The sequence below is a fragment of the Opisthocomus hoazin genome, chromosome 3, assembly GCF_030867145.1.
Source record: "Opisthocomus hoazin isolate bOpiHoa1 chromosome 3, bOpiHoa1.hap1, whole genome shotgun sequence".
Taxonomy (NCBI): Eukaryota; Metazoa; Chordata; class Aves; order Opisthocomiformes; family Opisthocomidae; genus Opisthocomus; species Opisthocomus hoazin.
The window spans coordinates 30,408,193-30,532,020 of record NC_134416.1 but is presented as its reverse complement, the minus strand read 5'-3'; the positions used below and the strand labels follow the sequence as shown (position 1 = coordinate 30,532,020).

The window sequence follows — 123,828 nt, the reverse complement described above, 5'->3', positions numbered from 1 at the left end:
CAACTGTGAGCCCCACCTGCTGGAAGGAGGGCAAAGAGAGTTTAAACTGGAAAAAAAACCTGCTTGGAGCTGGTTAAGAGCATTCTGCCTACATGCAGACAGCAGAAAAAAGAAAGGAACATGCTTTAGTTTAAAACTGTAATAAATCTTTCCTCTTTAGAGAGGAAGTATGAGTCACAGAATCACAGAATGGTAGGGTTTGGAAGGGAGCTCTGTGGGTCATCTAGTCCACCCCCGTGCCGAAACTGGGTCACCTACAGCAGGCTGCACAGGACCGTGTCCAGGTGGGTCTTGAATATCTCCAGAGAAGGAGACTTCACAGCCTCCCTGGGCAGCCTGTTCCAGTGCTCCGTCACCCTCAGAGGGAAGAAGTTCTTCCTCATGTCCAGACGGAACTTCCTGTGCTTCAGTTTGTGCCCATTGCCCCTTGTCCTGTCGCTGGGCACCACTGAAAAGGGTCTGGCCCCATCCTCTTAACACCCACCCTTGAGATATTTATAGGCATTTATTAGGTCCCCTCGCAGCCTTCTCTTCTTCAGGCTGAACAAGCCCAGCTCCCTCAGCCTTTCCCCATAGGAGAGATGCTCCAGTCCCCTCATCATCCTCATAGCCCTCTGCTGGACTCTCTCCAGTAGCTCCTCATCTTTCTTGAACTGGTGAGCCCAGAAGAAGCATCATTTAGAAATAGAAGAAAGACAAATTTGATGGTAATAACCATGATTTCCAGGACAAGCTGCTGAGCAAGACACATGACCCATTTAGATGTGCTTCTACAGTAGCACAAAATAGAAAATTCAGAACCTGGTTGCAATGACACAGTATGTGCTCGGGTCAAAATATGCTCTTTATGGTGATATTACCTTATTTCTGATTAGCCATTGCTCTTGCGCATACCACGTCATCACATAGGGAAATCTGCAAATTAAATTCACATTTCTCTTGCTGTCTTAGGAGTTAGATCCCATCTGGCTCCGAGTGTGTGTGGTCATAGAAGCAGAATTTAAAATTTCTAGTGGAGATACATTTATCTCCACAAGAGGGAGAACTCCTTTGCTTGATGCTCTTGAGAAAGAGAGCGGGTTGTTTTGAGACCTTCTGCTCAGAGCAGCAGAACCAGAGCAACGTGTATATTCCCACCCATAGCAAGAGTCCTGAGAAGGACAGGCTTAGCTCCAGAGAAGAGCATCAGCTACGTGTTCTGAGTAATGCTGAACAACAGCCTGCTGCAAATTCAGATGAAGATGGGGTTTAAGTTCAAACGTTCGTCTTTCGTTATAGGATTGCCTTCATGTCTGTAGCAGAAGACAGATTTTCTCATCCTGGCTGTTTCCTATATGTAATACCGTATATGAATACCTAATTCAGAAGGATGCTGAACATCCTTTTCAGAGCTTGCACATTAAGCATAAATAATAAACAAGCTAATAACAGCAAACAGATAATAAATCAGCTATTTTATGTTAAAAAATGAGCTCTTTTATGGAAATGAAAAAAATTATTCTGTTTTAATGTCTTAGCAGTTCTCCGCCCCCATACTTCCCTTTTTGCTGCTTCATCTTTTTCTCAAATAAAACTTGTGAAATCTCCAAGTTGCTCTGCTATTTGGTAGCAAAGAACTATTTATAAAGACACCCTTTGGAAAATACAGCACTTAGGTCAAATCAATTGCCTGTTGACCTTCTGCCAATACGATGTCAGTATATGGGCATCTATGACCTTTGTTCTGTACATATTTTTGTTATTTTTCCATATCACTCAGTTGAATTCACTTCTGCTTTAACTGCCTTCTAGAGTAATCCCCTAGCTCTGCCCACTTAGGGGAATACCAAGCCATCCTTGCCTTTCATCTCAGCTTATGATATCCATCTGCTGCCAGTAATTTTCTCAATACATTAAAGTCCTCTTAATTAGCTCCTGCCAGTAATAGCTGCTAGTGAATAACATGCACAGAAGCAGGCAAGTTCTCTATAAGCAGTTGTCATCGAAAGATAGCAAGTGGAGACAGGTATGCAGGTTTCATATTCCTCTCTTGGTTTGGTTTATTTTTCTCTGAGGCAGAGCACCTATCTGAGTTGTAGTGCTTGCTACAAATCCAGACAGTAAAGAGACATATAGTGGCCTACTGACCTCCCTCCCTATATCTCTGCTCTTCATTCTCCAAAATGTGTTAGTTTGTAGCAGACTTGACAGCGTTCCCACTTTCCATTCATGCCCTCATTTGTCAGCTGTGCTGAGTTTCTGAGCCCTGTTAGGTTGCTCGCTAGGCTTGGCTAATGGCATGGTGGCACTTGGGTCATTTACAATCGTACCACCTTATACTGTTGCACTGCACGAGCTTTACCTCTTGCTCCTTCTGTGGGACACACACTTAGGCAAGACTGCTTGGACCCGCTGCATCTGAGGATGAAGTTGCTGATGCTGAAGCAATTCCAGTTGACCCAAGACATACCTCCTCACCTTCTGCATGACCTTGGCTGCCGTGAGCACATCGGCCCTGGCTTCAGATATTATGTTGGCTCTTATTTAGCCGCAGATGCCAGTCAGCAGGATTTATTCCTAACATTCACTGTAACTAATAGATCAAATCCCAGATATACTGAATATTGAATTGAGACCTACAGGTCACTAAGGTGTTTCTGCTTTTCTGGGACAGTGCAGATTACCAGTGTGTTTTGGTACAAGAGAAGTGATCTAACTTTCTAAGAGCTTTGAGGCCTTTCGGAGAGTAAGGTTTATTCAGTAGTCTATATAACCTGATTCTTGTTCCAGGTAAGAACTTGGCTGTACCACAAACTTTCAGCGACCATTGGACCACTGTCAGGGTCCGACCAGCCTTAGATGTTGCTGTAAACCTTTTCGCCACAGTTACACCTACATTGCCTTTCTTGCCCAAGTCCTTTCACGGGCTTTGTCAGCTGTGCCTGTAAGGTCTGTGTTCAAGTTAAGTCTGAGTTTTCATCCAGCTCAAGCACATTCAAGCCACCATAGGTGGTTTTGATGGCTGGGGATCTGAGATGTAACCTGCGTGATGACAAGCAAGTTATATACCTCTTTCTAAGCCTCAGCTCTTTAAAATTGGGGTATCAGGAGTTCTTCACAGCAAGATTGTTCAAGGACACCCCTTAAAGATGGAATGGTGTTTAAATACTTCATTAATAAGACTTTAACATGTAATTTCTTTTAGAGCTGCACAGCCTGGAACACATCAGCCAGACTTTTCTAAACCTTCATGTAATATTAAGGATATAGCTTTGCATTAATTTTTCTGGTTGCTGTCAACTGCATTACGGAAAGTCTATGAATTCCTCTTTACTTCAAAAGGTTTTTAGAATAGCAATGGTCCTGTTTCACACTGCTGAGTGTTTCTAAAAGGAACATGAGGTTTGGGATACCTGGAAAGGCTGCTGTAATTCGGTACGCACGCTTTCGGTACTCACACTGCCTCTTCTGTCAGGATGCAGAAGGATGTGAAAAGATATTTCTCAGTACAGAGACTAGCATAGCACTGAGAAAAACTGGTCCCAAATCCAAAGCCTTTCCTGTTTTGAAGACATTCTGGCAGCAATTGCCCAGGCGATGCAGGGCAAGATGCGGGGAGAAGGTTGCTCCTCCAAAGTACGATGCTGCTCTGCCACGGCAGTGCTGGAACTGCAAAGGGGAACTCAGGGCCAGGCGTGGAGACAACGCAGGGCTTGGGGGAGATGCGGAGGGTAGCCTGCTCCCCTGCTGAATGTTCTGCCTGCTCCACCACCCGCAGAGCTTGGGGCACATCCCTGGCCGCTTGCCCTGCTCTCACTAGGTGTTAGAAAAGTTTTACAGTCCTCGTCCATTTCTCAGAAAGGGAAAGTGATGGTGAGGTGGCTAAACATCATCAACTTACACTAGCTGCAGTTGTTGTAGTCCTACAATTTCTGAGATCTCTCTGAAAACGCCAGAATTGCCATCTGGTACCTGCCATGTTGTAGGTTTTATGTCCTGTTGACATCTGTGGCATTTCTAAATGAATCTGCCAATGTTTTATTTAAATTCCAGCGCAGGACAGAGGATGGGGATTACAGCAGTTCAGCTTCTCGTGTGATTGGGAAGATGTCTCCTGAATACAGTGCAGGCAATCCATTTCAGAGCAGGGTGCAAACAATTTCATTTCGCAAGATCAGGCCTGAGTCACGGTCATGCCTCCAACACCCTGGGCTCAAGCAGCGCTGGCTTTCAGCTGCCCTACGGCTCTATCACACTGCTTTAGCAGAATGAAAAGGCTGTAACACAGATGTTGTCACCAGGAATGGGAATGGTTTCTCTGCATGAAGTAGGGCCAGGATATATGTTTCTTGCCCCTAGGTGCACTAAAGGGCACTGTCAGAGAAAGGCAGTGCTCTGGGTACTGGAGCAGTCCTGTGGGGCCACATCTGAGGATAAATGACAAGGGCTTGAGCACAACTGAAGATGATAGCTGGGCAGAGCAGGCAGCAGCCATGCTGAGGCTATGCAGGTCGGCAGACGTAGCCTTCTGCACAAGTGGGACAGATACTCAGCATCCTACAACCAGAACAAGAATATCCAGAGTCTACATCTAGTGGGACATAAATAATTTTAATTAAATAACCCCTGCACTGATAGACCGGAGGCTGACAGTCCTTACGTGGTGTGAGCTACGTGCTTGTGCTGTTCAGCTCTGAGAGTCAGCAGGGCTGGGCAGTGCCAGTGAGGGACAAGGGAGGACAGCAGTACTTTGCTACCGATGTTGTCTTAACTTATTGACGAAAGGTCAGAAATCAGGATCTCAAATTAATAAACCTAAAGAAACCCCATGAGATCTAAAACAGGAGTGTTGAATTCTTTTTCTGTCAGGCCTTTTAGTTTCTCTGTTTATACTTTAGTTGCATTTCAAACTTTCCTCTGCAATAATGAGGCATGGAAAGGGTATTTGCTCAGGTACGTTTGTTCTTTTATTAGTTGCGGTTTTGTTTTTAAAGGAGAGGGTGCTACAGAATCCAAAGATTCAAGTTAGAGTTTAACGAAAAACATAGAACAGTTTAAAATGAGAAATACAATTAACAGATTTTAACAATCACCATTATTGTGAAGGTCAGAAAGGAGGGCAATCGGAGTGCAGCTGTGGTCACCCTGAAGCTTCAGGTCTGGCTGATGGGCCACGTCTGGCCGTACCTTCTCAGCACTGCCCTTCATCTCCTCACTGAAATCCCTTCCAAACATTGTCACAGGAGTGCAGAGAGAGCCAACAGCAAATAAGCTGATGCGGAACCAGGGAAGAAATCAGCAATGGGTGTGCAAGGACATCAACCTTTCTGCAACAGCTATGCTAGCAGAAGACAAACAAAGATTTAACAAAGACATATACCTGTTTTTTTCCTTTTTCCTTTCATATACCAACAGTTCACTTCTTTTCAATTTGTTTCCCATGATTTTTCTTCCTGCTCTTCCTTTTTTCCCATTTCACTTCCATAATTAGATTCACTTGAGAGTGATTTTATACAACAATATTAAGGACAGCAATTTCTTTTCATTGTCTCCTTTTTCCCTTCCTCCTCCTCAAAATTTGCTTTAATGACTTGTCCTAATTAAATTTGAAAAAAATCTTTAATATGTTCCTAGATTTTCTGTGGTGTGATCACTTAACCTGCAAATTATAATTACAGGTTTGGCGCCCATGCAGACTGATCATTGTAATTGGTACCTGCTACCTCCCTCTTAGTTTTCATTATAGTGTTACACTCAGGGAAGCTAAGACAGTTCTATTTTAGGAATAAACAAGATACACTGTTCTAAAAGAGCCACGTTTGTCTTCTGAATGCATGTTGCTTTCATATAATGTCTTTAACTTTCAAAAAGAGAATCTGTTGAGTGATATCTGGGTAAATGTGGTTAGAATTAGACCACACTTTGAAATAAAACCAATACTTCTGAGCATATTAGGAATGGACCAAAAATCCAACCAATGTTCGTGGGGCCAAAATGGGTTATTCTAGGTGAAAATTTGGCCAAAGGGATTTTCGAGAGCCAGCTCTGCCTCGCCGTTGTGTTAGTAAATTTAGTACACTTCCCTAAAAAGAGGAGTGATGGATGGTACAGGTCTCTTTGCAGTAACTTGACTTCCTTGCAGCTTTCCATATAATGAAGAGAGCTGTTTGAGACCTGAGCTAATGATTTGGCAGGAATGCCCTGCAATACCGATAAAATTCAAAACCACTTGATCCGAGCTTGATCTAGGAAGGAAAGGATGAGCAGGAAAGTAAAAGAAGGCTCTGGAACAGTCAAAATAGGCTCCAAAAGTTTGTGGGTAGTGCTTAGGAAGGTGCTTAAATCCTGGATATGTATGCAAGCTTCTTGCCCATTAAAAACTGCTACTTGTTTTCCAGAAAAATCATGCTTCTGCAAAAAGTTTCAGACATGACAAATAAATCCAGTAATCTTTAGAGAATTTGGCTAAAGTTTTAATTGGTGAGCATTTAAGATTTTTTTTCATTCACTCTGAACTCACATAAAAGGGCAGAAGAAAAGTCACTGAATTAGGAAATTATTTGAAGCTGTGATATTTTTAATTACCAGCACACCACTGAGGCTGCATAAAAATAGAACCATAATCTCACCTGCTATAAATGGCAGAAGTTAATACAAATCGACACTGCTCTACTGCCACTTAATAGTCTGTATAACCAAGACATGAGGAAACAATTTACAACATTTTTCTTATTTTTTTCTTTGATTGCTTGTACTGTCTCTTGTGCACTTAACATTTCATTCCCAACAGCACCTAGAAATCGTCTTAAAGGTTTGAAAAGGTTATTGACTTACTGTCTGTACCTATAGTACTCTATTGAGCTAAGTCAATAGTCAGTGGACATTTTGCTCTGACTTAATTCCAAACTTTTTTCTGTATCAGACCTAGCCTGACAATTTGGCTCTGTATTCTCATTCCTGAGAATATGTCTGTATTTTATATTTGTGTCTGTGTTCACTCTCACAAAGTGCAGGCTTCCCAGTGGAACGGAGAGTTGCAAAGGCCTCCTGCAGCCCTCACCAACACGCCGTTTCTAGCAGTAGGACTCTCTACTTCATCCTGTGCAGGCTCGATTCATACTGGGGCTAGTCCTGCATACTGCTGTTGAGAAAGGCAGTTAATCCTAATGCTGAAATAGTTCTTGGTACCAGCACCTGCCCTGCACTATGGCCATTTTATGTAGTGTTTGCCCAGGCTAGTATAGCTTTCTCGGTGCAGCCATAACAGGCACTTTCTGCAACTCATCCAGCAGAGTCCAGCAAAGCAGCACCATTTTCTCCCTTCCACATTTCCTCTTCCCTCTAGTTATTTTCCTCCCTTCCTAGGGAGCTTGCAAGGAAACCTCTTTACCTGTTTTTCCTTCCACTCCCTTCCTGGTTTGCTAATTCCTCCTCGCTGCTGCCCTGATTATTGCCAGCTATCACACTATACTGTTTCCTACCATATTTCAGCCTTCCCTTTCACCCAGTCTTGTTTGTCAGCTCTGTGGGATATGGAAGTCTCCTGTTCAGTGCTTGCACAACATATGGCACTTGTGATTGATCGCTGGTGATTGTTGCAAGGCTATTGTTTATAATGCACACAGTCATCCTAAGCTATTTGCAAGTTCAAAAGTTCCCTATTTTATTGCATATTCACAAACTTTCAGCTAGAAAGCATCCCAGACTGTTGTTGTCACCATCGCTTGAAATAACAAACGACCCCAATGGAGCAAACTCTTTTTACTGGTGATTATGCTGCTTTAGAAGGATAGAGAGACACTGTTGCATCACAGAATAGGTCTAGATCGTACAGATAAATTTAAAGCTGTAATAGCATAGCCACTGCCACGCCTTGTACAATGGGTAATGTGCTAAAAGAAAAAAAATCAGAGTGGGGCGTGAGGTCTGCTGGTAAGTTTATTTCAGTTGTTGTCATCTAAGGGGCAGCCAGGTCCCGGGAACAGAAAACTTTCAGCGGTGCTGGGGAGGGGGATTTTCCACAACCAAGGGCACCGAGTGGGAAGTTCCCTTTGTAACACAGGGAGGGCAGCTGCTGGGACCAGATGAAAGGCAAGCGATGGCAGCCTGGAGAGGGCAGGGTGGGGAAAGCCCAGCTGCCAGGGGATAAGGAGACACTGGACTGGCAGGTCCCCAGGAGTGAGCCACACGGCCGCACCAGCCCTTGGAGGAAATGGTGGCTGCCCTAGTCCGGCTGAGAGCATTCAGAACAGATCTACTCCCTAAGAAGACCCATGTTATTTGAAATGAATTGAAATACTAATTAATGGAGCCAGACTTGTGCCAATAAACGGTAAGAAATGGCTCGGAAAGGCCTGATATGCACAAGCCTACAGTACAGTTTCCTTCAGAAAGAAGTAGGCTGCTAGGTCATGGAGCTTGGTTTACTGATTGTATTGACATTGGCTTACTCAACTAATTAAAATCCTCATTAGTGATTTTAACCAAAAATCTGCTTTTTTCAGGTCAGGCTTCTGTCTGTGTTCGTTTGTATGATCCTGGAGTTAAAGCACAGGGACTTAGCAGCAGAAAATAACTCTTCCCAGCTATCTCACCCTCTCTTCTGATGCGTCCTTGACAAGAGACCTGATCTGTTTGACTTTCTTTGCTGGGTTGTAATGTGAAGGCAAGAATTTCCCACTTGTCAGACACACAGAAGTTAATTTCTTAGTATTTGAAAAATAAGGTGTCAAAGAAATTAGTTTTATTTATTCAAACATTGACAGTAGTCTGAGCAGTTTGTGAGCATAGACAGGGTGACTGGGTAAATACCCAGAAGACTTTTTGTGGCAATAGCTTTTAAGCTGTATACACACAAGTGATAAAAGCCTTCTAAAAAACTGTGACTGGGGCACCTAGCAATAACACAGTTCTGTGCAGGCAATGCAGACTTTCTCAATTAAAAAAGGAGAGTGGAGGACTTGCACATGGAGGTGTACAGGACTGTATATGAATACTGTTAGAAGTCAAGCACTGAGTCACTAGCTTCCCCTAAAGCACACTGATTAAATAAGTTTTTCTTGGCTTTCTATGTCTTTAAACGTCCAAACACACTTATGTTCTTCAGGTAATCGTTTCACAGTATTGTGTTTCTGCAGTGCCCTTCGGGATTTATGCTTTTAAAGAGATTTTTCTGAGCTGTGCATACTAAATACAACAGCTAAGATTCATGCTGATTGAAATAGATGAATCCCCATTAAATAAACTGAATGTGCCTACTTAAAACAAAAATGGTACATCATAGTTTACACCATCTATCTCCTCCCCATTCTTTCATGAACAAAGTTTAAACCGGATCTAAGGATGTTCGATAAATTTGTTTCTGTAGTGAAAACCTTACCCTGTTATCTTGCCACCAAGGATGTTTTGCAGTTTATTTGACTCACATTTGAATAAGTGTAGTCCACAGCTGGAAACACAAAAAAAAAAAATAGTGAATAAATCTTCCCTTCTTTTTTAATTACTGTATGGCTATAATGCATGACCTCTCTTTAAACACTGCTGACTAATACCTCATTTGCTAATTAAACATTATTATAAATTCTCCCTTTTAATACAGGGAAAGTACTAGTGTAAATTGCAATTTTAGAGTAAATAGCTTTTTAGCTGTTGCTTTACCGGAGAAGAATTGTATAGTACTCTCAGCTAACAACAAAACTACAGGTTTTCTATTATTTTCTAAACATGGAAAAAAAGCTCTTTTACAGATTATAAATCCGAATACCTTATAACCCTATATGGGTCATCCAGAGTTAAACATTTTTTTTTACTTCTCTCAGGTAGTGTACAATCACCCAGACAAACTCTGAATCATGATTTCAGAGCCCAAAGAGAAATATCAGTCCGGGTGGGGGTGGGGAGGAAGCCCTAAGTGAGTAGAATATGTACTTTGTCACTAAGCTAAATGATATATTAGAAAAATTATATGCAAAAGAACAAGATTAAGTGGTTCTTCAGTCAAATACTTGTATTTCTTTATGTAATATTTCAACAGTCCTAAGGGACAAAATTAAATTTTAAAAGCTGTATGGTAGCATTAAAAATGCCTATATTCTGCTTTCTTTTCCCTACAAAGTATTTTCTATCTGTACACTCTAGATAAAAAACACCAGTACAGCTGCATCAATCAACCCAGGGCTGTCAAAGAGGCTGAGCTCCTGGCTGATGTAACCGTACCGGCCATTTCATTATAGCAGTGCAAGACAAAGCCTCACCAGCGCAGCGGGCCTCTGGGGCCAGCAACTACTGCACGCCACGGCTTGCAGGGGAAGGCATTCCTCCACCCTCAGCCAAACCCTCGGCAGAAACAGCCCCACGTTGCCCTGGGTAGGGCCATGTCACAGCTTTTGGGCACGGTGGTGACTGAGGGCTGGTGCAGTTTGGGATGGACAAACCACATAGGGCAGTTGCATGTCCCGGGCAGCGAAATCGTTCTGACCGCATCCTCCTGAGCGTGCTGGGCAGGTGTGTTGAGGAGTGTGTCCTGCATGGGATGTAACTACGTAATACGGGAAATTCCACATCATCTGGGATACCTATCAAAGATGGGATCTGGCCAATGTCTGCGCAGTTCCCCACAGCATGAGCCCAGGTCCTGAGCTCAATGTCCTGCCTGAGGGGAAGGAGAAGACCCTCAAGGGTGTCACCCTGGAAAAGCCTATGCAGCTATAAGCTTGGACACCGTTTGTTTCCAGAGACTTTGTCTTCCAAAGAGCACTAAGAATTGATCTCATGTTATATGCTGTATTAAAGACACATCATTTGCTTTACAAATGGCTTTCTGCAACGTATGTCTCCACTTGGAAAGAATGGAAAGAGTCTAGTAGAGCCAGATGGAAAATTATAAAATACTGTGGGAAGTTTGCCATGAAAGAAGACATAATTTAAAAAAAAAAAACCACATTTCTGCTCAGTATTTCAAAATCAGACTATAAAGTACAAGTCACGAGAGCTTTTTTCTTAAACAAGTATTCCCTAAATGCTGAGAACACCAGCACACTACAATACCATTGTTAAATACCTCAGACTTTTCCATGTTTCTCATGTTGCTGTAGGATAGAAAAAAAGGAAAGACATTTTGGATACGTGTTGTCCCAGCTGGAGATATGAAAGTTCCACAGTATGAATTGCTTTGGATGTGACTGAGTTCAGTAGAATTACACAACTTCAAGGTCAGGAAGCACTAGAGATTAAGAACTGCTGCAGCTCCCCATGCTACATTTTTATTATTATTATTTTATTTCCCCTTGGAGAATTTATACCTTTATCTTCCAAAAAATCCTTGGTCTATCCAGACTTCATCCCTCCTTACCACTCTCAAGTTTTTAAACAACCAACCCTCAGAAAAAGTGCTGCCCAAATTTAGCCCCAAACTGAAAGTTCCTGGGATCAGTAACCAGAGGCTGCCAAGATCCTTCTTTCAAATGTGACACAGTGAGACCAGTTCCACTGCCATTTGCAAAATAACTACTAGCTCTTTTGTCTTGTGTTCCACTAAGGAATATGACAGTTTTGTGGGAGTTCTCCTACAAAGCTCCATCATCCCCCAACCTGAAGAACTACAGATGCTCATAGCACCACTTCAGTAAAACTTCCAAGGTTTAATACTAAACAATATTGTTAATATTAATCAGTTTAATACTGATGTTACAAGCATCACAAAGGCAAGCTACACACCTGTACTCCGTACTCGATGAAACTCTAAAGATGTCTTTCTTGTGGAGAACTTGGTCATGTAGGGATAGAATATACTTCTGGAGATTCAGGGAACAAAGATTTGAGGACAATTTTTGGCTGAAAGCGAAGATATCATGGGACAGCTTTATGAGAAATCGAACTGGATTGTAAATCATTACTCAAATAGAGGAGGCATTTCTTAGAGAAGGCCAAAGTACCATATACAGTTGTCTGGTGATGTAGACACAGATTGGATTCCCTACAGTGAACAGGACAGTGTGGGCTGTTAAGCGATATAGGCATTGTATTTCAGCATTGCCAGTAGCCACCAGGAATGACCATCAGTAGCAGAAGTGAAAAAGGCCAAGACGTGGACGCAGTTGACAAAAGTTAACAATGATCATATACTGATCATCATGTTGGGCTCCTAACTAAACAAAAGGATTTAGGGAGTAGGTTAAATGCAACACTATCAGCAAATCCTCCCCCACAGAGTGATTCAATCGGTTGCATAAATGTCATTTAACTACAGTGCAATCAACATATTCAACGCATAGTGACACAGACTGTACAAAAGCTAATGTTAGCATCATTTATGCTCTTTTCTTGCCGTTAGGATCTGTTTTTTAAAAGGAAAGGGCATATTCTTTTTGTTTGTACGTATTAATAATATATTTTATCAGACTGACTGCCATGAGTAGAAAAGCAAGACAAACTGTTGGGTATGTACAATGTTGAAATAGTGTGGTGGTAGCAGAATATCATCAAGCTCTTACACATCCTTCTCACTTGTAATTTCATGTACTGGAACCCACACTCACACAATCATTGAAAGATTTATTAAAAGACAATTCTATTTTGAAATAGTGCTCTCCAGAACCACCCTAATTACGCAGGCCCCAACCTCACTAAACCCGTTATGAGAAGAAAGCTGCCTGTGGCCAAAACAAACTAAATATATTTAGGCTGTTCCCAAGTACAACGTGTAACCAACATCTCTCACCTACCAGCACAATAAATACCCCTTAAAACTGAACGATCAACTCCTATTGCTGTAATTCTGGGGACATAACACATTTCATCAAGTGCTCTTAGGGTAGCTATGCAGGTGAAACCAGGCGACTGCTATGCACCAGAACGAACGAGCATATGCCAGCTGTAAAGGACAGAAGCACCCAGTTCTCAGGAAGGGAACATTTCTTGGAAAATAATCACTGCATTTTCAAATGTCTTAGTTTGAATGTCTAGCCTCAAGGAATCCTACATTTTCCGAAGCAAAACTTGGTGTTTCCACAAATCTGCTAGATACCAAAACCCATGAACTCACAGACAGTGCTTTTGTGAGATTAAAATCTCCCACCACCACCCTAATGGCTCTCTTTCTCAGACCCCTCCATCTGTTCTTTACTCCAACACCCTCTTGCCTTCAAAAACATCAGATAATTTCTCTCTGAGATGGTCTGAGACACAACGAATGTAATAAGATGATACTCTCAACTTGTGCTTAGCTTTGAAGTCTGATGCTTCTATTTCAGACCTGAAGAAGAACTCATATGCCCAAAAACTTGTCTAATTTTACCACTGATACAAGCTGATCTAATAAAAGATATTGCTGCCACGAAAAAAATCTGTCTTGATTATGTCTTTAGGCTGTCATAACAACAGCACCACCACCATTATTCTTCATGTGACACAGTGATATTTTATTTTATGTCTTTCCGTATGTGATGCATAAAGCTAAAATAAACTAGGCGCTGTTTTTTTAGACTGATGGCTCAGAGAGAGAAGCAGAGGGCACTCCAAACAGTACTTCAACCAGCAGAGCTGTAATCCAGACAAAAAAGCATGTGGGGGCAGTAAAGGGGCAAGGGTGTGGGAACTTCTGGTTTCAAAAGAAGTACACAAACACCTGAATTAAAAAATTAAATTCAGAACCAGAGTAAGGTGAGAACAGAGAGATGTGTTCAACCAATGACACTAAATGTCAAATAAATTCATTAATTGAATTGGAATTATCTGGGGGAAACTCATTACAACATTGAATTAAACTGAATACCATGCTTAACCAAACATAGAGGATGTAAGGTACTTTTTCTTCCAGGTTTCTTTTCATTTTTTTTAAAGGCTGACATCTGTCAGGAGTGTCTTTTTGAGGAGAAACGGAAGAGAAAACTCAGCTGTAACAAGAGGGGGAGATCATTTGCCAAACAAATACAGAGGAGAATACAAGCACAGAGTGCAAAAGGACATAAGCAAAATAAGGCTGCCAAGAGAGGCAGCCTGTCAGGAGTGTTTGAATACGTATACAGCAGGGGAAGGGAAAAAGGAGGAAATGAGAGACAAGCAAATATGTTGACTAGATGTCCATAAAAACAAAAAAACTGTTGACTCTTAGAAACATGATGTAATTGAGAAGGACCTGGTGAAGGAGATGGACGGTAATGACACATGGCCTGATCAGCTAGAGAGGAAGATGATTTCTGTGGCAGCATTGTAACCTCCTTCCAAGACCATGCAGCAAAGAGAAATAGAAATAAGCTTTACTAATTATGCATCAGAAACAGAATTTAAGAAAGCTTATTTTTAACCACTGTTTTCACATAATTTACTTAATAAAATGTTAAATTTTAAGCTGAAGCTCCAGCATATAGCTGGTTCTAGACCTGATAACTATTTCATATATCCAGGTTAGTTTAGTTTATTAAATGCCTGATCTACTAAAGGCAAAGCAAAAAGGCAAAGCAAACACTATCTCATCAAACTTCTTTCACTGTCTACTGCATTGCTTTTAAGGAGTAACAGAGACCTGTTCCCCAAGGATCTATTTCCTTGAATAAGATGCCTATTTAAAGAGATGCGTGGGGTGATCTTCGCACATGTTTTCATCGAACTTGGACCCATCAGATTTTTATTCATACATTCATTCTTCAACCTTCTTTAAAGGACAGTCATAACAACCAGACATCTGAACTCCACCATAACCGCATATCTGTACCGAGTATCACCTTCTACCCAGGTGCAGCTTGTACTCAACAGGGAGGACAGAAGCAATTTCACAGCATTGTCAGTGTTATAAAAAGAGGATTAGTCGAAAGGATCAAGAATGCCTGTTTCAGTACTCCACTCCATAAAGGCACAGAGCTCAAAACAAAAGGTTTGAGATGTGCATTACCTGTTGTATTTGAAAGAGTATTTTGCACTCTTCCTCAGGGTATTTGAGACATCAGTCCTGAGCTCCCCAACACTGTCTGAGCAGCATGGAGTGGGCATGTCCTGTCAAAGGCACCGAACTGATCAGTGAGAACACAATATGATCACAACATTTTCTGCATTAGTTTTCCTCCGTAAAATAATTCCCTTCAACTGCCCTGTAGGGGTTTCTTTTCTGTTTCAGGTACAGTAACCCTTGTCTTTGATCTTGTTCCTTCTCACATATTGCTTTGAACTGCTAGAAGCTCATTTTCATTTCTCATTTATATTTCAAAATTTTTATGCACTCTACCATACCCATGCTTGATAACTCTGTAGCACCCCATTTACTTTTCAAAGTATACACTTCTCTGGTGAAATTACCCCCACATAAAAAACTTACAGAATACCTCAGCCTGTCACATGTCTAATTCCTCTTCTTATACCTCTCCAATTTTCACACCACCTACAATCATCTGCAATGCCTATATCACTCTAAAACCATATACTGAGAGTCCCTCAAAACCTCAACTTTGTGGATTTGAATTTTTTTAAGTATTGTTGTTAATATAGAACTATGAACTTTAACCACAGTCTTGCCTTATGAAGACTCAGCAGCCTCTATGACTACTGAGCCTGAGTTTTATTCCTCCGGGGCATGGATAATCATCAAAAGAGGGCCTGCTGAAACCTTCCTGCATGCACAGTCATTCTTTTTGTGCTTCTTAGTAAGTCACACATCCCCACAGAGTACTTGGGTAACTGCACCCATGGGCTGATATAAACCGCTCAGCTTTTTCTCAAGAGGGTCAACAATTGCTAAAGATACTAGCGCGTTACAGAAAAATGTCTAATTTCCTAAAATAACGCTTCTATTTCTTGCTTTGTGGCCTATTTCTCTGCTTATATATCTTATGTGAACTTCAGGTTTAGGTAATTAGAAAATTGCTTCAATAAGACTGTTGTTGAATGGTATATTACATGATTATATGTATCCATAGGTCATTTACACATCACTCTCAAAACTACACGATGCCACAGCAAAGCACATAAAAAACCATAGTCTACATGCACTGTTCTCAGACATGTCTAAACAAATAGAGGGCTCAGAGCAAAAGAAAAGTCCTTTAGGTGCCTCTGAAAATTCCATCCTAATCTCTTCCCTTTTTAATATTGAATGACTTTCATGGTGTACGTTTCTGAGACTTCCAAAGAAACTCAAGAAATCTCGTATCTTCAAATATTTTGTGCTTCCCCAAACTCTAGAAAGTTCAATCACCAAAAAAAAAAATCTATATTGCCATGGAAATGCATCAAAAAATCTTTGCTAAAGGAAGACTCCTGCTTTAAACTTCTATGGATTTAGTTTCCATTTAGGTGTCCCTAGGTAGCCCTTACTGGTGTCCCCAGGTAACCTGTGCTGGACAAGACTACCACAGGCTTCAGAAGAACCTTGGCTGGCCTACGGAATCCAGCATCAAATCAGACGGGTAGAAGTCATGATTTTATTGCACCACCTTTAAGAATAAAGAACAGCCAGAGCCATTTTCTGGAGGTTTGAAAAAAATATATTTAGCCAATTCATTGGCCAGTCTGTGGGGAGCAGATACGGCTTCTGGAAAAATCAAAACGTTTTTTTTTTTTTTAAGAATTCCAGTTGGATTTTCTGCTTATGTTTTCCATTCTCTGTTTGTGTAATCATATTAACGAATTACTCGGGTGGCATCTTTCCTTCTCAAGAGCGAAGTGTCAGCTGAGTTCATTTGTAATCTGAAATATATCCACTTAGCAACTAAGCTTAAAAATTGCTGTATTAAAATTCCAGAATCTTGCATTCAAAATGACTTCTGGAATTCAGGAATCATATCAGCTTATTATACTAATGGAAAGTCTGGTTGCAAATTTACGATGTCAATTTAAAACAAAACTTTTTTGGTAAATTTTTTATTCAAATTCAGACAATTTTTAACAAAGAATTCACTATAGGTGCTCTTAAAAAAAGCTCTCAAAATATCAGTATTTTCACTTTTTTGTATTTCAAATTTATGTTCTTAATGCTGAACATTCACAAGTTGAACAGTCTTGTAATTTAATATTTAAATAGATAAAATTAAAATCTTAATAGTTCTGCCAATGTAATTTTTTTTATTGTGTAACATTTATTTTTATGATCACTTATCTGTTTAAACTGTGACATACAATCTAATTGATTCAGGCGAGACAACATGACATGATTTAGCTCTCCTTCATTAGCTAAAAACTGTTTACACACAAGCTCCTTCTTGACTGACACGCATTAAAGCAGTTAATGTGCAAAAGAATTTCTCTTTGGTCAATGAAATGCATATCTGTAATAAGACAACTGTGCTTCTCTCTCTTAGGTAACCTAACCACAATAATGAATTCACTCTGGGTTTTACCAAAAAATCAGAAGCAGGTTTTTGCTTTTTTGTAAGTAGTGTCTGTTCAAATGGTCATGCCATAACGTGGCACCTGATGAAAGGAACATTAAACCAGTTCTGAGATTTGCAGTGGAAACCTACAGCAATACAGTGAAAAAATGCCCTGCAGTGGAATATGGCCCCGACCTCAAAATTCATAATTTTCTGTTCTAAAATGAATTATTAGTAATACTTGCAGAAAAGACCTCTAAGTGACACCTGTTGCTACCTTAATTTTGATGAATCTGTTTGTATGAACAGGAGTCTTACACAAATAAGACTTGTAGACTAAAATCTGAAAACATTTGTACCAACAGCAGATTTAGGTATTGACATTAACTCAGCTGCCATCTCATTCCTCTTTCTGACCATGAGCAGACTGTGCAGTGACGCATCCACCTATTAGATTATATTTCTTGTTTAAAATATAACTTATGATTAGGCTCTGCTGACGGGTACACACAGTTCATTGTTACCTTGTTCCTACCTAGCTGCATGTAACTGTTTCATTAAAGGAAGAGTTGTGCTTCTGTTAATAATGTCTTCTGGAAAGCAGCGCTTAGGCACAGTATTTCACTTCTACAGCTGTCCTGCTTTCAGACCAGAGCAGAATTAGAATCTGGCCACCATGGACGAGAGCAGAGCAAACACACATGAGTTTCCACCTGCCTATCTGGATATACTGTTTTATTTTGCTACGGTGACAGCAGATGCCTTATGTCATATGCATGCTTTCTGTTTTCCAGGTATTTGACAAAGCATTTAAACTGAGAATCAGTAAAGTAATGTTGTAGTGACCTCAATAAGGACATGTTTTGCAAGCATAGTAAAAAGTAAGACTCAGAGGCTGATAAGGCTGAGAAGACCGAGAGTCCTTAAAAAAATGCAGTTGCTTAGGCCAGCAAATCTGATATGGACACAGTTTTTATAACATCCCTCCGTTTTACACAAATAAATTAAGTTTTGGCAATATCATTTACATGATCTGTCTAGCCATGGTCACTTTATCACCTTAAGCACATACTTTGTATCATGTACACTTGTCATCTGACTGAATTAAACAGCTTAAGTTGTATCCTAGTGGTAGTCAGTTTTGTTACAAAGCTATAATTTACCCCTAAGCTGCACTGGCATGTTATATTTTTCCCATTTCTCTCTGTTCTAATTTGATAGCTCTTCTCAGCAGATGGCGTTTCCAGAAAACAACCAGATTCCAACTGTTTCTATCAAAAGAAGGTCTGGATTCAAAGAAAAAAAGTGTTTGCTAAACACCAGTTACTACCAACTGCAGATCTCATAATTTAAGCTGAACTCAGCTGACTTGTACGAAACAACAAATCGATTTACGGGCAAAAAAGACTCCTTACAACTCCCTGCTCCCCAGCTGCCCGGTTAGTAACTGGAGTAGGGTCAATGGTTTGGTTTGTTTCTCCACAGGAGGGAGAGGGAAGGAAAAGGAGAAAGAATGACAGCAGGTTTTTAGCATAAGCCTCCAAAAAGAAAACAGAGATTTAACACATAGAGGAGTAGTAGTTGGAGCAAAGTATGCTACTATTTATTTGTAAATTACTACAGACAATATGTAATGTGAACTGAGGTTTAATAACAATGACTACACGATGAAAACAAAGGTATGCTGACCGAAACCAGGGAGTTGAAGGACTTACTTGTGTAATAAACAGTACACAAAACACAGACAAGGATGTGTGGTCTGTAGTAGGACCTCCATTGCAGGTAAGATGCTTCATTATGTCCCGAGAAACTTGGAAATGAAAAAAAATTATCTACTAATTTTGCAATGAGTGCATTTTTTTGCTAAAGAAACTAACTGAGCCTTTAATCAGGAAGTATAGGAAGTATTAAAATCCAAAACTGAGAACACTCCTTTTGTCGTCAGTTTGAACAGTGTGCATTACTTTACTTTTTTTCTGTCTGGGCTAAACACCACTTTACTTACGAGGTGAATGAGTGGTACTTGTGGACCAGTCAATTGAAAAGCCCTGTGATCATGAGACTATGAGATTTTTCGAGTTATCTGAGTCACATTAATAACAGCTCAGCTAATTAGCAATTTTTAAAGGATCAACACACTAACAAATTAAAAGAAGTATCTGTATACAAAGAGAGATTGTTCGGTTTGGTGCCAGTCTCAATAGTAATAAATAAAAGCATCTATTGTGTGAAAGCGGGGAAATGTCTCATCGGTAGCGATAGGGATTCGTTTTGGAATGACACAGTCGCAGTTTCTATTTTCTCAGTGTTCTGTGGGCTATGTTTTGGTTTCTGCTTATTGAGAGTGAAATTTAAGGTCAGAGGCTAAATGGTGTCAAAATGCCTTCCAATCATTGGATGTGACAAGGCAGCTGAGCTGTTCAGGATGTGTCCCAAACATTACAAATAGGTGGCATTTAAGGGAATACTGTTGGTGGACTTAACATTTGTCTGCAGCTCATTTTTCAAAAATAAAGTGGCCAACAAGGTCACCTCTGAAAATATTGCCATATCCCTCTAAAAGTGGAAATGCTTTTATTCTAACACAAAGAGGGTGCCATTGAAAAAGTGATTCTAGAGGTATTGGCTGGACGCCTCATCGCCCCAAGCACTGTGATGTCTTTCATGGATGCTTTGAAACATTTCAGTTTGCCTTGGATTAGGACACTGGCAGCACAGAGCATGTGATCCCAGCCTCAGCAAAGCATTCTTTCTCTTCGGGATACAGCTATGGAGCGGTTTTTCCTAGGAGATTAGATGAATCTAGCCTGGGCATCTGCAATACTTTTTTCTCTCACACAATGGAAAGCTTTTAATCAGAAATGCAACACAAGCTAGTAACAGGAGCCCTCTTGGTTTTCTCAAAGCAAAAATAAAATTATTTGTTTTAAATAAAAAGCTCCAAAGACTCTAAACTAGTTCCCTAAACATGCAACAGAGAATTCGTACAACTTGGAGAAAAAAGAGCCACATTCCAGAAACAGATTGTTAGCACACATTCAAAAATTATTCTAAAGGCAGCCATGCAAGCTACTTGCTGGCATAACGTTATCCTCGTATCAAAACCGAAGCTTGTTAAAACAACTTCAGAATTGCTAGTCTGAGAATATCAGGAGTACTACGAGCACAGTGCTCTGACTTCCAGGGGGCTGGTATCAGGCACTGTGGAAATAATAGACAGCCAAAGCCGCAGGGCCTCAGCCTGTAAGCGATGCCAAGAAATGACGAAGTCAGTAGATTTTGTAAGTGAATGCCAGAACAAGATGCACAGACTATAGCTCAGCAGTTTCTGAGAGGAAGATTATGGAAATACGTTGCTTTTCCTGTATTAAAAGCTATGGTGATCTCTCATTCACAAAGCTCTGTCATTATCTGCCAACACCTGTGATAAGACCATTCTGTCGTCGTTTCATATTGAGCGCCATAACCCATTGCTGCCATCAGTAATGCCACAGTAGAAAAGGCAAAATTTTGGCTGGTGGATCTCCAAGGATTGATCTTCAACTTTCCATGAAGAGTCTAAGCACAAATGAAGAGAGTCCTGTAGGTTTTTTGATTGTAGTTGAAACGATGTGCACAGTTATATTCTGCTAAGATAAAAAGAGAATTTCCCAATGTGATGAAGTTTTTTCTGAGTTGAAGTATTTCTAAACTGTATATTAGATAAATCATGATGAATAAAAGCAAATACAGGAAAGGCATTAGCACGAAAGAGAGGGAAAAATTCTTGTACGAAAAGTAAGAGTTTAATAGAAGTGACCTGAACACAGAAGTTCATATGCTTGTGGTCTAAGGGAAGAAGGGTCGGAGAAAGGGACTGGAAAGATAAAAAAAGTTTTAAAGCAGAGAGGAGGAGAAAGGTATATCTGAGACCTAAAATTAAAACACTGTATTATATGTACATGGCTGCCCAGGGAGGTGGTGGAGTTTCCTTCTCTGGAGATATTCAAGACCCGCCTGGACAAGGTCCCCTGCGGCCTGCTGTAGGTGACCCTGCTTTGGCAGGGGGGTTGGACTAGATGACCCACAGAGGTCCCTTCCAACCCCTAACATTCTGTGATTCTGTGATTCTGTGATTCTATAAGTATCTCCAAGTATTTAAACCAAAGTCATGAACAGCTGAGGCTGAGTGGAAACTATTTTTTCATAAAGAACATAGCTTAAGAGTGAAAATAAATTTGTCCCTATCAGATTAAGAAACTTTTGGAAAATAAAAATACAAGTACCATGCAATGATATATAAAACATAAAATCAAGCAACTAAATACAACAAAAAAAATCCGCTGTCATACTAAGAATTATGAAGATGAATAATTTTAAGTCTAACTAGTGATTCAAACTCAGAAAAAAAAAATCACGAAGATGAAATTCAAACAGATAAAGCACTACTTTTCTCCTTCTTCTCTCTCTGATTTATTTTACACCAGCTCTTAAATGTAGAATTTACAAGCACGAGCAGGTCAAGGACCCAAAATGACTACACTTGCGCATAAACAACCTCTACACTATTTACATTACCATTTGCTAGAAATCCATTCCTCATTTACCAATGTCTTTGCTTTCCAGAAGAGCTGCATAAGGCAACACTCGATAGGCAAGACGATGCTCTCCATTAAACCAGCTGGTACAGCTGGGGCAAGCAAACCCAGCTGGCTCCAGCTCCATTGGTGCAGGCTGCACCTAACAGGGCTTGCAGGGAGCAGCAGCTGGAAATCACTCCCGATTCCAGTTCCAGGTGGGTTGTGTGAGTTGCAGAGTGTCTCGTACCTTCCTTACTCTGCTGGGTCAGTGCAAAACAAGCAAGCCTAAATTCTGTCTAAGAGTTCCTGGAGTTTCAGAAAATGTGAAACAATCTCTTCAGTTTCATCTGAATGCGTGAAAGCAAAACTGAAATGTATATAACATGTAGTTTTCCAAAGATGAGTTATCAATATTGATTACAACAATGTGTATTCTGCCATTCCGCAGTGTGGATGCCTCAGAGGCACGTATTCATATCCTGCATTCCCAAGTAGTTCTGTTTTATATGGACTGAAATGCTAAATGCTTGCAATTGTTTGCTGTAATATGCAAAGGCCAGTTGGCCGGCATGTGGAACAGTTAAGCCTTTATTGTTACTAGACTTAACATTTTCAGCAAGGTTGAATAAAGCTATTATCAGTGAGACTTTCATCTGTTGTTTCAGTAATACAACATGGGGCTTTTTAAGCAAATGCAGAGACCTGTGCGTATTACTGAGGCTGAGCCCAAAACAAAGTTGTGCCAGAAACGCTAAGCCACTTAAGAACGTGCGAAATGAAGAGCCTTGTCTGCTTCTGTGACAATTGTTCACACTAACTTGTCTCAATGGATTTTCATGCAATCCCACTGAGGAGCTAGATGACTTTTTATTTATTTCCATCATGCATTCACCCAAAAACATTCTTTAAAGATGCATATCAGTACATCTGGTCACCAGCAAACTATATTTGACTACTGAGATAAATACAGTCTAGGGGATATAACAGAATCTGCTTTTATTTGGTGCTGAATGCTGCTTATTCATTTAAAATGTAATTATAAATATGTCTTTGTGTTGTAGTATTCCCCATGGTTACAATTCAGAGTAAGGTATAACTGTACCAGATGCTGTAGAAACAAAGAAAACATGACTTCTCCCTCAAAGTCTGTAGCATTTGAGTGACAAAAAGGACAGAGTGAAGATCATCCTGTAAGCACTACAAAAATATAGAATATTTGTCATAACCATTTTTAAAGCATTATTATTAAATATCCATTAGATTTTATTTCCCTACTTTTTCCTTCAAACTAATTGATATTGTTTTCCTTCAGACATGCCTGTTAAGATGAAGCAAGTCTTACTGCCAGGCGCAGGTAATGCTTCATGGTTCGTTCTGATGTTTTTGATTTTCTTACCCAATTTCACCATCACTGTGTTACGCAGATTTAATGCAAAAATCAGCTAGCCCGCTTGGGGTGGGGTTTCTTATCTCTCTTCCACTTCTTCCAAAGTTGTTTGCACTTCCACTGTTGAAGACTCCCTAAAGCCATAAAAGCTGCACCACTGAAATCACAGGTCTCAGTCCCAAAACATGAGTAGGAGGTGGCCAAATGGTTAACTTTGCTCTATAGCCTGCAGGAAAAAAAAAAAAAAAAAAAAGATTTCCAGTGATGAAACTGCTAATTTTGACAGACTGGAATGCTTTTCAAGGAATGACTGTCCTTATATAATACTGACCTTAAAGTTTCTAACGAACAGCTTTTTCCAGGCTTTCTTTTTTGAATTTATCACAGCTATTGCAGTTAGTCTGTGTCATGGTCCGTCTTCTGTTTCAAAATATGTGAGCATAACAAATATTGCCTACTATTCTACTTTTCCTTTGTCTTGTAAATTCTCTAATTTAGCTGCATTTGCCACTCCTCACCTTTGATATTAAATGCCCTCTGGTAAAAGAACATATGCTAACAACATTGGGTCAGGTAATTTGCTTGGTTTTAACAGGCTATATAATTTGAAATGTTTTGAAATATGAAGGCTGCAATGCAAATAACAAAAAAAAAAATAAAAAACATATCTATACCAAAACACATCAGATGTAATCATGACTTAAAAAAATATGTAGGACTCCTCTTCTAGAAACTGTGTTGGAAAATTTTACTATAGAAATCTAAGGAGGGAACCTGACAATATTTGGATCCAAATTTTGCTTTAAAGCTCCTAAGAAGAAAAACTGCATGAAAGAAATTGTGGCCCTTAGCATTTCACACTGAGAGGTCTACATTCACTCTGAAAATGTGTCCTTGAAGTTGTAATATATTCCGCAATTTCCCTAATGTGAGGTAAAGAGGAACAACTGCATTGGAATCCGCTGAATACAGCACATATTAGGCAAACTGCTGTTGTATTTACAGCAATGAGAGAGGAATAATCATGCATTCAGACAAATAATCCTTTAGTCCATGTACAAGGAAATCAAACAGAGAGACAGAGACTTAAAAAAAGGAAAAAAAGATAAACTGCACCTCAGTGGACTGTGGAATAAACAATTTATTCTCAAATACGAAAACATATAGTCAGTACTTACTTATTTATGTGCCTTTAGCTACACGTTTCCTCAAATTAGGCCTTAAAAATGCCCATCTAATGCACTACATACTTTCATTAGAAAAACAAACAAGCTATGAGTACAGTTATTACTGGCAAATGATTCAAAAAATTTTGCCAAGTCACCTCCCAAGTGAAATCCCATTCTATCCTCAAACACATGTAAAACCAAGTGCAAGCTGCAGACCATTCCTGTGGTCTGAAAAACAAGACAGGACACAAAACAAAAGACGAAGTTACAAAAGAGTGAAGAAAGTTATGATTAGACAGGTTTATGAGAGGCTTGATCATGTATTTGCTACAGAACAGAAAATCCTGTTGTTGTTTCTAAAGCTTTCTGCAATACTTGTTAATTAGCTGGTTTTCTTTTTGGACTGGATTTTGTCATTTTTTTAGGACACCATGCACACACACATGCACATGGACAATGTGAACTCCCTTTTAATTCCCTCTCCCATAACCTGCAGCCTCCGCTTTCCACCCACTTATCCCATTATGGACTGGTCACACCTCTTCTTTCACTATTTAAGTTCCGAGATCCTTGCAGTCTTATGCCTTTTACAGGCACAAAGCAGTTAACAGATGTGACAATTAGAACAGTGTGACTTAAAATAATAAGGCACGTTCACATACAACTGCAAAGTGCAGTTGAAGTGTTGTTGCTACAGAGGTGCAGCTATAACCAAAGTGTCAGTGGGTACCGTGTTCTTAAAATTTAGAAATACAACATTTAAAGGGATAAAACCTTCTGTATGGCTCTTCTTTTGGTTTCCTTTGGTGCTTAATGGAAGGAAAGGCAGAGGGTTTGAAATAAGTATATGATGGGTGTTGGGTACTGTGAAAAGTGACTTCCCTTAATTTTCAGCAATTGCGTCTCCCATTCTGTGACAAAGCTGCAAGTCACTGGCAATAGAGCAAAAAAAAACCCTACATTTGTCACTTCTAATTATTATTGGCCAGCTTTAGGAAATAAAAGTGACAGAATAAAAGCAGAGACTAACATTTTGATCATCTTGCAACAGAATCAAAAAAGCACTGATGGTCTCAGCTATGCTAAAAGTGAAATGGACTGCGATGTAAGTGGTTACAAGGATGAGTGAAATGCCAAATCGGCAGTAACTGTGCTTTTCACCATAATACTTTGATCATCTAGTCTTTTCTTTTTTCATTGTCACTTACTGAATTTGGTTTACAGCACAAGTTGAAATGCCTAATCATAAACAAGGCTCCAGGACAGCAGTACCCACCCAAACATACAAGCACGTATCACTCTCCTAAGAATGTAATCAGAAATAAAATGCTACAAATAGCTGTGGCAGATAATAGGAAAAACAGGAGAGAAAAGCCAGCTGTGATTCTAAGACCCTACAAGTAATTACATTGCCCAGTTCAATGACTGAAAGCTTTTCTTTTCCTTTTAATTAAATACCTTTAAGAGCTATTCCTGAATGCTCCATCTTCCACTACTTGACACCCCTGTTCTGATGTTTCTCTCCCACTCTCTCCTTCACTTCCCACTTGGGCAGCACAACAAAAGTGTGATTCAATGAAATGTGTGAAGCAGCAAAAGCAACGGGGTGCTTGTGACAGCTGGATTTTGAATAGATTAAAAGAGGGAGGAATGCAGAAGCCACAGCAAAAAAAAAAGTAGGTTGGAGTACAATACGCTGCAACCTATTGTAACTGAAGAATATCAGCTGTTTCAGCCCCTGGGGTTTTGTCCTTGTTTTGAAAACTATCGTTATCATTCTTTATATTATTATTCAAATCAGTTGTGCCCTTATATATGCCAGCCTTGACCAGTTTGATGCACACACAATCCTCTCCTCGCCCTTTTCAAACATCCGTGCAAGTGCACAAAGCTTCCCCATGGATTTGTCACTGTCCCTAAGGGGCACAACCTGACTTTCACAAGAGGTAGGTTCGGCATTGACTGAGAATAATCTCTGTTTCATAGCGGAAAAATTGAGAAACATGAAGTTCATGATAAATGCCATTGCCAGTTTTGACATCTTTTGAAATGTATTATTCAAGCCTCAGTCCTCTACGCAGTGTGCGCTGCTGGCTCCAAGGCAGCAGCACGAAGCATGCACTGGATACTGTCAGGAACAAGCAGTAGGTTCTTATATTTATGCAAAAATTGTGCTTGCATCGTGGCATTATATCTAAAAGAAATTAAAGCCACACAACAAAGCTAGCCCCAAGTACTTAAGAAATTATGAATCAGACCTACAAAATATATGGAGTTGAAATTAATTCATATCTAAGGAGTTACCTCTGACAAAAGTTTTGCGCCATCAGAAGTATGATTGAGTCATATCTTCCAGGTTTTGGAGGACAGAGGTTTAGATGCAGCCTATACAATAATTTGTCTCCAGGAGACAACAAAGTAGCACAGAGAAAGATCTGGCAGTACTGTCAAGGGGAAAGTTCTACTCTTTTAAAAAATACCTGTTTATAAATGAAAACTCATGCCCTAAACTCTTCATATAGGAAAAACTCAGAGGTAGTAGGAAGCCTTCCCTAATCAAAAATTGCAAAATTGCTTCCTCAAAAATGAATGTGCATCTGCAGAGTTATATATAATACAAAGTGGCAGTATTAGTTGTTAACATTAATATTATCAGTAAGCTTAGATGGGATTATTTACAGCATAAGACCCTTCAAATAAACGAGAGAAGAACTACTAGTTGTATGTGGAGAATATCTGTACAGGAATTTTGCCACAGGTTGGAAGTACACTTTCACTTTGCTCAGGTTGAGTACGGAGCTCCACCCACAGAATCACAGAATCACGGAATATTCGGGGTTGGAAGGGACCTCTGTGGGTCATCTAGTCCAACCCCCGTGCCGAAGCAGGGTCACCTATTGCAGGCTGCACAGGACCTCATCCAGGCGGGTCTTGAATATCTCCAGAGAAGGAGACTCCACAACCTCCCCGGGCAACCTGTGCCTCCAGAGATGGGCACAAAGACACTTCCCCAGCAGGGCGCTTTGGTCGGTTCAGAGGGGGCAATTCACGATACCGAGGGTCAAGTCTACTAAATATTTTGGTTTTTTCCTGGACTATCTAGCTTTTACAGAACAGCCATTCAGTATCATGTTGCTCTTGGAACAAAGTAAAACATACTGTGCAAAAACACAGAGATGAAGAGTTATCCACTAAATGAGGAGCAAATGTACAGTCTCTGTAATACCTTGAAGAAAACTACTGCAAATTTATCAGTGGGATGATACCGCAAGAGGCCTGCTTCACCACACTTCTGTGGCCTAGAAGCACAGCGGCATGGTTCACAGTTCTAGCATAGTTCTAAACACGTTGTAATGATTGTTTGACAGCAAACTGATTAAAAGCAAGCCACTGGTCCTAGCTTCAAATAACGAGAATCCACAACCGCTTTCACTCTGCTCTGTTGTTTTCGAATCCGCCCCGGCACTGCGGCATTTTGTATTTCAGATCAAATACAGAATGTTTTTGAATAGTTCATGTCTCTGTGCAGAATGTTTTGTCATTGTTATTTTTCCTTCACATAATCCAAAATAACCTAGAATTGGAAGGGAAGATGTTCATCTGTGTACATAAGCACGAGCATGCCTCTGATTTTTTTTCTTGCAAACAGTAAGCTTCTTGCACTTATTACCAAAGGCTATTAAAGTTACAGCTACATCCAGGAATGATTCAGAGCTGTCTGACTGCCTACCAGAAATAATGTGCTTATATTAGTAGAATAATCCATATATTGAATATTTTCTATTAATTCTTTTTTAGCCAACTAGGCCTAGTTTTATGTTAGAACTATTAAAAAGATAAATTAACTACATCTAGGCAGAATAACTCACATAAAAATACAGAGGACAAACCAATGTCATATTTATAAGAACAAAAGCAGATTTGCTGGAACCGTTAATTTATTATATTTTAGCTTTAGAACATACAGTTAGTTCTGGTCAAATAAATAAAATATTGATGCAACATTGCAAAACAAACTGACAATGTCTTATCACAGAGCAATTTAAAATAGTTTTCACGTATTTTCCAAGTATATTTTTCATAAATACTTGCTATTTTTATACAGGTAAATAGAGCTAAAAGCTCCTGAAAAAGGTCGCATCAGAGAACTGTAGAACTGCAACACCAAAAACAATTTCCAGACTAATTGTATTTCAAAAAATGTCAGATGCAGATTTTATCTACTGTCTATTTATTATTATAATTAGAGAGGAGGTAAAAATTTTGCTCAGAAAGAGAAAATCCTCTAAATAAAACCTCATGTTCATTAAAGGCTGTAGCTAGTTAAACACATGAACCAGTAAAGACACAGCAGAACACAATCTTTACTCCCCCGGACACTTACTCATATTACTTTACCGTGGATAAACATGGTGTTACCTAACTGTTTTACACTAACACCAGACCAGTTCACAAATCCAAAATGAAATACTAACTGTCCAGAAGATTCACTTGTTCTACGGCTGAAACAGTTGCTTCAGGGATTAAACTGATGAAGTTTACAGAATAGGCCTGGTATATGCCATAGGACATGTCCTCACCCAGATCTTTCTACACACATACTTCTTCTTGCAAACAAATCTATGGCTATTTTGAATATATGCCTTTTGCCTTCCTCAGGAATCAGTCGTTAAGTATTTCTCGTGCCTTGCAACATGCTTACTTCCACACATTTGTTGGAACCACCAAATTCTCCATTTCCCAGAGTCTGTAAGTTCAGGTGCTACCACTTCTCTCGAGCCTTTCAAGCACTGAAAGCTGCTTGCTCCTTCATATTTCTCCTCTGGCACCCAGCCCTTTCCATGTCCCACTTAAGGGTAACTAGATGCCAGTTAGCTATTCTCCCTCCCAGCAATATCAACTTTCAAACACACTGGAGGTGTACTTCCACCTGTGGAAAAACAATTAACAAAAACCTCTGAATGCTCAAAGATGACAAAGAACATCCAGCTTTCCATGACAATTAGCGCAGAACCTGACTGCGGGCGATTTGACAGACTGGAGCGGTCCCCCTTCTCCCCACCCGACTCGGTACAACTGCAGCCAGGTCCCCCTGCGCGTTTCAGCAGTGCCCATGAGAAGGCGGCGACAGCTGCCCTTTGGTGAAGGGTAAAAGGAGACTGACAAAAGTTGTGCTATCTGTAGTTGGACAAACTGCAGGCATCTTCACAATGAAGTGCTTTCTCAGCATTTTTGTTCAGCCTTCTCTCTAGGTATATAAGCTGAACATTTTTTGTAAGTTAACAGATTTTTACGGGTGTCTTTACTAGCAGGTGTTCGTGCCTGTATTCACACATCTAAGTGTCTTAGGAAACTGATGTCCTGACACACTCCCTGATAGTCAGGCAGCTCCAAGAAGGTTCTGCATCACTCCTTCTACTTCTTCCAAAGTCAGGTAGAACTTTTACCCCAATTACCCCAATCACCTCAATTACCTTGTTACTATCCAATGCCTATTTAGAATTCTCTTCCTCTACCTGGCAGAAGACAATCATGATTGACTTGTTTCCACTAATACACAGAAGAGTTTCCACTAATACACAGAAGAACACATTAACTGCTCCCATGGAGGGCTGGATCTACAAACTCTTGTCCTAAATGTCTGAAAGACTGACACCATCGGCAGACCCCAGGTGGTTAATCCCTTCCATGTGCACTATCTTCCAGAGATCATTTGTGCTTCTTCCCATCTGTCACATCACAATCTTACAGGCTTTCTCCAACCTGATTTTATCCATCTGTTGAAGCAGTCCAGCACAGTGTTAAGAAACGCCAGTTCCTCCCATGTGCTAGTGATGTTATCGCAGCCACGCAGTTTACCACAGGAGTTTCTGACCTTGCATCAGCCATCTTCTCGTATCCTGTCTTCACGGAACACTACACAGAACCCTTTTGAGGTATTCAGGCAAACCTCTGAAGTGCAAAAGGCCTGTAAAGACCCTCCTGCCAATTCTTCTATACTGTTAAGATAATTCTTTGACACAGAAATTGCTGCATCTTTATTCTCTGAGCAAGTATTATTTCATTAGCACTTCAAAACATCTGAAGAGAACCATTTAAAAGAATTTTATTCAATAGGTGATGAAAAGATGCCAGGAACCTAACAGACTTACTCCTTTAGGCATGTTCCATAAGCACCTTTTCTTTGTTCCTCTTGGCAAGAATCTTGACTTTTTGGCAGGATCTGTTCTGTCTGCAACAGAACTTCTCAGCTGAGATTCCCGTGTCTTTATTATTATTTTTCCTTGGCCAGGCAGAAAGTTGTTTTGCAGCTAGACTTCATAGCTGCCATCTTGCTTAACAGTATTGACAGTAAATAACCTCAAGCCTTCCTAATCTCTCCTGGCCTTTCTTCAGCACCTCATACTTCAGGCTGCGTGCCACCAGCCTGTTGAAACCTTCTGTTTGCTCTTCTCAGAAAAAGTTTCGCTACACTGTCACTTACTGGGCCTTGCAGTTCATACATCTTTCAGAGTCATTTATTGTTACAGGGAACAAGTTTGTATTCACATTGTATTCAGTACTGTATTAACAATATTGTATACTGTTACCTGTCCTGGGTAAGCTCCACTACTGAGATACAGCATTATTTATCCAGAGTTCATCATATTCCTGTTTGAAGCCTTGCAGGTCTGTTTTCTACATATTTTGGACTTTAATCTCATACTGTGGTGGGTGGAGGCATGGGAATCTTACCACAATGTTGCAGTCATTTTTCTCTTTTCCCGTGCTGCATTACAACATGCAGGTTGTAGTCAGCGCACGCGTATTGCTGTTCTTCAGTTACTCACTGGCCATGCTGCTTCTACGGAAGAGGATGAAGCCCGTTTTTTTTCCATGCTGTGTATCATGGCTTGAGACAATAATCCCTTGCTCTGTTGCTCCCACCTTTCGCATCCACAGGATTTTTAGGAATGCTGCAGTGTCAAGCTGGTACTACACATATTTAATTGTCAGTCCATTGATCAGAAGAAAGACTATGCTATAAAAGTTGTTAAAAAGATCTTTATGATTCACAAAAATTATTGTTTCACCTATTTTTCAACATCATTGGCCGAGATAATGATTTACTGAATATTTGGGGAAGAAAAATTCTAAAAATCCAATAGAGTTTTAAAGAATTACTTCTTGCACAAATGCACAATTTTATTACCTAAAATAGTATAATGAGTGTTAGTAAAATAGAGGAGAATTAAATTGGCTGGTTGGTTAGAATGATTTAAACAGTAAAGATTTGGAACATACCTAGCAATCAGTATCTGTCAACATCCGAATCTGTTAACAGAAATGAACAGAACAGGAAATACAAATCCCTTTAAAATGTGATTGGTGTTTGCAGGTGGGAGGAAACGTTTGCTGTGGTTTGGTGTGTGTTATTCCCCTCTTGCTTGTTGCTTCCTCACTGTTAAATCCCTTTTCAATACGACAAAGGTACATCTGAAGACAATGTATTTTATCCTGACACATGGATTTGAAACAAATCCCCAACAAAAAACTAAGACATTTGAAAAGCTCAGACTTACATGTAGAATTCCAAGGGCACATAAAATTTTATTTCTGGGAGAGTCATATAATTAATTATAACTTAGGCCATCTATGCAGAATACTATTTCCAGAGAAGCCTCATGAGTAGTTTTTAGGTTTATAAAATACCATTTTCCCGAATACCTCCTTTGTGTCACAAACTCGAGGTCCAGTATAACTTTTTCAATTTTAAATGTAAAAGTGTGCTGGGGAAAGACATGCCCCGATCATAGCTGTAGACACAGGCGTGGTTGTTTTTCTCTTCTACTCGAGGTTATGTCCACAAAGATAAGGCACAAACTAATAACAGTACCAGTACAACTGAGGCTCTGTGTTATATTCTAGGCAACCAGATTTGCTGATGGAAGGAAACAAAGGCGGTACTTAAAGCCACATATGTCCTTAATGTGTTGATTTTGAAGTCAATGTCATCTGACCCTGCCATCAGATAGTGAAACCTGGAAAACTTTTGCTTGGCCATAGCTGGTTTCCTTGAAGCACGAGGTCCCTCTGACCTGGAGTTTTGTATCTGGGAAGAGGCCGAGTCCCGACTATGAGCAAAATATTCTGTGAAAAAAAATTAATTTTCAGTTTCTGTTGTACTTTTCTGTAACTAGTTGTAAAGGAGAAAACAATTTTAATAAAACAGTATGAATATTCAAGTAGCATGAGTCACCTGGCCACCACACGTATCATTCATGATCTTTCCTGAACTGAAGGCAATATTTCTGGGGACAGAGCAAGCTAAACACAGCTTCAAGTTCTTAATTCTGGTCTAAAGACACATCACACCCGGTGCTGGGTACACTTGAAGAACAACGTGTTTAACTGGATGTGTTTCATCCTTTCTAAACAGAGATTTTATACAAATACTCTGTTTCCTCAGTGGTACAGCTCAGCTCCTGTGTTCTTTTGCCTTAAGTTTTTACAGAGCACATACCTAATAAATACAAAGCCATTCCTTCTAGTGGGAACCAGACCAATGCTATTGAACAATAATTATTTGCTGACTACATGTAGTCATGACAGTCTGTTGAACAAACAAGGTAGAGGTGAACTGGACTGTCAGCTACCAACAGCTACTTCAGACACAGTAACTTTGCAGCCTTGTAGGGTCTTGGTATTGTGCATTTATGGAACAGAGTCACAGAGAAGACATTTCAAATTGTCAAGTTTAACGCTGTGCAAAAGGCTGTAATTTTTTAATAAATAAGTCATAGATCTTATTAGTATTCTCTCTTACTGTTTAGTAGACTTTGAGAGAGAAAACCAGTGTAAGACATGGGTGTCTCACATAGCAGACTGACTACTATGAGCAGAGGCTGAAATACCTGGGACTGCTCAGAAGAGAAGGCTCAGATAAATACCTGATGGAAAGGAATGAAGAAGACAGAGCCAGGCTCTTCTCAGTGGTTCCCTAGGACAAGCATGAGAGGCAGCGGTCACAGACTGAAATCAAGAAAATTCCACTTGAACGTAAGCAAACACATTCTCGTTCTGAGGGTCATCAAACACCCGAGCAGGTTGCCCATGGAGATCATGATGTCTCCGTCCTTGGAGATACTCAAAACCCAACCGGCCATGTTGCTGGACAGCCTGCTCTAGATGGCATTGCTTGAGCAGTGGGTTGGACCAGGTGATCGATCTCCAGAGGTCCTGCCAACCTCAACTACCCTGTGACTAGGGAAAGATTAGGTAAGAAACAACTTCTCCCAAATAAGCACATCTGTAAAATACTTATGATAAAGCACAATTTGAAGTACCTAGCATGGAACCATACGATAGTTTGGGCTGGAAGGGACCTTTAGAGGTCATCTAGTCCAACCCCCCTGCAACGAGCAGGGACATCTTCAACCAGATCAGGTTGCTCAGAGCCCTGTCCAACCTGGCCTTGTACGTTTCCAGGGATGGGGCATCTACCACCTCTCTGGGCAACCTGTGTGGCAGTGTTTCACCAGCCTCATTGTAAAAAATTTCTTCCCGATATCTAGTCTAAATCTACCCTCTTTTAGCTAAAAATCACTACCCCTTGCCCTATTGCAACAGGCCCTGCCAAAATGTCTGTCCCCATCTTTCCTATAGGCCCCATTCAGGTACTGGAAGGCTGCTCTAAAGTCTCCCCAGAGCCTTCCCTTCTCCAGGCTGAACAGCCCCAACTCTCTCAGCCTTTCCTTACAGCAGAGGTGCTCCAGCCCTCTGACCGTTTCTGTGGCCTCCTCTGGACCTGCTCCAACAGCTCCATGTCCTCCTGATGCCGAGGGCTCCAGAGCTGGACACAGGACTCCGGGTGGGCTCTCACCACAGCAAGGCAGGGGGGCAGAATCCCCTCCCTCCACCTGCACAACACAACACAGATGAAGCACTGTTTCTGAATAGGCGGTTATTAGCCGAACGGCGCCTTGGAACCTTTTCAACTAGTCCAGTTTCTGTTGATTTCTGTTAATTTGAGCAGCCTGGTGGGGTGGAAGGTGCCCCTGCCCGTGGCGGGGGGGTTGGAACCAGACGATCCTGACGGCCCCTTCCAGCCCGAACCACTCCGCGTCTCCGTGACACCATTTCCTCGCGCGCGCTCCGCCCGTGAAACCCGACAGGGCACGGCGGGCAGCTCCGGGCGGCGCGGGAGGCCAGGCGACGGCCGCCGCGGCTGTCGGCCCCGCAGCCCGGTGCCGTTCCCCTCGGGAACCGGAGCCCCCTTCCCCGCGCCGCCGGCCGAGCCGAGGCGAGGCCGCAAGGGCCCCTCGGCCGGCGGCGGGAAGGCGGCGCGGCCTGTGCGGGGAGGCCCCGCGCCGGTGGGGCGGCGGGCGGCTTACCCGGGCCGCGACGGGGAGCGGTCCCCGCCTGGCTGTGGGGATGGGGAGCGCGGGGGGGCCGCGGCGAGATCGGGCGACCCCTCCCGCTGCCGCTCCCCTTGCCCCCGGCCTGAGGAGGTGCCTTCCCGCGGCGTCCCCGCTCATCCTTCCCCCGCGCTGGGGCCGGGTCGGGGCTCTCCCTCCCCCCCCCCCCCGCCTTCCCGGGCGCAGGCGGCGCATCCCGCATCCTCCCGCGGGGAGCGGGCGCGGCGCGGCCCCCCGCCTCGGCGTGCGGGGCTGGGCGGAGGAAGCGGCGCCGTTCCCTCCCGTCCTCGCCCCGCCCGCCCGGTGCCGGCGGCGGCTCCTCCTCCCGCCTGTGACCCGCTGCCGCCTGCGAGCGGGGCGGAGGGGCGGTGCCGCGCGGGCCACACAGTGGCGGCGGCGACAGGAGGAGGAGGAGCGGGCGGCGCGGCGCGGCGTCCCCCCGCAGCCCCACCGCTGGGCCCCGCCGGCGCCCCCCATGCCCGTCTGGTGCTGCCGCTGCTCTCTGACCGGTCACTTCAGGTGGGGCGGCGGGGGGGAAGCGGCCGGGGGGTGAAGGCGGCTGCCCGGCGCCCCCTCCCCGGCGCGGGAGCGGGCTCAGGGGACCGGGGGGGGGGGGGCGGTGCGTGTCGCTGTCGGGGAGGACGGGGACACCGGCGAGCCGGCAGCGCATCCGCGGCCGCCGCCCCGCTGCTGCGGCCTCCGCGGAGCTGGTGCCTGGCGGCGGGGGAGGGGGGGGGCGCCCCCGGCCCCGCACGGCCCCTCCGCGGCGGGCGGGGGGATGGAGGCGGCGGCCCGGGAAGGCGCGCCGTGACCTTGGGCAGCGCTGAGGGATCCCGGCGCTGACGGGCATCGCCCTGCTCGGCTGCGGAGGGGACGCGCCCGCCGCCCGCCGGGGTTACAGCGGCCGCCCGAAGCGTCGGCTTGGGGACCGGAGTGAGGTTCCCTTCATGTAACGACGTGTCTGATAACCGCCCGCTGCGGTCCGTCCGCTTCGTTTTTATTTTTGCTAGAAGTACGTAGGGAATTCTAGGATCTTGGAAAACTGCTACCTGAAAAAGGCACCTCTTATTTTAACAACTTGTAGTAAATTAAGAGAGTTATTATGAAAGAATTATCATTTTCATAGGGAGGAAAATGTCCATACGCAGTCGTTTTTCTATCCCTAGGTTTTTCGCATCAATTAAAAATAAAATAATTAGCTGGAGAGCACTGTTAATAAAAGAAAGGTGAACGTGTTTAGAACCTAGGTGCCTGGCAGAACGTAATTCTGGAGGTTACGTGGTGCAGCCAGCATAAGGTAAACGAAGCGTTCGCGCTGGAACTGACTCATCTTTGTGCCCGCTGGCATCTCTGCGGGACTGGAGCCATCGGCATTTCTACCAGATCACCGCCGCTGCGAAGCTGTCTGCCCTGAGTTTTTATCAAGATAAAAACTTCTGGGACTTGGCGGCTTTCCGTGTTGTTCAGAGCTTAGGAAGATGGTGGCCCCCGGCTTAAGATCTTAACGAGCGCTGGTATGATGCTTTTGCAAAGGGAAGTCATGCTCCTGGTAGCAGTCCTCCGTCTGCTCCGCCTGCACAACAGCTGAGAAACTGTGTGTTGTACGCGGATGTTTCTATGCAAAATTAGATTCCGCGCTAAACTGGTGGGGTAGTTGGTGATAAACTATCTAAGCTGCACAGAAGCAACGTTTTTGTTGTTAAAGATTCTTTTGTAGCTTACAGCACTGTGCACGTATCCCATAAAAGAGGTTTTGAAATATTTCTTTTGGTTTTTATCTTCCATCTAGCACAGCAAGTATATTAAAACCTGACTGAACCGTGCATGCTCTCTTTAAGCCTATTTCTTGCAAAGCACAGGGTAGTGTTGCCTTAGCTAACTTTGAGCGAAGGCTGGAAGTCGTATAGTCTACCTGTGTCTATCTAAAAGCAGAGGTGAAAGCGGTACGATAATGAGATATCCTCTCTCTGCCTTCTACTTGTCCTCATCTAACTCATGCTGTTTGCATGTTACATGTCTCCAATACTGTAAAGAGCTAATGCGCAACTGCAATCAAACACTAAGCATGTAATATGCTTTTTTTTTTGTAGCATGGGAAATACAGATATAAAGTGCTTGCTCTCTGAAGTAAGCACAACCTTAGAATAGCTTCCCACCCCTTTTAACAAGGAAATAACCAGAGATGTATTAAAGCATGTGCTAGTGCTGTTATTACTGTACAGCTCTGTCTCTAGTTTACTTCAGACTTGCCCATTGAGGAAAGGCTTTTGCAAGAATGTGGCAGAACCTTCAATGTTGTGGGAGCTGAGGCGGCGCGTAGCGTACGTGGCTTCTGGAAGGCCATGGGAATTAAATTGGTGTCTTACGCTTTTGGTCCTGTGTGGAAAATAATTACTGAAACAGTAGAATAGCTTCAAGATATGCAGATTCTTAGGAAACAAAGAAGAGTACTTTTATTTATTAAGTTAATAATTAAAATTGTGTTTGTAAAGAGAAGAATGTTTAGATCGGTTGATTGGTGTATTTTTAATTAAAAAGTTGTTAAGTCTTTACTTTGAAGACTTAATAAAATAACTGCCAATAACAGACTATTTCTAATTTGCCACTCCCTTTCTGTCTAGCTAAACAGGTAGTGTGTGCTTCTTCGGTGACCTGGCTTCAGAAAGGGCTCCTAAATAATTAAGCAGCAAACAGTATAAGCCAAATCTTTGCAGTCTGTAAGCACATTTAGACGCTGAAGAGTTATGAGAGGAACCTAAGTGGATGTTGCAGAGAAAGAACTGAGAAATCCGGGAAAATGGCCAGGGGTGAAAGCAGCCTGTTGCGCAGTAGCTGACCTGACTGCGTGGCAATTCCTTTTATAAAAAGTTTTCTTCTAACAGTGGTAGAATGGGCTATGTCTGGGGCATACAAGGACCACGCTTTTTCTCCATGTTCACACGCTGCCAGCTTTAACCAGCCTTACATCTACCCAAACAGAAATTTGTCGAGGCGAAGCCCGCTGTGCTGCTCAGCAGGTAGGAAGGGATGGGAGCGGCTGCTGTTGTACCTTAGCTGCTCCTTCAGCCTTTGGCTGGTCTTAGTGTTGTTAATTGGCTAGGCAGTGCGTATCTCACCTCTTTTGATAAAGGATAATGAGGAATGAGTTCTGCTGTGTGTGGGATCAAAATAATGCTTGTCGGTTATACTGTGGCTTTGTATAAACTGAAATTAGAAATCTGCATCACTGCAGAGCCATCTGTGCCTTCTTTTTTTTTATCCTTCTGTAGACTTTCTAGGAGAAGATGGACTTTTTAAAAATCTTCTGTTAGAAAAGCTGTGATGAAGAGTAAAATTCTGTAGATTGGTTGGAGTGTATCTGTTTTGGTCTCGTTTTTGCCAATCCCATAGCTCTTAAAGCATCAAAAGCAACTTTATTTTTGAAGAGACTGTTCTGACAACAGTTCAACTGTTTCATTTTGGTGTTCTCCCATCTGTCCTCCTTAATTAGAAGTTACAGCGGCCCTGAAACTGAAGGACAGCTTTTGAATTCCTTCGTCCAGTATTTTGGTGACAGCCTTGGGAGGAAGATTAAAAGAATGCCTTTAATTGAAGAAACTGTTCTGCCTGGGGACTCCCTCCTTACTCTGCCTGTAGTTATAATAGGTGAGTTTTTTCACTTTTTTAAGATTCTCTGTCACTGCCCTTGCCTTTATAGACCTGCTGCATGAAGTAATTTATCATTAAATAACTAATGCTTAGCATCCTTACAGTGAAGACGTTTATTAGGGTAATACAGTTGTTAAGATTAACAACAGTACCATAAAATTATATTAAGGGACTTGCTATTGGAGTATATTTGAATTCGAGTTGTGCTTTGACAAAATGAGCTGCATTATTTAGCAGCAGATATGTGAGTCTTAAGGGAAGAACTGTTTTGATTCTAATGTTGATCACATAGGGTTTGATTAATGTGAGATGTCTGCTTGAGGTTGCATGGAGGTTGTTGATGGTGCACCAGGAGAAATTTGTGGTGTCACATGGGAGAGTGAAAAGCATTGTATGCTGTGTGTTGGGTATATGCTAACCTCTCTCATTAATTATCTTTTTGTTTGTTGCGTCCATCACTAACGTCTGGATGTTGTCCCATCTTCTCCAAAATGAATCCAAGTCAATTCAGCCAGTTGAAAACAATAAATTATAGTCTTGATTAAATAATTAAAGCCTTGTACTTGTAAAATATTGCTGGATGACAGGATAGCAGAGGGAGCAGGCTCTTTAGGTACACAGCTTAATTGAGAGTGCCAGGATGATTTGTATTGGGCCGAGGTTTTTCAGCAACAGCTGGGCACCAGCTCCTTACTGCCATGACTTGATGAGAGGATAAAGAAAAGATCTGGAGTAAGGGAGGTTTTCAATAATCTAGTCCAAAGCAGTTGGGACTGCAGCGAACCAACAGCCTTAACTGTACCTGCAACCAAGCACAGATTCCAGAGAATGATGTTTCAATGTAATTTTCTCACAGTAAATCTCCACAACTTTGAAAGGCTGGTGTTTGTACAGTGCCTGTTCTCAACGCTCTCTTCATGATAGCTTAAAATAGTGCTCGTGTAATAGACTTACGTGGATGTGACAGACATGAATCACTTGCTGAATTCTGCATCATAGTTGAAGAGCAACAGTTCCCTGGCGTTTTGTCAACCTTGGTATAGGTTTGCCATATGGTTAATGACTCAGTTTTCACCGTTTAGTTTTGCAAATATACATTATGCAAATACCTGTGCTCAGTACTTATTTTGTCTAGATTGCCTTTCTGTGTGCTGACACCAAACAGCTGCCTTGACTATTTCTCCTTGAAAAATGCACTGCCCAAATGCTTTTTCACAGATACATTTGAGACGCTCCACAAGCTGATCTTCCCCTTTGGCAGCCTATTACAAGTAATTCACTGGCTGTCTGAACAGCCTTAAAAGGGATTTATAATGATTTGACAATGTAGTAGAAGAATACAAAAATAGTTGTCACTCCCCCCCCCATATACACACATACTGTCTTGTCGTCTTCTCCGTGCAACTGCTGTATAGCTGGAGTTAAACATACTTTTAGCTTCCTAGCACCACCGTCTTCTCATTGCAGTATTTTATTAATCAGAAAGAAAAAGATGGCACAGGTGTAATAAGCAGTTGACTTAATGATGGAGCAGTAACTTATGTTCCCCTTTCTTTCCCTTGGACTCAGTCTGCTCAAAGAATAGGAACTGGGTTTGGGTCGGTGCTCTGGATGGTCCCAGGGGGGCGGCTAGGGAGCTCAGGGACAGTAATTCATCTTAACATAATCCCATCCTCGGTAATTTCCTTGGTCCTTGCCAACCTTTGTTTTGGCAACTTTTGTTATCCATTTGGTTCTTTTTAGTCTTAGACAGTAGGAATAATCTTTAGCATGACATCCTTGGATACGACACCCATTTTTCTCTTTCCATTGTGGATTAGCTTCCTTTATACGCCAGCAGGAAAAAAAATCTAGCTATGCACTTGTAAAAAGAAACAAAGTTCTTTACTGTGCACAAGTTATAATTCTAAAAATAGTTAAGAGTTTACTCAGTCATGGGAATGCTTGTGAACTATAGGTATGATTAGGGTGTTTTCACAACTTCATATGATTTTGTTATGAATGGTTTCAGTGTATTGGTAAGGTTCTCTCTCACATCCATCTCATGTGGCAAGTGGGTGACAGGAGAGGCTTGCGTCTGTTGTAAGCTTTAAATTCCTGGACTGAAGCCTGCCCGGCTACCTCATACTCATCTGTTTGCGGATGGGAGAACAGTGTGAGAGTAAGGAACAGCGTTTTCACTGTCTGAAAGATTCTTCACGGTCTTTTTTTTAAATGGCAAAATAGGAATTGAAATGGTTTGGGAAATAATATAGGCAGGGTCACCAATATTTAAACCTTTTCTTACAGGCTTTTGATTGAAATGTCTTGAAGATCCCGGTGATGGAAATCCACAGCTTTCCTTGACAGTCTTCTTCCAGTGCTTTATGATCTGCACAGTACACTGGCACTCTAATGCTTTTATTTTTGCCTCCATATTCAGGTGCAAAAACAAGATTGTTTGGTAGGAGCCATTTACAGTCTGACTTATTTGGGTTCTAGGCCTTTGGAGAAAACATGCTTATGGAAGATTTCTTATAAATTAGTGATCTTAGCCTTTGAATAACTCATCTGTCATGAGCTTACACGATTTTCTTGTAGCCTATGGCTATGACTGGTCTATGCGCACAGCACTATGATAAAGCATGGGATATACTGCTGCTGGGGACCAGAGCGATGGGTGTAGCCTGGTGGAGGAGCAAAGAGAAATCTGATGTATGGAGAGACCAGGAGTTAACAGGGTCTCGGCAAACTAATGGGAGATTTTAGGGACTGGGAAGTCAGAAGAGGGAGAAGAGACAGGCACTGGAGAAGTGGCATTGTTAACAGGTGATGGAAATAGTCTATGCAAAGGCGGTGGGGAACAGGAAACAACGGGTGAACTCTTGAGGTCAAGAGTTGAAACGGTAGGAAGCAAGAGCTGAGATTCTGACAACGAGTGCTATATAAAAACATGAAAAAATTAGTAACTTTAGCGCAGAATTTGAATAGTGTGTGATAAATACCATGTGTGCCACCCTAGATGGAAAACAAAGACAAAATACTGAATAGTGCCTCATTAGGAGAACACTGTGCCTTTCATTCAGTTAATGAGGAAGAGGAGCTGTAGAAATAACAGTACGTAGTCACATGTTTCCGTTCTGTGTCATAGCACGTACTTCCCTGACTTTAGCTTCCCCTAGCTTTCGATATCTGACTTTGCAACATGAACATTACTTCTGTACTTGCATGTTATAAATACAGTCCCTTGCTTAATACTGGTCAAATAAATAGAAATAATGACCTTATGGTAATGTTTTGGTCCCGTCCATTTCAGATCTTTTAGTAACATTTTGAAAATAAGTTAGTTATTAAAATTGCAATAATGCATGTATATGAATGATAAAATGCTACAAAAAGGATATAGAAAGATGTTTGAATTGATATTGCTGCTGAACCATGAACATGGTCTTACATGAGTTTCTTGTCCTTTACCACTTATCTACTGTACCTGTCTTCAGTCGGCTTTTACATTGCTGTTGTGCTGTGTCTGCAACTTCTCATCTGACTTGCAGTCTTCAGCTTTATGCTTGTCTCTTTCTTCGTTTTATTTTATGGGCAGACCTGAAGAGCATATGCTCTAGATTGTCTTTCTGTTCTGTGTTTTACTGTACATAGTATAAATGGGAATGCAAAGTTGTAAGATGGCAATAGTACTCGGATATCACTGTGATTGACAGGCAGATCACATCTTACCCATCAGACCATTTTCACACAAGAATAGTGAATTTGACATACTAAATTATGCAACTCCTTTATATGCAGTTTGTTTCATGATGTAAACAGTCATACATATGTTTATTGCTACCTGAAAAAGATTTTGCTCAGTTTATTTGGAGGAAGTTCCTATGGTAGGCTTTATTTTACTGTGACATTTATAAGCTGCTTTGAATCAGGACCATATCGCATTATACTACTTTAGTATGATTTTGTTGCTGATTACTCAGTGATTTACAAACTTCAGATTATTGACATTTTTACTAAAGCAGTAACTTCTTTCTTTAATAGGAAATGGACCTTCGGGAATTTGTCTTTCTTACCTGCTCTCTGGATACAGGCCATATTTGTCTCCTGAAGCTATACACCCAAACCCCATTCTACATACGAAATTAGAAGAAGCTCGACATCTTTCCATTGTTGATCAAGTAAGCTTTGGTTGCCATCTTGTCTCACTCTTTTCCTACTGCGTGCTGGAACAGTAGGCTTTCTTTAATGATCCTGTTTAAAATGCTTTTGCAACTTTTGTAAGCACTGCCATAGACACAAAAAGGCTGCATATTCTCACCCTACAAAGAATTAGACCAAGGTAAAGCTCAGTAACTATGTGGACTCAAACAGCTATCCTTATCTCTTGGCCTCTGTTTTTCCTACCTGTATAAAGAGGTGTGCATATATATATATAAAGAGCGCTATATACTTTCTTCAGTGGCTTATAACAAGTTGTATGTAGGGCACTTCAGATGAAAAGCAAAGCATTTTAAGAACTACTTATCCAAAAAAATTCTGCAGATTGCATTGTGAAGAACCAGCCTACTTACCTAATCGCATTTCTAATACATTAAGAAGTTATTTTCTTATTCTGTTAATTTAAATAGAATCAAGTCATGACCATTAGATCCAGTCCTGGGGCATGTGGTGGTTTTTCTGCATCTTGAGGGCTTTTTGTTTGTGGTGGTTTTTGATTTTGCAGTCTGCCCTTCGTCGTGTTGTTACTACTTGCCAAAAGTGTCTAAAGCACCATGTGGTCAGTGAGTAGCTGATGCAGGAATTCCAGCTTTCATGTTCTAGGATGTTTGGGCTCTATCATCAAAGAACACGTGCTGCTAACATACTTCAAGTACACATACTTGAAGTTAAAATAGTACAGTTCTCACTGAGACTTCATTTTTAGTAACATTAGGGACATGTATCTTCTATAAACACAACCCATTTTTCTTTCTGAACAGTATCCTTCAGTGTTTTTGTCCGATTTTTCTGTCTGATTTGATTAGTTAAGTATTCTCCATTATTTTTCTCCCCACTTGTCCATTTGTTTGCCGTGTTATCATTGTTTTCTGCTCACCTCGCTACATTCCCGATGAATTACTCACAATGCTATTGCTAACCGTATGCCTGTGTGAGTAATTTATTTGAAATACAAACATGCATATGTGTTTGTAGTGGGGAAGGAGGGGTTGTTTGGCTTTTGTTCTTTTGTTTTGTGTTGTTTTACTGCTGTGCTGTTTTCATATAATGTTGACCTTAAGTCTCAAGGTTTACTTTTTTGGCATGAGAGTAAGTTGCCTAAGCTTTTGGCTACAGATGTTTCATGTACCTCATTCTCCTCCGACCACCTGATATTTTCCCAGTTTAGGAAGCTAAACTGTCTTGTCTTTGTCAGCAAAAATTGGCCTTCCCAATTCTTCTTTCAAACCTCTCTATTCTCTCTTCAAATATTTGCCACTGCATCGTGAAATTTTTAGAACGTGGCTGGTTAATAGATGCTGAAGTGTGAACATTTTACAAAGTTCTAGAAATTGTTCTCAACACTAACTGCTTTGTGAAATAAGTCTAGTTTTAATTAATTTTTTTAAAATAATACTTGTAACACCTCCATTATTTCAAAATATATTAATGTTGGAACTACCTGAGAGCTGTCAAAGGAGCTTTTTCTGTGTGGTCTTTAAAACTTAATGGTTTTAGCTTCCAATTTTGCTTTATCAAAATGGGGCTTCTTGAAATACTAGCAATTCTTTGTTAAAAGCAGTCTGCTATATATGTATATAAATGTTATTAAGTTGCTCTGATGTCTGAAAATTTGTCCCTATATTTCTTTTTCTGCGATGAATTTCAAATATGGACCTACCCTGGTATTACTGTGTTATTAACATGTAATTTTTAAATGAGTGAAATGTATTATGCAGAGTTATAGAAGAACTGAATCATGGCAGTTTTTTTGGAAAAGTGTTTCAGTTGAATCTCTACATTAAATACTTACATCTACTTAAAATGCAACTTGAAGTAACTGTTTTGTGTTAAAATTCAACTTCTGTACATCAGAATAGCATGATGAACAGTGAAACTTGTATGAACGTATCGCTTTTATTCCATACTTTAGGATCTGGAGTACCTGTCTGAAGGCCTTGAAGGACGCTCTTCAAACCCGGTTGCAGTGCTTTTTGATACATTGCTTCATCCTGAGGCTGACTTTGGGTATGACTACCCGCCAGTTTTGCACTGGAAGCTAGAACAACATAATTATATCCCCCATATAGTGCTTGGTAAAGGACCACCTGGTGGGGCTTGGCATGTGAGTAAAAATTTCATATCACTTATAGGGTAACTTGATAATTTTGTGGTTTGGGGTTTTTTTTTTTTTTTGCTGTCTAAGGCTGTTTTAGATAGTAATGGCAATTGCAGTTTCAGCTGCTCAATTACCAAAGCCCAAATATGTTGGGAAGATGAGAAAGGAAGGAAAAAGTTGTCCTTCATTTGGGGATTTGTGACCATGACTGCTGTCTTATATATTTTTTATTAGTTTAAATTTAATTAATTATAATGAATAAGATTTTGTATGACCTTTTTCTCTTGTCTGCATTGTGCTTTTATACAAAATCTTAATGTGTTCATGTGCTGCCAGTTTCACTTTTTTTTCCTTCTTGTTTGTATTTGAAGTGACTTGCTTTTAATTTCCCTTTCACTTGTTCTCTCTTCGCCTTCTGCCTTATTAGATAATGTGGTTGCACATTAAAATAGTATCTGACTGTAACACGAAAATAGTTCATCAACACTTCCTGTAATGTCCTGGTATGTTGTTACGTTCTGGTATTTTATTGCTCTAAATGAGTACAATGAGAAGAACTTCACTGTGTTTTACATAAATGTATCCATTTGAAATATATCTGGTCACACATCTTGTTTTTTTCTCCATAGTCCATGGAAGGCTCTATGCTAACAATCAGTTTTGGAGACTGGATGGAGTTGCCGGGCCTCACCTTTAAGGAGTGGGCAGCTAGCAAACGCAGGTAGAGATATTGCGTAATGTATTTGGGAAACCTAGTTGCTGTAAGAATCCAGATACCATTATTTTAATAGCTGGAAAACATTCAAACTTCATTGCTCACAGGAGGAATTTTTGGCTTGTTTACTAAATTGCCTGATGGCACTGGACATTATTCTGCTGTGTGCACTCTTATGGGGAAAAAATGGACAATGGTCAGCCAGAGTAATTGCTTTGAGTGCATCGAAAGCACACGTACTAGCATTGGTGTGTTCTAGCAGCATTTCACAAAGAAGCCCTGTTACTGTGGGCAGTTTTGATCAGAGTTGAGGGAAGATTGAGGGAGGAGTTTAAAATCTGTGGAAGTATTGGAAGTCCCTCTTTCAACATGGGTGCAACGTAAGTCACTGTGCACACTAGCTTTCTTGTAATTTAGGAAGTTGTGTATTTCAGTATTTGCTTTTAGAGGCAAAGCTGCAGCGTCTGAAATGTTGCTATCTATGGATTTTAATTTTAAGATCATAGTTCAGTATTACCCACTGTTATTTTCTAGTAGTAAGTTTCTTGGAAAAATTTTAGAGCAGAAAAATTACTGTCTTGTACAAGCTCACTGTTTTTACTTCAGTTATACAATTAGTTCATAAAGGTTTGTGTCAGCAGATGAACCTAGGAACACTCTACATAAGCTTTTTCTAACATTTTAATTTTCCTGACTTTGTTCTAGCAAAATTAAAGGAAGTTGTTCTTGTACCACATATGGCAAAAGAAGTAGAATTACTTGGGCATATGTCTTTAAGGGCATGTTGTTACTCGTTTCAGGACAACACTTATAGTGAAGAAACTGTACCTTTGTTCTTTAATCGCTTTCTTAGATAACCACAGTAATCTTGCCTACTTATTAACTGAAATCCCATAAGCTGCTTATTATCTGAAGCTAATTTGTTTATATTGTAGTTTTCAACAATACTAAAAACAGAAATGCTGACCTGTTATGCCACAATTAAACAAATATATTTAAAAGTATTGATGATAATGAAAATGTACAGTCATGTGAAATAGTTTCCTAAGTTTCATTGTGACGGGTGTAACACTCTTGTATTACCCTCTTCAGTAAATACCTCATCGGGATTTTCAGAGTAGTAACCGGAACGTTTAAAAGTACATATGCTATTATCTTGTTAATCTATGAGAATGAGTAGCCCGATTTCTTATAAATATGCTTCTGAGCGTAATTCAGTGGCAATCCTGATGTTCACTACCATTTCTTTTGCCTTATTCCTAGAGCTTACTTCTAAAGAAGCAGCAAAATTCATGCATCTGTTCAAAATAATTACATTTTCATGTTATTTTTTTATAAATGAGATCGCAATAAACATAAGAAAAGCATAGATGTAATACCAGGATTGCAGTGCACAAATGTTTTTTATTGGACACTTGGACATCATAATCCTGTTTACGTAGTTACGTTAAGGTTCCGTGTCATACTTGCTTTGTTCATTCCTGTGATATGGAACCACTTCATTTGATACTGAACTTACCTGTACGCAAGGGAGAGGTCTTTTGCGAAGTATAATGAAGAATACTTTACTGAAGTAATATATCAGGCCTAGAGTTTCAAAATTAGCACTTAATAATTGCTATGATATTTTAATTACTTACATCCTAAGTGAGTGTATTCCCACTGAGTACAAGTTTAGCCAGTATTGTGTTGTTGACAGTCGTGATGCTAAACTGTCTTTGTAAAACACTTCCTACAGACCTACCGTGATACTGCAGAGTTTTCTTACGCTTAATTTGTTAGTCACCATAGCACTTTACGTTGTAAAGATTTACAGCCGTTAAAAAAAAAGTTAGCTTGTCTTGTGTATCAGGAATCAAGAGAACAAATAAAACAAATCAAATGCATTTGAAGATACTGAGCTCAGTGTCAGTTACACTGAGCAGATTCAATCCTCTTAAATCTGACTGTCATGTGGTATGTCATATGTGATATTCAAATTAATGATAAGGTCTAAATAGTAACTGGAACCATTCAATCTTGTTTCAGACATATAAAGAGTGATCGAGTAATGCCAGAGGAAATTGCTTGTTATTATAAACACTATGTTAAAGTCATGGGCCTCCAAAAGAATTTTAGAGACAACGTTTACATAACATCAGTATCCAGGCTTTACAGAGGAGAGGATGATGAAGATAGAAGTCAGCTAAGTGAAAATATTTCAACACAGCATTTGGAAATGGAAGATGGACAGAAATCACTGATTAAGAGGAACTGGGAAGTCAGAGGTTATCAGCGAGCCACAGATGGTTCTCATGTGCCCTTCTGCCTCTTTGCCGAGAATGTGGCTCTTGCCACAGGAACCTTCGATTCTCCTGGCCGACTACAAGTCGAAGGAGAAGACTTTCCTTTTGTGCTTCATTCCATGTCTGACTTTGGAGCTGCTATCAACAAGGGAAAGTTACGTGGGAAGGCAGACCCTGTGTTAATTGTGGGTGCTGGTCTTACAGCAGCTGATGCAGTACTGTGTGCCTACAACAACAACATCCCAGTAATCCATGTGTTTCGTAGAAGAGTTACCGATACAAGTCTGATTTTCAAACAGCTACCTAAAAAGCTTTACCCTGAATACCATAAGGTCTATCATATGATGTGTACTCAGTCCCATACTGTGGATTCTAGTCTACATTCTGCTTACACTAGTTTCCCTGAACACAATGTACTTTCCTTCAAGCCTGAAATGAAATGTGTCCTTCAGAGTGCCTCCGGACTGAAGAAAATTCTGAAGTTTTCTGTAGCCTTAGTTCTGATAGGTTCTCACCCAAATCTTTTCTTTCTAAAGGACCAAGGGCATAGCATAGGTCATCACTCTAATCAGCCCATCACGTGCAAGGGGAATCCTATAGAGATTGATCCATACACTTACGAATGCACTAAAGAAGCTAACCTCTTTGCTCTAGGTCCTCTGGTGGGAGACAACTTTGTACGGTTTTTAAAAGGAGGTGCACTGGGCATTGCACGGTGCTTGGCAATAAGACAAAAGAAGAAACATGAATTGATTGAAAGTGGGGATGGAGGAGGTGATGGGGTACCATAAATGAGAGATTAGAAACTTCCGCAGAGAGAATTACAGACGTAGTCTAACAGAACAGCCACTGACAGCGAAAGTTGATAGCAGTCACATTTCTGTTGCGTACAAGTAACCTGCGCTTGTGTTGCTTGGTAAAGGATGCTGATACTACAATACTTCACCTTTTCAAAATACAAAAAATTGATCTGCTATTACAACTGATCTCTACTCAACTGGAATTACTTCCAGATAAACAGAAAATGAGACTAACTTATATTGACCTGCCTGTCATCTCTTGCTCATCTGAAAGAGCAGACTTCCTCTGGGAAAAGCACTGCCTGCCAGAGTGGCTTTACATTTTAGTGTCAAATGTGACAAAGTATTCCTACCATGGAATTTAAATAACTTCTAAAAGCAGAAAGCTTGCTTAGTACAAGGTGGTTCTTGGGCCCAAAGCAAATTTAGAGCCTTCTGCTTGAAACAAGGTATTTATTTATTTTCCATAGTAATACAGTAATACTTGGAATGAGCACTTAGTGAAATGGGTTTTACTACAAGAAGGATTTCTGTAAGCAAGAAGTATTCCTCAACAGTTATAAATTATCCTATTTGGTAATTGGAATAAAATAATAAGCATTCCCATTCAATCTTTAACACTTGATTTGACACAATCCATTAATGCTTTTTCACACTATGCCTAAGAGTTGGGTGAGTGCAGAAAGACTAATGTGAGATGTTCCCCTGCAGTGATGTGTACATTTCTGAGATACTCATTAACATAAACAATAAAGTACTGGTGTAAGTGCTCTTATTGCATTGTCAATAGCATGGAATATCTAGTTTACTACTGAAAAATTAAGTACATGAGGAAACTTAAGGTTTTTGTGCTTCCTAGCTCAGGAAGACTGAATGGGATCACTTGACTGATGAAGGTGGGTGATAGATATTCTCATCTGCCATTTGACCAAGTATTGGTTATTTCTCTTTTTTTCTAGAGCAGCATATAACGCTAAAACTATTTTAGCCTGCAGTTTTTGAAACTTGAAAAAGCCAGCTAAAAATAAACAAGCCAAACCCAAAACAAAAATGCTGTAGTTCCTATAAATCTTAAAGCTTGTTATGAAAGACAAAGACTTAACTTGTACCTACCTCTGAACTGAAGTTTCACCTTTCTGCTCCGTAATGTAGACCTAGATTTCATTTTCTGGGTTTTAGAGTAGTTATTTTACCTAAACACACTCATTGGTTATTCACCGTAGTGAGGTAAGCAACAGCTATTTAGAAAACCTAAATTACCTTCCAGAACTCTCAGCAGACAGAAGTGCTCGGTTTTAACTGATTTATTACCAGACATATTAATTGAGGTCCAATGTGGTGGAATAGATGTTATTTAATTTAATTTTTTGGGGGTTTATTTTTTTTTGTGTTGAATAACTTCATGTTAGTTTAAGGTATTGTATTTGCATGAATAAAATCTCCGTATCTGAACTTGAACAGATTTTTAAAAGGAAATTAGGCTTAGACTTTGTGAAACTGCTAGTGCTTGCTGGTTTCCCAGCTGTCTAACTTCCGTAAGTTGTAGATGCCTATACGCAATAAATGCCTGGTTTTTGTGCCTCCTGAATTATGGGGTTCTGTGGCTACTTCAGGCCTTTATGCATCTCAGTAAGTTACTTAGACTTTGGAGATACAAATTGAAAAGGTAAAGTATGCAAGGATTATAATGACAGTATTTTCAATGGAAGCCCATAATAATTTATGAAATGATGCTACTAATAATAAATTTTAGAGCCATCTTGATAGCATAAAAATGAACAAAAGAAGCAACATTTATATTAATTTTTGCATTGCCTACATGGTTGGTTTTAACCATACATTGTCAATACGAGTTAAGATACGTTTTTATACTGATACTTGAGCTGCTTTTAATTATGCTAAATTCTAGGCTTATTTTTTTCATGACTGAATTGAGATTCTATAATTTGCTGCCTTTGGCAGAAATTGTGTATGTATAAATCTATCCTAAACCTGTGATACCTAATAATTTTAACAGAGAATCAGTGTTTTTAAGTGCTAAATATTTGACAATAGAACTTTATTGCAGTTAATATATTGGGAATACATCTGCGCTGTGATTAAATTCCTTCAGTTTTGTGTCAATATAAACGTCCAAATACAACGTATTACGGCATGTTACTGCTTTTTCATTTGTCACGTGAAACATTTTAAATGCCAGCAAAACAAAGGAAGCAATTTACTTCAGCAGTCATTTTGCAAAAAGGGGAAAAAAGCTTCAAACAGCCAAATCTGTCGCGTGAGCTGCTGCAGCTACTTCCAAGCTGTGTGTGGTGTGACAAATTTGTAGCAGATTTTTGTTCTGTTACACACAGGTGTTTTTCACTGCAGTATTACAGCACCTTGAGGTTTAACTGCCTTTTTTTAATTTTATTTTATCAAGCTTGCCAGCTTTTTTTAGATAAAAAATTGCACGTGAGACCCCTTATCTGGCCAGAGAAATTTTCTCAATGGTCATGTTTATTAAGTGAGTATAAAAATACTTTTTTCGGTCAAAGCTTTACTAAAAAAATCGTCCTGTTTCTTCTAGGAATTGCTGGGTTTAAAGGTTTTCTTACTTTTGGGTTTCTAATTTTGAGAGAAATTTCTGTTTCTTTCCTCTTTGGTGTTTTGAGAGAATGAGATGTGAAAAGTGAAGCTTTGCCTTAGGATAGTTTTTCCTAAAGCATTTACTTACTGCATATATTGTGGATTAGATGTCGGCAGTGAATAGCTGTCTTTTGGGGAAATACTTTGTTTCTCAGATTTAAAGAAAAGATACCATTTAAATTTCCTGTATGTTATAATAGTTCCCAGAAGGCAGACTGTTTGCATCTTTCATCTCTTCTTTCAGTGAGAAAGATAAGCTTTTAAACATCACGGATTTAAAAAGTATGCTTACTATTTAAGCTTTATTACTAAAATACAGACAGGAAGAATATAATTTTTAGCTAAAGGAATTGAATTTGGATTTATAGAATTTGTAAAGGTATGCTAACCTATACTGTGTATTTTCTAATAGGCTAGTGGGAAAATGTCTCTTACATTTGGGTTTGATTATTAATGCTGAATGTGTCTCCTAGCTAAACTAGGTTTAGCCCAAATTATTTTAAGCAGTATCCAGCTGTTGAACTGGGACTAAGCTTTGTCATAGTAGATTTCCCTAACAATATATGCCTCGTGTGTGATTATTTAACCATCGGTGCTTGTTAATAAAGTCACCTGACGGGGCGGTAGGAGACAGCACAGCCGTTCTCTTGGTTTCCAGTAGGTGATTGACGTCCGCTTAAAACATTTTCCACGAAAGACTAAGGCTAAGGTTTACACTGGTGAGTAAACGCAGAAATCCATTCTGCGAGTAATCGAGAAAGAGTGGTGACAGTAACATCGGGTTCTTCTCTCTCTTAGGAAAATGCGTTGTCTTGGGCTCGCAGCCTGGGCTTGCCAGTGAAGGCGTGGAAAGAGTACAGCCCCCAGAAACAGTGCCTGTACATGGAGTGAGGGACACCAAAGTGCATCCCACAGCTGCAGGTCTCTAGTCCTCAGCACCTGGGGAATGGTTGGGGTACACTGTGTTTTCCTTCTGGCCTGCTGAGTGTAGGCACCTTTTATTTAAATTACAAATTAAATAGAGTGATGCTTGCATAATGAAAAATACTAATTTTGTAGAAGAAGATGGCTGTAGCTTCTTTATCTCACAGCTGAAGAACTGTAAAAAGAAGGCTAGAGCCAGAATTCCAGAGTACTTGATCAAAGCTGGAGGAAATTCAGTGAAGACCCAAACTTTGAGGCAGGCCTGACCTGCATATCTAGCTGAAAGCAAGAAAAGGCCATTTTTAGGCCAGCTGCTCTTGAGAGAGAAAGAAAGGGTGTAAAATTTGCAAACTTCTAGTGAGCCCTCACTGATAACAAGTGATGACCAGTGAGGGGCAACGGGAGGAAAGCAGTGAAGGATCTGAGCAATATGAACTGCAAACCTAGAGGTCCGCGAAGCAGTGCAGCGTTGATCGGCTGGTGGTCTCCCACCCTCTTCTGTCAGGGTCTGCATACTGTAACTGCAGAGCCCCGTGCGGGAGCTGGCAGTCTGACGTTGCCATATATTTTTAATTGGCTATTAGCTGAAGTTACACTGACGTGCAACACATGCATATGAACTAGAAGCAATTTTACTTGCTGCAGAAGCTGTAGGACTGGATCAGTAAGGTGGCATGCCAAGAGATGAGATGTGGTTGCTCTGGTGCTGTATTTTCTACTTCTGAGAAAGCAAGCAGGCATTTTCATGTAATAGCGGAATCGGTGCCGTAACATGCAAACATTTCTAACCAGCAAGAGGCAGCAAGAGCTACCGTAAATGCAGCTGATTATTTGATTTTATTATCCATATCGTAATGATTTCATTTTGAAATAGTTACAGAACAAAAAATGCTAAAAGGTTTATACTGTTACATTTTAATTTAGATAATATTTTAGAACCGTCTAATAACAATGTTCTGTCACCACTCTGGATTATTTTTTGAGGTGAGAGCAAGATGGGAGCACAGTACCTCAACAGAAGTGAGAGCTTTTTGGACACTGACTTCCCCCTTTTCCCCTTGCCCAACCTGGAAGCAAAGTCATGCTTTGTTTGAAATGACCATGATACCCAATTCTATTCAGCAGAAACAATGCAAACGAAAACATTCTTTGACAGAGAAAGAAAGGCTTTGGTGACAGGAGGGGCAGAAATTTGAAGCAAGGATATTGAATTATAAACAGCTCTTTTTCTGAAAAAGTCCATATTTTGGGGAATATGGTACACTTAACGTGTTTCAGTTTAGCTGATTTTTTAAGCTTTAATTACACAATGAATTGTGAGGTCAAGGATGAATTTGGTGTAAGGAACAAGGATTACGGAGGGGGGAAAAGCATTTATAATTTAGCAATTATAGTGAAGCTAAGCACTGTTTTAAAGATGGTTTTGTCTTCGCAGACGCTAGAACATTTCACCTTAAGCAAACCCTGAACTGGAGTTTACACTTGCCTGCATGCCAGCTGATTTTCTAACAGTGATAACTTTGTACTTACAGGGCTTATTAAGCCAACTCTGAAAACCTGGTGGTCATCAGTAAAACCAGGAAAAAAATATACTTCCTATCCTTGGCTCTCCTGTCCTTTTGAAACAACTTGTTCTGGAGACTAAGTGAGTCTAATTTGCACTTTCCTCCTCCGTCTCTTTATTTTGAGATCACTGGCAATGTGCAGGTGTCAGCCTATGCTGCCTACAGTGGATGCTTCAATAAACTAATGCTCAGCTTCATGTTCCTGCACAACCTCTGTAGACCTACATGTCAGCATAAAGAAAATTAACAACTATGTTTGTTATGTATTCACAAAATGTTATGGAATCCTGGCGTTTTTAGGTTCTTTTTCTAAGTAGGTTCGTAAAGAAAAAATAGTTGTCCACAAATGTAAAGCTAGAGACAAGGCAATCAAAGAGAATTGATACAGTTCTGGGGGACACTCTGAGGAGAGGGAAATGGTTCGTTTTTCATCAGTTGGGATTGTAGGACCAGCTTCTCTGTGAACACTGAGTTTTTGCTGTTTGGGAACTGATCCTGCTACCTGACATCTACCTGGCACAATTTGGAAAGTCAATACTCTGACCTTGCCTGCTTCTCTGTTCTGCTGGTTGTGGAATTCTAGTTCTAAATGAGGTAAAGGCTTGTATTCATCTACCGATATGTTTGTTCACACACACGACACACCCGGACTTGGAGATACCATGTAAATGTCATTTCCGTGTGTCGTGCCTCAGTTTTCTGCTTTTGCTGGAGTATGCTCGGGTCATACCCATTTGTTAGCTGTGCAATGTCAACCTGTACAGGACATCTGCTGTCAGCTGAGATATATTCTTCTCCTGAGCTGCAAGCAACTTGTGAGCAAAACCTCAGCTTTGATTAGATGATGAACCTACCTGAGGTCTGCATGCTAAGCTTGTTTTACCTTCATGCGTGAAAACTGATGCCAGACTGCAGGCTAAAGCAGTAATATTAAAAAACAGTTTTCACCTAGAAGCCAATTATTTTGTTTTGGAGAAGTGGGGGACTCCTAAGTCAAAGGAAGAAACAAACTGGGGAGGGAGAGGCATTCAGAGAAGGAGAAGGTGTTGGTTTGCGTGGATCCAGTGCTGTAGCCAATGCTTGAGAGAGACTGTGACAGTCAGAGCTGGGGCAGAGCCTATGGGCAGAGCGCTAAAGCACGTGGTGGGGGAAGTGGCTAGTTCGGGAGATCTGAGTTCGTGTAGCGTTTTTGTAACTATCTCACTGGACTGCGGTGATGGTGGTTATCAAGCGTTGCAAAAGGAAGACTGAGGAACATTGGTAAGGGAGGCAGTTCAGGTTTTGCCATGTTGAAGTTCTAAGGAGGTAACAGAACCACCAGAACACAATCAGAATTTGTGAATCGAACACCAGATGTGGCCAAATGTGACTGAGGATAGAGTCAAGAAATGGAAGAGAGCAAGAGCAGGGCTACTTTGGAGGGGGGGAAGGTGGGGGGGAGACAGGTAAGAATAAGGACTGAGAAATCGCCTGTAGAGAATGGACAGGTAATAGGAGAGCTGGGAGGGGGTCAGAGGGAGGTCTATAGCAGAGCCTTCGGCTGCTGTCTCAAGTTATGAACAGATGCTTGATGGTAAACACGTGGACTAGAGCCTCTCAGACACATCAGGAATGGAGGTAATGGTGGGGGCTTAGCACTCTGGAGGATGTTGATGGGGAGGTCGGTGGACAAGAGAAACTGAAGCTAACTGCAAAGACACTTTCCAGCATAGAGGAACTGGTGCAAAGGCACAGGAGAGGCCAGCTCTGCCGCACCAGCCCCGCCATTCTGGGAAAAAATGGGGAGTAAGGGTAGGAGAAAAAGGGGCAGACTCACAGATGTGAATGGACAGAAACAGAAAACAAACTTCGACAGGGGAGAGTATCTCGGTAGTCTTGCCAAAAAAGGCAGTGGCTTCCCCAGCTGATGTAGGAAAGACGGGAAGTTGGCTGAAACCCGTGTGAGTTAAACTGAAAATTCAGCATGTTGTTCTTGGAGGGATACAGCACCCATCCTCTGTTCTAGCGGTGCTTGGAGTAATTTGATCTGCTTTAAACCGTGTTCAGCTAAGCTGCTGAATGCAAGACTGTATATTAAAAGCCTTGCTAATAAAAAAGTATATTTAGTTTATGTATTGTGTGCATCTCCTTCCTGTGAGCAGTGTGAACAAAGGTAACACATGCTATAAAAAAGCAATCCCAACAAACCCTCAAACAAACTTTGTGTTACACAGAAAAATGGAAGAAAAGATCTGAAGACAACTTTCTGCTTAGATGTATTTTTAGGTGAAGAGCATCGTTTTGTCAAAAAGGTGGGTATGCTTGCAGATTGTGGTTTGAGGCAGATGAGAGAACCCTTAGATGTCATGTCTGAGTGACTGAACTTTTTTTAACCTTCTAAAGAAAACCAACACCACACAAGTTCTCTCAGAAAACTGGTGACCTGAATGTTGAAACCACAGGGCACAAGCCCCACGGAATAAAAACGGAGCATGTGGCAGAAGTTCTAATTGCGTGGGGCTCAGCTGCCTGCGGGGGTTAGCCCACAAGGTAAACTTTGTAAAATAAACATCAGGTCTACAATTTAATGCAGTAGTTCCAGGGGTAAGGCAAATCCTGATGTAATTTATTGCGTGTTCACTGATCTACAGGCTTCTCATCAACCAGGCAGCAGATGCAACTGAATTAGAAAGCAAACTACCACCTGTTAGGCGCCTTCCAGTTGGACCCAAGACAGGAACACACACTGTGTGTATCTTTAGCCAAGTGCTAATAGCAACTGTCTTTTTTTCTCAGCACTACCGTGGAAATCTCCACAGTGCCCTCCCCTCACGAGAGCACACAGCTGCCTGTTACAGACTGCAAACAAGTCTTAAAGATGATGGTGGAAGTGTTGGTAGAAGAATCATAGAATAGTTTGGGTTGGAAGAGACCTTTAAAGTCATCTAGCCCAACCCCCCTGCAGTGAGCAGGGACATCTTCAACCAGATCAGGTTGCTCAGAGACCTGTCCAACCTGGCCCTTAATGTTTCCCGGGACGGGGCATTTACCACCTCTCTGGACAATCCGTTCCAATGTTTCACCACCCTCATGGTAAAAAATTTCTTCCTTATAGCCAGTCTAAATCTACCCTCTTTCAGTTTCAAGCCACCATCCTTTGTCCTATCACAACAGGCCCTGCTGAAAAGCCCATCCCCATCTTCCTCACAAGCCCCCTTTGGGCAATGGAAGGCCGCAATAAGGTCTCCCTGTAGCCTTCTCCAGGCTGAACAGGCCCAACTCTCTCAGCCTTTCCTCACAGAGAGGTGCTCCAGCCCTCGGATCATTTTTGTGGCCTCCTCTGGACCCACTCCAACAGCTCCATGTCCTTCCTGTGCTGAGAGCTCCAGAGCTGGACACAGGACTCCAGGTGGGCTCTCACCAGAGCAGAGCAGAGGGGCAAAATACTTTTTCCCTTTTTCCAATCACCAGGGCCTTCATCTGACTGCCACGAGTTTTCAGATATCGTTGAGAGAAGGCATCTCAAACAAGATCTATAGAGAAATCTCCAAGTGTTTGTCTGTGGGTGCTCCTCAAGTTATATGGTGGGTGAGTCTATCAGTCCTAGGACACTAAATAACTTTTAAAAAGTATCAAAACTGCTAAATTCAACTGTTTGGGGAAATGGATTTGACTAGCTCTGTCACATAACGTAAATAGAAGAGTGGTCTCAGATGTGCCACTAGGGCTGCAGTCTGAGCAGCAAAGGGCTTAGCCTTTACTTTCTTCACAGAATCACAGAATGCTCGGGGTTGGAAGGGACCTCTGTGGGTCATCTAGTCCAACCCTCCTGCTGAAGCAGGGTCACCTACAGCAGGCTGCACAGGACCTTGTCCAGGCGGGTCTTGAATATCTCCAGAGAAGGAGACTCCACAACCTCCCTGGGCAGTCTGTTCCAGTGCTCCATCATCCTCAGAGGGAAGAAGTTCTTCCTCATGTTCAGACGGAACTTCCTGTGCTTCAGTTTGTGCCCATTGCCCCTTGTCCTGTCGCTGGGCACCACTGAAAAGAGTCTGGCCCCATCCTCGTGACACCCACCCTTGAGATATTTATAGGCATTTAGAAGGTCCTCTCTCAGCCTTCTCTTCTTCAGGCTGAACAAGCCCAGCTCCCTCAGCCTTTCCTCATAGGAGAGGTACTCCAGTCCCCTCATCATCCTTGTAGCCCTCCACTGGACTCTCTCCAGTAGCTCTTCATCTTTCTTGAACTGAGACGCCCAGAACTGGACAGAGTACTCCAGACGGGGCCTCCCTAGGGCAGAGTAGAGGGGGAGTAGAACCTGCCTCGACCTGCTGGCCACACTCCTCCTAATGCACCCCAGGATCCCATTAGCTTTCTTGGCAGCCAGGGCACACTGCTGGCTCATGGTTAACTTGTCCTGCAGCAGGACACCCAGGTCCCTCTCCGCAGAGCTGCTCTCCAGCAGGTCCACCCTGAGCCTGTACTGGTGCATGGAGTTGTTCCTCCCCAGGTGCAGGACCCTGCACTTGCCCTTGTTGAACTTCATCAGGTTAAATGATCATCAGGCCTTCTTGTAGAAGGCCCCTGTACATTCTACCTTTTGAGAATTTCTAAAGTGAAATTACAAGTTCTGTTTCTTACAACTGTGAACACAATCCTTCTGAAGGATCTTGTCCATTGATATTTTGCTACCCAAACTATTTGCTTGAATTTAGTAACAATCACAAAGGTCATCCTCAGCAGTCTACAAAAGCTGCCCTATTGGGCCAGTGGGTCTTCAACAGCAAACCTGGAGACTCTCACTGAGAGTAGAAAAACTCAGCTGAGGGTGCAACAAACAGCAGTCAGTACATCTCCTCCAACAAGTATTTCATCTGCCGAAGAACCATCTTTTTGACAAGATTTTATGTGCCCTGATGCAAGCTACAGTACCAAAACATTCTCATGGCTACTGCCAAACACAGAGATATTGCTCTTTCACTCTGTGTATCACTCTAGACATCCCTGACCATGTGATCACGGAGATGCCAAGAGAGACCTGAGGAAACACTGGTTTTTGAAGACCAGGTATTTTCTGAGATCATGCAACCATGGTGATTTGAGCACATATGCTATCTTGATATACCTAGACCTCACAATACTGTTCCTCAAATCTGATATATGACAGAGTGGCTTGAAACAGCTCAGCTCATCTTGCTCGTGTGTTCGGAGCTCTCGCCAGAGGAAGCAATTTTTTTAAGGAGTACTTAAATTCAATTACCTCAACCACATTACTTCCTCATGAGGAACGCGATCCTACCATCCTGCCTCTTGTAACAGGATGTGATGGAGCTACTGTCCATCTTCACCTGTATGTGATGACTTCATGCTGAGCAGGAAATCTGGAAGGCTTTTCTCACTGCATTTCCAGGGGAATGCCTCAAACTCTAAATTCTCAGGTCATTAAGATGAGCTCTCCTAACCCAAAACCAGGCCCCTGTTTCATAGCTTTCACTCTTGATACCAACGATGGAATTAGTTTGAAGGGCAGTTTTTTTATGCAGTGATTGCAAAAAGGAAAGGCGTGAGAGGAGGTCAAATAATTTCAAATCCCAGACTGGAGTGCAACAGCTCTGTAAGACTTTCTCTGGCTTGCAAGTAGCTTTTAACAAATTGACATTCAAACAAATTGATTTAAAGCTGCAAATAAGTATGTTTAAGCAAGAGGAAAAAAAAGCTGGTTTTTTCAGCTCCAAGATCTCTGTAACAGTAACAAGAGCATTTGCTCTACATAATGAACCCCAGAGAAGACTATCATGATCAGGTATCAGCTGCGTTTAAGTCTTTCTCAATAGATTCCCAATTCTTCAGACAATACCCATAAAAACGTGCTGAAGAAGCTCACTTAACTTCCTTTTCTCCCTTTCAGAGGAAAGCTCATTGGTTTCTCTTGGCCTGAATCTTCATAAGTGGGTAAGGGACATTATTTCCAATAGCAAGGGGATTCATTTGGCTTCTCTGCCACCAGAGCTAGAGCTTTCAAGTTAATCTTTTCTTTTTATTATTATCCAGGCAAACTCCCTCCACACCCAAACCAGTTTCTGGGTTGTTTTTCGGTTTGTTTTTTTTTGGGGGGAGGAGAGGTAGGTTTCGGGGGGTTTTGTCTTATTTTGGGGGTGGGGTTTTTCATCCCCACCACCTGACTCCCAGAAACTATCAAATTCAGTGTTCTCCCCCTCTTCAGTCTCAATAGAAATACAAAAAAAATTACAAAATATGAGACATGACTATATAAGAATTTACACTTCTGAGCAATGTACAAGGTTATTTCTCATTTAATACCACAGGAAAGTACAGAGATTCTCATCATCTGATGGTTCTCATCATGCAGCTTGTGGGCTTTCCATATACATCTTCTGCTCTTCAACAGCCAAAGACAGCTCTCTTCAATTTGCAAAAGAAAGGAAATATGCACAGAAAGAAACCGCACTTGCCTCTCTCTCCCTTCCCAAGAAACCAATGTTGTTGCTGCAAAATTGTGTTGTATTTTTTTTTTTCCTGAATTGGCAAGAGAGTTTCTAGCCTAACTGTAGGCTGTTCAAATATTGAAGATTTGAAGACACAACAGGGCAAAAATCACTGAATTTTAGAATTTAAACTTTTGTTTCAAATCTGCTATCACAAAAAATTGGTGGTTAAAAATAATTTGCTGTCATCAACTTCAAAAATAGACAGAAGCTTGACCTTATCAACATTAAATACTTCTTATTTACTCAGATACAAGTTTTAAAGTTTGGTTTAACTTCTTTACGAAGTCTTCAAAAAAATCCACCCAAGCCAAAATTAACAATATAGGAAAATCTAGTTAACAAAGCCTTTCCAAAAAGAAAAATGCTTGATGCTAACTTCCTTTTTTTCCCAAAATAGTACTGAGCAAACATTAGAAATAAAACAGCCTAAAATGAAATCCTGAATATCTGTGGTCTTTTACCGCACATTACTCTGCAGCAAATAATGATCAGGTCTTGAAAGTGTGCAATCCGTAAGTACCAAGGAGTGAAAGAAACTTTTCTTTTTCTTTAATAAAGCAAGACTTAAAAACAAGTCTTACAACAACAGAAAGCTCAAATGGTTATACACAGGTACCTATTACACACTGTAAGCAGCAAACCTAAGGAACAGCAAGCAGCTTTTGCTAGAGAATCACTGCAAGTTCAGGTCACAATTTATCTTCTCCTTTTCACGTTCGGATCATATCTGCAACAAAAAAGGAAATCTGTTACAAGTAAGTAATGATACTCAAAGTTTACAGTGTGATGTAAACAGCTTTATTATACATTCATAACAAGGGAGTGGTCAGCGTTCAGTCCCTTCCCTGACTGCACTTCTATAATTAACTACAGTTGCTACAATTTGCCTTAAGAATGCGTAAGCTAGAACTTGTGCATGAACTAGAGATCACCTTTATCAAAATATTCACTGACTTCCTACTGAAAATCTTTAAATCTGATGCATGAACAAGCTTCTCCAAGCCTTTAATGTCCCAACATTAAGTTCCTTACTAAAAAAAAAAAAACAAAACAAAAGGGGAGGGACGGGAAAAGGGTAATGCCTATTCACAGCAATGTACAACATTTGGCTACAATTCATTCCGACAAAGCCCCTCTGCTGCTTCCTACTCCCACATAAAGCAGTTCCTTGCCTTCCCTTCGCCTTTATGCCGCTTCTGACTGATTTTCAGTCATGTAGGTCTACTGTCTGCATATGCTAAACAGTTACCCAATTTATTCCAGTACACTTATAGTTTGCCTCTGCTTGACACTGCTATCCCCTGGCTTTCTCTTCATTCGTGCTCCATCTCCCAAAATCCTGTGTCACTTCTTTGAAATTCTGGTGTGTTTTGTATTCGTGTATGAATAACTTACGGACACAACTGAATGATCAGGCAGTTTTACTTCCACTAATTCTGCTCTCATTCATCGAGACCTTTTTTGCTTAGACAGGAAAATGTGACAACTTGTGAGCCAAATTACATCACCACATAACTAGAGGTATTAGAAGTCACTGCTGTTGCTATACAACTCAGGCTTCTGGCAAAAATGAAATGTGCACCCTTTGAAACAAGTGCTCAATTATTAACTGCTAATTAACAGCGCAAGCTGTTAATGCAGCAAGATTTTCTGAATGGCTCTTACATATGTTGATATGCAGAATCATGTTTCTTTGATAGTGACTTGGACAAAAACATCCTTCTTCACCATACGCATTCTTCTACCTAAATGCATTTTTTTTAGTGTTAGTCAAACTAATGGCAGCTGAGCAGTCAAACAGTGGTTGCTTCTTTCTTCACAAAAAAACTAAGAAAATAATGAAATTTTTGCTGAACAAAATGAGATTCAGGCGTTGGAATAGGCTGCCCAGGGAAGTGGTGGAGTCACCATCCCTGGAGGTGTTCAAAAAATGTGTGGCACCTGCGGACATGGTTTAGCAGGCATAGTGGTGTTGAGGTGACGGTTGGACTGGATGGTCTTAGAGGTCTTTACCAACCTATGATTCTATGAGATCCTTATATTAAATCTCAAAAGCATTTCTTTGAATTTATTGCTATAGCATCATAACACATTAGTTATAACATTTAAGTATGTCCTGGACACCATATCCTATTCTGGGGGGGAGGGGAAGGAGAGGGAGAAAAGATAAGCAAATAGGAGAAGAGGATGTTACATGATGGAAACCTGCCATCAGGACACCAACAGCTTCAGCCCTGTCTGTGACTGTCTGCGGAGATGCTGACACTGACAGTCAAGAACAACTTTTTATGTGATCTCCCCTCACCTCCCGCCATTTGCCACGTTAAATAAAGCCTGGACAATGTTTTCCAGACAGAAAGAAATCAAACAACATTATCAGAGAAAGGAAACTGTACAGTGCCTGTGGCCTGAGATGGAAAAAGAACTACAGAGATTCCACTACTCTGAGTGAATGCATAAAGAAACAGAAGACCTTGCTGGGTACAGGGAGTGAAGGATATAAAGGCCTAATACTGAACACAATTATTTATCTGTAGTCTTAGCAGACAGTACGATATGCCTTCCTTTCCTCCTCTATCTCAGTATGTACTGAGCAGCAGTTGAGGGCACAGCTTTTTCTTCTAGCTCATCTCTACCCTGGAGGACACCAGGACTCTTTCTAATAGCATCTTCAAATGCAATTTTCATGGGAAATCGCAGCTGTTAACATTAGCATTACACCAAATAGTTTCACTCAGGATTAAGGACAAAATTAGAAGTAGCTTACAAACTGCTGAACATTAAATTGTGTGGTTTAGTATTTGTGACTGGGGAAACTCCTGTAAGTGCAAGTATCATAAATAAATTGCGAGCTCTTAAAAACTTCTCTAAGCATGAACCCACGCGAATTACATGAGTTTCCACTGCTGTGTTTTGAAAGGATGAAATTAATCAAGATGTTTTGAACAAGTTAGTACTCCAGCATCGCAATCAAGCTGCATCATGTTTTTATAATCATCTTCATAACTGACACACATTTAAAGGCTGTATTGCAGGTGTAACAACTGGGTAAAGTGGCAAACTTCGCTTAGATTTTTTTCAAATTAGAAAGTGGTTATAGATCATTAAATTAGGATTACAGTTGAAAGTAACTTGACAGGAAATCAGCTGAACAGGATGATTCTCTCTCTCAAAAGAGAGATTAGGGAAAGCAGTAGACAACTGCAGTGAGGGTTATTGAAACAAAACTGCTGAAACAGACTGTATCTTAGGGGCAAATGTATGAGATATGGCAAAAAGCAAAGACAAATAGCCAAGATGAACCTGGACCTACCACAGAAATCTCTCAAATTCCAGTGACATAACCACCGACTAAGACAGAATTAATGACTCTACTACATTATCAGGGGCCCAGAATGATCAGTGTAAAAATGCCTCCTCTCTCCAGTCTGAAAACTGGAAAGCTGGAAAGGCATTCAGGGAGCTTATAACACATAAAGAAAGGCAGAAGCTTTTCCATTGTGAATGGGCTTGAAAGCAGCTTAAGGTCTCAAAGATAAATGACAAGGAGGGGCCACACTGAAGGATTTACTTAGTGTTTTAATTTTTGATTTCAAAGGTCAAAAAAAAAAAAAGCAAGCAGTCCTGCCAATCACTTTTTCACAGAGCTAGTATTCTGTTGCTTTAGCTCCCTCAAGTGACTCAGCACAGGGACAGACAAGTGCCACAGCCAGAATGAAAAACTGGCAGACCCCATTGCTTTTTCTTCACAGTTCAGATGACTGACTTAACTGTAAGATCAAAACACTTCATCAGGTGCTAGTTAACACTAATGGCAGAAAATCCGACCTCAGAGTCTCTTCCAGCCTTTGCGAACAATCAAGCTCGTGCATATGAGACAGGAAATAGGAACACTTTGTTTGAGAGTGTTCTTATTAAATATTGTAGCAAGCCTCAATGAAATTGAAAGGTTAAGGCATAAAAAAATTTGAGAGAAGTTGATGCACCATTTGGGGTACATTCTGTACTTGGGAATACAGGGAATTTTCAAAAGAATAGTCACAGTAGTCCTACACAAAATTGGAATTTGTCCAAAAAAAGATGTGATGCAAAATAAGACACATTTTCAAAGTACAAACATAAAACTCTTACCTAAAGAGATCATCAGCAAGCGACTCTTCTCTTGCATGTCGATTCTGTTCCTGAGAAAATACGTTTATTATTTGTTATACAAAAATGCTTTTTTTACTTATATTAATTATATTACTTGTATTACATTAATCATAATTATAATTAATACTTACAATACTTATAATTAGTACTTATATTCAGTATATGTTAAGGGTGAAGCTAATAAACAATACAGAACAACAACAGATCTCTGCACTAACACAGTTTTTCCTCAAGAAGTAAGTTTTCTTTAAGTACTCCATTCAGTCTATATTCACGTTATATATTTCACTACTCAAGTTTGGCTGCTGCTACCAACTAATGGAATGAATTATTTTGTGCAAGATACCAATTTTGGTCCGAAATACGTTAGTTTTTAAGCATCATTGCAGAAATAGCGAAATTTTTGTCTGATTATTGGTGCATAAAGGGAACTTTAATTAGCATTATCTATACCCAGGGGTTAAAAAAAAAAAAAAAGGGGAGATAGGGTGATAATCAAAAAGTGTTGATGTAGCAGGATCTTGATCAGGCTGTGGAAAAAGAATATGACTCATCGCAAGTATTTTTAAAGAAATTACTGAAAAATAAAAGAGCCACAGAACTGCTATGGTGAAATATAGTATTCTTTAGAACTTTTACATACAAAGGTGAAGATTTTTATTATTAAAAAAAAAATTGAATTTATTCTTACTATATCTTTTCAGTGTGCTCCAACAGAAAATACCTAGGTTCTGTTCAAGAGTACAATATCACTTGTACTGTATAACAATTTGAACACAGTTAACCATATAGTAGTTCTTCCTAGCTCCCTGTCACATTTTTAGAAGTCACAAGTTTCCATAATGCTTATTTTGCTTATTCAAAAAAGATATTCTTTTAGGTTACCGATTTTGTTTTAAATCTATTTCTGATTAGATGAATGTTGCATGTAAAATGAATTCAAATCATGAGCAAAAAGATGAACATTACCACTGACCTCTGACTTTCAGTAACTTTTCTAATGTGTGTATTCCTATCACCATGTGTGGACAGCTAATTGGCTGAGGTTTTATTTTAAAAATAAAATTCTGAAGTATTTCAGTAATGACCATAGGCTGGTACGACCACTTACGTAAGTCAGGTTTCATTTGATCAACTTCAAGAAAGAATTCCTTACCTCCATTTCTTGTCTTAACCACTCTTCTAGCTCTGAATTCTTCTTAGCATGGTGAGCAATCAAATCTGATCCTCCAATAATGTATGGAAGTTGCCCTGCCCCTGGATAAGCTACCTGTCGGACAATAAATTCTTACAATTGCAATACAAGGCAAGCACACTACAAGTGAAAGGTCAGAAAGTCTATTCAGATATCACAGAAGAAAGTCAGTCTTTCTTTTTTGAATAACATTTATCAGAGTTCATATTTAAAAGAGATTGAAGTGAAAAAAGCATTTACAGAAAGCTATTAACTCCCTCCTTTTACCAAAGCAAACAACAAAAAAACCAGCTGACAAGTTACAAATGCTAAATAAATCTGATAGTACATTAAATGGAGTTTGAAAACTTTGTAAACTGATATTTACTGATAGATTCTATTTTATCATCAGAATGCATAAAAAAGTATTCCAAAACTCTGGAAAAGAAAATACTACCAGAAACTTAAAATATTTTCATACTCCTAGAAAGCTGGAAGTTGCATTATGGGACTCACACTCTCTATACAGTATTTTACTGCAATGCATTTCTAGTAATCTTATACCATATATATATATATTATTTTTAATAAAAGCCAAAACGGTATTTTACACTGAACACTAAAAATCTTCTTGAAATTATCTGAATCAGCATCTGCTTTATATATAGGTCTCTGGAGAAGTCAAACTGCTAGCTTTCAGAGGTACAACCAGAAGTCATGGTAGGCATCACTTCATGACTTACTCCAAGTAACTGCTTGGAATAGGCAGTACAACTATGTAAATAATCTAACATGAGGTAAGATGTACCAGGCTAACAAAAGCTTTAGTCAGTTAGCAAAATATTTGTTAACAGTATAGTATAGTATTTAAATTGTTTCTTTCTGTAGTTCCTATCAATTAAAAAAAAATTCTTCACATATTTCTACAATCTTAAGGCAATATTTCTCAGTATTTTTAAACAGTACCATCTTGTGACCATCTCAAATACACACTAACCTTTTTGAACATTTTGAAATTTTTCTTTCCTCCGTAGCTGGTATTTGCAGTAAGGTAACTGTTCTGTCTTGGATGGCTGACAACCAATGATCTGAACTCAGTCAACAGAAGTCTGCTGGGAAGACTGCTGGAGTCATCTTGAAGTTTGCTGTGGTTCTTACGCAGAAAGAAACAGGAAGGAGGACTTCAAGTGTATAAACAGACACACAACATATCTAACAGTATAAACTTTACAGAAAGAAATTATCGTGAGCACAGCTGAGGCAGAAGTTCAGATTACAAAAGCGTGAGGGGAAGCAGCAGCAGTGCTAGAAGCCAACAAGACGGATGCACTTCTCAGCCTCCATATGAGGAGCTGGGAACTCAGTAATCTCTCATATTTACATCTGTTGAAAAGACAAGATCATTAAGAACTGCAGTAACAACACTGAAGTCAGTGTACCTGATTTCCCTAGGATTTTACTTCAAGATAAAACTTCAAGTAAAAAAAAAAAAAATTTTTTTTTCCCCTCAATTCAGCTATTATCTAAAAATTATTTCTCTCCTCATCTCCACCTTGCCTCCTATCTAGACTAATTTAATCAAGTATGCTTACTCTAATGGAAACTCCAGCTAACTCCGAGGAAGACAAAACTGAATGTCTTCAGCTGATTTCTAGCCTACAGCTTTACCATTTCAGCTAACTTTAGGACTGTAAGCTGCATCTGATCAATGAAGCACGTTATTTGTGTATGTAGATAAGAATGCTCGTATGTCAGCAAGTTTGCATGTACATTTTGCTGTTTGGGGCTAGATCTATGTGGATGAAAAAGGAAGTCTGGTTGCAGGACAAGGTCACAAGTAACATCAAACTATCTTCATGGACATTTCTAGCCCACATGCAGTACAGTTGTTTCATAGCAAAGTACAAACTAGAAGTCTCTTAATCCGAGCGGACCGTGCACTTCGGTATATCTGCACAGTATTCTCTTTCCTTGGACTGTTTTCCAAGAAAAGGGAATACCATATAGGAAAAGGTTTTACCCTACCCCTTGTTGACTAGCTACACTCTGCTTTATCTCTTCATAATCCTTCCATTTCAGTTTCATTTAGCATTGTCTCCTTTTCCTCTGCCTCACTGCCACTCCCAGCAACTGTCCCCTCCTTCCTTCATTCATCTCACCAATAACAAAGTTAGCACACTATTTACTGTTTATCAGTGTCTGTTACATCCATTGTCCTCAATGGTTCATCTCTTCCATTCTAGTTGCGATCTCTTTAGAGCAGCAGACAAGGAGATTAGACTCTTGTCTGGTCTTCAAGCAGTAGCCTAACAAAAACATCAGCACAAGTATTAACCACATTGAAGGGTTAATACAATTACTTTAGCTTTCTGAAGTTTCAGTCATTTTAAGTATCCAGCCAAATGCTGTTACAAAAGCACGCCGATGAACTGCAGTTCCCTCTGTCTTTTCACAGTCAGTAAGCTGGACTGTACTATTCAAATTTACATGTCATTATTCTAAGGAGTGCAATCTTTAGAACCTCCTTTACTCTGAAATAGGATCCACAAATACTATCATCTTAAAAGCAAAATTTTGATGCATTTTCTTAATGCTTCTCAAAGTTTGCTGTTCAAACTTACGATTGACTGGTTTCTTACCGACACTGGTGACTCTTTCTTGATCTCACTTTTAATTTCTGAAGTTAGAACTGATCCAAGTTCCTTTTCTTTCTATTTGATTAAAAAAATATTTAAAATGTAACACCGGAGTAAAATGCAAATTTAGTTACATAAAATTGTTTTCCGCTCTTTACAGTGGAATAAGCATTTTCAAATAAATAAATTATTTAGACAGAAACTGCACTGTACTTTTAAATTTTTATGATTTTATGTATACTGTAACAATTGTTGTGGGTTTTTTTCTACTAAAAAAAAAAATCACTATTATTTTCTCACATCACTAGCAAGTTTTGTCCATGTGCACAACCTGCAAAGTCCTGCCAGGTTCTGGAAAATACTGCAAAAGCTTCTGAATATAAAAAGTAGCATTTTCAATGTCACATGTTAAGCGTACATGTGTGCAGAACGTCCATTTCATTACTAGGATAGGAAAATATTCTGCAGGTTGCTTTTGTCACACAGTTTAAAACCAGATTTGCCTTTCATAATTTATTTTCAGTGGTTAAAAAAACAACCCCACAGATCAGCTTTATGCACCCTGTAGATTTTGAGTCAGTTACTCTCTGTCTTGTCAGACACACAAGGTACATCTATACTCAAAGCACACAGGTAATGTAAATATGCCTGTGGACCTTTATCATCAAATCTCCTTCCTGTTCCACTGTAAATATAATTTATGTGAATAAAATAGGTTGTTATTAAACTATTAATTTGTTAGCAAAAATCTTTAAGTGCACACCTGATAAAATAACAGTTTAGTTACACAAAATAATTTTTTTCCTTCACTATCTCGACAAGAAGTTAGACTAGAAAAGCTTCCCAGGCCATAACAAAATTCAAAAGACCATTCCAAGTAGCCATTTTAGTCTCGATCAGGTCTGACCGTACTGAGAAAGTACCTCCTCTCTGTTAGTATAAAGAGCAAGAAACACATACTCTTTGTAATTATGACTCGTCTTTTAAAATTTGCCTGTTAGTAACACAAAAAAAGTATCATTGTAACAAAGTTCAAAATTCACACTTTGCCAAAAGCAAGCTCCAGTAGAGGAGAGTGTCAAGGTGGCCTAAGCTAAGGATGCATAATTACTAATTCTCATCCCATCCAAAGTATCCTGCAAATTCCAGTTACTCAAGCATACATTCAAACTTTATTATTACAGCATTTAAACACTGCCTACACTGTGTAAGAACTGACTGGACAGTAAGCTTTAATATATATTTTTTAAATAAACAAAAATTAAACCTGTTCCTTCTTATTCCCCTCTGCATTGTTAATAGTCTGCTTTGCTAGAGCTCTCAATGCCATTTTCTTCTGCAAACCTGCTTATGCTTTTTTCCAATTAAATGGCTACCATCAACTCAAAATCCATTGTTTTCTTCATTTCTCTTAGAAAACTGCCTTACTCTCAAAAACAAAACCAGAGAAATAATCCAGAAAACTAATCACAAGCTGAGTTTTGGGGGTTCTGTTTATTTTTGTTTTGGTTGGTTTTTGGTTTTGTTGTGGTTTTTGTTTTTGAAGGGGGCATCAGTGATCTGAATTGTCTCATACAGGAATTTTAATCTTTCACATGACATCTACAGATGTGGACTTAAAAGATGTTGGACAATACTGTGGTATGCAACAGAAGAAGTCAACTGAAGGTTTCTTCAGAAAATTCATTACATAAAGATAATATAATTGAGTATCTATTTTAGTATAAATATCAACATTACAATTAGCACAACAACATACAATATCAGAAGATTTTCTTGAACCAGGGATATATTCTGCTGTTCTACCTACAGTACGTCAAGCAAAAAGAGAGGAAAACTTTCAGAACACAAGCAGCATTCAATTCAAAGAAACAATGTCCTGCAGAATTAAAAAACATTTAGATACATATAACACTACAATGTTCACATGCATGAGAAACATCATGTCAATTTTTAGTTCAGAATGACTTGAGATGTTTAAGCAAACAAACTTTACAAAGCTACTTTCTGCATGCAGGCAGCCTCATCCTTAAAGAAGCTATCTGCAACCTCCTAACATAGTTGTAAATTTCAAGATTAGGCACATGACATGAATGTAACTTACCAATATCTGATTCTCTTCTCTCTGCTTCACATTTATTTCTTGAATCTTGCTTCCTTTGGCTTCCAAACATCTTTTTTTTCGTGTATTGCCTTGAGCTTCCTGGTCATGACCTGCCATTTGATCTTCCCAGTCCAGGTCTCTGCTTCCAAACACAATTTCTAGTGCCTCTGTATCTTCAGATAAATCATCTAACTCCTTTCTCTTCTTTGGTGCATGCTTTTCACTAGAAGTAGTTTTAGTGTCTGTTTTACCACTTGCTAGTTTGCCACTTTCCCTCATAAGCTTTGTATCTCTGTCTTCTAATGCAAAATTTGGGTTTGGGTCCAGGATGTCATTTTCCTTTTGACGCTGTTCTGCTTCACTGTTCCACGCTGACAAAGCTGTGGGTTCAGTGCACTTGGAAACGGGCAATGACCTTTCTCCCAGTTTTGCTAGTTTGGGTACAGATGTTTCTTCTTCTTCTTCAGCTCTTTCCCTGAGCCAGAAAGTAATCACAAAAGAAAGAAATTACAAAAGCACTTTTTAATACGACTAGCTGCATCCACAATATGACAGCTTCCTGAGGTTTTAGTAATTGCATTGTGAAATTTGAACCTAAGTACTCTTGAGGAAAAGCTTGCCATTCTAGAAAGATGATCTAAAAATTACCTTTTTAAGTATGTTTTGAATTAAATGTACTTCCCTTGAGTTAAAAGAAACAGCACCAGTATAACAGTAAGGGAAGTAATGTCAAAAACATTTCAACATACCTTTTTCTTGCTACCTGGAAGTAATTTCTAATTGAGTTAGACTGGTGATGTGAAGCGCATTCACTAGGTTTACCAGCTTCTGAAATTTTAGATGGCGAGACAGGATGACTTTTTTGACTAAACCCAGATGTTCTGTTCATTCTAGATAGCGATGTTCCTGCATTTACGCTGCTACTTGTGCTAGGGTTTTTCTTTACAGCGGTTATATCCTGGAAAGCCATTTTCCCTCTTCTGTCGATCTGTGGAGTATTCTCTATCTCCATGCTGTATTAGAGAGAAAAAGTATTAAGTGAACACAGAAGAAGTTACCACAGAGATACACTACAGAACACCACTTTTTTTAAAAAGCTGTACTTGTACTTTGAACATACTTCTGAAAAATGTAGGCGTGCTAAAAACAAACTGTAAAATCTATTGTGAACCAGCTGGAAAATTTTTAATAGTTAAGACAGTCAAATCAGATATACAGTATCTACATGTGTATCTGAAAGAGTCATCAGTCCTACGTGATGTTTTCTGTTATCTACCACTCAAAAGCAGAAATTCACTGCAGACAAGCGACAGCAATTCAGTAACTGCCATTTCAAACACTGCATATCTTTGTCCATGGCAATGATACTGTCCCTCTGCCACAAAAGATCGCTTTATTTGCAAGTACTAGCTCAGAGAGTATTTCTGTGAATACTTTACCATGTCTGCTCTTCTATTTCTGTATCAGCTACATATACTGTGCTGTTATCTGCAGCAGTTGGCATTATGGTTTCATCCACAGCCAAACTCTGAGAAATGGCTCGCCCTACAACAGCTGATGCAGGAGTGGTTTTAGTTACAGCTGCAAGATCAACACAAGAGAAAAAGTAAAAGGTTAGTATCAAATCTGTGTTTCTTCGCATGTGTTATCACATCAGGTGAGGTTTTTGTAAAGTGGTCTTAAAGCCATTATAATAAAAAAATTAAGCAGATTTATTAATTTAAAAACCTGGAAGAAACAGTTCTAAAGGACCATATCCTGGGATTCAGTTTTAGTTAAATATTCCACTGAATTAAGTAATGGAATTTTGCCAAAATAAAAATGAAGTATAATGGAAAATCATATATTATATGGTCATAATGTAATTAATAAATCATGCAATATGTATTTTGCGCAAAACCATCAGAGCACAAAATTCCACGCATTTACTGCTTTATGATGATCTCTAATGTGATTATTGTATTTGGCATTATTTCTACTAATACAGAACCAGTATTTGCTATCAAAAAACTTTAGAAGAAATGTCTTCTAAAGCAAATTTCCCATAATCCCCATAGTCAGGGGAGTGCCTTAAAACATCATTTGTTTTTCTCTATTTTGTTACTTGCATTATTTCTCTGTAAAACAGAAAGAAGAGTATATACAACACCTTTTATATTGTCTGCCCTCACTTGTATTTGTTTTCATATACTTATGCCTTCTCCAAGTCAAACGATACTAACGTTTACTATTTTAACATGTCTCATCGTGCTTCTAGATCGCATTTTTTTTAATTACTCCTCATCTCTCAGCCCTTTACATTCTTCCTGCATCTCATTCCAACTGAGACTATGATGACCGTATCATCCCTTCACAAAACTCATTCTTTATACATTGATTTTTTCCTACCACTGTAACCTAGAGAGGAATAACCCACAGACACACCTAGGTCCCCCCTCCTTGAGCAACTACATCTTATGTACGTTACGATTTGTTGTTCTGAGACAAAATCAGAGGAAGAAGTCTTCTTTACAATCCTTTAGATTTGCAACACATACATGGAAGTCTTCTTGTAAGCCCCAAACAATAGCATTTGTTCCCTCTTAGCAAATAAACTGGAAACACAGCTACCTTTAAAAGCCTGATATACAGTCTGTTCACACAATTCAGTCAGACAACTTTTATCCAATTGAATCATTCAGACCAGAAACAAGAATCAGCATTTCCGATTTACTCGGATGTCTGCAGGGTCAATATCCTTAAAATCAATCTGAGAATTACTTCGTTTTGTATTGTTTTCTAAACAAACTGCATTGACAACAGATCACATACAAGTTATTCATACAAGAATATCAGTCAACCGAAGTATTTTTCAGAACTCTGCCAGCACTGCATGTATCTTTCTCTCTTCGAAAGACATTTTTTAATAAGTAATGTTCTTATAAAGTAGAATTTATGGGGTCTTTCTTTGATTTTTTTTTTAAATTGTGGGATTTGCTACCCAATATGACACTTCATAGAACAGAATAGAATCTAAAATTATACACATAACTCTGACAATTTTATAGAAAAAAAAATACAGACTAACAATTTTGGAAGAGGCATGAAAAGAGAATTAGACAAATAAAACCTCTTTCTGTCTCTCCAAGATTTTTATTACTACTGTATCAGCAAATACAAGTTAAGTTTCAAGTTGAGACTTGGAATGTCCACCCCTAAACGACTACTTTAGCAGATGTGGCAATCCTATCTCATTGGTTTTACTTCTTAAATCAAGATTATGTTTGGTTTTGAACAGAGTGGGGGACGGTTGAATTTTCCTAAAGCAAATTCCTTTTTCTCGGGGGGGTGGGGGAAGCCTTTACAAATTAATCAAATTAATTCCATCCTTATTCTCTCAGTTTCTAACATTCACCTTTTACTCCCTGTTACCCCAGTCTTTTCATAAAAGACAGTATAGCATGGAATTCAAACTGAATTTCAGTGGCCACTGAAAATGTGAACTTCAGAAGACTGTTTTGAAGTGCCCGTCCTTTAAAGATCAATGTACTATGTCTGTCTTTTACGCTAATTATAGGTCTACTACTTTTTTATTTATAGCTAAGAGTCATATAATTTTCATTGCTTCTTATTGCAAGACCATTTGAAAACAATTACCTCTTCAGACTTGTATACATTTTTCATTCAGTGACATTCTATTTTAGTGGTCTTGCAAAAAAAACAAAAGAACTTGAATATTAGCAGTTGATGCCCCCGTACAAAAAGAAATACTGCCTCCATAACGCTGTTAACTACTTACTACCCTCGTTCCAATTACCTTTGTTACCAGACTGCTTTTGAGGGTTGCAGTATTTTTCTGTTGACATGAAGATAACTGCCAATCCAATTTCTGCCTCAGGAATAGACCTGAGATCCTTGCTGTTGATATACAAATAAAATAAAGACAAAAAAAAAATGTTTCTCAATGCAGATCCAAAGATGCATAGGCACAGACATGACAAAGTACAAAATGTTCCATTCCTCCTTTCAAAAAAACATCAGTCTACAGTACAATTTTTCACAATATAGTAAGTCAGCATAATTACCCATAAGTATAGCTATGTCCTACACATACGAACTCCCACTCTTCCTGCTGCTGTAGCCATTGTCTAGTCCCAGTGATGTGGCCAATGCATCTCTTCTTATGTGATTTCTGGGCATTTAACTGACTGTGCTCTACCTCCAACTCAAAAACGTGTGTGAATGAAAAGTGACTGGAAAGATTTGAGCCCTTCTTACAAGTCAGTTAGGCACACACACACCTTTTCCACACTACCGCCATAAGAAGAGCTTGAGTATTTTTCTCTATTTAGCAGGAAAATTCAGGGAAACTAGGTTTATGTATTACATTAAGGATTGGGATTTTGTTTGCTGTCACTGTTTTAATGAAATAGCATCATGAAAATCCTAACATCTATAAAATATGCAGTCTGCCCACTCAAACAAAACCTTCCACCCACTCAAAAACTGACTTTCATTAAACAGAAGCTGCTCTTCAGAAACGCTGTATGTAAATAATTAGACTGCAAAGAACCACATGACCTCCAGGTGCTATCTCGTGTTTTCCACAAAATAAACACATATATTTATTAAAAATCATGGATGGCCTATTTTCCATTCTTAGAATATATTAATTTTTAACTTATTTTAAATAGCAGAAGAAAAACCACTTGCTGTCTGTAATTTCAAAGCAGCTTCATTACAATGAATTTTTGTAGAATTGGATCCTCCAAAAAAGGGGAAAAAGACACCCAAACAACTCCACCAAATCTTCACTGAACTGCCAAAGTCCTTTCTCTCCTGCTTAAAGAAACTTTATTCATGTTACTATGCTAAATACTTAAAGCAATGAAGCAAATGCCCTCTTTGTAAGCGTCCTACTGCTTAAATACATACGCGAACACCTAAATCTCTGCAGAAATTCTGAAATTACCCTACTGTTGTACAACAGAACAATGCGGCACCTTTGCAAGACAGTCAGGACGGAATCAGTCCAGTTTCTCACAGAGTCAGATCCTGGCATCTGAGAGTTTGTCAACCCCACATCAACGACACAAACTTCAGGAGAAACTAGTAAAGAGGTTTCTTTTGTTCCTTCTGTCATCAACTTTGCTTCCCCTCCTCCAAGAATAACTGCTGGACCCAGTTTCTTGTGCTAAAAAGAGAATGCAAATTAAAAAAAATAAATCTTAAAATACAGTTGGTTTAGAAGTATCAGCATAATGAACTATCAGCATAATGCGTATCACTGATGCACTAATGCAGATGTGATGTGTTCTGTTTCTCCCCCTGTATTTCATCTTGCTTAGACCACTGTATTGTAAGAAGATACATACACAGAAATCCTTCTTTCCTGATGAATCCAGAATGAGTGTGAATTCACAGAGAACAGAATCTGTGCTTAGCTACCCCTGTAACATTTTTGCAATATAAAGTCTGATTACCTGCTTGGCAGTTAGAAATACAAAAGTTTTTCCACTGAATATTTTTTTCCTTTCATGATGCTCACATAAATCCAGTTTTTCAGTGCCAATGGAAGGCTCATCAACTGGAGGATAAAAGCTGCAAGAACAGAAAATTAAAGTTACAAAATTCGTATTTACCCAGCAGTACGGACTCATAGTCCTTTCTGTTTTAAAGTAAAGCTCTGAAGTAGAAGTACTGCATTGCTCTGTTAAAACTATTTATATAAATATTTTTTCAAGGGATTGTTAAGCAGAAACAGAGCCTCTAATTTCTCAACATACAAGCTAAGACCAAGACTTTCCACTTCAGTAACGAAGAGGACAACACTTTTAGGGATGTATTCAACCTATCGACTTTTAAGCATCTGCTGTACACATATCTACATTCTCCACTGACAAACGAGACTGCAATCTCACCCTGCACTTACTCTAGCTAATAACAAAGCTCCACACAGAACTAGCCATCTTGCTTCCTCTACCCTTAGGGTGGGGATAGTCACCCCTCCTCCTTTTCTACTGGATCGAGAAATTGTGTATACCACCACAGCAGATGACAGCCTACTAATATGACAAAAAGTAAGCACACTTTTCTTGCTAGTGGGATAGAGAATGGAACTGACTCACCCTGCAGATTCTCAACTGTTCTGTCCAACACACAAAAAGCGACAAGGAGTTCAGCTGGGGAACATGTTAGACAGAACTGAAATTCTACCCCGAAGCTCTCATTTTTGTCACAGACTGTGACGTCAGCTCTAGTTAGTGATGGCATGCCCAGATCATAAAAAGCCTCTACAGTTACGATAAGCCTCTAACTGATAATTTCAGGGTAGTATTTCAGGATCTTTGAGCCACATACTCACTACTACAGCAGTGCTAACAGAGCAAGGTGAAGGCGCATGCCAGAAAGAATGGGAACTATAGTACTTAAACAGAGCCTATAGGAAAGATGGGGACAATCTTTTTAGTAGAGACAACAGTGACAGGACGAGGGGTAATGGTTTTAAACTAAAACAGGGTGGGTTTAGGCTAGATATAAGGAAGAAATTCTTTACAATGAGGGTTCTGAAACACTGGAACGGGTTGCCCAGAGAGGTAGTGGAGGCCCCATCCCTGGAAACATTCAAGACCAGGTTGGACAGGGCTCTGAGCAACCTGATCTCGTTAGCAGTGTCCCTGCTCGCTGCGGGGGGGTTGGACTAGATGACCTCTAGGGGTCCCTTCCAACCCAAAACTTTCTATGATTCTATGATTCTATAGGTCGATTTTAACTGTACTATACTATGGACATACCCTGGCTGATCGTAGAACTACTTATCTTTATTCTGACTGCTCATTATACCTCTTTCTCATACTACTATGCAGGAAAAGCTGAAACACACTCTCAAGATCCGGTTTAACAGCTCAAGAAATTACATAATACAATACATGTATACACACAAGCAAACATGGCTTCACCAAGGGCAAATCGTGCCTGACCAACTTGGTATCCTTCTATGATGGGATTACAGCGTTGATGGACAAAGGGCGGGCAGCTGACATCGTCTACCTGGACCTGTGCAAGGCATTCGACACTGTCCCGCATGATGTCCTTGTCTCTAAATTGGAAGGACATGGATTTGACAGATGGACCACTCGTTAGGTAAGGAACTGTCTCCATGCATGCACAGAGTGTTACAGTCAATGGCTCGATGTCCAGGTGGAGACCAGTGACAAGTGGTGTACCTCAGAGGCCGGTACTGGGGCCGGTGCTGTTCAATATCGTTGTCGGCAACATGGACAGTGGGACTGAGTGCACCCTCAGCAAGTTTGCCGATGACAGCAAGCTGTGTGGTGTGGTTGACATGCTGGAGGGAAGGGATGCCATTCAGAGGGACCTGGACAGGCTGGAGAGGTGGGCCTGTGTGAACCTCATGAGGTTCAACAAGGCCAAGTGCAAGGTCCTGCACGTGGGTCGGGGCAATACCAAACACAAGTACAGGCTGGGCGGAGAGTGGCTCGAGAGCAGCCCTGAGGAAAAGGACTTGGAAGTGCTGGTGGATGAGAAGCTCAACATGAGCCGGCAATGTGCGCTGGCAGCCCAGAAAGCCAACCGTATCCTGGGCTGCATCAAGAGAAATGTAGCCAGCAGGTCGAGGGAGGGGATTCTGCCCCTTTACTCAGCTCTTGTGAGACCCCACCTGGAGTATACTGCGGCCAGCTCTGGAGCCCCCAACAGAAGGACATGGATGTGTCGGAGCGGGTCGAGAGGAGAGCCACGAAGATGATCAGAGGGCTGGAGTACCTCTCCTGTGAGGACAGGCTGAGGTAGTTTGAGCTGTTCTGCCTGGAGAAGAGAAGGCTCCAGGGTGACCTTATAGCAGCCTCCCAGTACCTGAAGGGGGCCTACAGGAAGGATGGAGAGGGACCTTTTACAAGGGCCTGTAGTGATAGGACAAGTGGGAATGGCTCTAAACTAAAAGAGGGCAGATTTAGATTAGATATTAGGAAGAAATTCTTCACCATGACGGTGGTGAAACACTGGCACAGGTTGCCCAGAGAAGCTGTGGCTGCCCCCTCCCTGGAAGTGTTCAAGACCAGGTTGGATGGAGCTCTGAGCAACCTGGTCTAGTGGAAGATGTCCCTGCTCATGGCAGGGGGGTTGAAACCAGATGACCTTTAAGGTCCCTTCCAACCCAAACCATTCTATGATTCTATGATTCTATACATAGACATAGATATGTTTTTGATTTTTGTTTCTAATTTATGCAAAGATTAGCAGATTCTAAGCAAGAAATATACTCCATGAAATGCTGAAATATTTCAAGTTTGAGAAAAAGATGACATATTTCAAGTTCCTGAAAAAATGCACCATCTGTAAACATCTATTCTTCACACTCTGAATATGCACATACTTATAGCTGAACACAAGAATAAGCATGCAAATTTTCTACTGCATCTGAATATGTAATTCAGTGATGATAGGCTAAAACATACTATATAATTACAGTTAATTTTAAATAATCTTTGTTCTTTTGTGTTCTTCACAATCGATTCCTGAAGCTTTATGTACACAGTGGAAATTAACCTGTGTGAAACCATACTGTTTGGAAAAATCAGCATTTGACAAGCTTCAGGAACCTGTTCCAAGTCTGTTTACAGAAATACTGTTGCACTGAAACTCAAATAGATATTATAAAGTCTGCCAATTTTAAGAAATGGGGGAACTCAGATTTTAGTTATCAGGCCATGAGACTTCCGATGCTGGGTCCCATAGAGACAGCTATTAATGAAAAATAAACACAGGGGACAAAGTCATCTTTAAAGACCAAAGGATGACTAAAAGGGAGAAACAGAATTTCCATTACTTTGGAACTGGACTATAGTTTCTCTATAAATACATTTCAAACCTCTGGGGTTTTTTTCAGCAGGAAATTTCAACTGATCATCTCCTCAAAGAAATCTTTGATTTCCCTTGGAAACTCTTACCCAATGGTGATCTAATCTCAGAAGGCTACATACGTCTTTTTTGGTCTCAGGATTCTGAAGTGCTCCTTGTACTCTCTCCACATAAGCTTTGAACAGTAACACCATTATCCAGAAAAGACCCTCTACAGCCCTGAATCTTTCAATAAATAGATACTGATCCTTGATGAGTTTCTGTTAAAAGCTCAGTTACTTTCCTACTTTTTCAAAGCCCTGCACTGTTTACACTGAACTGCTCTAATAAAATGTTTTTTCATAGAGGGCTGCACTTACGCAACCATTAGTGAACTCTTCAGTTATTGTTCTTCCTTGCATAGGTTATCAGAGAGTATCAGAGGACTGGGGTGATGCACTTCACCACAAAAAGCCTCAAGCAAGAAGCCCCACACTCATATGTGAACCAGAGGTTTGCAGTTCTGTGAAGTCTTAGTATAAACAAAAAGAAGTTTTAATTTTTTTGAACTTTAAGATTATATATGCCTAAGATTTTTGGGGATCGGACCTACTATAGTATCGAGATTTAATTAACAGTGTCACTCTGTATTACCACATCGATATACCTTTCTTCTTCATATTCAAACTGGTATTAGCCCAAGTTGTTTAGTGTCTTGCAGATGTACCAGCTCAGGTCAGCTTTAGCTACAACGCACAATATAGAGATTCCCTGTGAAAGTATTTTCCAAAATTGAATGCAAACAGCTGCTAAGTAAATTTCCATTATCTTCCCACAAGCTACTTCTTAAAATAATCACCTATTTAAAATACTGTAAATTATTTTAAATATAGATCTGCATATTACACCAGCTGTCTCGCGTAGCTTGACGCAGAACTCTCTCTTTGAAAGCTACATAATGGATATACTGCTATTGTCACTAACGTCATCAGCTCAGTTCCTCCGAGGGTCTTAATAGCTAGCAAAAATATTTAAGAAAGGGAAATATATCTATCTGGTTCTATTTTAGGGAGCACTTAACAGCTCAACTATACCATCACTTCTACATTAAAGGAACATACAATATGCACCCCAGTTTCAAGAGCCCAAGCCACTGTTTGCCTGTTACTGACAGACAGCAACAGCAGCCTTACAGCTAGGTAACATTCAATCAAGCAAATTTAAGACTGCAAAACCAAATTGTTACCTTCTACTGGCTTGTACCACCTGTACTAAAACAAACAAAGCCATAAAACCTTATGTCCAACATATAAGAGAGAACTCTAAATAGTTTGTTCAGTTTTCTCACATATTTATAAAACAATGTAGAAGTACAAGGAAAAGTTACAATCCACAAAGATTCTGCCTTTCTTCTGAAACTGAAGACCAAATGAGCTTTAAACCACTCCCAGATGACTGATCTGACATACCACATAAACCCCTGCAAATGTAAAACGGCATCCATAAACTAAAGAGTATGTGCTACCAATTGCTCCAGATTGGCACCTGTGGTATTTTAACAAGGTACTGTCACATTCTGTGAAATATATTTTACCACGTAGCAAGTGCAGTTTATTGTCAATCCTCTGCAGCTTTGCTTCCGTTACTATGTGTGCACCACTGAGGTTTGTTTAACCGCCCTTTTCGCTCCCAGCCCCGTTCTCCAAACTATTCCACCAACAGCGATCATCAGACCCACTAAAGAAAACAAATTGCTATGTCCTAACATGTATGTAAGTACGTATATCCACATATATGTAAAATTAACAGCGACTTCTATTCTTCTTCACCACTTATTTTCCCCAACTCAAATGTCTGGTGTCCAGCATCCACCTAGTTAAAACAATACATCCAGAAAAATCACAATGTCTTGAATGCATTTAAAGTAATTTCACATTTTTTTCCTCACTGTTAACTGGCATTAAAAGTCCAACATTATTTTTCAAATACTAAGTACTCTTACAATTTCCATTCACTATATATTTAATTTCACAGTATCTTCCAAAGCATGCAAAGAACAGAAGTGATAAAAACCCCAAGTACCTATGCAGTTAACCTTTTAAAAATACATGATGGAAATTTCCCACCTGCACAGTGTGTTCATACACACACAAAAAAAAAAAACAAAAAACCCCCCAAAAAAACCCCAAAAAACCCCAAAAAACACACCAAAACCTAAACCCCAAACAAAACAAAACCAAACACAACTGTCTCCCTTTTCAAGAGAAAAGCAGTAGCAATACAGGCTCAGATGAAATTCTTGAACACGATAATGGGATTCTTTTACACTTTTCTACATAGAGAAAAATAATCAAAAGGGCTATTCTGCAGTACCACTTTATTCCAAAGTAAGAATTCCCTTTTCAAGTCTATTTAACCATGAAAACAGTATTTTATTCTCACACAGCAGAGACCAATGCACATGAGTCTCACTTCATCTCTTTCAAGAAATTCAACCAAGTTTTGACCAAAGTTTACAGAAAACTCAGTAACTAACTGTGTACTGGGAAAATATGTCTACATAACGAAATAGGCTTAATATAATTTATTTTATAAAAATACAATTTTACTTTAATGTATCAACTCCCCAAAGAGTTTAAATGTTGTTTCAAACACATCAACAAAAAAGGTTCCTATTCAGAGCTAGGAACATCTAAGCATATCGTTAATTCCAAGAGCTCATTTTAGACCTCCAGTGATGACAGCAAGAAAATTGCTGTTGAATATTAAAAAGGGTGTCATATTAAGCATTCTTCCAAAAATAAAGTCACTATAAATCACATATTCTGTCAAATATAATCAGATAAATGGATAGTTATTTGATAATCTAACTCTCATCAATCTAATTCTGTGATATTGAAAAAATGATACTTACCTTTCATGATTTGGCAACTGTTGCCCGGACTGAATAGCTTTGATTAATTCAACAAAAAACTCTGGTTTTATAATTGGTCGACCACAAATCAAAGCACATATAGTCTGAAAAGACAGAAAATATGCATTTACTGTATGGGAGAAGTTCAGCTAGAACATGGTTCAAGTGACACTAGCTTTTTAAGATCTTGGATGTGGAAAAGGTCACGCCAACAAACAGAACAATTCTGAATGTTGCTACTGAAAAGCAGGATAGTTTTGCTCCTAACAGCTTTTAATTGCTGTCTTGACTAGAGTTACAAAAATGTACAAGGCAACCAATGAAAATCAGTAACAGTCTTCAAATTGGCTTTTTTTTTTTTCATTTTCTTTCCCTCCAACCTCCCATCAACATACACCTCCTTCTAAACCCGGAAGAGTTGACTTCGTATCTTTGTAGAGGAAAATCTTGATCAGGTCTAAAATTTAATTTGCATTTGTGGGAAAACTGCAAAGCAACACCATCAATATGCAAAAGCTCAACATACCTTAACAGTAACTTTTACTGATACCATTACAAGGTGAGTACATTCTTCTGTCCATTCATTCACTACAAGGCCCCCAAGCTGCTGGATGGCTTGATGTAAAGCAGTTTTCTGAGCTACATCTAAACATGAGGAGCAGACAACCAAAGGTTCATACTCTACTCTGCAAAGAACAAATAAAATAGAATTGCTTTAGTTATTTCAGCCAATCACTATGATGAACAGAACTGACTTAACTATCATGTTTGTGTCTCAGGGAAATCTGGGGTGGGGGGAAGACCCATACTCTTACCTAGATCAAAGACTGTGCTTTAAAATTTCCTGGAGAAAGTAAATACCGATTTTTATACAGAAAAATTAACAACATTTTGACTTGATGTCTGAAATATTTCTAAGGACTTTTGGGTCTTTTACAGACATCATGTATAATTAGTGCTTCAACAATACTGCAAGGTCAGGGAATATCAGAAACTGAGTTGGTGCTTCCAAAGGCAAAAGCTGTTCAACAGAACAGTCCATGAACAGATTAGTATCTAAAAAATTTCAGTGTCATAGAATGCAAGTTCAAGTAACTTTTTCCTAACACTGCCATTACACTTGACCATAAGCCTGTTTATATTTGTCGATCTTTCATATGGAATTACAGCATATCAAATTCCATTATTTGATTTGGTTTAATCTCCAATGCAGAAAGAAATTTAAATAATCTTTCTGGTACAACCATCATAATATATCTGGTCTCATTGCATGATTCCTGCACCACACTTCAGGTATGTCTATCTAAAATATAAAATACAATTTATTGCAATAAGTGGAGGAGAATGCTATTTTTTCTGTAAAATAATACCAGCAGCAGTGACAAAACTGCGTAAAATTTTAAAGAACAAAGCAAACTTCCAGTTGCTTTAACACTGATTTTAATGGTGACTAGAATTTGTTCTATTTACCTAACACTTTATTTCGAGGAGTGCTTCAAATATTCAGATAGCATTAGCTATCATGTTAAATTTGAAAAATTAGCAAGTTGGGTTCACTAAAGAGCATGCAGACACACAACAGAGCAACAAGCATTCAATGGCTAGTGTTGCACAGAGTATCCTCCAGCTACGTCAGTTCTTTTCTTGTTACATTATCAACAGCTAACAGGGCCCGGTCAGACAAGCTCTCTCCCAACCCTAAACTTTCCTCCTTTCTTTAGAACCACTAATGTTTTAGGAATTTGTTCTTTGCCTAAGATAGCCTGAAAACACTCATTGTACATGATCCAACATCTTCTAAAATGCCCATACTTTACTATGAACAATTTTAATCTCTTAGTGTCGACATAAACTCTATTATAAAAATATATAATGGAAAACTATTGCAGAAGCAGGTGTGGAACACAGGCAAAATACTACTCATCTCCTCTGCTTTCTAAAAATTCATCACTGCTGTATCGCTGCTGAGTTGTACAGTGTGCTAAAATACTCTTTTCAAAAACTGCACTTTTCTACCTGGTATTTCATAATGAAAGCACTCACCTAAACTTGCTCGCAAAGACTCCAAAGTTGATCCTGTCACCAGACTGCAAAGACACTGAAGTACCATTGAGCTTTGATCCATTAACGAAGGTACCATACTTAGATGTATCTGTTACTGTTAATACAGGGACTGAGAGAGACTGGCTCTGAAAGTAAACATAGATAAGCCATTACAGTTTATCAGAATGAGACAGTATTACCAGAAACAGGTTACTACCATTAGGGTAGTAAAAGCCGTAGACAAAGAAGAAAAAGCCCACAAAACACCATCCTAAAGACTTTGGACAATGAGGCTGGCTACATGTAATTATTAATCTTGTGGTTTTCACTGTGAAGGAATGAGAGAAAACACATATATTTTTAGCTTCAGAACTTCTGTGCTTCTTACACTCAGTCTTTTTGGAGGCTGTGCCAGGTAATCATTCACTGGCTCAAAGGCTCTGCCAGTGCGATTCACCAAGGCTCTGAGACGTATTACCAATGCTTTTACCTACCATTCAGCCCTGGCAGAGGCGCCCAAGCCACCTTCCCTCACTTCCTTCCACAAGCACTGCTAGTCTTCCACAAACTGCAGGGCATCGTGACACGAGTATGTCTTGAGAAGAGGTTAAACACTGTTGTATTTCCCAAATGGTTCACAAGCCAACAAGAACACTGTCAGTCTGTTTTTATGAAATTTTGCTACGTAATTTTACACTATTTGCTGTATTAAAAGGACAAATAAATTTTATGTATTTCATTTCACTTTCTATATACTGTTACACGAACGAAACACTGGCTGACTGGCTTCAAAATGTCCATAAACATTGCAACACATAAGCGTAAACAGTAAATTGCTGCTTGCTAATTCTCTTTGGGACACTTATTTTCAGTCCCTAAGCAAATACAGAACTCATCATGTGGAACTAAACATGAACTAAGACTGCAGTAAGACAACTGAAGCACTTTCCAGAACCAAGACCTAAAACCTGTCTATGTAACGAAATTTAATTGCGCAGTTTTCCCGCTATGATTATTTTAATACAAATTCCTAGCGAATCTTCACTCTGGGATGAAAGGGAGCTTGGACCAGTACATTATGCCACTAACTTCTCAACACAGGCAAGAAATCCTGAGGGAAAAAAATAAAATTTGTCAAGATTAAGAAAGGACAGCTGATCAACAGTTCTACTCCAAGCATAAAACACCAGTGAGAGCAAAATGAGAGTAAGTATGCTCATGGCAGACTGAGTTCCCACACAGCATACTGATAATGCAGTAAAATGCTGGCTACTTACAGGAGTTGTTTCAGGACGAGCCACTGTCAGAACTGCATGGCTTCGACTGATGGACTGATCATCCTGAATTAAAATTGCACAGTTTTTGCGTCCAACAGCATATTCTGTGCCACTTAAAAGCCGATATGGCTCTCCTGAAAATAAACAAGAGACAGAAAAATATCAATTTACAAAAAACTACAAAATACCCAAAGCACTTAGGAAACATTCAGAAGTTTGCAGTATACCCAAAACTCAACTTTGTCATGCATCATTTATTTGGCTGACTATAATTGTGCATTTAGTTAATATATAACAGATCTTTCTTCTCTTCTTCCTTGCTTCGTTCATTATAAAAGGATACATTTTATGACAACAAAGCAGTTACAAAAGTAGCAGCACACTTCTCTGAAGGACAGTGGATTTTTGCTAAAGCTTTCTTAACTTTTCTTTTGTATTACTTCTTAAAGCTTAAGTGGTACACACAGAAGAAAAAAAAAAAACTACTATGCGAGATAGGTTTTCCAAAATGCAAGTTTTAAGGGTACATAACTTTTTGAGGGCATATAATTTATTTACATGACCTCTGAAGAGGTTCAGAGGAAAACATCCTCCTAGAGAATGTGGGAAGATCTGCAATGTAAATGAAACTGAAACTTAGGAATTTCAGTCTCTGACGTGCACTTTAGCTCACTCTTGCTAGCTGTCATCTAGACCACACAGTGGCTTTTCAGCGAATGGCTTGAGTACATCCACAAGGTGTGTGTTACATACTGGTCAACAGAACCAAAAAATGTTTCCTGATTAAAATTAATCAATAACGACAGATTAAATTCTAGTTAACAACCCTGGGCAATTAACTTCCCAAATACGAACTGCGCAAGAACAATCATCCTGAATGCAATAACAGCACCAGCATTTTAGCCCTTGCTCAAGACTTTTCCAGGCAGTTAAGTGATAACCCAGTTAATTTCAGTAGGATTAGGTACTGTCGCCACTAGGAGATAAACAAAACATCCAAAATTCATTCTCAATGAATTAGGAAATGAAGAGCAGATGCAGTCTGTGATACGAGTGCTTGTTACACAGAGGAGAAAACATTTTAAGTCATGAGGAAATTTGTATATTATATGATCTCTATTATCATGGTATGAAAGCTCCTATAGATAAGCAAACTGATGAATAAAGGTACAATGGCAAATCACATTCAAAACTCTGGACCCAAGAAATAGCCCGATGTCTTAAATTCAACACTTGGTCCTTGACACATCAACATAATATTCAGACATCTTTCCTGGAAGGAGAGACTCCCGAGGCTGACTTCTGCATCCGAGTTCAACTCTTCAGGTGTTTTCAAGCAGCGCTCTGTGACCTGCCTCACCGGCTGCATCAGCACCCGAAAACAGCCCACATATACGAAACAGCGAAGCAAGAAACACCTCTTAAATTTAACAGGAGCTGCGGTCTGCAGCGCTCAGGGGATGAAAGGAGGCTCCGCCGCGGCCCAGTGCCCAGAGCGACGAGGGCTTCTCTCACCACCCGCCCTCAGCGGGCCGACGCTGCTCCGTCCGAGGAGCACGGACAAGCACGCCCGCCCGCCCCGGCGGCAGCCGACCCGCCAGCTCCCGGCGCCCGAGAGGAACGGCACGGCCGGGCCCGCCGCAGGCCTCGGGCCCCAGGCCAGGCAGCGACCCCCGCCCCGGGGGCTCCGCGCAAGCACAGTCTGGGGCGCGGCAGGGGCGCGGCGGGCGGTGGCCGGGCCCATCCCGAGCTCCCTCACCTTTCCCTGTGGCGGGCACCAGCTTCCACATCCCGGAGGGCGGCGAGGGGACCGGGGCGCCTCAGCGGGGGGGAGGCCAGCTCCGCCCAACGCCGCCCGGCGATCCGGGGCAAGGCCGGGAAGGGAACGGAAGGAAAAGAAACCCCCTCGCTCACTGCCGCCGCCGCCGCCGGGACCCCGGCCCCGCAGGCGAGACGCGGCCAGGCTGCAGCCGCGCGGTGGGAGGGGAAGGGAAGGGAAAGGAAGGGGAACACCGCCGAACGGGGCCCGTGCGCATGCGCGGCGGGAGGGGCCGCCCCCCCCGAGGCCGCCGGGGGTCGGTGGTCTCTCGCCAGCCCGGCCTGGAGCCTTCCCCCTTCCCGCGGGCCGGGGTCCCGGTTCAGCCCCTCGGGAGCTGCCGATCCTTCCCGCCCCGTGACCGCTTCGGCCGGGGCTGGCAGCCCCAGGCGGAGCTGAGGCGGGGCACTCGGGCCTGGAGGGCAGAGCGCGGGCGTGGGGGGGCCCCAGGTGAGGCCTGAGGAGTATCCCCACCCCCACCCCGACAGCCGTGTCCCTCTGTCCGACCCTTTTAGCACTGATAACCCTAACCAAAGGCACTGCGTGCGGAACAGCACATACTGCAGGGATTCATCTCTTAACTGAAAGCAACTCCTGGATAAAAAGAAGAAATAAACTTACTAGAACTTTAGGTAAAAAGAAAAAAAACGGCTGGAGTTTGAGGGTCATTCGGCAGGTTACCAGAGGCTTGCTGCCCTGTCAGGCTGAGTGTTCTGGCAGGGAGCAGCAGAGGACAGGCCCCGAATTCTTCATTCAAAAGTAGACAGTACAGACCCACTGATAGGTTTGTTGTCTTTCACACCAAGTTTTGTGACTGTGTAGATTCGGCAGTGTGGTCTCCTCAGAATTTGCAGTTTTTCTGAATCCGTAGGTTCTTCCAGCAACCGTGCTACTCCCGCACCCCCTTACCCCGCCATTCTTACGGCCAGTTATGACCGTGCAGAGTTCTCTGCCTCGTTACCCAGGCTGTGCAGAAGAGTTACGTGGTTTAACGCTCAGAGGCCTTTCCTGAGCTCCACGGACAGCGCTGGATTTGAAAAGAGGCGCCATGGTCTTTCCAGCAAACCTCGCCTGACCCCAGCCAGTGAGGCGGGAGGTGCTGGGGGCACGTGGCGGGGCCCCTGGGGTGAGCTGCCAACGCCGGCAGCACAACGTCGCCCCAGACCTGGCCGCGCGTCACCCACCTCGCCGCGGGCACCTTGCCACCGCTGCTTTCCTCGTGTTTCTCAAACGACCCCTTTCCCCCCAGAAAACACCCTCCAAGAACTGGCAAGACCGCTCGAGAGCAGCCGTGCTGAGGGTACAGAGGGCAGCTCGATTCCTGCTTTTAGATCCCACAAGGCAGAAGAGCGGGGCGCAGGCCGTCCCTCGCGGCTGGAACTCGGGGCCCCGGGGCTGGCGGGGCCCCGAGTTTGCGCTGCAGCGATGGCCTCCCTGCCTTCCCCGCTCCGGCGGGAGCAGCGGCGGCACCGCGGGGAGGCCGGCGGCCGGACCGCCTCCGCCCCGGGGCGGGCGCTGGGCCCGGGCCCGGAGCAGGCGCACAGCCCGGCGCCCGCTACCCGCGGTCCCTCTGCGGGGAAAGATGGCGGCGGCGGCGCTGCTGGGGCGGCGTGGGGTGCGCTGCGGTGCCGCGGCCCGCTTCTCCGGCACCGGGCGGGTAAGACGCCGCCGCCTGCGGTGGGGCCGAAGGCTGTCGGCCGGCCCCTCGGGGGTGACCCGCCGCCTCCTGCCCCGCTCCGCCGGGGCTGCCCGGGCGCCCTTGTCCCGTCGGAGGACGCGGTGGGTCTCGGCGGACGGTGGCGGCCGCATCACGGGCTGCCCCCGGCAGCCGCGGGGAACGCCCTCCCGCCGCCGCCGAGGCGGTGTGGAGTGGCGGCCCAGGCTGCGGGGGAAGGGGAAGCCGCCAGGAAATCCCCCGAGAGAAGGGGCACCCCCCGGTTCCCCGCAGCGCCCGCCGCGGGGCCCTGGCAGCGGTGCGGGCCGTGCTCCCTGGGCCGTGGCCCCTGCGTTGCGGTAGCGGCTGCGCAGGCCCTGGCGTCGGCCTGCCGTCCCGCCGGCGAAGCTAGGCAGCACGGTCTGGGTGAGGCGGTGGGGTGCTGCCGTGACACGGCTGGTGGGGAGGGTGCTGCTGGAGGCCATGCCTGGTGAGGTCGGCCCAGGCACGGCGCTCCTTGCCAGCGGCTGCCTGTGTGCTGCCAGGAGGCCTTCTGCGGTGATTCCATGATCCCTTTCCACCCGCTCGATGGAGGTCGTTTTTTTGGCCTGTTCGTGTTTTGTTTGGTTGTTTTTAAATGCTGTGTGCTGGCTCCTTTATGTCTGTCTTTACACTTGAGGTTTAATTTAAAACCTTGGCCTTAATGATTAAATGAGTGAATCCTGGCACAGAAGCACCTTGTGCGAGCTAGTAACAACGCGACAGCAGTCTTGTGAAGAGATTGCTGAATTATACCAACACTGTCAGCTGCGTAATATCATTACAGTACTTGATTAGTCCTGGTGCAGGGTGTCTGTAGTGGTGAGCAAGAGAATCACAGAATCGGTTGGAAAAGACCTCTAAGGTCATCAAGTCCAACCGTCAACCCAACACTACCACGCCTGCTAAACCATGTCCTGAAGTGCCACATCTACACGTTCTTTGAACACCACCAGGGATGGGGACTCCACCACTTCCCTGAAGAGGAGCAGGCTGTGTCCGTCACTTAACAGAGCACCTGATCAGGGAGGCTCACTGCTGCGTCAGGATTATCTCCAGCTGTCTCCTTATACTGGAGGAAAAGGGAGTCCAAATGCTGTCTTGATTTGCAGTCTCTGCCACCAGCTGGAGTTCTCCAGAGGGAGCCCTTCTCTCTCCTTGCATACCTAAAAGAGAGACAAGTTGAGTAGGGGGTTACTAAGAAAGACCAAAAAGAGAGTATTCACACACTCCTTTCCTGGAGGTTTAATAGTATTCTGGTACTCTGTGAAAATATGCAAATTTTATTTTAATTGGGAGAATTAAAAAACAATCATCGGTATTTTACAGACATTTGCTGGCAGAGCTGATCTCTAGAATTTTGGTTTTTTTTCAGAAAAATGTTGTGACATTCTTTGTATTTTCCATTTGACGTGCTTGTATTCCTTAGAACCACCTTTGATTTATTTTTTTCTTTGTGAGAAACCGTAGTGGAAGAGTCCAAGGTCCAGAAAGAATCCCTAAAGTACACATTTAACACAAATACCGTAGGACTTGGCACATTGCTTCACTTTTGTGATAAGCTCAAACTGAAGCTAGAGTTTACTTTCTTAGTTTTCTTCTAAATAGTGCCCACAACTTTTCTTCGCTCTTAGTTTTTGTGTCATCATTTCTTTGGAACATGAGCTCCATTAAATAGGCAGTGTAATTCCATAATTATTCGTTCTGTTTTCGGCTATGTTACTCATATGCAAGTATATTATCACACAGCAAGATTCACGTGCACGCTTTCTCAGGCCAGCTGTAACCTCTGTGAAACACCCAGCCCTGTGGGTTATAGCTGTGGCGTGTGCAGATTATTCAGGTACCAGTAAAACTGTTGTCTCTTAATTTTAGTGATGAAAAGGTTAATAAACAGAACACTAAGTTGTAATATTTTTATTATTTTAAAATAACCTTTCTTCTTCGTATCAACCTATTGAACAATTGCATGGTTTTATTAACACCGTACACGGGTAACCATTCAGTCTTCTTTCCTAAAACTTTTGTACTCAAATACATTAAAGACTCAAGTACAAATTAATATTAGAGGAAAATAAATATAACTTACCTTCTTCTAATTTTTTGCACATCAAAATAGAAGTAGTCCAGTTTTGTCATACATAGAAGTGTTTGCATTTGCAGCTGATAAACAAACCCTGCACAGTTTTGTCTAGGAGATGGCATTGGTTTGTTTAGCAGCTCCAGTAACAACTGGGACAGGTCTCGTGGAGTTTGATTCTGCCCCCTGCATTCATTGACTGCAGTAGTAAAGGATCAAAGCCTTGGAGCTACTACTGAAGTTTTTGAGTTTGTAAATATGTACACATGTAATCTCAAAATCACGTGCATTGCTTAGGGCTAAACTTCTTATGCATAAAGTACAGTACCTGTGTGAATCGGAAACCAAAGTCCTGCTGGCAGTCTGTAATTAGTCATGGTTTTCCACACACTTTAGTAAAAGTGACAGACATAAGAATAACTCACTTTCAAAGTAACAAAAATCTTGATTAAATTATGTTTTTCAGTAGTTCCCTGGTTGGAGTGGAATGTCTGAAAATAGGTCAGGTGCTTTTCTAGTCTAGTATTAGTATTTGTGTGAAGGTCTGTGTCTTTTAGCATAATACAACCTAATCATTCTTATATTGCATTTATAAGAAGGCAGTTATTGTTGTTACCTCCACTGTCATAAGAAAATCTAATCTTGCATAACAGTCCTGTATACAGAAATGAGAAAAAAAACAACTGTCCTCTTGTTTTCTTTCAGTTTTTCAGCCGTGGGCCAAATGTGCTGCATCAAGACAGCAGTGCACCGCAAGCTGCATTCTTTGCACCTCTTCAGAAAGTGATGTTGCCACCAAATAGCTTTCAAGGGAAGGTGGCGTTTATAACTGGTGGAGGCACTGGGATTGGCAAAGGGATGACCACAACTCTGTCCAGTTTAGGTGCCAAGTGTGTTATAGCAAGCCGGTAAATATTAATGAAGACATTGTCGAGTTTTCATTTACTGCTGAAAGTGGAATAGATTTGTTTTCTTCTTCATAAAATGGATAAATTCGTTCTATTTACTCTGCTTCAGTACACTTTAAATTATATTGTCATATTGTAAATACCAGAAACTTCTGGATCCGTCTACCCGTGTCTAGTGGTGTAACCAGCAGGAAGAAGGAAAAAACTAAATGCATTTCCATGAAATGCGGCAGCGACATAAACCACCCAGAATATTAGACATAAATTCAACTAAAGCCTAAAAGAGAACATGAATTTGAAATAGCCATTATTGAACATTTTAAATGTATTATTGCAGGTGTTCTTGGTACAGATTTGAATTGCAGTAAAGAATTAAAGCCATTCATCTTCATTCTTACGACCTTAAAACCAGCCCTGATTTTCTCTTAACAAAGGTGACTTTTATACAGTTCTCTTAGGTATCACTACAGTAAACACTAGAAAAACAATTAATTTTTAATCAAAATAAACAGAAGTGTTGTGACATTCATCCAAATAGTGGCTTAGATGTTTAGTTTTAAATCTGAATGAGTGTCCCTTCTGAAATACCAGTAGAGTAGTAGCGAACACTAAGTTTGTTATGGTTATGTACTCAGAAAGAGAATATTTTTTCTAGCTTCACATGTTTAATTAGCTTCAGATAGTCTGTTATTGTAGTCTTCTGAGTTGCTTTGAAGTGGCAGTAACCAGAAATTACTTATGTTTAAATAGTTTTCTTTCAGAAAGTTAGTGACTAAATACAGTTTTTATCTTAAAGCTCAATTTTCATGAAAGTCAGCAACACACATGTGCACACAGACATTAAATGATATTTAAAGGTTTAGCTTATATTTGCTCAGAAAAAAATCACCTGATTTTATTAATCTGAATTGTAGTTGCATTTAATTGAAATTTAGTAAGATTTGATATTGATTTCTAGGAAGCTTGATGTTTTGAAAGAAACAGCAGAAGAAATTTCATCCAAAACAGGGAATAAGGTAAATTTTTACAGATTTGTGAATATGTTAGTTCACGTGCTTTAAATGGTTGTAGGATTTTTATTAATTTATGTGCTTCTGTAGGCTTGTTTAGTTTCTGAGTGGTATGATTTTGAAGTCTTACAGATGCCTTTCCATTATTATATAGGTTCATGCCGTCCAGTGTGATGTGAGAGATCCAGTTTCAGTTAAGAATACTGTTGCTGAAATAATCCAAGTGGCAGGACACCCTGATGTAAGTGTTCTAGTGAAAGGAAAGAGCTTCAGTCTTCATTGCTGAGAGTACTCTGCATAGTAGGTATGAAGAAAATGACTATGATGGAAAGCTCATGGAATCTAAAGCGACACTAGACAAAAAGTGGCTGTACTTCAACATAAAGCTAACATTCAGTTAGACTAGTTACTCCGTTCTTGTGGTTCTTAAAATACTTAGCGGCCAGATCGACAAAACGTTGTTGTCCTTACTCTGAGAACTAACAGTTTCTTTGTAAAGGGTGGGACAGTTATGGTGGAATTCTTTGGATTAAATGAACAGAAAATTGGCCTTAAATCCTCCTAAAAAGGCGATTTACACCTGTTGTACGGAATTACACCTGTTGCTTATTAACAGAATGTCTCAGGCATGGAAGTAATAGTAAACGTCTTCTGTGGTCCTTGCTTAGCTTATAAAATACACAACCTTCCAACTTCAAAACTAAGTTATCATAAAATCAAAGAAAAAATCTTCAGTCAAGCCAAGCACGTTTTTTAACAGTTTGGCACAAAACACAGAGCCTTGAAAATTGGGCTGTTGCTTTGAGAAGGGTGGACTGTTGGAGTCTGAACAATGACAGGCACCAAATTCTGATTTGATTGTGAGAGAAACAGCTCGGATTCTGCTAGCTGGTAGAGAATGTGATGAGAATGTTAGCACTGATGTAAAGGATAGTCAGATTTAGAGCTGTTTGCTGTAGTTGTAAAGCTCGTACATGCATTGTAGACACTTTGTGTTCACCAATAGCTTCCTATAGACGTGGAAGAGAACCTGCTGAATTCTAAATGCTGTAAGAATTGGAGAAACCATTTTTCACAGCTGTATGCTGTAACAGTCCGACAGAATAAATCAGCTTACTGCCCTGATTTGTAGACGAGATACTCTGATCTTATTTTGACTACTAGTTACTGCAGGTTTTGGCCAAAGCGTATCACAATCTCCACGTTTTAAGTGTGTGTGGAGAGGGAGGAGACTCTTTCCTATGTGCTACCTTTTTAGTACACCAGTAGTTTTCTCAATAAATACTTCCCATGACTTGTTCTTTACAAGCATATTGTTTCTCTTTAATTTCACGTATTCTGTGTGTTTAAAAGAGACTGCAAAGTAAATTGAATAAGAAGTTCATTCTGCCTTTGTTTTGTTTATTGCATCTCCAAGACTGCTACTCCCTGTTAGAAAATAATGATTCTTTTGTCATATGGATTGTTTTGTCAGTCATACATGTCTATATATGTCAAAGATCGTATCATGCAGTTCTTAGTTCACTAGTTTTATTATTGTCTCTTCACTGTATTTATTCAGTGATTCAAGTAACCTCCTCAGTATCTTGAAGTGTTTACATTTTTTTTTTCTTTCAAACTGTAGGGAGGTCTTTAAATTGTATTTACTATCTAGATGTATAATTTATGGCTGTTGTATTTGATCTGTTTTATATTCATGCAGTATGTGCTGTGGTCTGTATTGTTGATGAAAATTCTAATGTGTTAATTTACCCAAGAAGTTCTTTAGGACAGACTTTGTTTCATGTGCAAACCTAGATGAACCTAAGTGCCATTCCATAGGTAATACACCATTTTATTGCTTCAGCACATTGTATTATTATTAAATACACAACATCTAGCCATGTGAGTTTTGGTTTGAAAACTGCTTATCTGATGCCTAGTCCCCTTAAAAAGTTATATCTAACTGCTCAAAGGGGTAAGCAGATGATATACTTAAAATATCCTCTGCCTGATTATTGTTTGTAGAGAGGCAGCAAGTGATAGATATATGTCTGTTCCAAAAAAAGTTTTGTTCTAGTGGCTTGCAGTTCACTAATAATATTCTCATTGTTGAGACCGACGAGACTTCCTGTTGTGCAACAGTCTTTAGTCATCAGGTTACCTGAACTTCTTTTGCTTTTATTCCCACGCATCCATTATGTTAAATATGTGTGACCTTGGAACTTGGTAGGGACAAATTTTTCTGTTACGTTACACTTGAGACACGATGTAAAACAGCGACTTAAGTTGCCCTCTACGTTTACAGTTCCTCAGTACTAGACTAGTAACTTACAGAGTTTGGAAGCGCAGCCTGTTTTCTGTTACTGATAGGTGTCTGTGCTGGAGGTGTGAAAATTCCTGATGGATTATTTTCTCTCTCCAATGAATCTCATTTGATGAGGGCATTTTTACTTTTCCACCTGGAAACACTCAGATGTTCTGTGTAAATTCTTTGCTTTTATCTCAGGAAGAGTTATTTTTAGTTAACTCTTAGGCTTTTCTTGTTGTGTTTTAGGTTGTGATAAACAACGCAGCTGGAAACTTTATTTCCCCTTCTGAACGACTTTCTGCTAATGCTTGGAAAACAATAACTGATATTGTGCTTAATGGTACTGCTTTTGTAACTCTGGAAGTCGGAAAGGAACTCATTAAAGTACAAAAAGGTATCTTAAATTTAAGCTAAATGGTAACTAAGCATTGTGACATAATGGTATTATTTGCTTTCTTTGCCGTCCTACTATAGCTGGTTTTGAGAGTTTGAAAAGAAATGCAAGTTTTAACACTGCATCTTTTCTAGAAAGAAACTTCATGCTGAGTAAAAGCTATGCTTAAATATCACAACAGTAGAACTTGCTAGCCATTACTTCATTGTAGAATCTGCCCTTACAATTGGACCCAGAGGCCATGAGGTCGAATACAAAAATCTGATTGCAGAGTTTGTACTAGTTGTAAAACATTTGTAAAATTCAGAAAGTAAGGCTTTAAAACGTATGCTGTTATTTCTCTTGAGTCTTCTATACACCTGTGTTGGTTTCGTTAAGCGACTGAACATGTGGCATTTATTTAAATGAACACCAGGTCAGGATATCACTTTGAATTTTCCTCCTACAGTTAAATAAATAAAATTCACAGCTGTGGTATTTGACTAATAGAACTAGAGAATATTACCTTTGAGATAGTTTGTAAAACAAATTCGAAATTGAAACCAGTATTAGGCTTTACTTTCCTGGGTATAATTTTTAGTTCTAGACTACCTAGGAGTTTAATCCAATGTTTTGGCTTTACCTTAAAAATATTATAGTTCTTTGATACACTGTATAACCAAAGATTTACTTCACTAGATTATTGTCTTTAAAGGAAGGATAATGTATGCTCTTCTATGTTTGTCATAGATTCTATACAAAGAACTGCTTTCATTTTATGTTATCTTCTAGTTACAAATTGAAAAACATTGAGCTTATTTTTTGTACAGAATGATACCATCTCAAGTAGCATTTAAAAGCAGTGAGGTATGTTGATTTGCCACGTGCTTGAACTTCTGAATCCTGTTTTCTAGGTACAGCTATTGTTTTGAAATAATCCGTTTGTGTTTGCATTGTATTTCTGTGACTCCTTAATTGAATTTCTTTGAAACTCCTCTACAAAAAGTATGCAATGGCTTTATACTTTTTAATAACAATAGAGAGTTAGTGTTGTTTTAGTAAGTCTGTAACAGTTTTGGTCTGTTGTATTTCCCACATATATTTTAGCAGCACATGATCATTTCCACCCTTCTAGTACTAATACTCCCATCTCAATAACCCATCCCCAACTCTGACTTACTGTATCCCTATGGCAAACTATTGTAATAGTTTGCTTTATGGCCTTCCAGATGCATGCAGTATCTAGTTATAGTAATGTGAAATACGACTTTAAAAATATCTTTGTCTCCGCTGCTGTTGAACAAAAACTTTCCTTGTTTCCACCCTCAAATTCGTCAAAATCCAGAAGTTCTTCAGCTTCATGTTGTCTCTCTTCCTTTTACTTCTAAGCTTCCAAAGCACGAGCATTTCTTTTGCTATTACTTGCGTGCCTTCTTTCTAGGGGATTCTGTCTGTGTGTAAGTCTTTGTGTTCAAGGCTTCCTTGAAGACATGCTGTTGCCAGTAGATCAAGTGTACCTGTTTGTTGTCTCGTTCTCCACCTTCATTTTTTTTTACTTGCTTGTTTTTTTAAGTTTGGGCAGAGTTTAGTTTCTGAAATGATGGAGATGCTACCTGATGCAAATATTTTAGAACAGTCTGTGAGGATTCTATGCATCTGACAGGTACTAGAACACTGGCATATCCTTAAGGTTTCCAGCGTGACCTACATTAAAGCTAATTTAGTAAATAATAAAAGTGCTCTGCTTTTAAACTTTCAAGTATGAACTGGTATCTAAAAGGGACTTGTAATCTACTAGTGCATTACTTATTTACGCACTAAAATTTTTCAAAGTGGAAGGAGTTGGTTAGATATTGTCCATTTTATGAATGTAGGCTTTAAAAATAAAAACTGTGTGTGAACTGAAGTGTATTTTAAACTTCAGAGCTGTAAATTTATCAGTCATTCTTGCTTCTGTGTTAGATTCACCCAACTCACCTCTATTTAAACTATGTTTCAAAAATTCTGCAGTTTCATTCTTCAAAATGTGTAATTAACAATCAATTCTAGGTAACTTCAGAGTTGTTCTGGGTTCTTTTTGTCTGTAATAATTTTTCTTTTCAAAGTGTCTCACTGCAGCCTGTTTTGTAAATGGGGTCTGTGGTTTCTGGGTATCTGCTGGCATCTCTTGTCAGTGCTTCCTTATGGTTCCCTTTAGTTTCTCTTGTGTAACATTACAGTAGTTTTTTAACTGAGTCTATTTCATCATCACATACATTCTTGCAGTAACCTATATTGTTTTAGAAATATCCCTTGGGTAGCCATTCTTATGAAATTGTTTTTAAAACACAGTAAGTAGCACAGTTAGTTACTGTGGTGTAAGTAGTGAACTGTCGTCTCTTCTCCTCCATTTCCCAGTTACAGCAAGTTCATGCTAGTCATAGATTGGACAGTTAGAATTTGCAGGCTTCTATAAAAGAAAGATGAAATAAACAGTTGCAGTCTCCATTATTTTCCGTAATGCTTTTGCTAAGTCTGTTATATAAGAGAAAGTCATCCTTTTATAGTGCAGTTTTTTGTCATAATAATGGGAAAAAGTTATGCAGGTTAACTTTGTCATACGCTTTACTGCAAAAAAAGCTTCTGAAAATGTCTTTAAAAAACATTTTTCTGCATAAACTTTAACTCAAGCCCTAAATTGTGTCATTTTAAGATTATGCCAAACCTAATTGTTAATGCGGATGTTTAGGGTTTTTTAATTTCAGCCGGGAATTGATGAAATTAGGGCAGTTTACCTGGTTAGTGACTACTAGGCTAGTGCAGCTTCTTAAAAGATACTGTAAGATCTTAGATCTTCGCTCCAGTTAGACTGATTTGCACATGTAAATTCATTGTCAGTCTGAGGGTTTAGACCTTTGAAGGCTAATCATTACCTATTTACACTTACATGGAACAACTCTTAACATTCATGGAACAGAGGGAACTGATATCTTTTTACAACCCAGAGTGAAATGGCATCCCTAAAACCTGAGCTGCAAATTTCTGTGCCACTGAAGTCACTTTTTACCTTAAGTTCAGAGTTTGATCTTCATGCATTGTTTGTTTATTTGGTGTGATTGTTTTTTAAATGTTTTTGCAACTTCCAGGAGCAGCATTCCTGGCTATTACAACAATTTATGCAGAGAGTGGTTCAGGATTTGTATTGCCGAGCGCCTCTGCCAAAGCTGGTGTAGAAGCAATGAGCAAGTGAGTAATGCAGCAAAATGCATGTTCTGCTTTTCACGTCCTTGAGATAGAGTAATTGGTATATAAAAATGGAGCTACTTGGTATAGTCCTCCTATTGCATTTTATTGTAGGAGAACTTTCCAGCCTCCAGTATCCTAGCAAGAAAATAGTATGCTGACAGCTTCTTACAGAATGAAGTATTAACTGCTATTATTGTGATGATTTTTATCATAAGGACAAGTGGAATAGCAAGTCTAAAGTTTAAATTACAGTTTCAATGATCAGATTCTGTTGCATTCTCACAGGCGAACCAGCACTTAAATACAGTTACTAGGGGAAGTCTTTGAGGTCTGTGATGCCTTCCACTTTCTTTTGTCTCAGGAAAAGATGTGCTTGGATTTGGGTGGAGTATACTGTTGCTTCACCTACCTAGTTTCATAAAGAAATGTGTTTCCTATCACTGTTTTAAATTAAGGTCTGCAGTTACACTTCATTCAGAACATTATCATGTGAAGTATCCATGTTAGCTAACAAAAGGATTTCTATCATTATTGACTACAGGGCAGTCCTTCATAGCAGATCCTCCTCTGCACTTTAGCAGAAGGAATTGAATAGTTTGTCAGCCTTTTAGGAACTAGAATTTTTCATCCAGAAAAAAATGAGGGGATGAGTGATGGTGTTGATTTCTGTTCTGTAGAGCTGTAGCTGAAGTGTGTAGTTTTCAAAGACTTTATGACCCACCTAATTCATTCACCGTAGTAGATGATCTATCTGAAGTACTGCTTATCCAGAGAAAATGTTGCCATAAAGCAAAATTATTCTGCTGGTCCCATTTTGGAATGTTTTGTATTATTTCAAAACATCTAATGTGAGAGCTGTGTTGAAAATGTTACAAATGTGGGATAGTCTAAATTACCAGAGAAAGATGGTGGCCTAACAGTTGTTTGTCAAGGAGTTCAGGTGCCAAAATCATCTGTATGATTTGCGAGGGAGAATGAATTGCTCCTTAATGTTGCTCTATCTATGATGCACCTATTAAATCAATATTCCTCTGCTTGTGAATGTGATTTTTTTTTCTCTGAAATCTTTTTGTTAAGAAAAAAAAAACAAACCCTTAAGTAGAAATGCCTGTTTTGGGAAAATTCTCATATTTACACATTTGATTCAGTTTTAATTTTTTTTTTTTTCTGAATAGCATTATTAAAATACTGTGTTTAAAACATTGATGCATTCTGTTAATGAATTTTTAGGTCTCTAGCAGCTGAATGGAGTAAATATGGCATGAGATTCAATGTGATTCAACCAGGTCCAATAAAAACAAAGGTACATAGCATGAAGTGAAAAACAGCCTTGAATATGCTTTGTGGTACAGGCTTAACTTTAGGATGGTCCAACCTTTCTATGACTGTTAAATTCAAGTATGATTCCGTTGGTAATCAAGACTGTGCTGGAATATTGAACACACTATATCTCAACAATTCTTTTGTAAAATAGAATTTGTTGAACTTCTGAAACCTGCCAGTGCCCCTTCTACTACACTAATATAAATGGAACCTTTTTTTGGTGTTTCAAAGAATGGTGTATCTGAATATTTAATGTTGATTCTTGTCAAGCGAAGTGAATTCTTACACTTGGTGGAGTAAAATTGCCTATTTCTCCTTCTAATTTTTAAGCAAAATATCTCATCAATTCCAAAATTTCAGAATCTCTTTTAGGTATATGAGAACAGAATCTCACTAGTTCTGGTGAAAATCACAAAACTAGAAAGAGAAAAACTTAAGTCAGTAAGGAAATGTGAAGCTTTGGTATGAATGAAAAGGAGGACTGGAGGGTTTGAAAGAGGTAATCCAGACCAGCTGGAACAGGAAGAGAAAAGAAAGCAGTCCTGCAAGAGGATACAGGAGTATCCATTTCATATTGAATCAAAATATTACAGTTATGAGCAGTAACAGCTAATAATGGTATTACTACTAAGCGTAAGATGTTTCACAGTTGGTTTTTCTGCTGGTTTGGGGGTAGGGGTGTAGGGTTGCTTCTTTTTTCCTTTTCTTTTTTGTAATTTTTTTCCTTTTTTTCCTCTTGTCAGTATTAAATGGTACACAGGACAACTGAGATTTACCTTTTTTTACTGTAGAGAAAGATAAGTGGCAGTATCAGCAGGGTTATAAGAATATCGAAACAACATTACAGGATCAGACCGCAAGTCCTTCAGGCCTTGTACCTGGTGGATTTTTAGGCAAGAATAGAAGAAAAACACTTAATGGCATTTCTTCTTTATGTCTCAAGCCTCTAGCAGTACTGTTAAGCTTATGAACTGGCATTTAAAAACTTAAATGGCGTGAGTACAGCCATGATTACATAAATTACAGTGTGCTTTAACTCTTGTAACTTCAGTAACTTAACATAAACGTCACTAATACATTTCTGATTTTGCCTGAGGAGGTTGTTTCCTTGTTGAAGGAGCAGGAAGAACAAAAAACCTCTGCTGTTTCCTATGCAATTCTAAGCTGTTCAAATACTAAAACTTCCAGTGATTTAGTTGAGTTCTAGCCATTGGTGCAATTTAACTGAACTTGATTTTTTTTTTCTTTTCTTGGCAGATTTACTTACTTTGTGTTGTGTATAATTTTTCTGTCACTTTCCTACTCCTCTCCCTGTTCTCCCCTGTCCATGCAGCAATTTCAAGTCTTGCTAATTTCCTCAAGTGTTTATCAAGGGTGTTAAGGAAACAAAGATTATTACCCCTTTTGTTTTTCATAGATAGACGGTGGATGACGTATTCCAAACATGCTCAGTTCCAGTGTATCACCCTCACCAGATGCATATCAGTGCAACAGGGATAAATTGTTTTCTGTTCCCTGCTTCTTTTTCATCCTGCTGATGAAGATGGTGTAGACCGTTTACTCTCACAAATGTGAACTTCCGTGTTGTTTATGCAGAATCAACTCTGTTGGATTTTAATTTCTGATATAGTTACAACTTTTTTTCCCCAAAAAAAATATTTCTCTTAATTCTCAGGGTGCTTTTAGCCGCCTTGACCCAACAGGCGCATTTGAGAAGGATATGATTGAGAGGATTCCCTGTGGCCGTGTGGGAACTGTAGAAGAAATTGCAAATCTTGCTGCCTATTTATGCAGTGACTATGCAAGCTGGGTTAATGGAGCAGTAAGTTCTAGTTGATGTTGTTTATACAATTAACCTGATGATGGTCTGAGTTTTGCTGAGACTTTTTAAAGTCCTGGTTTCAGAAATGAAACAAAAACTGTTACTTTGAAATTGTTTACAAGCATTATTACGCTTTTAATTGTAATGCACGGTAGTTAGTACCTTTAGAAGGAACTTTGAAAAGTGATTGAATTATGTTGTTTTGAGTGTGCTTTTTTCTGATATGAATTAATAAAAATTACTTTCACAGTTCATAACAAGGGAATGTACAGAAAACACTGCTTATGCTTTTTCTAGGTTATTAGAATGGATGGTGGAGAGTATGTTTCTATGGCAGGAGAATTCAATGATTTGAAGAAGGTATTAAATTTCCTTGCTTGCTATTTTACTTTCAAACAAAGACTTAGATGTGTAATTACTATTGGAGTTCCAATAAAATGCTCTTTTCTTTTACTAGGTTACCAAAGAGCAGTGGGATGTGATTGAAGCAATGATTAGAAAAACAAAAGGCTCTTGAAATACGTAACTGTATGGTGGAGATTTTTGGACATGAACCACTACTTTTTCATGGATATTTAGAAATAACCAATTGAGAAATAGCCTTTAAAATCTTTTGTATGCTGATTTCAATAAAATATTAAGAAATTCTCATATTTTGAGTATAGCATGTATATTTTTCCCATCTACAACCTAATCTGTTGCCAATAGTGAACAAGAGTTGTTCACTGAAATTTTATGGTTCTTTAGATTATGTCTTACATAGCCATGCCATGGTCTACAATTAGCTTTTTTAATATTTCAGAGGATTTTAAAAATTTTTCTGTTTCTCAGATATATATCAATATTGTAATTGCAATAGCATTTCAGGACTGTCATAACTGAATATAATTGTTAATCTGAGGAAAAAACTAAGAAATTATGACATAATCATCACAATTCAGTAAAAGTCCTAAACTTGCAAATAACAAAGTTTCCAGTTATCAGCAGGACTACATACACTGACAGAGGATGTAACTCCTGTGATTACTCACAAAATCTTGAAATATGTAAACATCTTGGTCTCATCTTTTGCTGACATTTTCAGTCTGTTAATTATCTTGTGCTGAACTTTAAAAATGGCATTTAAGGACTAGCAGTGCCTTGCTAAGGAGCTCACTCTTTGTCATGATTAAGTTAATGTTCTTGAGAAACTAAAAATCATTTGCTATTAACGTGTATGTGAATAGGGAAGTGTCTCCATAAATTATTTACTTAAGACTGGTAAAGGACATCAGTAAATGGGGATGGAAAACATTGAAAACTCATTGGTTGAGATTTACAGAAATCCCTAAGTTTCGTTTGCATTCACAGACTGGTAGTAAAGAAGCTTTAAGATGCATTACCTCTGAACCTAGTCAGTTTATCCATCCCAAATAAGCAGGTGATTAAAAAAGCCCCAAACAATACCAAACGAGCAATGTTCATTGCTGTCCCTCTTTTAGTTGTATTACATTTTTTCAGATTAGGGGTTGCCAGTTTTTTTTGTCCCTCGTGCCTCAAACAATGGATGGAATTCTTCAAAGAAACTAACAGGCTGTGCCCTTTACAGCCTGAAATCGATGCTCTTGGTTTTTTTTCCCTTGTTTAACCTGAGCTCCAGACCGTCCACACGTGCGAACATGGACATAGCTGTATGTGCTTTGAGATTGATACAGTGATCTCAGAGTCAGGAATATAGAAGCAATTCAAGGCTGTCTTCCCTCAGGTGCTGATCGTGGTCTTGTCAGTTTATCCACACTTCAGGCCATACTTATGCCAGCATCTGACTTTGAAATCATTTGGTTGCCTTAATATAAAGCTGAGGCAAGCTAATACGTGCTCTGCTGAAAGGGTGGGCTGTGTTAGTGCAGGCTTCCACACGCCAGCTTTCACATGAGAGTGGTGGTACTGGGGGCGACTGGGTAGCATCTGTGCCACTGATAATGAAATAAAGCAAATGTATCATAGCAGCCTTCAAGGTGTCTCTTGAACATAATGTAAAGCCTTCTTAGAGCATCTTGGGGTATGGTAGGTCTACTTTCAAGATCAAATTCTGACATGATATCCATGTCTTTTCCCAAAAAAGTGATTTAATGGAGACGTTAGGCCCATATATACCTGTTCGTTGTTGGTTGTCCTTTGCATATAATATTTTCTCTTCATGTGGAAGACAGCCGCATATAAGACTTTGACACGTGGAAAAAAAAGTGTTCCAGAAAAAAAAATTCAAAGATATGTTTGTCAGCTGTGGCATGATCAAGTATTTCTCTGCGGTATTTAGTAGAGTATCCTCTGGAGATGGGCTAGAAAGAAAAAGAAGTTCCCACTGGTCTTTTGCATCTGTGGGTGCGTACGACTTTTACTATAGGAAAGTTTGCCATGTGGTTGAAGTGCTGGACTGAGATTGAAGATAACCATGTTCGGTCTCCACCATCGCCACAGACTTTGTGTGACCTGAAGTTGTTTCTGTTGCATCTGAGCAGCAGGGCAGGCGCGCTTTGCAGCACTCCCTCAGGGTCTGGTCGTCCGAAGCAGGGAGACTGGCACATTCCTTGTAGCTCGCAAACCTTAGGTCCCAGCTGGGGCGCAGGTGGAAAAGGTCAAGAAGAGAGGCACATTCCCAGTCTCGATGTTAAGTTAGGATCAAGGCTATACCTGGCTTTGTGGGCTAGGAAGCACTGCTGGCTGCCACATGTTCTTAATCCATCTCTCTTCCCTGCATATAAAATAATAGTAACAATATTTTTTTTTCATCTTGCATAGTTTTTTAAATAATCCTGAGTACTATTTAATGTATTTTTAGACATGGAAAGCAGAGGCAGGTTTTTTGGTGGGGGTAGGGTGAGATGGCAAAGGAAGGGCAGAGGGGAAAAGGAGGATAAGCCTCGCTCAGCTACAATGATTCTTTTCCAAATATTTCGGCAATAGGTACCATGGTGCTTAGATGTAATGCCTACTGCCGTAGTAAATGCCAGAAATTCATAATGTGGCTTTCAACAGAGAGACCCACTATTCTTTGGCTCAACCACAGAATCACAGAATCACAGAATGTTCGGGTTTGGAAGGAACCTCTGTGGATCATGTAGTCCAACACCCTGCCGAAGCAGGGTCACCTACAGCAGGCTGCACAGAACCTTGTCCAGGCGGGTCTTTGAGTATCTCCAGAGAGGGAGACTCCACAACCTCCCTGGGCAGCCTGTTCCGCGGCTCCATCACCCTCAGAGTGCAGAAGTTCTTCCCCAGTCTTCCACCACTACAATACTGCCTTGCCTGCGCCTGCCCTTACTTTGACAAAGTAAACTTTTCAGAGCTCAGTTCAGAAACGTTTCTCTTCCCCAGTAAAAGGTACTGGGTTCCTGTGCAAAAGTACTTACAGGATTTCAAGTGCTTTCACAGTTTAAAATGAATACTGCTGCTTGGCCTATAATTAAAAAACAAAATGATCTTTATCTTCATTGTTTTACTCATTGGAGAGATTGAGGCCGACTTTGCATCTGAGAGAAACTCGCCTTAATTCGTAGTGAACCTTTCAGGGACTGAAGCTCTTCTCTGAAGCATCAGAACATGTCCTTTAAAGGTGGGGTTTTTTGCTTTATTTGATAAGCTCAAAATATTGAGGGGAGGCCTTTTAAAGCCTGTCTTATAAATAGATGCTGGGTATTTATTCAGTAATGGAACTTTTATCACTTGCGGAAACAGGTATTGCTTCCGAAGTATCTTCTACCTCTTTGCTGCCCATAGTTAAATGAATTATTAATTGTAAAGTGACAAGAAAACATTTACAAAGCATTATGTTATTCAGTGATAGAACCAGAAAGCACATTTTAAATTTTAATGAGCATCTATAATAAGAACAGAGTGTATTTTGTCTCACCTGTACCAATGACATCCATTTCAAACTATGCAAGTTAGTTGCTTTTAAATTCTGAGCGTCGTATTTTGAGAAGATGTATACAATGTGTTGATGCAGGTTTTAGAAATGGCATAGAAGGGTTTTGACTTTCATGTTACTGGATAGTTTATAAAATATTTCCTAACATATAGACTTAGTTCAGTGAAAAAACTTAACTCTGATCTAGCTGTCCACTCCTGCAGAAGAATGGAATAGTCTGGCTTGGATTCATTTCCTTCATTAAAAGAGTTGTTAGATATGTTAGGGACAGGAGAGGAACATTACTATGAATAGATGAATCTTGAACTCATGTCAAGTTTATGTTTTATCTAAATACAGTTTATTTGCTTGTTACTAAAGTAGCAACACGTGACAGGAGAGCCTCAGGAAAAGGACAAGAGAAAGTAGCCTTATAGTGACTACCTAACCCAGGCAATGTCTGGCTTGGCTTGGGAGTTCCAAGAGAACCTGTTCCTAAATGCCCTCGAGGATGAGACTGTCCTGAAAGAGGCATAAAAATATCCCTAAATCCGAAGAGGTGCCCAGTCCATAGGCACGCTCTGCACCTGTGTGTTGTGCACACTTACCACAGACTGCCATAAATCAGAGTCGCCCCAGCTGCTTTATTCCAGATACAGCAAAAATGGTAGGAGGTGATATGCACCGTAAGCACGCTGTCTTATACTGACAGATTTGCGCTGAGATTGTTATGTTCCTGACCCTACCTCAGCTTGCCACTGAGCCACAATGTAAAGGGAAGTATGAAAAAGGTATTGTGTTGCGGCGTAATAATTTTATGGAGGTGAAGTTGGAGGGACAAGAAAGTGGAGGAACGAGTCAGAAAAGGTGACAGTATACACTGGAGATCATAAAAGGAGTCAGCAGAGTTGCAGAGGCAGTTTAGTTGTCATGGATCACAATGAAAACTTTCCTGGACTCCAAATACCTTTTTAAAAATTACTTTTGCATGACCCACTTCCATGAACTCAACTTACAGACGCTCACAAAGGAGGATTCATTGTCTGTTTTCAAATGAAGAGTACATCTTTTCTGCTTGATTAAATCTTGAAATTACCTTTTTTATTTCAATTGATGATTCACTGTCTTTGAACCTATTACAATTTCTTAGATTAATTCTGTGCTGTAAAAGTGTATTGTATTATAGCAGAGGCTTATAAACAAGTTAGGAACATCATTTGAGGTTTCAAATAAAAGAGATTCGTTGTATTACCTCTTCATTATGATGCCAGAACTGCTGTCAGTCTTTGGTTTGCCTGTTTCTGGGAACTCCCTCCTCTTGAATATTTCAGTTACTGCTGAGAATGTTGCTATTATTTACCAATTTGAGAATCTGCTTTACAAGCAGAAGATGACAGTATTTGAAGGAACTATGGGTTCCTGCCTGTCCATACTGGCTTCCAAGTTCACTGGCAAGTGACCTGCGTATTACCTTTACCCTTTTTTCACATGCTGATAACACATAAGTAAATCAACTGAATTGCAAGGAAATTTGTACCTTTATTTAACTCCATGGAGCATCTTGTGTTGTAGCTGCTAAACACGTAATCCCACTTCAACCAAGGTAAAACCCCAATCTTTGAAGTGATAATTTAATATGCAGTAAAATAAAAAGATCTTTGGGATTTCAGTGCGTTGGCCTGCTTTTAATTGGTGCAGAACAATTTCAGTTGATTTCAGAGGAATGTGGAGGTGCTTAGCACTTCAGAAAATCAGGCCACATATATTTAGATGCCTAAATATGGATTCTGTGTCTCATAGACACAGCAAGTAGGTGTGGATTTCAGTATGCCTCCACAACCAGCGATTATAGCCATGATTATGATGAGGGCCAAATGAAAGATGCCAAATGAAAAAAAGATGCCAAATGAAAAATGCCAAATGAGGAAAACAAGGTCATCAGGAGTAGTCAACATGGATTCACCGAGGGGAAATCATGCTTAACCAGTCTGATAGCTTTCTACGATGGTGTGACTGGCTGGGTGGATGAGGGGAGAGCCGTGGATGTTGTCTACCTTGACTTCAGCAAGGCTTTTGACACTGTCTCCCATAACAACCTCACAGGGAAGCTCAGGACGTGTGGGCTGGATGAATGGTCAGTGAGGTGGATTGAGAACTGGCTGAATGGCAGAACTCAGAGGGTTGTCATCAGCGGTGCTGACTCTAGTTGGAGGCCGGTAACTAGTGGTGTCCCCGAGGGGTCAGTACTCAGCCCAGTCTTGTTCAACTTCATCAATGACCTGGATGAAGAGTTAGAATGTACCCTCAGCAAGTTTGCTGACGATACAGAACTCGGAGGAGTGGCTGATACACTGACAGGCTGTGGCTGCCATTCAGTAAGACCTGGACAGGCAGGAGAGTTGGGCGCAGAGGAACCTGATGAAGTTCAACAAGGGCAAATGCAGGGTCCTGCACCTGGGGAGGAACAACCCCATGTATCAGTACAGGCTCGGGGTGGCCCTGCTGGAGAGCAGCTCTGCGGAGAGGGACCTGGGTGTCCTGGTGGACGACAGGTTAACCATGAGCCAGCAGTGTGCCCTGGCTGCCAAGAAAGCTAATGGGATCCTGGGGTGCATTAGGAGGAGTGTGACCAGCAGGTCTAGGGTGGTTCTCCTCCCCCTCTACTCTGCTCTAGTGAGGCCCCGTCTGGAGTACTCTGTCCAGTTCTGGGCTCCCCAGTTCAAGAAAGATGAGCTACTGGAGAGAGTCCAGTGGAGGGCTACAAGGATGATGAGGGGACTGGAGCATCTCTGCTACGAGGAAAGGCTGAGGGAGCTGGGCTTGTTCAGCCTGAAGAAGAGAAGGCTGAGAGGGGACCTTGTAAATGCTTATAAATATCTGAAGGGTGGGTGTCAAGAGGATGGGGCCAGACTCTTCTCAGTGGTGCCCAGCACCAGGACAAGGGGCATTGGGCACAAACTGAAGCAGAGGAAGTTCCGTCTGAACATAAGGAAGAACTTCTTCCCTCTGAGGGTGGAGTCTCCTTCTCTGGAGATATTCAAGACCCGCCTGGACAAGGTCCTGTGCAGCCTGCTGTAGGTGCCCCTGCTTCGGCAGGTGTGTTGGACTAGATGACCCACAGAGGTCCCTTCCAACCCCGAGCATTCTGTGATTCTGTGATTCTGTGATTCAGTGATTCTGTGAAATGGAAATTCATCAGAAAAAGCAAACGTTGTCTAATGAAACAAAGACTTTATCCCAGTTTAAGTAGAGTTCAGCAGCAGCGCATGTGTATGTTGTGAGACAGGGTTTGTTTTACGTGAAAGCGCTGCTGGCTGTCAGCATCCTGGTCTGTGTTTGACATTTGCACATGGAATACGCTCTGTAGAAATTCCTTGAGATGGTGTGGGTAATCTTTTCAGAGATGCATAACTAAGTTGTCAATGGGGGATTGCAGACCAGTGCTGTGATACCTTGCGTGTACTGTTCAGGGTAGAATGGCACAGCAGTGAACGAAAGCCAAATCGCTCCCTTCAAGGCCCATGTTCAGTCCCGATTAAATCGTCGGTGGAGATCATCATGCCATCCTCCACGATGGGCAGTGGTTTGTCTCACGGCTGCCGGCTGGGTGGTGGCAGTGGCTTGGGACAGGGTGAGGCCCCCGCGGCGCTGATGGACCCCGCGGTGGGCAGAGCTGGAGGCAGGCGCTCGCTGCGCCCAACCTGATGCCGTGAAGGAGAGCGGCTGTCAGCAATCACCCCCTTTCTGACGCCAGAGGGTTTTAAAGGGTCTGATAGCTACCATTCTGTGATTAATAGTTACTGCATTTTAAATTTCTTTTTTTCTTTGAGCATTAGTAAAAGTTTGCTGCTTCGTGAATAGAAAATCACCGTACTTGGTTGGAATGGGAAATGTTGTGTCAAATTTTCATCTGCACACATTTACACGAGAATGGGCTAAAATTTTGCACAGCATGCTTGTTTGCACTTGGTAGGACTGCATTTGAGTACTTATTAGCTTGAGTGCTTATTAGTTTGAGTATTTATTTAAATGAAATGCATAATTTTAGACAGTAAAATGGTTGACAACTTCGGTAAAGTAGATCCCACGTAGCTACCTGTCGTCCAGTTTCTCTGATTTGCAGGAATATGGCATACATGCACTACCTCAGGTAACTGATTTTTGTGCATGCTGCTATTTTACTTTCAACGGGTTTTTTTGATCATCAAATGTCTACCAGAAGAAAGGAGCTTGCAGTCTTCCTGATCATCACCTCTCTTGCTGTCCCAAGCCTCGTTCCGCCCCGACCCTGACATTTTTAAGAGCTCTGCCCGTGAGTGCTGTAGAGATTTTAAAACCCGGAGTTTTTACGGCAGTTTTGACTTACCCGTGTTTGCTACACTTTGCTTTGCACTGGTACAGCAGACAACTTTGCTAGAGCTGGGTTTTTAAATTCCTGTCTTTTAATCCAAGTTCTCTTTATGAGACAGAACTGCAGAGGACGTTCTGCCTGCGGGCGACTGAGACCTTTCTGTGCTTTCTGTGCCGCGAGCCGCAGCAGGGCCAGCCGGTGGGCAGCGGCAGTGGCAGCAGTGGAAGGGTGGCTGCAGAACAGACCTGTGGCGGGTAGCTTTGCCCGTGCTCAGGAAGACAGATTCCAGTTTCTGTGATGACTTTTGTTCAAAACAATTTAACTTCCACTGTAATATTTTGGCAAACAGTCACATCGTATTTTTACATACAAGTTTTGTTTTTTTTTCTCTGCCTTTACACTTCTGAAATGTTAAAATAAGGCAAAATACAGTTTTCAAGTGCACAGTGTGAACAATATCAATCATTTATTGTACTGATAGGCAGATTCACTGTTCTTTCACTTAACATGCACAATTGTATTTCACATTGCATAGAGAAACAAGGAGAACAAGGCGGTGAGAAAATCACCGTGCGTGGAGTGGGAGCAGAGTGGTGAGAATTAGCTTACTTCATCTTACTTTAATGTTTTTGTGGATTTTTTCAGCGAGGCCTCATCCTGCACCACCTACCCCGTAACTTTCCAAGACTCAGACTGGAGAGAGCCCAAGGCCGTCAGGCCATTCCTGAAATAGTATTTAGTTGTCTGAGTTCACCTGAGGAGTTCAAGGATTCATTTCAGTGGGAGTTCAGTGACAATAATCTTGAACGCTCTGAGCCTCATTGTTTGAGACACGTTTCAAATAAAATGTATTTGCTTCTGCTTGTTAAGTAAGACACACAGATGCATTTGAGAAGTTGTATATAGCTAATCTGTTAACCTGGAATTGCGTCTGAAACAGTTGTACATGGAGGCAACATGGTTTATTTGCTTAAAGAAACACCACCCAGTTTCCTTCCTACACCAGTACAACAGGGAGCAATGGCCTGGACGTTCATGGAGTCGTCTGGCATTAAACCAGTGTAAAGTAAAAAGGGAGCCAGGCAGGGCTGTTTCCATAGTATAGTTCCCATTTAAAAAATACCTCTCTAGCATAATAAAAAGCAGAGCCCACCATGTAAGCTAAGCTACTAAATTGGTATAAAATCTGTACTAGATAATTTGCTTCTTTTAGTGTTAAATTTTAATACTCGTATTATAGGTTAGTAATTCAGTGTAGATCCAAGGAGGCACATTTTTTTTTAAATAGTTGCTTTGTCCTTTACATCATACAGAAAAAAAGAATCCAGGAGATAGACAAACTAGAGACCAACAATCTTAGGATATTAAATTTAATTATAGATTACACAGACTATGATGTAAAAACAGCAATTTACTAGAATAATTATAACCTGCAAAATGTGAAAATAGTTTAGAAAATGGATTGTCATATTCTCTGACATAGCAATAGTCATGAAAGGTACACTTATAATATCATATGTTAATCTGTGTATTAACTACTACTGTCATTTAGCCAGGATTTCAAGACAGATTAAAGGCATTAATTTCTGAAGTGCCTATGTTTAAATTCAGTAAAGTTAAACAACTAGATTGAAAACACTATATTTTTGTCCGCTACTGCATGGACATCTATCCTGGAGAAGTGCTTTGTCTATATGCTATGAGTTTGTAATGAGAAGATTAATTGAAGAACTGCAGAGAGCACAGACCTGTAAGTGCGTGGTTTGACAACTGAAAATTTTTCTTAGTGCCTTGTTGAATTTTGGAAATCAAACATGCCAATGTCACTTTCCTATTCCAGACCTAGATCATATTTAATCTGTATTCATGTTTTGCATTTTAAAAAACCCCAAACATTTAGTTGTAATGAGGAAAGATATCTGTAGACCTTTTTGTTATGTAGTTCAACAAGAAGTGTTGCAAGTGTCAAAGGATATGATGACCACAGACATGTCAGCAGGTTTATTTTTTTTTCCAGCCGTGTTTATGAAAGCAAAAAAAAAACAAAAACAAAACCAAAACCAACCCCAACATAGTTTAGTTTCTTTTTGAATATACGGACTGGCCCAAACATAGACATTCTCTTTATCAATCTTATTGTTACAAAAACTGTACATTACAAACAGTATAGAAACAAACTGAAAGGAATGTGCCACACATCCTGGCTAATTATCTATATGCAGTTTAAAAATACAGCCTACTCCCTTATAGTGCACAGTTATTGTGTAGATAGAGTACATCACTAGTTAAGTGGACATGATAGAAGAGTTCTAGTTTTCCTCAGCACAGAGAATAAGAGCCAGTTCTGCTCGGTAAAGCTTTCCTCCATCAGACAAGGCCATGATGCTTTTCTTGTATGTTGCAAGGTTGTTAATGTCTAATTCCTATTTAAAGAACAGATAATGCTTTATAATCCTGTTTAATTACCAGCATGAACAAGTTTGCTTCCAAAGGCAGATAATGAGAAAGAAAAAAAAAAACAGTATTCTCAGCCTGTCCAACAGTAACAGATTGCAAATGTTGTTTATGTATTTGTATGCTATCCATATTATAGCCATATATTAGATTGCTGACAGCTGATGTCTCAGGAGCTTTTGACAGTGTCTCTATGTAATCACGACTCCCCTAGTTCAGCATTTGCGCTGCTGTGACTTCTGCCCAGATTTTTAGTTTTACTTTGACTTCAGGAATTGTGACTTAGAAGCTCTATATTTATCTTAATTGAGTGGATTAAAGTGTCCTTAAAATCCAGATTAAATCTAATCTCTAAGGGGAAAAAAGCCCTCTGGATTACCTTTTTGTTCTTTTCACAGAGATCCTTCAGTAGTGCGTCAAGTTCATGTTCGTCTATATAGCCATTGCCATCCTGAAAAATAACATTAAAGATAATTTTAAACATTTACTTGTCATTGCAGAAGTTATGGCTAGTTTTCCACAAATTCGAAAAATAAGTGCCATCAAACTACGCAATTAATAAAAAGGTTTTCTGAAGACTTACCTGATCATACATCTCAAAGGCTTTATTAAATTCTTTTGCACACATTTTGACACCCTAAATGCCAAAATGAAAAAAATCTATTAATGACACCAGTTTTGTGTAATGGTAACAGGTTACCCGAAGAATGTGAATATTCATACCTGAAATTTAATAAGAAAATTTTCCTGTACAGGGAGTAGTCTGGAAAGAAAAAGCAAAGGTCAAAATATTTAACTGTTCCCATAACAGTGATTGGTACATGACACTTGCTGTGAAAAGAGACAGAAGACATACCTGGCCAGTTCAGTAAGCTCCAACTTTCCATCATTGTTTGCATCAAACATCCTGAGCTGAAAGTATATATATTTTTACATTACTAATCAAAATTAATCAACATGGTAAGAAAACACTTCTCTGGAAAACTTAAATTCAATGAAATTTAGCCTTTATTTCATGCTAAAATGACGACCTCAGGTTTTAATCTGTCACATTTGCTGTGTAATGCATTTATTTAAGAAGTAATGAAGAAGTAATTTATGGTAATTAATTCTCCTGCAAAAGCCTGATAAGAAACCAGATTAACAATTCTGATTAACCTGCCGTAAGGTGGCAGTTAACCTGCCTACAGTGATGAATGTCCCGCATGAGAAACACACATGTAATTATTTATAAGTGAGATGAGTGTTGACATGATAACATTTTACTTTTGACTTCATGTCATGACCCAATAATAGCATCATTATTCCCTGTTCTTAAAGGTGGAACAACAGTCAGGTAAAGTTCAGTAGAATCCAAGGCATGCAGTTCCTTAGGCAGAAAATAATAAACATTTAATTCAGTTGGCTTCTAGGTCTAAATACATGAGTAAAGATCACATTCTGTGATATATTTCAAGAAAAGAGTTAACCGACGCTGCAGGTGATCACATTTTGTTGATGGTATGAAAATGGGAAATTAAATCTCTCCAAATAATCATAATTAAATTATAGGAACAAATACTTTAATGTAACTTGACAAAATAAGTGAATGCTATCTGTAATCATTTTTAATAATTCCATTGTATTAAAATGTTTTCCTTTGAGGCCTTGAAAGGATGAGCTCCTTTTGCCAGAGTGGCACAAACAGCTTATGTTTGTTATGAGAAGTAGAAGGAGGTATTACACCTGTGTGGGACTTCCTCTCCCTGTTTTTATGTCTGTATAGTTCCATTTTTCTACTTTCAAGTATTATTTTGCCTTTGCTGTATAAAAGAGTCACAGAAGCAGCAAACTGTACAAAACATTGTTAGATATTGTACTGAAAACACCACCACCCACACGCCATCCCATCACTTTCCATCACAGTAATTTCAGACAGAATTTTTAGATAAGAGGAACAGCAACATCCTGTACTGAGGCAAGTGTATATCCTTTTAAAGATAGAATTAATGCCATGAAAAAAGACCTAATTTCACACAATAAATGGCAAAGGAGGCCAGAAAAGAAGCCAATTCTGTAAATATTTATTTCTACGTAACACCCTGGTTCCTTTTAACACTTCTTTTGCTTGTATAAAAGCGTCTGCCTTGCTTGCATTTCCCCGTGAAAGGAGATTTGCATTTGGGGGAGCTAAGCAGTGGCAGCTGTGAAGTCAACGTATTTTGTGTGTTGATGGGTTGTTCGTGGCTGGCTGTGCCTGCCTGCAGCTGCTCAAGACTGCATGTTTTCTATTAGTCATCTTTTCTAGTTTTTGAGGAGATTGTGCGAGAGATGGTCTTGTATTTTTTTTTTATTATTGCTGTTAATTCTTTGTCATTGTGTCTCTCTGCAGAGGCCAGAACTTGGAGCACACTTTAAGATGAAGGTCTAAAAGCTGCCTGAATAAATAGGATACGTGTTATCTTCACCAGTGAATAAACAGTGATAATTCTAAGTAAATGGTTTATACTGGTACAACAAACCAGCAGACTTTTTCCAGGAGAAACACAAATTTTGATCAGCCGTTCTCAGGCCAGTTTGAGGGCTAGTGTGTTTACCTAGCACGTTTTTGATTGCTAAAATATTTTAGGATGAAACCAAGCTGCTAAAATGAAAAATTTAGTGTTATGCACTTCCTGAAGACAAGAATTCCAAGTCTTTTTTTTCCTGAAATGTCCACTCAGAAGCCAATACTGGTCCTTGCCATGGAGCACCACAGCTTTGGAATGGAAGGACTGCCCCAAGAAAGGGCCAGGGAAGTGACAGTTTTGTTCTAGTGTTTATCTAAAACATCAGTTTCTCCTTTTTGAAGCAGGGGAGATGGAAAGAGTGAGACATTTCTAAATCTGTTAAGAAGCCACCACGCAATGATGGCTTTTAAGACAAAAGACAGACACTACAGCACTGTAAGAGGGCAAAACATAACAAGTAGCCCAAAAATAATTTGATCTAAACATAATAAAGTAATTATGGCAGGTGCAATTTTTCTCCTATGAATGGTGAAGACTTCAGTTTTACAACAGCACAGGGAAGCGTAACAAGGGAAAATACTATGGTATGGTCTAATATTCTACAAATGCCAAGAAGATTAATAATTCCTGACCTGTTTTTTTTAAGCAGCACTGAAAACTGCCCATCAAAGCTCTGTAGCTGCAGAAGTACTTGCAGTGCTAGATGCCATAGCCATCGCTGTGTTGCAATGACATAGTTAGCCTGATTAGGACCTGGTGGGGCTCCAAGTCATTTGGAGCCGTCAAGCAACTAAACACAGTTTGGATTAATCCAGTCTTGATGAAATATACCTGTAAATAATCTTACCATTATTTCCGTGTATTCCGTTAGCTTGGAGTCTTCAATCTGCTTATTTGCTTTCTGTAATAAATCTTTCAAGAAGCTCTGTTATAATAAATAGAAGAGTAATAGGTGAATTTTTGTCTACAGTATGAAATGCTTGACTTGCTAACTTCAGATTAAAATAATGGGAAATACTATTTTACTCCCGCTTTAGTATTTACTGCTGAAGTTCCAAATAAGTATGAAAAGAAGTAGTAATTAACAGCTAAGAATATAACAGTTTCTTTTGCTCGGTTCAAGTATACCGCACAGTTTTATTTGGAAAAAGTGACTCATAAAACTTTCTGCATTGTATGCCATTTTCTGTATTGTGAATTTGGAAAAAAAATAGTTTGGCTTTCAAGTATATTGCTTCCTAATCAGCTCTATCAGTAAACAAAGCTAATTAACCTTGAGTCTCCTTGAAAACTTGGGTGCCTAATTACTTCTTGTAACATAGGAAAAATTTTGCAGAAAAGATCAATGATTAATCAAATTTTCCCCTTGCCTATGGCAGTACCCCATGCTAGAAGTGAACATTAACCTTTGTTGCTCCTTTCTACCTTGTAGTTTAAATGTGTGCAACAGTTTCATTGCATTTTTTTTGAATGAGAATTTGATATCGTGTCACATGACTTTAAACACCAGCCATTTTTACTTTAAAAAAAAAGATTGTTTCCACCCATTCAGTGGTTTAAATTTCTGTACTAGATCTGTGCCATATAAGAAAGAAAAATATCAATGTATTGAACCAAGGGCATTACAAGACCTGAGATGCCTGTATGCCTGTCAGTGCTCCATGAAGTACCTAATGACTGTCATCAGTTGGAGTGTCACTATGTATGTGGAATTTGGGGCCACATTTCAAGGTAGAAAATGGAGTAGTTCATAAGGAAATCTGTTTCTACATAGATGACATGCTGGAATTTGAATACAACCATGTCAATAGTCACGTGACTAATACCTCCTATAGTTCTTCATGCTGGAAGGCTTTCCTGGTAGCTTGTATACAAAGAACATGACTGAAATGGTGTAAATGGACAGTACAGAGATGTATTTAATCTTGTGTGCTTTCATGGAAAATAGAACGGAAAAAGACATTGAAAGGCTGCCCAGTCCATCTCCATGTCTCAAGGCAGGATCATCTATACCTAAACTTCCTGAGTTACCGCCCGATCTGAGCTATTGCCAAACCTCTCCCAAATACAGGCAGTGATGGAGAGTCTGGCTCCCCCTTAGACAATGTATTCCACTGCCAACACTATTAGAAAGTTTTCCTGATTTCCAGCTTAAATTTCTCTTGCAGAGTTGTAAGTGGGTGTACACCTCACACAGCAAATACTTAACATGTTTGGGCTTGTAAAGAAATACTGATCTAAAAATAAAACCGGACATTTATGTCTAACTTTCAACATGTTAGAATGGCCTGTTTCTCTGAGGCAGACAAAATCTCACAGCACGAGAGAGATGGGACCATTAGGAATCCAGTAAAAATGTCTTCATTCTTCAGCTGGTCCTCAATGAGCCCTGCCTTTTTAAGTCTATTTTAAATTATAGCAGCCGGCAACAGTCCTTAGGGAATCGCCTAACAGCTGGAGAATTCTCAAGTGCTACATGCGTGGCCACCTCCTGATCCTACCAACTTTAGATGCACCAACCTGCTGTGACCAGCCAGCAGAGAATGGGCTCATCTGCCTGAGGGCTACCTTAAAGTAGGATCCTCGGCAAACCTCACACAGATACCAAACTCAGAGGAAGGGAAAAGGAAGAAAGAAGTGAAATGTCAGATGTGGATTCCTCTTCTGAACAGAAGAACTGTGAGGATTTCAGGCAGTTTGATCTCCTGGTGTGTTGGTAAATAAAGCTTATGTAGCTCTTCTTTAAAATACCACATATGGGCAAAATAGTTCAAATTAGACAGATAAACACTGCTAGGTCTTTCCCTTGCTATGAACTGTTTTGACTCCTCTGAACTTCAAGCTACAGTAATGTATCAAGTGCAATTGAACTGTGGAAAACAGCATCTTTCTACTCAGAGGCTGTTTTATGTGAGCATCTCTCCTATGAGAAAAGGCTGAGAGAGCTGGGACTGTTCAGCCTGGAGGAGAAATGGCTCAGGGGAGCCTCATCAACATTATCAATACTTCAAGGGAGGGCACAAACAGGTCGGAGCTAGGCTGCTGCCCAGTGACACGACCTGAGGCAATGGCACAAACTAAAACACAGGAGGTTCCCCTCTGAACATGAAGAAACATTTTATCACTGTGAGAGTGACCCACCACAGGCACAGGTTTGCCAGATAAGTTGTAGAGTCTTCAACCTTGGAGATATTGAGAAGCCATCTGGACATGGTTCTGGGCAACCAGCTCTAGGTGGCCCTGCTTGAGCAGGCGGGCTGGACCAGGTGACCTCCAGAGGTCCCTTCCAACCACTCTGTGATTCTGTGACTCTGAGAGTCAGCATCTACAGATTTCTGTTAGTTTTATGACTCTAGTTTTAAGGTTTAACTCTGCGAGGCTGAGCTGGCTAATGGAATAATCTTGATTCTGCTCTTATTTATGCATTTTAAAGCTGATGGCAAAATCCCACCAAGTTAACCAAGCAGGGGCAGCGCAATTCCAGTTGTGTTAGCCTAACAGTGTTACAGTGGAAACTGCAGGGTTACATGACACTTGAGAGAGCACGATCCATCCAGCAGCATAGTGGTTAACGGTAGTGATGCCTCAGGAAAAAAACACAACAAAACAGCCCTCCTCCCTAATATACCAAAAAAAAGAATTTCAGAGGCCTATTTTGCTTTCTTAATCTTTCTTACTTCTAAGCTAAACTACCTGCTACCTTGAGTCATTTGAGACAAACATTGATCTGAATTAAAGCACACTGTAAAAAACATTGACCAGATTAGAGTTTCACTTTAAATAATTTACTGGTGATAAAAACATCATCTAATCATACTGCTTTTTGGTCACATTTGAAATGCAAAGACATACATGTGTGGGTAACTGAAGAAACAGATAGCAGCACAGGCGGTAATCCAATGCCTGTTCTCATGTCATGCATACTCATAGGTATCAGTTTACCTTAAGTTCCTCAGAATCAATGAAGCCACTGTGGTCGCTGTCATATTTTCTCCATGTCTGCAATCAGAACGTGAATGCTTTAATGATATATTTAAGGCAAGAGAATCATAGAGTCATAGAATCATAGAAAGTTTTGGGTCGGAAGGGACCCCTAGAGGTCATCTACTCCAACCCCCCTGCAGTGAGCAGGGACACCGCTAACGAGATCAGGTTGCTCAGAGCCCTGTCCAACCTGTTCTTGAATGTTTCCAGGGATGGGGCCTTCACTGCCTCTCTGGGCAACCCGTTCCAGTGTTTCACCACCCTCATTGTAAAGAATTTCTTCCTTATATCCGGCCTAAACCTACCCTGTTTTAGTTTAAATCCATTACCCCTCGTCCTGTCACTGTCGTCTCTACTAAAAAGATTGTCCCCATCTTTCCTATAGGCTCCCTTTAAGTACTGAAATGCTGCAATCACGTCTCCCCGCAGCCTTCTCTTCTCCAGGCTGAACAAGCCCAACTCTCTCAGCCTGTCCTTGTTGGAGAGGTGCTCCAGCCCTGGGATCATTTTTGTAGCCCTCCTTTGGACCCACTCCAACAGTTCCATGTCCTTCTTGTGCTGAGGGCTCCAGAGCTGAATGCAGTACTTCAGGTGAGATCTCACTAGAGCAGAGTAGAGGGGCAGAATCACCTCTCTCAACCTGCTGACCACGCTTCTCTTGATGCAGCCCAGGACACAGTTGACCCTCTGGGCTGCCAGCGCACATTGCCGGCTCATGTCCAGCTTTTCGTCTGTCAGTACCCCCAAGTCCCTCTCAGCAGAGCTGCTCTCGATCCTTTCATCCCCCAGCCTGTATTAATACCAGGGATTACCCTGACCCAGGTGTAGGACCTTGCACTTGGCCTTGTTGAACCTCATGAGGTTCACACAGGCCCACCTCTCCAGCTTGTCCAGGTCTGAGAGAGTCTTGGATGATTTTAGAAATGACAGCTTTTCATACTGTACCTGCATGAAGTCTTCGCTTGACTTTAGCTGCTGGCACCTGAAGAACAACAGGAAATTCTCTTCCGTCGGTAATATCTGAGCAAGCTGTAACAGGATTTAAGACAGATTAAATTTTGATTCTTCATTAAGCCAGCTGAGCCTATAAAAGACATGAAGCTTTTTAAAAGAGTATGAAACTTTTTGTGCTCATACTGCCCTACTTTGGCCCCACAGGAAGCTTCATCCTGTTAGCCGAAATGTTTGGAAGGTGTCTCTGGAAGGCTCCTGGCTTGCAGCTTTGCCGTATTCGCTAAGGTCAAACAGAATGAAGGTCTGAGAGAAGGGAGTGAGACAACACCATACTGAAGGGGGAGCTGGGGAAAGAGGGAAAAAAAATCACCCCTGCAGAGTTAGGATCTGTGGTGAAAACCTTGGAATCGACACAAAGGAGAAGCCTAACGCAAGGATGTTTAGAGGATAAGTGCGAAGGGCCATGAATTAAGAAAGTGAGGAAAATAGACCACTCAGATACTGAGGAAGAGGAAGAGGACAGAGGAACACTGACATGAAGAGCACATCCAAGTTAAACAGAAAAATGGAAAAGCCAGGAGAAAAAAAGAAAGTGGAAAGGGTAAAGGGATGGCAACTGGTAAGCCTTTGTTAGGCATAGAGATGTGTTCAAGAAGAGCTATAAATACCAGAAAGAAATCAAAATGGCTTTTAGCCCTGCAAAATCAGGGGTGGTTCTTCCAATGCTTCTGCTCTACAAAAGGCTTTTTTAAAATCAGACATTATTGTACTGATTATTGAAAATGTTCACTTACTATAACTCAATTTTGGCAAGTGACAAATGTGGAAGAAGGAAAGTATGCAGTATAATTTAATGTAAAATCGTGATTTGTTTTTAACAAAAGCCCAATATTTTTTTCTGTCCTCAAAATGTATGAAATGTGTTTTGATTAAAGAAAACTTTTTACTGGAAGAATAGACCAGCTGTGCTTACTAGGAAGAGAAAACGGAGAAAGACAGATTTCTTAGCTGTATTCTTTTACAAAAAATGACATCTGCAGTCTTCCTGGAGCCCCATCTTAAAAATTTGATTCAAATTTTTGTTTTTCTGCATTCATTTCACACCCTCAAATCCCTCATTCTGTCTATTTCAGCGCTATTGCCTAATTGCTCAGGCTTTTTTATTGGGTTCCAGTGGCACCGTAGGTGAATTCAGCTCTCCCTCTCACTCTATATGTACAACGAGGGAACGGAGACAGATCTCTTGTTTCTCTAAAATTATCTGTGCAACGCAGCAGTTATATTCTTTAAGGGTCGGTACAACTGAAGAGATGCATCAGAGCACTCTCCTTACAGAAATGCCACAGCTGATGACAGACTGTCAGGCCCATCAGAGTGTTCTGAGTGCTTTTGCTAAACGGCTGAACACCAAACCCAATACACTTAATGTGGCTTTGTCTGCAGCTTTCAAAACATACTCCATTATAAATAGCATATACATATGTGGGTAAGTACATGTTCGTATGTATGTAATAGCTAAATGTGTAAATCACTTAGTACTGATTTATGGAAAAATTTCTTCATTTCTCCCAGGACAGGGGAGCTTTGATTTTTAGCGTATATCAACATTCCAACTCAACAACAGAAGCTGAATGGAAGAATTGATCATAATAATAAGCAGAGTTTGGTGGAAGGGACTGATTATGGCAATTGGGAAGGGTTCGCATGTGCAGAAATTATGGATATGACCTAGTTTGTGGGACCTCTGTAGCTATCTTTGCTAAATTTTGCAAGGGTACCGTAAAATAGTACAAGGTGTAAGGGTAAATGTGAAATAGTAACTTACCAAAGAAACATTAACAGCTCACTAGCAGTACCAAACTGTGTTTGAGGTACAGAACATATTACCTCTGTAAGAAAATTAACCTTATTTTAAGCTATACATTTCACCCTTTGTAAGTCTCAGGGGAAGTCACAGGCTTTTGTGTAACAAAGATGTCCAATATCCAATATTAGCTCAGGCTTCTGCCCAAAACTGCCTTTTTTGTTTTCTTTCTGTTGTACCCTTTAGCGTAATAGAAACAATACAGCTAAAGGGAAGTCCAGTTCTCCAAGCTCACACATCAAATATTAGACTGCTTTTTGTGGAAACCGCTGCATTATTACGGGATGAGGAAACTGTGTGCAAACTGGCTCAACTTCCCAGTCCCAGTTATACCACTAGAGAGAAGAAAGATGAAATCCTGGTGCTGTTTCCAGTGAAGACTTGTTAGTGAGAATAAGGATAGGGGGACTCCGTGAGCGTGTTTGAATAAGAGTGCAGACTGCTATGAATTTGTGTATGGCAGCAACAGTGGTTTAGTGAGTGTTTCTGTGAACTCTGCTGCTTTGAGGGAGAAGGTTGGCTATTTCTGCCTCATGAGTAATAGAGGACAACCACAAAGCCTGAGACCGGCTGGACTCCTCTGCTTAGCTGCAGGCTGAGGTACGTCTTTATAGGTTATCTAGCAGGAAAAATACTCTCAGTGCTTAAAACAATATCAGAACTATTTTCTAGGAATCATTCTCTCAGTAAATTCTGTTGATATTTAATGCTGTTTAAAATTCCTTTCACGTAATACAGTGAATTTTCTTCTTAAAATCCTATAATAGAGAATGGGAGTACAAAGAATATTTTAGGCTAATAGGCAGCTATTTTTACGGCTGCAGTAAGCTACAAATAATTTGAATGTGGAATTACTGCAGTCCTGAGTTTCAAAACCTTGGGTTTCACATACGCATTTTAGTGAAAGCATTGATGTGAATGAGTACAAAAGATGAAAGAGAAGTCGCTTGCACAATGATAAGCAAGTGGACAGGTCAGACTCTGCCTTTAGCAGGAGGACAGTGCATAAAAGCTAGTGAACTATCTGCAGTGCGCTTGCAAAGACAGAATCGACAATCTGAGCTGAAAATCCACTCCTTCCTCTATGAAACCACTTAGGCCTCCTCTTAATCGCAGTCAACAGACCTTTCCTGAAAACTCATTATTCGCTAGCATGTTTTCCATCAGATGCTGGGTATTCACTATGATGGCTGGCAGTCTGAATGACTTTGCATGATTTCTTTTTGAACAACATTCATCCAATTTTTCAAAAAAAACTATCTGGTGTACTATGTAAATGTGAGCAACCTGGAATTACTGGACATTTTTATTTATAAGGAAGGAGAAGCAAGTCCAAACACCAACTTTAGTATCATAACTGCTCTGCACGTACAACACATTTCGTCTGAGTCCTATCAGCACTTTCCAAATCAAGCTTCATGCTGATGTAAGTGAAATAAAATATAGCTATTGCGTTAGGAAACTGCTATACTAAGGAAGAAAGTGGCTTCAGTCACTTAAGTGAGTGCTGTCAATATTCTATGGCTTCCGTGGATGCTGAGCGTGCTTGGCACTTCACTGGGGGTGGTGAGCATGGTACCATATCAGGACCTATAAGATTTGCTCACCTTTACCCATTAAGTCAATAGCAGAACCAGAAATAGAACTTGAAAGGTAAAACTTTCCGTCACCTTTCCTAAGTGAAGATACATGGTCTTTTTCAGGCACTGTCTACACGTTCTTCTTGTATCCAGTGCTTGCTACTATACATATTCAAAAATATGTGTAGTAGTAAGATTCTTCAGTACCAAATGAATAAGCATTTGTTAGTCTAAAACCAAACAATTAATTAGTCTAAATAAACACTAGTTCTTTTGAGATGCAGAACTATTTGATCAATGCTAAGAATTGTCAAAAGTTGCATTTTTTAAAAACAATTATAGCTACAAGCTAAACAAACTGTTCATAGTTTCATGGCAGTTTAGTTGTAGTTACGTATGAATTTAAACAAGTGATGCAATTCAGACACGACAGAGGAGAAAGG

General features: G+C 40.3%; 4 protein-coding genes and 1 long non-coding RNA gene across 6 annotated transcripts in view; 2 read left to right on the top strand and 3 right to left on the bottom strand.

The window, feature by feature from the left end:
• Positions 1 to 28,345: 28,345 nt before the first annotated feature.
• Positions 28,346 to 34,931, bottom strand: LOC142360836 (uncharacterized). Its single transcript, XR_012763408.1, has 4 exons — positions 34,765 to 34,931; positions 34,131 to 34,290; positions 33,322 to 33,371; positions 28,346 to 32,521 (listed from the first exon to the last, which is right to left on the bottom strand). It is a non-coding gene; the product is annotated as an uncharacterized LOC142360836 (long non-coding RNA).
• A 236-nt stretch (positions 34,932 to 35,167) lies between these two features.
• Positions 35,168 to 55,764, top strand: OSGIN2 (oxidative stress induced growth inhibitor family member 2). The gene is made up of 6 exons (XM_075415892.1): positions 35,168 to 35,307; positions 38,279 to 38,433; positions 42,463 to 42,599; positions 44,552 to 44,743; positions 45,367 to 45,458; positions 47,481 to 55,764. Exons 1-6 carry the CDS (start codon positions 35,264 to 35,266, stop codon positions 48,526 to 48,528), a joined length of 1,668 nt encoding a protein of 555 aa, XP_075272007.1. The 5' UTR covers positions 35,168 to 35,263; the 3' UTR covers positions 48,529 to 55,764.
• Positions 55,765 to 59,929: 4,165 nt separating this feature from the next.
• On the bottom strand, positions 59,930 to 87,301 carry NBN (nibrin). 2 transcript variants are annotated; one of them, XM_075415890.1, is made up of 16 exons: positions 87,040 to 87,301; positions 85,281 to 85,414; positions 84,004 to 84,149; positions 82,487 to 82,646; positions 81,961 to 82,064; positions 75,671 to 75,788; positions 75,191 to 75,381; positions 74,005 to 74,105; positions 71,648 to 71,789; positions 70,958 to 71,221; positions 70,209 to 70,683; positions 68,108 to 68,179; positions 66,466 to 66,621; positions 65,451 to 65,564; positions 64,274 to 64,323; positions 59,930 to 60,869 (listed from the first exon to the last, which is right to left on the bottom strand). In XM_075415890.1, the coding sequence occupies exons 1-16, from the start codon at positions 87,068 to 87,070 to the stop codon at positions 60,839 to 60,841; spliced, it is 2,289 nt and encodes a 762-aa protein (XP_075272005.1). In that variant the 5' UTR covers positions 87,071 to 87,301; the 3' UTR covers positions 59,930 to 60,838. The 2 variants fall into 2 exon arrangements, with proteins under 2 accessions (XP_075272005.1, XP_075272006.1); XM_075415891.1 differs by lacking the exons at positions 85,281 to 85,414; positions 87,040 to 87,301 and having other exon boundaries at positions 82,487 to 82,605; positions 84,004 to 84,075.
• A 1,344-nt stretch (positions 87,302 to 88,645) lies between these two features.
• On the top strand, positions 88,646 to 102,473 carry DECR1 (2,4-dienoyl-CoA reductase 1). The gene is made up of 10 exons (XM_075415889.1): positions 88,646 to 88,753; positions 91,575 to 91,777; positions 92,736 to 92,793; positions 92,942 to 93,028; positions 95,324 to 95,471; positions 98,576 to 98,675; positions 99,906 to 99,978; positions 101,674 to 101,820; positions 102,118 to 102,180; positions 102,278 to 102,473. The coding sequence occupies exons 1-10, from the start codon at positions 88,679 to 88,681 to the stop codon at positions 102,335 to 102,337; spliced, it is 1,014 nt and encodes a 337-aa protein (XP_075272004.1). The 5' UTR covers positions 88,646 to 88,678; the 3' UTR covers positions 102,338 to 102,473.
• Positions 102,474 to 110,541: 8,068 nt separating this feature from the next.
• CALB1 (calbindin 1) overlaps positions 110,542 to 123,828 on the bottom strand; it is a 19,557-nt gene continuing 6,270 nt past the window's right edge. Inside the window, exons 4-11 of the mRNA XM_075415239.1 lie at positions 119,933 to 120,016; positions 118,946 to 119,002; positions 115,851 to 115,928; positions 113,371 to 113,426; positions 113,238 to 113,277; positions 113,098 to 113,151; positions 112,894 to 112,965; positions 110,542 to 112,483 (exon numbers count right to left, since the gene is read on the bottom strand). Of these exons, the coding sequence (XP_075271354.1) occupies positions 112,370 to 112,483; positions 112,894 to 112,965; positions 113,098 to 113,151; positions 113,238 to 113,277; positions 113,371 to 113,426; positions 115,851 to 115,928; positions 118,946 to 119,002; positions 119,933 to 120,016 (555 nt within the window). The 3' untranslated portion in view covers positions 110,542 to 112,369. The remainder of the gene's footprint in view (positions 112,484 to 112,893; positions 112,966 to 113,097; positions 113,152 to 113,237; positions 113,278 to 113,370; positions 113,427 to 115,850; positions 115,929 to 118,945; positions 119,003 to 119,932; positions 120,017 to 123,828) is intronic.

Coding starts and splice junctions, on each gene's coding strand:
- OSGIN2 (XM_075415892.1), top strand. CDS start 35,264: ATGCCCGTCTGGTGCTGCCGCTGCTCTCTGACCGGTCACTTCAG. Junction 38,434..42,462: donor TCTGCCTGTAGTTATAATAG/GTGAGTTTTTTC, acceptor TTTCTTTAATAG/GAAATGGACCTTCGGGAATT. Junction 45,459..47,480: donor TGGGCAGCTAGCAAACGCAG/GTAGAGATATTG, acceptor ATCTTGTTTCAG/ACATATAAAGAGTGATCGAG.
- NBN (XM_075415890.1), bottom strand. CDS start 87,070: ATGTGGAAGCTGGTGCCCGCCACAGGGAAAG. Junction 74,106..75,190: donor GTCCTGACTGTCTTGCAAAG/GTGCCGCATTGT, acceptor GTATATCAACAG/CAAGGATCTCAGGTCTATTC. Junction 64,324..65,450: donor GGTTAAGACAAGAAATGGAG/GTAAGGAATTCT, acceptor GTATTTTCTCAG/GAACAGAATCGACATGCAAG.
- DECR1 (XM_075415889.1), top strand. CDS start 88,679: ATGGCGGCGGCGGCGCTGCTGGGGCGGCGTGGGGTGCGCTGCGGTGCC. Junction 91,778..92,735: donor AAGTGTGTTATAGCAAGCCG/GTAAATATTAAT, acceptor ATTGATTTCTAG/GAAGCTTGATGTTTTGAAAG. Junction 95,472..98,575: donor ACTCATTAAAGTACAAAAAG/GTATCTTAAATT, acceptor TGCAACTTCCAG/GAGCAGCATTCCTGGCTATT.